The sequence below is a fragment of the Falco cherrug genome, chromosome 12, assembly GCF_023634085.1.
Source record: "Falco cherrug isolate bFalChe1 chromosome 12, bFalChe1.pri, whole genome shotgun sequence".
NCBI classification, from domain to species: Eukaryota; Metazoa; Chordata; class Aves; order Falconiformes; family Falconidae; genus Falco; species Falco cherrug.
In genome coordinates this window covers 20,002,794-20,146,972 of record NC_073708.1, presented here as the reverse complement: position 1 = coordinate 20,146,972, position 144,179 = coordinate 20,002,794, and the positions used below count along the sequence as shown (strand labels likewise).

At 37.6% G+C, this 144,179-nt stretch overlaps 2 long non-coding RNA genes across 6 annotated transcripts in view; one reads left to right on the top strand and one right to left on the bottom strand.

Moving 5' to 3' along the window:
• Positions 1 to 3,361, bottom strand: part of LOC114015375 (uncharacterized) — a 10,441-nt gene extending 7,080 nt beyond the window's left edge. The window contains exon 1 of the long non-coding RNA XR_003559262.2: positions 3,298 to 3,361. This is a non-coding gene — a long non-coding RNA (uncharacterized LOC114015375). The remainder of the gene's footprint in view (positions 1 to 3,297) is intronic.
• A 65,673-nt stretch (positions 3,362 to 69,034) lies between these two features.
• Positions 69,035 to 91,679, top strand: LOC114015388 (uncharacterized). Of its 5 annotated transcripts, XR_003559290.2 has the most exons (7): positions 69,035 to 69,251; positions 69,964 to 70,059; positions 71,920 to 72,066; positions 75,748 to 75,800; positions 76,113 to 76,394; positions 88,530 to 88,630; positions 90,576 to 91,679. It is a non-coding gene; the product is annotated as an uncharacterized LOC114015388 (long non-coding RNA). The 5 variants fall into 5 exon arrangements; XR_003559291.2 differs by lacking the exons at positions 88,530 to 88,630; positions 90,576 to 91,679 and adding an exon at positions 82,594 to 85,977; XR_003559288.2 differs by lacking the exons at positions 88,530 to 88,630; positions 90,576 to 91,679 and having other exon boundaries at positions 76,113 to 76,616.
• The last annotated feature ends 52,500 nt before the right edge of the window (positions 91,680 to 144,179 follow it).

Genomic DNA, 144,179 nt, shown 5'->3' with positions numbered 1-144,179 from the left:
GTCTTCTGAACTGAACTTTAAGAACAAGGTCATTCTTCACTGTAAAAAAGCTTGCCTGAGCCAAACTTTATAGGTCTCGCTTAATCGTTCCCTGCCTGTTTATATGTATAATGAAATACCTGACCAAAGGTGTTTTACTTGGTGAGAGCAAATGAGTGACCTTTGTAGAAGAATCTGTAATAACCACACTGTCCAGCAGACATTCTAACAAAAGAGTAGAAAAATAAAAATACTCAGAGATAATATTGTGGTTAAAAAGAACTAAATGACCACTTACTGATTTCTAATAATTTCACTGCTGATTTCTAAAGTAAATTAGTTGATGTATCCTATGTATGCTAGATTCTTTACTGAATGAACGCATGCACCAGGACTTCCATGTCAGAAGCCAGTGCTGACTTTTATGAGCAGTGTCTCATCCACTATGAAATGGAAAGGAACTGTGAAGTTAATCTTTTTTTTTTTTTTTTTTTTTTTTAGCTTTACATTTACTACCAGAACTTTAGAGAGAGAACTATGCTTCTCCCAGCTGTGAAATACTGTGCCTTGGCAATTTCCATTCTGTGGGGCCATGATCCTGAGGCCACACAGATACCAGGACTATCCTCAGCAAGCTTATGCAGTCCTTTCAGCAGCTCAGTATTTCTGAAATGCATCAGTATACTGATTCTTTTACCTTTTCTTGGGAGGGATGCTTTCTGTGAGGCTGACTGGGCAAGACTGCTCTCACCTGAGCTGATGGCTTGACAGTTGCAAGCACTTGGCACCCACATACCCACTGAAGGCAGTGGGAAAGATGAGTATTCTGAAAATCTAGGTCATCAGCTTTGATGATTCACATGCAATACTTGTACTGCTACATTACTTTTTCACCAGCTGGGGTAGCCGGCACAAAAAAGGCTTAAAACTTGGAAAGGTTTTGTTTTGTTTTGTTTTCTGAATACTTCTATTCAGGACCATACAACCCTGTGACTGTAAGAAATATTTGTTACTGAAGTACATGACACTTCTATAAGAATTTGTAGTCACTTGACTCTTGTTCATGTGTGTTGATAACAGTACTATTTATTACAGAAGCCTAAAGTGTCTCTTTGAAAAGAAATTACCAAACATAATATTTCCCTTTGTATAAAAATATCCTGTAAAAAGATTATATTCATGAATAGCAACACTTTGCTTCAATTTGTATGTCTGCAATTTCTAAAGACGCTTTTAGATAGATCTCATTTCTATGAGGATTTGATAAGACAACTCTGAGGAAATAATAAACAGATTCTATTTATAATGGACTTGCTAACTAGCACTCAGAAAAGGCTTTTAATGCGTGAGGTCTTTTTCTTTGAATTGATCTTCACTGGGATAAAATTATTATCACAGGATCCTGTTCAATCCATAAGTATGCAGGGACTTGATTCTGTCTGAACTCAGATCTAAGGAGAAAAATTCAATGTTTCTTAGAACAGTAGGTGATGGCACTATAGTGACATTTCTATTAAAAAAATATATTAAAAAACCCCAAGTTACTATTTCTTCCATGTCAGGATTCTTGGGGAGACCTCATAATGTTGCACCTACAATGTCAGACTGGCTTCTCATCTGGTAGTACTCACACCTAACTGGCACACTTACTTTTCTCAGATTTCACATTGTTCTTAACAAGGATTGTAGAATTTATATACTGAGACATGGTGAAAAGTTCAGGGGGGTGGTTTTCACAATTACGGGGAGCCCAGACTTCCACAAAACATAGCTTTACATGACTGAGCAAGCAAATTGGTGATTTGCCCTTACAAATGTTGAATATTTAATGAGCAGAGGCTCCAGGAGCAACAGGCAAGTTTCCAGTGCCCAGCTCATGATGACCAGTAGAAATGGACAGGCTTTTTATTCTGAAATGCAATGCCCCTGAAAAGGAGAGCTGGTATGATAGTACAACTGGCCAGTCAACTCCGCTGTCCATTCCCGCTTAGCTCAACCATCAAAACTTTTGTTTGTTCATTTGAAGAACTGATTTATCTAATTCCTACAAGATAAAGACTATGAAAGTTTTGTCTTACTTCCCTGTTGCATGAACTTTGTCTGTATTGTAGAGACCAGTGTAACTAGTTTAGACCAACAATAAATCCGTTCCTCTGCTCAAGGACCGTGAGGAGCTCTCTCTCATGTGCTTTTGAAGTCCTGGGGCAGGATAATGCCAGGTAGTTGGGGAGAAGAATCAGCCTGGATTGCAGGGTCCTTTCCCACAGTAGGCAGCTGTGAGTAACTTTGAAAGTTTCAAGCGTTGAAGTACCCAGTGCATCAAAGGTTACTGCTTAAATCTTCCTGCCCCACATATCTGTTACCGTCTGATCTCACTGTCTGCGAAAAACTCAGGAAATAGCTCAAAAACAACTGACACAAACATATTCGGAACAGTTATCTCTAAAATGTTACAAAGGAATTGTATTTCAGTGGTGTAAAGAGTAAAAAAATAACAGCTTGACTTTAAAAGCTGCTTTTTTACCACTGCAATTTGTTGAAGAAAATACAAAGTATAAAACACTTTACCATTATTTTAATGGATACATCATGTTCCCCAGCATCAGAATTACAAAGGTGTAATTTGTTGTATTTATAACCTCTATACTCATTTGCAGTGAAAATCTTACACATTTTCTTTAAAGAGATTTCACTTGGAATACTTACCTACCTTGCTGTTTTGCTCTTATTTATTATTATTACATATTTTATTCTATTCTTTCTAAGAAAACAAATGGCAAAAGACTAACTCATTATACATGATCTCATAAAACTCTCACATATCTTGGAAAAAAATGGTTTATGCTAAGATTGGTACTGACAAGCACCTTTTTAATTGCTAGTAATGTATACACAAAGAATACGGTAGATATCACCACTGATACTGCTGCTGAGGCTATAGTAATCTTCTGTGTATCAGAAATCCCTGTCATCATTTTGCTCTCTAGAGGATATGGCTTGATTAGGGCAGTCCCATTGTTTCATCTGAAATCTTAGCAGATTAATACTTTCATCAGGGCATCAATTTGTCCCACTTTTCTTTTTGCTTCTCTTTGTGAGTGACACAGCCAAAGGAATGCACCTCTTTAAACTGTCATTCAGTTTAACTCCTCCTCTGCAATTATACTGGCATGCATAATACATCATAACAAATTGGATTTTGCAAAGAAGCAACAACAGAAATTATATTTGCTTGTGGCATAAGACAGAAGCTGCTGTAATAGGGGAGGGAGGGGGTGAGCACTGAATAAAGAGATCTAATGAATTAAAGCCACTTACAGAAAACAGCAGTTGCCTTCTGTTTTCTCAAGGTTTCTTCTTCTTTAGCTTAAAAATCAATTGCAAAAGCAAAATGAAATAAAAAAGGAAATATTAAAACAAATCAAATAGCTTTACAATTAGCAAAGGTTTTATAAAATTGTACAGCGTTTGTTGTTTTAGCAGGAAGATTCTCTTCTGGCTTTAAGAGGTTAAAAATGACTTCCTTACTTCAAGGAAAGCTATTTGTTTGAATAAAAATTGTTAGACACACCATCAGGTGGAAAATCCTGTCATATAGGACAAATATCTTTACCAGATGTCCTGCCTGGAATAAGGAACTTTCCTTTCCTTTCCTTTGCTCCTCCCCCATTTACAAAATTCTGTGATGGTTTTCCAAGTCTCTCCAAATCCTGCAGACTCAGTGGCTGATTATCCTCCCCCATGAGTCTGATTGCCAGAGTTACTGAAGATAAGGGGCAACCCAGAATGTCCTTCAAGTAGCTGGCTAGAGCCAACAACATATCCCCAGTGTGCATGGGACTTCAAGACAGCAACTAGATCAGTTGTCTGCTCCAGACAGACCCCTCAAAAAAGGCAAAATATGTATTTGGCAGAATATCAGCAAAAAGTCTTTTGGTTTATAAAAGAAATTAGATGAAGCAGGGGAATGTTTCCAGTGGAACACTGAAACCATTCTAATGTTTTAACTCTGAGATTGTCTTCAAAATATCCTTCAAAATTTAAAATCTGTTTTTCCCACACAATTTTTGCTAGCTTCAATTAATTTCAGTCCTATGGCAGGTGCTCCATTTAATTTAAAAAAGAAAGGAAGCGGGGAATCAGCTTTGCTGGGACTAGGAAAAAAATGTTTGTCCTTTGAAAAATGTAGTATTTTTGGCCTAATGTTTAGAAAACAAGAATTTGTAAATAAAATCTGAACATTTAATTTGGAATTAGAACTGCATTTACCATAAAACCTTCCTTATCCCTGGCATCTCCCATCTCCTATGAGGATGTGCTAAAAGTTCTCGATTCAAACTTCAATAACCTAAAAATATACTGGTATGCAACAAAAATGAAAGGAAAGGCCAGCAAATAAATAACTGGAAACACAGTAAGCAAAAGCACAAAAGGTAAGAACAGGAAAGAGTTATATCTTTATGAAATCCCAAGCTTTTTTTGCAGCTAGACTTTATAAATATTCCCTGGAATGTTTCACTTAGCTTGAGGATAGTAGCAGTGACATAGGTGGTGACTTTACATGTTGAGGCTGTAAGTGATGTATATATAAGAGGTATCAGTGATAAAGTGAAGTAAGGTGTGAATTTAGACAGCAGACACCTCAAAATACTCATGATAGTTTTATGTAGCACATCTTTATACATAAGGGATTCATTCTTACCTCCTCTAAAACTGTATCCAACTAACTTTTACCTTAATGATGGATGATAGCTCCAGGACCATTGTGAGGCCTCACAACATGGAAGCATTATAATATGAGTTATATGAAGAGTAGAAACTATCAGCAAGATGACAATTTCTAGACTGATCTTAAAATAACCAGGTACTTTCCTTCCTATAATTAAGCCAAGAACTTCTTTCTCAATTAGACTGGCAGAAATTCCTTCTCAATGGTAGTGGCACATGGATATACAGTTATTTCCAATAGCATTACTGTATGTCACAGGGGTAGAAATGAATGAAGAACTGGGAAACAGAAGAGCCTGATGCAAACAGGCAAGTTTGGCTGCCAATTATTTTGGTTGCGTTGGCAGACTGCTAGCTGAGATGCAACTACACCCAAAGTTGAGAAAAGTGGTATCTTTGTAGCACATACTGTCCTCATCTACTCTTCATATTGGGATAAGACATTTGGTTGCTTGCACAATTATTACCATATTAGTGACCATTTTCAAGTCTCCTTCAGCTACTGCTTTTCCCATGCTAACACTGCTGAAACAAACCACTTGGATTTCACAGTGGGTAAAATTAATATATTTTGAGAATGATTAAAGAGCACATTTCTGTAGTTTAGTATCTTCCTGTCACTTCCTAGTCTTTGTTGCAGTAAAACTGAGTTTTCTATAATAATCTTTGGCTTAAACATTTATTTTAAAACTAATTATGTGACTGTATTGTTACACAGATAATTGCGGGAGTTGTCAATTAAATTCTCATTTATGTTCAAGCATGAGTCTTTTCTTAGTTCCTTATGCACATGCATAAAAGAAGTCTGCTTCTTGTAAACTGCAGTTTGCTTGATATATGCAGTTTTTATAGTTTATCAGATATTATTATGCTGAAGACTTCCATTCATTTCATTTTTTTTCTACAATGCAGTGCTGCATAAAAATGCACTCTATATTCAGTTTTTTCAGACCATATTTTAACCTTCATTTTTTAAACTTTAAAAAATAATAATGAAAAACTCCCAATGGATTATGTCCAAAGATCAAAATCATGTCTGTATCTGGGTGAGACTTTTTTTAATAATTTTTCCCTTCTATTGAAGCTAGAGAGCATATTTCATGTCGCTATTCCTTCTTAACAATAATTTAACTTTTAAGAGTAGGGCAAGTAGACTACTTTCGTGTTAACAGGTAATGTTGTCCACTATGTAATAGGGAACTTCCCATAGAAAGAAATGTGCTGAGGTTTATCTAGGTTTTTATGATTTTCATGCTAATCAATGTGCAAAAAATATAGGATCACAGGTAATGATGCCAGTTAAGACCATTTTTGTTAGGTTTTTAACATTCCTTTGCATTATTTGTGAACCCAAACAGTACGATTCTATGCAGATCAGAAAATAAAAAGATCAGTCTTTTCTCTTTGTCCAAATTGAACAGGAAGTCGACTAGAAGCAATAGATGGTGAAAAATAAATTGCATTTAGAAAATGCCATCAATTTAATAATTTAGAATATAATTAACAATACAAGAAATGTAAGTAATTCTTTTTATGAGGTTTAGCCTACTGTGCCAATACAAAGAGGATCTGCTGCTGAAATCAAAGGAAGTTTTGCAGTTCATTGCAATGAATCCTAAGACTTGCACATCAGATTTTGTAACAATAATACACATGTTGATCTGGAGTAGTGGATACATAGGCTTTGCCTGAAAATTAAAGGCTGGAAAAGAAAGGATATACTGCCTTGGCAGCCTAATTCAGAGGCTATGTTATCCTGCCCAGAGGTTAAGTGCCCTCAGACTGCAAAAAAAGCTTTAGATATTTTCTTATAAAATGCAACATATGATACATATATTTAATGGTCTGTGCAGCTGGTGAAGAGTTAGTCTCAGAGGGCTGGGAGGTTCAGTAACTTCCTTAACTTTTAAATACCTAATGGACATCCCCAGTGAAGCTAGAAATCTTGTAAGACCAGGCTTTTAAAAAATACCCAGTACTGCCTACTTCTATCCAGATGAGATGTGCCAGGACAGCAGCTTATATAATTAGATCCAAGGTAGATTCTCATTTGCTAAACCTACAAGATACCCTTGAAATTCTTCAATACCAGATGCTGTTATTCAGGCATTATTGATTATAATAAAGATTTGTTTTGAAACACACAACTCAATAATGTCAAGGACTTGAGTCACACTTATTACCTTGTTACACTTAAAGATGACATCCACTGAAAAGCCTTCCCAGACCCCACGGGCTGCTCTGCCCAGAGCTGCTGAGCAATAGTATACCGTCAGTCCTGGCATTTCATCACATTCATCACATCCTGCATCGTAACACTTCCGAATTCAGCCTCTATCTTTCTTAACTTAAGAAAACCAGAAACAATCCCAACCCTAGAACATTCCTGGCTGAAGTAAGCAATGCATTGCTATAACAAGGACTATCATAATAGTCTAGCTACGAAGAATTCAAGCAGTGCAACAGTAGTGGGGCTGATGGGCCAAAGAGGCTAAGGAACCATATTGCACATCAGGGAGTGGCAGAGCTGTGGGTGGATGGTTACAGGACAGAAATCCCTTTGATTTCTGGTATAAGAGTTCATGCCAGTCAGCAATATAAACTGAGACTGTTTTCTCTCTTCTTCAGAAATGCCATCATTTCCCAGGCCTCACTGATAAGCCTACCCTGCATATCCAATTCATTTCAACTAGAGTGTAGTGGTAATCCATGTATACTTTAAAAGGCTCAAAAATGAGACAGACAAAGTTTAAGTATAAATAAAATAAAGGATTTCAAATATTCTAGACCTGAAACAACCTAGAGTAAAACTGGACCATGAAACTGAAACTGCTTAGAAATAGTGATGGATCTTTAATTGTAATAAGTTGACGATATTCCTCCCTATTGTACAAATGCATTAAACAGTTTCTTAGATGTCTTGGTATCTTTTGAAAGAGGTGACAAGAGTACACGGATTTCAGACCTTCTCAAACAGTAATAATGAGAAGTTTTACTTCATTTGTGGCATCTCACAAGAATCAGTTCTCTCCAGTCCTCCTCTGTATTATTCTCAATCACCAATGTGAATTTGTCAGATTATCTAGATTTATGTGTCAATAAATGTCAACGATGATATTCAGCTCTTCCTATGCTTTACCACATCTCCAGTATACAAAGTGCTTAGGTAAGATCATCAGTTTATAAAAACATTCGGCTGCATTTGAATCTAAAAAAGACAGAGTGCTGAGGGGCAGTGGAAGGCATTACAAAGAATGTGAAGGAAGGCACATTCTTCTCTGATTGAAAATTTTGGCCTCAAATTAGGCAGTTCAATACATAGCTTCAGAGTTTTGGGATTCCTTGATACAGCTAAGTTACACAGCACTATCCATAAGCACCAGTTTCTATTACCACTGATTGCTACAAGGCTCCATCCCATCTTGGCAGATGAAGCCCAGCCTTTGGTTATTTACATGTGTCACCTCTCAGCTGGATTACAGCCATGTAGTTCCTGGGCATGAAGCCATCACACCTTAGGAAACTCCAATTAGTACAACATGCTGTAATACATGAGCTGCCCTGAGCAAATCTATTGTCTCTTACAGTGACTTCTTACTGACTCTTAAATCAAGGGAAATTATCCGCTACTACTTTTAAGATAAGCAATAGCCTGGGCCCAATATTTTTAGAAGATTAAATAAAATTCTGGAATACACAACCTTAAAATATAGCTTCACGCTCTCAGTAACTTAATGCCTAGAAAGGCAGTTACAAGTTGTCTACCTAGAAGACAGAACATCCCCAACAATGGAAGACAGAAATTAATTCCATGTGCATTTCTGTGATCTTACAATCTTTATGAAATACATAGTTATTTAAAAAAAAAAAAGACAAAAAAAAGAAGAGGAAGAAAAGAAAAGGAAAAGAAAAGGAAAAGAAAAGGAAAAGAAAAGAAAAGGAAAAGAAAAGAAAAGGAAAAGAAAAGAAAAGAAAAGAAAAGAAAAGAAAAGAAAAAAAAGAAAAGAAAAGAAAAGAAAAGAAAAGAAAAGAAAAGAAAAGAAAAGAAAAGAAAAGAAAAGAAAAGAAAAGAAAAGAAAAGAAAAGAAAAGAAAAGAAAAGAAAAGAAAAGAAAAGAAAAGAAAAGAAAGGAAAAGAAAAGAAAGGAAAAGAAAAGAAAAGAGAAAAGGAGAAAAGAGAAAAGAAAAAAAAGAGAAAAAAATGAAAAAAAAGAAAAAGAAAAGAATCAACACCAAAATTAATGTCAAAATCATAGCCTCCACTACACATACTTTCTTGCCTCTAGAGAAAATATTTTGGGAATAAAAAAAATGTAAAAAGGAAATAAAATAATAAAAATTAAATAGATGTTTACAAGTAATATACTGAAAGGCACTTGCAAAAGATTGAGTACAGCACAATGCCTGTATAGAACTGAGAGCACAGACTACCTGACTGTGTAGTCATGTTTCCAGTCATACAGTCGTTTTTCTTCTTGCATATAACAAATCTATGGGTTAAAAGGGACATTATTCCTCAAATGAGCAAATTCCGCACAAAAGAGAAGGTGCTAGTGTAGTGACAAAAGCTTCATTACTATCTATTGAATGTCCACTGCCACCTTTCTGAGAAGAGCCCAGTTCCTGGTAGACAGATGCCTGCCTCCAAACCAACCCCACTGCTGAAAATCTCCGACCACAGGCCATGGGACACAGCACCTCCGCTTTCTCTCCTGTGGTGATTTTCCCTCCTAGTGCTGTGAGCAAGTCAGTGCTGGTGCTGGAGCAGAGGCTGCCCCGTCACTGCCTGTGCTGCACCTGTTCCGCAGGGAGCACAGGGCTGCAGTCTCCAGGGTTACCAGCCGGCACCTTTCAAAACCACTAAATTAACTCTGACAGAAAGAGATTCCTACTGCAATAGCGATGCATGAGGAAGTGATGCCAACTCTATGAATGATGAGCGTTCTGCTTGCCACGTTGAAATTGTTTGTCCTGTTGTGCATATCCATAAATTAAGCAGCTGTTATTTTTTTTTCCCCAATTAAACACAGTCCTTACAATGCATAATAGGTCATTCAGATGTGTGTCTAATCTGTCTATCCCCGCTAAACAAAAGACTGGATTCAGGCTTATAACAAGGAGTCAGTTGTAGCACAATCATTTAAAAAAAAAAAAAAAAAAAAAAAGGAGGGGAAAAAAAAAATCAACTGTGGAGTTGAGTTCTAAAAGGATTAACATTGGGAAAATCTCCAGACCAATAAAAGAAACAAGAACAAGTGTGTCCATAGTCTAACTTGATGGCAAATCTCCCTCCCAATCCTGTCTGCTATTTCAGAGGATAAGAAAAGCTTATGTGTAATTAAAAATAACCATGTATTTGCACTTGCTAAACTGACCTCCAGACCACACACTTTTTCAATAAAAGCCATACAAAATGCTTTATTATTTTGTCATCTTAGTATTCAGCTGGTATGCACATTCCTGTGAACAGGTGAAGCTTGTGTCACAGGTCATTAATCAGATATCCTCCCCGTCACGTACAAGAAAGCATGGCAGTGGATCAGTGATCCTTAAATCTTTTCGAAGTCACTGAACAGCAAGACTTCAGCTTTTCCTAGAATCTGAATTTCATTACAAACCAACCACTCTCCTGCCACTGAAAGGCTGCATTAGATAACTTAAAAGGAAACGCTGGAATTCCACATTGTGTGCAGAGTAGCCTGTCCTTTGAACATCTCTTCCCCTCACTCCACTCCCCTACTTCTGTGCTGATGAAAAAGCACATCTAACCTTTATAACCTTGAAAGTTGCCTACAGTAATAATGTTTTCTTAGAGCATACGAAACGTGATTTTCTGGAGGTTCTTATTCAATAATTTGCGATTGGTGATATCTTGGAGCAAAGAGCTCAACAGGTAAGTATGAACGCAACATGTGTCAACAGAGTGATGCCTCCAAACTGGATCCTCCAGTTCAGCTGACCTGGGGTCACTAAAGGCTGCAAGTAGGGAATGAAGAGAGGTTTGGGGATAGAGGATAGGCTTGGGTTGCTTACTTTAGTCTCATCCTAGGAAGACAGTCACTTAAGAGCTTAAAAGCAGCTTAGCCTCAGCTGTACCTCTTTATCACACAGCGCCACTTTGGGAGGGTGACACAAGAGCTATAGGACAAGGAACATTTCCAATCTTCATTTCTCTTTGCAGTCAAGGTGAACTGACTGAACTTATCCAATACCTGTATTATTTAATATCCTGTTTGGCTTGGAAACCGTTCATGCCATTGCTATGTAATAGCCAACTCTCCAGGGCACTGCCAGCTCTCTCTCACTGCCAGAGTGGAGAAGGGCTCATGAGATCACACCAATTCCGGCAGGATACAGCCAAAAGCATGAGGAAGTCTGGGTAGGTCTCAGATTTCGTGCATGATCTTGGTGTAGTAGTTATGTAGCACTTCTTAATGGATGAATTCCCACTCATAGGATTTCATACCTCCCCAGGAGTATCCGGTTTGCTAAAAATGTCTAGGAGCTCCCACAAGCTGAAAAGGAACTGGAAAAAAAAACATTAACTAAAATTGAAAAGACCAGTTTGGTGGTATTTTCACCCAAGCTTGCTGTCATTGCTGGTTTTACAGAAGCAGACCTTTCCATTTGCCAGAAAACATTGTCTCCTGCTGGCAAGAAATGGGACTTTTTCTAAAGAAAAGGAAGGGAAAAGAAAAACTAAGACATTTTCTTAGAGATTTTTTACTGAAACTGTTGGCATCCCTAGTAGAATAAATCAATGCTGGTAAAGCTGCAGACTGTTAGATGACATTTTTCTCCAGTGACAGTGTTCTACTATGTCTCCTGGTACAATTATCTTTTCTTTGGCTTTGGAACAGTAGAGAAAAGAGTGAAGAAACGATTCTGATCAGAACAAATACAGGACAAAGGCAACTGAATTAAGACCTTCTATATGCATCTCTTCTTCCCCAAATCTTCATTGTCTGCTTAGACTGCAAGGATGTAAAATGGGGATAGCTTCCTGCTGGAGCTGCTTCAGGGCCCTGGTAGGTCTGGGCACCACACCAACAGCCACTTACTCTCGCCACTCATCCTCTTCCACTCTGATAATCACAGCAGCAGGTTGATTATTGGGTTGTAAAATACAAGGGATTTAGTGCTGACTGCAGCACCGAGTGCCTCCTCAAATTCCTCATTGCAGATAATTTTCATAAAATTTGTCAAGGGTCTTGTCTGAATTGTATTTTCACATAGTTAATCCTCTGTCTGTACAGCAATCTGGCCCTGTGCTGCTTGCACTGCAAAACACGCCGGTGGCTGACCTGTGTACCCCCTGCACATTCATCAGGATGCAGCCGCCCAGCCACCCACTTAGCAGGTCCTGCCAAATACTGCTATAGACACATGTGGACTGACCACAAAGAAAAGTAAAGACAGTGAGGAAATGAAAAAAAATCTAGGGGAGGTAATATGAGATTACTGCTGACAGACTTCCCCTAAGTACACCCTGCAATGTGCAGGAATATTCTGTGGAAAGGAATAAGAGATATCTCTGACTTCAGGCCCTGAACTTTGACAGGGTTCGCAGAAAAGTTCACTGGGAGCCTAGCTTAGCAGTTTATGATAAGAATGAGTTAATAACATGGAGAATGAACTCAACCGGTGCCCAATAGTAGTAAGTAGAGCAAGTTCTGACTAAGGGAAAATAAGAGTATTAAAACACAAGTTATCTGGTTGACCTTAATACCAGAGAGAGAAATAGTTGGAATTTTCCCCATGCATTTTCTGGTCCAGCCTCTTCTTTTGGTGTATTTCTGTTTTCCTTTCTTTCTTTTTAATTATGGATGGTGCTCCTGTTTGCACCTTTGATCCCACTTGTGACCATATTCAAGGTATTTATTCCCTGCAGCTAAAAAAAGCAATTTTTCTTCCTTTTTTTTCTTCCTCCAGTGCCTCACTACTTACAGGGTTGAAAAGAACCGCAAATAGCTGCCTAGCAATAGGGACAGAACAAGGGAAAGATAGTACAGGAATGCATTGTGTTTTATCTCGACAGAAAACAATACTCTTGTTAGGTCATGTTTCCATTCTGAAAATTAAGTACAGTGGCAAAAAATTAAAGTATTTTGTAAAGGAAACAAAGGTTATATTATTCAAAAAGGAAAGGAAGTGGTACAAAAATACCTCTGAAGGAGACAAGAAACAAAATGTCAAGTACTTCAATATTTATTTTTGGAAGCTCCATCATTTTGATTTTAATTAATATCTAGTAACTCCTCTCTAACAAACAATGCTTTCTTCCATACTCCCCTTCAAACACAGGCCATTTCCATTATGCATTCATTTCCCTAAGTATTTTTAACAGACAGTTTTCCTAGTAGGATGAATGATTTGTGGGGGAAAAGAAGAAACACAGAAAAAAAAGAAAAGATCTTGCTGTGCAGCTGAACTGAGAAACAGGACTTTGTTCACTCTCACTAATGGATCAACTGACAGTCAAAAATAGAGGTGTCCTTTCATCTGAAGGACAGCAGTTTAGTTAGCAGGATTCAATGAAGTTTTCAGGTGAATTCAACTAAAGTTAATTGAAGCCTGTTATTTAACAAAGTATATAAAGATCTGTTAAATTTCTTGGCTAAGAGTTGTGAGAAATGTAGAAATGCAAACATGGCTCAAAAGGTAAGAGAAATGTGTAAATACAGACCTTTGAACACAGAGTATTTTTGTTTCTGGAGCAATGTTAAGATGCCTGATGACCCAAATTCAACAGCAATGCAGCGTATAGTCTTTTATACAGTAACATGGCCAGCTCTGGCTATTATTCCTGACGCTTTTTTTCTTTAGATACATTTTTAAATAGTCTCCATAAACTGCAAAGTAATACTGGTAGTGCAAGCTTTTGCCAAGTGGTTTTGCAATGGTACTTTAAAGTAATTTCTTTTCTGTGTTCACATCACTGCCTTGTGTTCATAGGAAATAGTGGCTAAGAAGACACCATCATGCTCACATTTATTCCTTTTGCCTGATAGTAACAAATGTTTCTTAGTCGACTTTTTGCACTGGAAATTATTACTTTGTCACTAATGATCTCCTTTACCATATTTCCAATATTTTGCTACTTATTCGCAAGCCCACTCTCATTTCTGAACTAAAAGCTTATTACCATATAATTACTTCTGATAAAAATAAGATTATCATTTTACTTAAAATGAAGTATATGCGATGTAATTCTATTAGCTTTAAGGGGTGACACTCCAAATTTAAAGCATAACCACACTTAGACTCCAGTAGTGTTTAATTCCCAAGGTAGTATCTAAGCTGAGAACTGAACAGAGGAGAAAAGAAAAAAAAAAAAAAAGAAAAAAATAATCGTTGGTTTTCATTTTCTTAAATTCAGACTGTTTCATTATGGCAGTGTGGCACTGACAAAATATTGTAAGGAATAAATTCTTTATAAGCACTTTCTATTTAAAATTCTGTATTTTTTTCTTCAGATAGCAGCTACTGAAAATAACAACCCCGTATTGTAATACTGAGTAGTGAACAATCACCATCACCCCCAGGCATTCTCTATGTAATGTAGTAGGAGCCTGTGTTTAAACAGATTCTGAACGTCTGACACACACACACTATACGATAATCATCTGTCATGATGGTACTATCCTAGGGCCAAAGACTCTGAACTGCTTACCTTAACCCGCAAGGTACGATTTTTGAAGATCAGAGTTGAAATACAGTACCAGTGGGGAAAAGTAAAGGTATGTTACCCTAGGAATTCATTACTGGGTTATTCAATGATGTCCTCTTCACAAACACTAAACATTCCTTAAAAATACATAGAGGCCACAAGAACAGAAAAGCAATAGTTTTCACTCCCCAGACAGGGAAGGCTGAAGGCTTGCAACTTTTGGCAACAGGCACAAAGCTCCTTCTTTACCTGCAGACCTGAAATTGCAAAATTGGCTCAGTTCCCTGGTAGCAGACTCAGGGCAGAAATGTTTTTGGGGCAACACCACCAACAGGGTGCAGCAAGTGACAGTAGTGGGAGACCTCCTCCTGCAGGGAAAGCGGCACTGGTCTGCCACCGGACTCACCAGGCAGGTAGGTTTGTTGCTCACTGTGGGCACCACGAGGCCATTTCAGCAGTGAGGCAGGGACCCAAGAGGTTGTGTAGTCCCTCCCTTGGAGGTTTCGAAGGACCAGCTGAACAATGCCCTGAGCAGTCTTGTCTGACCTCCAGCTGGCCCTGCTTTGAGCTGGCAGATGGACTAGAGACCTCATGAGGTCCCTTGCAATCTGAATTGTTCTGTGATTCCATCAAGCCAGGAGAACATATTGCTCAAATTACAGGCAAACTGTGCAATTGCATCTTTCCTCAGCTACAGTGGCATTAGATCATGTGGAAAAAAAATAATGGAACAAATTTATGCCAGCCATCAAGGGCAACTAGCTGGCAACAGAAATTTGTACAAAAGAGAGGGAGATGTAGAGCAGTTCCTCCTAAAAGTGTATCATTACACTGTCTTTGCTTTGTAGCTTCAGGCCAGGCCAGTTCAGGTGCTGCATGAGATTTTGTGCTTTAAAATACAGCTGGCATACACATCAGCAACAAAATTCACCCTACCTCAGTAAAAGTCCCCTTACATTATTAAAGTCAGAATGAAAAGCAAGGGCAACTCTTTATCGCTGTGGCAGTACGTTGCAACTGTGATACACAAAAGCAGCAACAGAGAGAGCAGCAAGTGTGATGGCAGGTTCTGCAGTCCTCCAACCAGCGACAGTAGTCACTGATGTTGTTATCCCTCTCATAATATTCCAATTTAACATATTCTCATTTCATTTATCCCCATTCACAAAACCCTTGGTTTACTCAAATACTTTGTCTCTGAACATCTTTTCAAGGGAGGAGTGTAGAAACCACCTGAAGACTTTCCAGACTCAGCTTTGAAACCTGGTTCAGGTTCTTAGCCAGGAAGCCACCAGTGCCAATGGTCTCTGTGGAAAAAAACCCCACAACAAGACGACAGGAAAAGGGTGGGGTTGTCATGGCCAGACTAGCACGCTATGTCCCTTTTCCCTGCACCCTCAGGAGAAGGCTAGCTATGCAGTGAACTTTAGTGGATGGCCATGCCCTCGAGTCCCAGGTACAGGGAGCAGCAAACAGAGGCAATTGCAGGTACCTGATGTCAGAGTCAAGCCATTGCTCTGATTCTCTGTCCTGCCCTTTAATGACCTGCCATAAAGTGCTAAGGGGGTCTAAAACATTTCCAAATCAGAGGTAGTATTTTATAAGCCCTTTCCCCTTTGCTCTGCACTGGCATAAAGAACCCGCGTTATGCCCTTTAGAAGCAGTACCAGTGATTTAAATGACCCCTTTGGGGGATGAACCCACTTAATCTCACTCTGACAACCTGCTGTGAAATCTGTACGGCCCAGTTTCCCCATTGGTGACCGAACAATATTTTAGACAAACTGCTTCGATGGTTAGATTGTTAAAGAGGCAGACTAAACAACAATTACTCATTTTTGTTAAGGAGCTACCTTCCCTTCCCATGGAAAGAGCCTGCAAGCAAATCAATACTAGCTGTATAGAACACTTTATTGCAAGAGTACAGCCAAAGAAGATAACAAAATGTGTGTAGCACACACCATTTGAAAACGACTAATGTGAACCTCTCTCCATAAATAAATACAACAAACCACCTGGTTTTAGTTAGAGATGTTTAACTTGTAAGATCTCAATTTTATAATCAAGGCAAACAAGTCCCATGAGCACAACCCAAAATGTAAACACCCATTTTTGGTGATTCTGACTGAAGAATGCTCTACCACAAGCTATTAAAAAAAAATAATGCTATGATAAGAAAAATCACCAGTAATTCATTTACATTGTTCAACCATTGGTATAACTGATGAAACATCGATAATCTTTATTTACCAATAACTACAAATGCTAAAGAGAAATTCCAGCTGAACACAGATGCATGCATCCTGTTTATTCACTTTATGCACGGCTGAATACTACCATCAGTAACTTATTCCAGATTTTCTAGGCTCTGCTGTATCACAAAGCCACTGTGGTCTCTCACCACCATTCTATGGTACAGTCAAATTGATCAAACTGACAATGTGAGATTTCTCACATGGAAATCTGCCTACATACAAAATCAGCCTGGACAGATACTTTCACAAGCAAGCCCCCTGCTCAATGTGACTCAAGCTTGGTCACTGTTGCATTTACTACCAAGGAGCACCTAGCTGGTATTGCCAAGAGGAGTCTTAGCAAAAGGTCAGCACTGAAATTATTTTATTTTTTCTCCATTCTTTGCCACAGGTTCCATGGATGACTTCAGGGTATTCCCACAATGGATAGATTTACAAAATCTAGCACAGACAAGGTCCTGATCCATGGCTAAACCCCAAGCATTTAAGTAATACATAAATATAATATGCTTTCCACCTCACTTTTTGGGAAACTTTATTTCTAAACTAGGGATAGCAACTCTTTCTGACCTCAAAGGAAAGTTGCAGTACTGCACTAGTATCTTTAGAGGCTTTTGCAGTGTGCATCAAGCAGAAAACCTATATATAAGCAAGCAGGTCATATATCTCTACTTGAGTATAAGAAGCTGCTGGTCACATTATACTCCTAATGAAAAAATGTCAATGTCAGAACACCCAATAGGACAATTTTCACCCTTGCTGGTAGTCAAGGAAGAATTTACAAGGACTAAATGTACATAAAGACTGGCTTTTCAGTTTGTAAAAATTCCACCAGTTACGGCCATGACGGTGATGACTCCTTCTTTGGTAAAGGGCCTTGGCCTCACATGTTTTCATTATAGCACCTGTGCCAACTAAAAATGAATTTAATTTTAATGTGTAAAAACTTTAGACTTTTTTAAAGCTATGAGCTGTGGAAAACATTGAAAATTGGACCAGATTTCATATAATTTATATTTAGCTAGTTAGGTATCTATTTACTGATTTAATGTGTGTGTTTACAAAAAATACAAAAATGTTATACAAAACCTATATAGTAACAGATGCTTTATACAGATTAAACATTATTTTTAAACGTCTCTGAAGTCTGTGCCTCATATTAATACAATGGATTGTCAGAATCTTCCATTGTTCCACTTCAAAGCATGCAATTATATTACCTTAATTGGAAGCACTGATGTGTTTTCACCAAGGATGTTTATTTGTATTCTGACTACTGAGATATAAATAAGGGACCATTTGCTATGTTTAGTTTTCTACTTACATGAAATTTTGTTCCTTCCATTTTATCTTTACAAACTGTAATAGTGGGTTCATTTGCAATGCAGGACCTATAAAATTAAAATAATATAATCTAAACATTTTTTTTCTTATTGGGATCTCAGATCGATTCTGTATTGTCAAGGAACTTGTTAACTGCAGAGCACAATAGTGAGAAGTGCCACAACATTTTGACTTGTGAATTGCAGCAGAATCCAACGGGTTAGGAATTCATACACTGAAGCATTGGCATTCATTATTTCAAAGGACACTTGTGAATTTTACAGAATTGTAGAATCATAGAATCAAATGTTTAGGTTGGAAAAGACCTTTAGGATCATCAAGTCAAACCATTAACCCTGGACTGCCAAGTCTGTCACTAAACCATGTCCCTGAGCACTGCATCTATGTGTTTTTTAAACATCTCCAGGAATAGAGGTTCTACCATCTCCCTGGGCAGCCTGTTCCAGCATGTTCCAATGTTTGATCACCCCTTCCATGAAGAATTTTTTCCTACTATCCAATCTAAACATCCCCTGGCACAACTTGAGGCTATTTCCTCTTGTCCTATCACCTGTTACCTGGGAGAAGAAACCTACACTACACCACCCCACCCCCACCCCACCCCCCTTGCCTACAACCTCCTTTCAGGTAGTTGTAAAGAGCAATAACATCACCCCTGAGTCTCCTTTCTCCAGATTAAACAACCCCAGTTCCCTCAGCTGCTCCTCGTAAACCATGCATTTATGTGTCATTTGTTATCAGTACAGTCAACATGGATACCCAGAGCTTTTTATAGCTTCAGCATTAGTGAAAATACAGTGTATCTGAGATGTTCTGAGCTATTGGGATGAAAACGTAATCCTTCTTTCAGGATTTTTCACTTAGCATTCTTACCTCATCATACAATATCTGTATCAAATTATGCTAATCCTTTTTTAATCCCACAATAAAAATACATTACTTTGCCTTGCACTTTGTTTACTGTAATACAGTTCTGGTTATCCCAATACATACAGAAGTCTGTACATGGCTTGACAGTACACTGACACCTGTGGGTCAATGGCTATGAGAACTGTGTGTGTTCATTAGAGAAACAGTCCTACAAGTCACTCAGTAAAACATGCCATCTAAGACAGTTTTTTCCTCAGATGATTTGCTATTAACTGAAAACAATATCGTTTAAAAAAACCTCAAGATTACTCATCAGGTCATAGCATTCTAGATTTATCATCTAGTTGAGGTTTTATTCCACAAAGGGGTATGTCTTTGGGTTTTGCTTTGACTCGTCTAATGTGCCATACATGTGTTACTGAGGGTTTAGATTTGCTTGGGGTTTGGTCTCCTGGTGATTTACACTTGAATTTGCATAACAGCACCTATGAGACTGTTTCAGAAATGCAATTCCCAACACAAGTCTAAAAAGCGCACATGAAGTATCTGGGCGTAACCTTATACAGTCACATCTGTTCACCTCAGAGTTGTCTAATTTGACCTTTTGAATTTAGCTGGTTTTCTTGATATTCACCCAGTGTTCAGTCCAATGAGAAAAACATTTTGGATTTCTCACAATGTACATCTAGAGATTAAATGTCATTTCTCTGGGAGATGATCAGAACATGTTTAGTGTTATGCTTGCATTAGTTGACACATGAGTGCTGATTAGATGAAAAGGTCTGCAGCCATCCTAAGTTGACAGTATACAACACAGTGCAGGTACTAATCATGCTACCCCTTTAGCATGGAGCATAGAAATAAGTGAAGAATTAAATGAGGAATAAACTATTCAAAATCTTAAGAAGGGGAAAAAACCCCAGAAGACAAAAACAACAAAAAAGGAAGTTCTCTAACAGCCCCATAGCTCACAGAATCAGCATCCATGTTCTCAGTACTCTTGTAACATTTTTGGATTTTATTTTTCAGAGGCAACAGGAATGGAAACAAAATACTGTGGGTCAGTATTCTGGACTACCCAGTGAAACTTCCCTACAAGATCCCGAAGTCTGCCTTCTAGGCATGTTCAGAAGATTTTGCGAAATCCTGAGAATTTTATGAACCCTTGTCCCACTGTCTCATAGCTTTCCCTCCCAGAGGAGAGGAAAACAGACTCACAGACAACAGCAAAGAAGTTTTCATTTTTCAAAAAATGTGGAAGGTAAGAAAATACCCCTTTTGATTCAGTTAGGAGTGGACTGCTGTTAACACCACATTAGAGTATCATTACTGAAATGCCAGTTTTGCTGATATGCAGATAAATCAGAGGCTTTCCTTTGACCAGTGATCTTCTTCGGAATGAGCATGTACAGGAAGGAATTGGATAGTTTTGTCCATGCAAATGGTAGTGATCCCACAACTGGAACTCAGTGCTCATGTGTTCCCTTGCTTTCCTTTCTCTGAGCTCATCGGTGTGTCACACAAGTACCGTACAAACGAGGCAGATGACACTTCTGTCACAGACCAACCTGGTACTTGAGCATTTGGCTACCTCCAGATACCACCAAACTGCTGCAACTCAAATAATTGGTGGCAGCAGTTGTGGGAGAAGGGCTGTCGTTGAGAGAAAGAAAATGCTTTTTTAAATCAGACTTAGACCCAACAATACTGTCATAATAATAACCCTCTTCAGCCTTTGCCAAAGCTCTTATGAAGGAGCAAGTACAACTACATTGGGACCAAGTGGCCCAAGGGTCCATGAGACAAGGTACAAAAATATGTAAAGGTACGTACAAATGTGGCAGTCAGATAAATGGGAAACATTATCCCTCTTTCAGTGTGATCCAGGCCAGCTGCACTGTATTGCTGGTCTCTCTGCATGGGGCAGAAACTAAGGCACCTCTCTTCTCCTCAAAATTCTGTATCTTCAATAAATAAAATTACTTTTTCGTCAAAGGATTTTTATCATGTTATACCTAATATGTGTTAGTGAACTGGATAAGACATTAAAGCTGCCTTGCCTTTGCTAGCATTTAGAGTGATATAACTGTCCTTTTAGTGGCAAAGCTCCTCCTTTGGAAGAGCTCTTTCTCATTCTTTGTGCATCACTAATGGCTTCAGCTCACTGGAGAATGAATCCAACCCACTGGAATCAGTTTTCCATGATGCAAAATGCAATCAAATCAAGGTGCTGCCCTAGGATATCAGCTACAGATCAGATTATAAAATGGTTTCAAATTTTAATTTCAGTGCAGTGAAGTTTTTTAATAAGAGTTTCTCTACGTGCCCCTGCAGAAAACAGATGACGTAAAACGATTCTTGCCAATCTTGACAACTTCCTACGAAAAAAGCCTGCAATCAGACAAACCCCCCAATGTCCTTTCACCATCTGCATTTTCACTTCAGCTGAAAGCATCAGTACACTTTACAACATGATTCTGCAATTCCTTGAATATCCCAAGAAGCCAGGTTATAGCAGTCATATCTTTAAAAGTAAATGTACCAGAAAATTTGCTATTAAACATATGAAATATACAGGTTTGGGTAAGTATGAGATAAGGATTTTCTTTCTGTTTGGCTGAAGGTTTTTTAATGTAAATTAAGCAAGACATGAAAGACATGACAATGTGTAGCTGTGCGAGACTGCAGCACCTCCCATTCTGTAAATTCTAAACAGGAACGATGCACTAAGCATTGCTTCACTTTAAATGAAACAAAAAACCCCAACATTCCCCATGGAACAAGTAATATGAGCAAAGGTCTCTATGAGTGCCGTAACGATGGAACAAATCTTTATATTGTGAGCCATAAGGGTGATTGAATGGTTCCTCTGTAAAATGTGAAAAGATATACAGGGGGAAATATTTTAGAAGATGCCATACTAAATTAGGAGTTCCACGCCTGTGAAGAAAATCTGAGGAAAATCTATCTATAGGATAGATTTTCACTTTATTAGAGTAGAACTAATTATACATTCACTAAAAACAATGACTGTTTTATAAAACATGGGTCTTTCTGCTGCATTTTTCTCTTAATGAACCCAAGCAGATCTAATGTTAATATTGATGTTTTGCACATAATGATTAGGAACAAAATATATATGGGGCACAAGCCTGCTTTTGCTAAATTATTTGACAGCACTCTACAGAATCAGGACCCACATATGTTTTGGCCATGCAAATTAACCGAACTTAAAATACTAATTCTTGAATGTTTCCAGAAAGCTATACCTCATAGTACCAGTATAACAGCTAAGTTAACATTTAACTAAAATTATTAATCTCTTGATTTAAGTAGCAATTCCTATTATTTAAGAATTCATCATAGAGAGCTTTTCAGGATTTTGTTTTTTAGTTGTCTTGAAACTAAAATATTCTCAAGTGGAGATTATTTTTTTCTTTAATATTACACAAATAAAATTTTACACCCTATGCATCTCATTTTCATAAGGTAAATTTGTAAATCATGCATTTATTAGCAAATATTGTTCTATTTTTTAAATTACCATCAAATTACATATGTCTGGCAACTCCCTTTGAAGTAAATGAGTAACATTTATTCTCAATAAAGCTTTCCTTTTAAATAAGGCACATTAGATATCATTAGTACAAATTCATTATAAATTATACTTCAGATTTCATACAGAGTTATTTACCCAGCCCTTTTTTATGTTTGAAAGTTAACTAAGATAATATTAGTTTTAGTAAATGCCCTGCAGTTACCTAGACTTCAATACAAAATTATATTTTCTTGTTTTCTATTACATTCACGAGGTACAAATAAATATACAACCTAGGTTTATTTCACAACTATTAAATTAAGTTCTATATTTATTTTCATTCCAATGATATATCTAAATTCATAAGTGTAGTTTAAAATGATGCATTACTACTATTTTGAATGTAATTAATTATTTTTTTATTATTATACATGAATACTAAACAATTGCCTGATTACGAAGGAGCTTAATGCTGTTTTACATGATCCTTCTTTAAAAAGTGATTTCTACTTAATGTACTGCTTTCAGCTTCGTATGTTATTGTTGCAGTACCTACATCCATTACTTTTAGTAAATTCGTGGAACAACTCATAATTTCTGCTCTGCCTCCAGCATGGATGTGCGTACCGGTAGGAGCTGTTGTCATTGAGCTGGAGGCTCTGTAGTGGCATACGGGGTGTTTCTTGTACTCAAATCATACCTGTTGTGCTGTTCATTGAAAGCTGCTAATGTGTCTTGAGTTGTGCACAGAGCTGTCAAGCACTGCACACAAAAGTACAAAACCAACGGAAAGAGCAGAACATAGAGAGGAAGAAGCCTCAGCCTTTCAGCACCAGCAGTATCACCAAGTCACCTTGGCGAGGCAGCTCGCCCCCACCTTACTGCCGCCCCTGCATGCTGCTGACCCTGCCTGCCCTCGCGCTTCCTCAGAGGCTTCCTCCAAGCCAGCCAAGACCCACGTCCACCAAGGCACTAACTAGGCTTTGCTCCTGCACCCTCCCAGCCACCTTCTCCCCAGAGGAGAGGCACAACCTCGTACCAGCACACAGAGACAGCAAGCAAAGGCAGTCAGCCCTGAGCTGAGTCCAGCATTCCATGTGCCAATGCTGTACCCAGCGCAGCTGGGCTCGCAGCTACGGCTATGCACCCCTCCCTTTCCCTTCATCATCCTACACCTGCTCCGTGGCCCTGAATGGGAAAAACACAAGTAAGGGGGACAAGAGAGTAAGGAAAGAGGCAGAACCTGGGCAGACTTTGCATAGGCCATAAAATTTGGGTTTGAGAAGCTCAGCAGCTATGTATAAAAGAAGGAAGTGTAACTGAGAAGAAATTGCCAGAATTTTTCTGTCAGAAAGATTGATGACTTTTTTTTTTTTTTTTTCCCCATAGAAATGCCAGGAATGAATATCACTGAAGCAGGAACGACCGAATAGATGTGCAACATGACCCTTGTAATTAAGCAAAGGGTGCAAATGGCAAACCTAATGAGGGAGAAAGTACATTCATGATCACTTTACATGTTATCTTTACATATTTGTTTTCTCTGTTTACATTTAGATATTTTTCCTTTCCTGCTTACCCCAAATTAGATAGGAAAGAGGAGCCAGTGGTCAGGCAGGAAAGGAAGCCAGAACTCCAACTGTGCCTGCAGCTAGAAAAGCAGTATGAAAGAGGCAAAAGGACTCTTGTGCTCTTAAAAACAGCAAAACAGCAACAAAGGACAAAACAACCTTTTCCCGTTGCGTCCCTTTTTCGATCTTTGTTTCAAATGGGCAAGTCGCTTCAAAATGACTGTTTTCAAACAATCACTAGACTCGCAAGATTTATTCTGTCCTCTGAAAACAGAAGAAAATATATGGAAAAGCTTGATATGAAATGTAACACAGTCTGGTTTTTCAAAAGCTGTCAGCAGCCACAATTTCTGAGATCTGCAGGTGTTTAGAGATTAAGTATAAAGCCTCACTCAACTAGGTTAACTTTGTTAACCTAGTTGTTACCTTTTTAAAAAGAATTTATCAAGTAATAAATTCAAAGAGCTGGAAGTTCTAGAAATAAGGCAGGAAAAAATAATCAAAGCTTTTGTCAATTAACATTTTTTTCTTTTGGTTCTATCAGTATTGCAGAATTCCGTAGCCATCCTTAAGACAGGCTTAAGACAGACCAAGACTTTAGTATCTTGTAAGTCAAGACTGGTTTGAATAAATTTTCCCATCAAAAATTAAGAAAAACTGCTACGTGACCAGACAGGAAATTAAAAAAAAACAACAAACAATTTATCAAGTCTCCATGTGAAAAAGAATGTAGGACTTCATAATGTTATTTCATTGAACCTTAATTACAGGGAGTTATACTCTGGGTTTGTAAAACTTGGGCTGTCCTCACTGTTTTTCAGCCTATGTGGCACCAGGCTAGGCACCACGGCTGCGCCTGCGGTAGCTCCCCACACCAGGGCTGAGCCGTACTCCTCGGGCAGGGCAGCCCTACAGCTGCAGGTGAATTCCGTTGCAGGGCTAGTCTGCATCTCCACCAGCTGCATCTGCGCTGCTGAACAGGGCAGATCTGAGCTCAGATGTCAAGACTAAATTTGCCACCCATACCCACTACGTCCTTTGGAAGCATCGTTGCCCTTGCAGTCAAATAACTTTGTATTTCTGGGTAAAATCACCCTGACTGTTGCAGTACTCTCACCAGTACGCTTTGCAGCCCATGTTTCTAACATGGCCTAGAAATTGTTCTCTATACAGATCTCCTGGTATGAATAATTCTGGCTACAAAGGGTGCTACACCTCCAGCCACCTTCTGGCTTCTACTGGGACTCGGTAGCTTAAGTAGAACACAGACAGTATCACTGAAATTACCTCCATGACAATACAGTCATCATTTGGTGATATCTGCAGACTGATATCCACAATTACAATTCCAAAGCCTGGGACTCAAATAAGCCTCATCAGAGCCTCTAAATACCACACAAAAATCAGTAAATCAGTTTGGTTTTCTTTTCTTTTTTTTTTTTTTTTTAAGGGTAGTGTAATGAAAATATTGGGTAGAAGTTCATCTCCTATACAGCTCAATAACTATTATTTTCACAAGAAATCACAATGTATCCCAACAAGTCGTGATGATAATGTTTCCCTTTTACCTGCATTACTGTTATTTGGCATATGTAACACTTCTGTTAGCACTCTTGAAAAAACCCCAGTGTTTTCTGTTATAGACTCACATCCAAAGGCAATAGGATTCTTCTCTCGGTGCCCTGAATTACCTCTGGAAAAACCCACAAATGACAACTGACTCATGTAATCGTTGCCAGCTCAGAGGCTCACTGCGCATCATCACTTGTGGGGAATCAAAGCTATCTGTGGTGAGAAAAGCCTTTATATCGCCATGCCTCTACATCTATGTGCTATTTTCATTAAGTCACTTTCATTAGTGACTGTGTCACCACATCTCTCAGCTGACGGTGGCCCACTTTCAACATGGCTGCTTCGTGACCTGGAATGGTGACAGTGGAAGCTCATCCTCCTAAAAAAGCTCTTGCATTTTTGTAAAAATTCCCTTTGCTTATGAATTATTTGGTGTCTCAGAGTTTTTAATGCTGATTTTTTTTAAAAGGGAAGTTAAGAGGTACCCGAACAAAAACGTTCAGAAAATAACAACTCGGCTAATGCAAAGTGCCAGAGTAACATTAGCCTTACTGTTACAAATTAGCTTTATACACATTATAAAACACAACTAAGAAAATAACATTAAAAAATACTATAAGATAAAGTAAAAACAATACATAATTAATGCCATAATAAAAGAGCAATATGATGGAAAACTGTAATGGAACTAAATACAGCACTGTGAAATGCAGCCCATAAATGTGCATAAAATATGCATAAAGGTGCAACTGCTCTCAGCCTGGTCACACAAAGGAGGATTTCATGAAGTGACTAATGGTTCACTTGTTCCAACCTGCAGTCTAGAAAAGGACTGAGAGACAGAAATTTTATTTGTCACTTGAAGCATTGGTATTGACTGAAGCAAGAGAAAAGCACCAGGGAAGTGGTGAGGGGAGGGTGGGGAGAGAGGGGCTGCCAAGGAAGCTGAAAGAGCACACAGAGTACTGCAGTCAGCAGTGGAAACTTTTATTCTATCATCATTTATTCATACCATGGTAGTACCTAAGTACTATAATCAGGGATCAATGCCCTGTTGTGACAGGCTCTCTAGAAACATTTTTGTTAAAGGCAGTACTACCATCTCATTTTATGTGGTGTATTTTCAGTGCCATCCTACTTACTGTTCAATGAACAAATCATCTGCCAGAAGATAAAAGAGACGTGTTGTATGGTATTTTTGCTTTTTGGTATTTTAGGATAATAAGTAATAGTAGCTAGGGAGTTGTTTATTTAATTATTTTTGTAATTATTTCTCAATGTCATAAATGTTATAAAAATATTATGAGGGGAGGTACAAACTATGTTTTTAGTTAGAGCCACTGCTCAGAATCAGGGCCACACTGTATCCCAAATGCACACCAAGTACTATTTTCTACAGACAAAGATCAGTTTACTCAAGGACTCTGGTGCACATGCCAGACTTGGATATCCTTAGACATGCTGAGCATGAGACTAACAAGAGTTGAGTTTTACTCAATGAGAAGAATGAAGATTTCTGACATTGATTGCTGAATTGCCTGTGTTATGCTGGGCTCTTCAGTACTGAAAGGATAACTCATAAACACCCACCCCCCCCCTTTTAAGCTGCACGCACCTTCTTTCCCTTTGGTTATTTGCCCACTGGCATGGACAGACACCTGATTTCACAGGCATAAAATTAGGATTCACAGCTGTCTGCCTAAATTGCTTGAAATCCTGATCTTAAATATTTTTGAAAATTAATAGCAGAGATGAAGAGTAACTTCTATATTACAGAGTGTCTGTTGCAAGCTAAGACAATGCTATACTGAATCATATGACTGCTTTATGTTATATTCCTTACAAAAATATTTATATTTTTCAGAATCATAATATGACATATTCCCAGCGAACTCAACAAACAAACTGTGTGATAGATCCCCTGGCTGAACCCAGTGGATAAACAGGAAGAGTAACAGATTTTATTTTAGGATGAATTATGGGAGAGTGGGCACTTGAAATGTTGGCAGAAAAGCTGTCTTGAGTACTAGAAAAATAAAGTCATATCACTGAAGATGGTACAGCACATTTCCTATTAGTCTACAAACACACTGCAGCACCATAAAAAAATTAAAGCAATAATTTAAAGGAAAGAAGACTGTGTTATATAGAATAATGTGATAAAGAAAGAAAACATGGCTTTAACTACAATGAATCATGCTTTTCAAATCCACTATGATTATTAGAAATGGTAAACAAAACAGTGGATAAAGAAGCAGCAGTGAGTATGATATGCTTATGACTTTTGAAAGGCTTTTGTTAAAGTTCCTCACAAGAGACTATTAAGGAAATTTAGTAACCACAAGCTAAGAGGTAAATTCTTGTCAGTGATTAAAAGCTGGTTAATAGGCAGGAAGCAAGGAGCAGGACAAAACAGCCCATTCTCAGTATAGGAAAGATTAATAGTGGCATACCCTAAGGACCAGCAGTAAGGCCAATACTGTTTAATATATTTAATTACAATGAGAAGTGGGCCAACCCAAAACCCACAGTGTTGAATATTTCTGAATGCAGGATGGTCTGAAATCAGGATCTGGCACTCAACCCTTGTAGCTCTGACTCCTTTCAACAAAGAGGTCAGAATAAAATTGGGAGGAACATCACAGAAACACAGAAACTTAATGCACCTGGTCCAGAAAATGCAACATTACATGAAACACACTATCCAAAAAAAATCTGTATTTCAGCAGTGCCTGCTCTAATTTAAATATATGACTTAAATTACTTTAATCATTCAGGATGATATTGGCTAAAGACAAGCTCTTCAAATTACTGCCACATCTTGACCTAAGCATTTTGTTGAAGTTCAGGACTCTGTCAGAATAAATGCCTTCTCTGTTCCCCCTCTCTGAAGAAATTGATGAAATGCTTCTTTCTTCAAAGGTGTGCAAAATCCTGCTCCTCTCAGCACAGGGGACAGGATTCTTAAACCATTTCTCCCTCAGTTTTTAGAGCAACGATCCTCTGAAGCTCTTTTGTTGGTTTGTTTGTTTAGGGCCAAACTAAAAGCATACTGGATTTGGAGGGTGGGTTGGATTTGTGCTTGGTCTGGGGGTGGGGTGGGGGGAGCGGGGCCAAGGCAGTTGCTTTTCTTCTGTCTTTTCACCATTTTTTTTCATTTTCTTGTTATTTCTTTGCAGACACAAACTTCCCCAAAACACCACCGGTCAAATCAGTGACTGCAGATATTTTGTGCCTTTTTGATTTTGGAAGAATGCAATTGAGAGAATCATAATGTCTAATACAGCACAGTATAAAGAACTATAAGGGTAACACAAAAGAAGTTAACAGTAACTGAGTAAATCTTTTGACTATATATTCTAAATTAAATCTGTGGTGCAAAGGCAAGGGACATAATTCAGTGGTCTTGATAGATTCCTCAACCCTATGTTCTTGTTGCACTTACACACTTGACAGCAAATGTGTTAATACTGTCTTCTATGTCTCTGTGAATTTCTGTAACTTTTGTCCGGAACTTCTACCACAGTTTAAATTGCAGTATATATAAGCAGTCCATGTTTTGCACACCTCCTGGACCAACACAGAGAAGTAAATTCCGTAACACATTATTAGAAGTGGATCTTCTTCCTAGTTATAGGTCTGAGATGAGATGCAAGATGTAGAACCAGCGAATATATGAGATTAGTGAGTTGTATAACAGGTCTCACTTAGCATGGATTTCTCGTGGAATCCTATCGCTATATACTGCATACTGGAACTGACTGTATCCTAGTACATAATATTTCAGAGACAAATAAAATGAATGGGGGAAATCTAATTCTTCACAGCTCAAGAGGGCTCACTGACATTAGGAATTTAATTTGGCTGGATCACTGGGAGCAAGAAGGAAAAGCTGCAGGGCAGTATTGGGAAGTGGAAGGAAAAGAAGAAATACAGTCCCTTACCCTGGGCAGTTCACAGCTCAGAAATTAGAGGGACTGTGCGTGCCAGTATCTGAAAGCAGCAGAGTGTGGGAGCAGATTATAGTAGATGAAACAGCTATTCATTTCTTTTCTTTTTTTCAACCATAGTTGAGAGAAGGACGATTAAGAAAACACACAACCTACACATATAACCATGGAGAAAAGCTACTAAAAAGCATTGTGAAGTATTTTAGTTTTAATAAATGCTCTGTGTAATACACGACCCCTGCCCAGTTCAGCAATGCAAGTAAAATTTGCAGAGAATTCTGAGGAAAGGACACTGAGCGGATATGCTATATTGCAATAGTGGAAATTACATTTACCTGTGCCTATGCTCAACTGCACTGATAAATAAAAGAGGTTTTTCTAATACAGACTAAAACAGAGCAAGGAAGAGTAAAACAGAGCAACAAAGTCTGAAAAGCTGCCTCTTTAGAGTCTGGATTGCTGTCCTACAAAAGCAGTTAACAAGAGTATGTTAATCAACACACAATATTACAAATGAAAATTAACGAGTGAAGGACTGAAATATCTCTGAAAGAGATCGTGCTCAATGCTGGTTTTAAGCATTCATAGAAAATTAGATGTAAGAAGTCACTTGCAACCATGGACCAAATTCTAACTTAATAATTATAAATTCCCTGTCCTATAAAATCCCAGAGCTTTCTTGGTCAGAAAAGTCAATCACCTGTATATTTCAGAGAAATATTTAATTACCTGGAGGTGGAAAAATAAGTTTTTACTGCTTTTTATAAATTCCTGCTATGTCTACAGGAACAAGACAGAGAACAGCATTTGGGATGGCATTTCTTTTTTGTATTCATCTCCTTCCTTCATGGGCCATTAAGAAGAAGAAGATTGTTTTGAAACTCCTGGTAACGCTTGCCCTGCTGCATCAAGCCCATTGATTACATTCTGGGTTTCTATCTGCAAAAAAACAGGAAGGATCTGATGCACAGATCATCACTGAAAGGGGCCAAAGATGTTTCTCTCATCTGCAGTGTTCAATTTTGTAACTTCACGCTGTAGCATATCTCTTCACTAGTATTCATGCTAGCGAATACTAAAACTGTATACTGGCAATGGCACAGCATTCCTTTTCAGCTAATGGAGTTAATACTCCCCATGTCTCAGCTCATTTGCCACACTACACTGTCATGTTCACCTGGGGTCTTGCTATGTAACATTGTGCTGTGACATGGAGATATATAGCTAGCAATGCCCTTAGTTGAGACAAAGAATTTAGGGGGAAAGAAAGATGCACAGTATACACATTCTATCTACTAACAAAATCTTTTTCATTTGTTTGGCACTATTCCACAAAAATTCAGCTGTCGATTATCGTTTTGGTACATGATAGTAGTTCAGTGCAAACTAAGTTGCTAATTTAGTTTAGTAATTTTTGCATTTGAGTAGGAAGAATATATTACATCATAAACAAAAGAGCTTCTTTACTTCAAAAGTACATCACAACTAACGATAATAGCCCCTCATTTTATGAGATGAATCTTGAGACAAAGCACTAAGCTTTGTATGTCATCATAGTTAAGGCTGCAGGGAAATGACACACAAGCTTTCAACACCTTAAGAAAAATTAATTACATAAAATATAACAGACCAAATGGTCAAGCATAAGGAGTAGCATCAGCAGTACTGACGAGATGCTATATAGCAAAATTCTCCCATTACCTCTTTGTTCAACTAAATATACTATGCAATTATAACAAGCTCTCTTGAATGTCATCATTGCATGTTGAGCTGGTTAAGGTCCCTTACTAATTGCAAGTCACTCCCATGGATCTCATGTAGGGATAACATCACTTCTAAGTGAAGAAGGTTGGGGTAAAGACATTGAGTCATGATCTTTTCCTACATTTCTAATATTTCTGTGGATTTAAAATTACTACCTAGATCAATTGATGCTTTCACCTATTATTAAGTGTTTAATGGATCCTCTTCTCTCTGTTGATTACACTTGAGGTAAGACGCAGAACGTTCTCAGAAGGTGTGTTACTCAACAGCTCTCTGTTATTAGTGATTTGCTCATGAAAATGTTAACAGCACATTTTTTTTTTTTTGCATATAGTTCAGTGTTCTCTGTTCAGGTTTGAAACTCAGACATTTCTTAGAAAAAGAACTTCTTCATTTTACACCTCAGTTATCATTTCGAACAGTAATTGCTGTTTTTCCTCCTTCCTTTGGAAATTGTGCATCTGCTGAGAACTGTGTCGGCAATAATCTATATAGGTTATCCTTTTGATGGGTCTTGATCCACAGTACCGTTATTTAGAAATTTTTAGAACCTCTTGATCCACTTCTTCAGATCGAATTTCAGCAAGTAAATGTTATGCCTTTACATACTTAGAAATAGATACTCCCATTTCTGATCATATGGGACAAATATTAAAAGGAAGTTTTCACAGATTTTTGGTAGTTTTGAATCTGTTCCTCCCTGAGTCAAAAGGTTATGTGATATATTTTGAATGCAGCTGTCACAGCTGCAGTGTGCTTCATTATTACACTATCAGGCCCACCATCAAAAGAACCAACTTAGACCAAAGCAGACTCCCTTTTGACTCAACCAAAATCAAATTGCAAATAGGAATATAAAAAGAGAACTGGTAGTTCTAGGCTGGGTCAGAAGCCAGAAGATAAATGATGTTAATCCGGCTGCTGTTGTACTTAAAAGTCAATCTCATATTTTTCAGTAGTAATACATGAGTTTTGACTGCTTACATTATCCGTGACTATGGAGTCATCTGGTAATCTGACATATCAAAGATTTTACTTTGGATCTTTTTTTCCGCTAGAAAATCATCTCTTTCTGCAGGTAATGACACACAGCCGCAAGTGTCACAACTGCAGGTTCCTGCATCCACCATCTTCACTTTCTTCTGGCACCTTTTGTGCTGCAAAGTGTCAGTCTGGTTCTGCTTACTGGCTTTTATATCAGGACAGCATTCTGCACAGCTGCTGTCCATCTTTAGCTACTATCTCCTGCATGGGACTGACTGGCAGTACTGTCTTCCCGAATGACATTTATTGCCAGGTATCTTCTAGGACAACAATAGGAGGAGGGAGGGTCCTGCAGAAACACACTGAAAGCTTGATTTTAGTTTCTTTTCATTCTCATTTACAAAAACCAGATTTTTAAAAAATAATCAAGGCATTAAAAAGTATAAAAAATCTGCCTGTGTCCACAGCTCTTGCTCACAGACAAGGTCCGTTAGCCAATACACCTTAGTGTGTCACAAAACTCAAGACAGTAGCATTTTTGTGGCCCTGTACTTATCCACCTCGCTTAAAAGGTGACAGGTGATGATGAAAAATACATCTTACACTGGCCAAGAAATGGGAACTGCTAGGAGCCCTGCAGATAAAACTCTCCGTAGCTCCTGATAGCATGTACAGCTCTATAAACTTTTGTAATACAGGCAGAAACTCCTACAGCTTTGCCTGGAATAGGCAGCTAAACAAATGTTATAAGGAAAATAAAAGCCTCTAAAGATGGTATTTTTTTAAGGGGAAAATGTAAATATAGCATTTATATTTTTCATATGATTTATTGCTACTTTGTATCTTTAGGATAACAAAAGTCCATTTTGTTGTTCTACTTGATGGTACTTTTTTTTCCATGTATGGTTGAGCGTAGAATAAACAGGCTCATAACTGTCAGTGCATAACTTAACTGCCAATGTTGCCTTGGGGTCACATTAACTTATATACCTAATTTTCTTCTTCTTCTTTTTTTTTTTTAATTAATAGGTTTTCTTACATGTATACATTTAGCATTTTCTTGTTTATCTGACACAATGTCCTTTTGGGGTTTTCCCTGTGGGTGTTGGAAAAAGAGATTGATGAATTATAATTTGATGAAGGTAGTTATGGTAGCAGAAACTGAGAAATGGAATATTTGCAAAATGCCAGAGGTAAAGGAATAGGATACACATGATTAAAGTTGCTATAAAATCAAAGCTGTCAAAGCAACAATAGCAGTAAAAGAGAAATATTCAAGCAATGTTGGCTTCCCCAGAACATCCAGTGGTGCCATGAAGCATATTATTTAGGTAAGTCTGTTAGGAGTATAGGAGGTTTGGATTGGTTATTTTTCTCATTGACTACAAAAACCATATGTTGAACTATAAACATTGTTTGCTCCAGGAATTTCACCCAGGACAACAGGGGACTGCAATTTCGTAATAGCATTCATGGTGCAAACATTTACAGCAGCCTATATGAGGACTGACTGAATGGAAGAAAGGTAAAGAACCTGGGGACCAGACATGGAACAGAAGAACCAGAGAGAAACTGGCTTAGCAAAGGACTGAAGAAAGAATGGTGCAAAGGCTGCTGTAACATAAAGTACATTTCATTGTGGTCAAACTGTCAGACTTTTGGAGTATTGGTGGTTGAGGCACCAGAGCCCCCCAAGTAAGAAGGGGCAAAGGAACAACTAAAAGCCAACTTGGCTCTTAAATATAATCTGGAATTACTAGGTTTTTCAATATTTTCTCTTTTGTAACTTTGTTTCCAGATTTGTTGACAAGAATTTAATGCTTTGCTAGAGGAAGTTTGTTTTCACCTCTAAGATTAGGAATGATACGTGAATGTGCCCAAAACACTCTATTTCTTTGGAGGCAAAAAAACCTCCAACTGAATGAAGCTCTGTGTGTGCATACAGAACCCAGTGGGCAACTCTAAGAATGGAGAATCTCAGGAGGCACACATATTGCTACATATCAGCTAGCGTCCCTCTGGCAGAAGGTGGGTAGGCAGTGGGGAGAAGTTCCCATACAGGATAAACTCATGTTGTTCCTTTTTTCTGTCTGCTATGAACAGCTATTGAGAAAGAACTGAACTGTATTTTATATATTCCCTTCAGAAAAGAACTAAAGGGAATAGCAAAAGAAGATGACGACTGCAAGAAAAAGCAAAGAAAAATATTAGAAAAGAGATTATTAAATATGAGTGGTAGAAAGAAAAGCACAATGAAAACTGCTTTTTAGAGTTACTTAAAGATGTCAGTATGAAGCAGGGGCTACAGAAGAATAAACCAGACATGTTTTCATAAAAGAGAGCACAGAAGCTGCTGAATGCTTCTTCCCTGTTTGTAGTTCACATCAAGCACCTTTATCTGCTAGCCCAGGGAAACAACATGTTCCTCACGTGGAAAACCTCAAAAGGTGCAGGATGAGATTGTAGAGCAGTGATGATGAACAGACTTAGTGTCTAGTGCCACATTTATTGTTGAAAGATCGCCTTATTGCTCTTTTGTGCCAGTCCAGGTCTCTGTGCTAAAGTTGACACTGTTGCCAATGGTTTGCAAGAAGTCTGTGAGAAAACTGACAAAAAACTTTCAGCAGAACCAGATGAGGTGTTACATGATTCCAGCTTTTGTCATAAACCTGGAACTCAGACCAGATTTGTCCAAAAATGTTTTGTGACTCATGCCAAATGTTCACCTTGCACTTTTTCCAGTTATGCAGGGAACAGGTAACAAGGGCATCGAGTGCACCCTGAGTAAGTTTGCAGATGACATGAAGCTGGGGGAGAGTGCTGATCTCCTTGAGGGCAGGAAGGCTCTGCAGAGGTATCTGGACAGGCTGGACCGATGGGCCAAGGCCAATTGTGTGAGGTTCAAGAAGGTTCAGTGCTGGGTCCTGCCCTGGGGTCACACCAGCCCCACACAGCGCTACAGGCCTGGGGAAGAGCGGCTGGAAAGCTGCCCAGCAAAAAAAGATCTGGGGGTGCTGACTGACTGAACATGAGCCAGCAGCATGCCCAGGTGGCCAAGAAGGCCAGTAACATCCTGGCTTGTCTGTGAAACAGTGTGGCCAGCAGGACTAGGACAGTGGTCATTCCCCTGTGCTCAGCACTGGTGAGGGTGCACCTCAAACACTGTGTGCAGCTTGGGCCCCTCACTGCAAGAGGGATGTTGAGGTGCTGGAGCGTGTCCAGGGAAGGGCAATGAAGCTGCTGAAGGCTCTGGAACACAAGTCTTACGAGGAGCAGCTGGGGGAACTGGGCTTGTTTAGTCTGGAGAGGAGAAGACTCAGGGGGGACCTTACTGCAGGTCCCTGAGGGGAGGCTGCAGGCAGGTCAGTCCCTTCCCCCAGATAACAAGTGACAGGACAAGAGGAAACGGCCTTAAGTTATGATGCGGAGCCTTAGATTGGATATTAGGAAAAATTTCTTCACAGAAAGGATGGTGAAACATTGGAACAGGCTGCCCAGGGAGGTGGTGGAATCGCCATCCCTGAAGGTGTTTAAAAAACACATAGATGCGGTGCTCAGGGACATGGTTTAGTGACAGACTTGGCAGTCCAGGGTTAATGGTTTGACTTGATGATCTTAAAGGTCTTTTCTAACCTAAAAAAATTCTATGATTTTATGATATGGGTTTGTTTATGCATGGACTGAGGAATGTGTTTAGTTTGACTTAGACATTCAAAAGCAAAAATAAAAAAAATGCAAACCCACAGCAAGTAGAAACCCTACAGCTGCATTCAGAACCATAGTAACAAAGGATTCATACCAAGGAAGACAAACCGAGTATTTTCCTCCGCTGTGTAGTTTCCTAAAAGATGTTTACTAAATACTAGAGACACTTAGGTTTAAACATAGGCTTTACTGTTTAACATTGCACCTTTTCTGTCCATCCAACAGTGAAATAAAGGATTTCAATTTTAGCCCTGGAATCAGCAAAATTATTCCAGTCACATTGCCAGGTTAGTGGCTTACCTGTTTCCGCCCAGTGCAGAAATTGTAGCAGTGCATTTGTTTCCATAGTGACAGGATGATGTTATGGAGGGTGGAGGCATCCCTGCTTCAGGGAGAGTTGGGCTGCAATGGAGGAAGCCCTTAGCTAACAAGAGCAAAGGGCCTTCTGGGAATGATCAGGTACCCCAACTTCTCCAGGAGCAAGTGCTTTGCTTTTAATGTTATCCTGTCAAAGCCGAGATTCAAAGCTGTCTAGAATTAGCGATCATACCGGAACCTAATGGGAGTTTAGGCACCAAAATCACTGGAGTTCATTTTCCAGTTTATCTAAACAGAAACGTAAAAGATGCCAAATATTAAGTTTTTCATGAAGACTTTAAATACATACTTATACATTTAATTAAGCAAGCGGGTTTTTTGTTTTGTATTAAATTGAGATTTTATGAACACAGTGAAGTAACATTGCTAAACACGATGTACTAGCACTTTTGATATATGCTAGACTATTTATGTCCCCATCTGTTCAAAAGACACTGTCTGATCTTTTATTCCTTCAAGTTCTTTATTGTCTCCTCATTATGTACCCTTGACACTACTAGCTGAATTTGGACTGAAATATTTCTCACATTTTAATGCGGTCTTCATGTTTTTGCTTTAATTTTCCCTGAAGGCTTAAGCAGACACAGTGGCCATCTCACTGAAAGCAAGGTCTGGTACTAGCAAACAAGCATCAAAAGCTATCTGAAAACAAAGAAATGCTCACTGTTTATCTTCTGTGCTCAAGCCCATTGAAACCTTATTCCGCAGGGTGCAATGATTTGAATCAGGAAATTAAAATTAAACTGCTCCTACAAAATGATTTTTAAAAGGCCATACTAAAACAAAATGAAGGTGGACTAGTCTTGGTTCCATCCAGTCACCAAATCTGATTTTCTAGTTTAGTTATGTAGACTTTAAGTCCAGACAGCTAGTTAAAGGATAAGCTCTTAGCTGAAATTGCAAACTTTCTAGGGTCTAGAGGGAATAGACAGAACTATGCAAAATTCAAATCTTTGGAACATATGACATTCATCTGATTTCGTATTTACAAACCCAAAGCTCTTTCCAATTTGCTGCAGTCTAAAGGCTGTGAGCAAAACTCTATATTACAAGTCCTCCAACCGAATTTCCAGTAACCAAAAGCAAAGCTATAGACTCTTACTCCAGAACAGAGTCTTTTGATTTTTTTGACTTATACAAATCCAACACATCAGAGGGTGAGAGCTGAGGACACAGGGATCTCAAGCAAGACACAGGATAATGCCCAGTGAAGCAATTCTGCAAGCATATTACCTGTGTACATAAGTGAAAACTCTAAAAATATTATTCTAGAATCCACTGCACACAGAGACACTGAGCTCCCGTGCTTCCTATCCACAAATTCTGTCCTGTGTTTCACATATAGTATTATCTGTTACAGCCAAATATATTTCTTATGAGAAGAACAAAGTATATACCCTTAGGTATTTGCAGGCACTTGTATCACCAAAAGTACCATAAAAGAAAGAGCCATTAGCTGTAGAGGAATTATGCCACAAAATACTAGTTCCTGGTAGTATAAAATCTACAGCATTCATTCTCTACCAAACCAAAAGGAATACTTCAAAACTAAGTATATAAATTATGCTCTGTATTACATAAAACATGTAAAATTGGAAAGCTACCCCACAATTCTAACATAACACAGTGTTTTAAGTATGACAAAAAAAGTAACTTCAACGACCCGAATCATAGTTGGCATACTTATTCCACAAAAGCAGAGGATAGGTTCTAAAGTGGGATTTAATGTTTCTGTTGTAAAATGTAATTTTCTCAATTATTTTATGTGTACATGTGCAAAGAAATGTAACTTTGTAGTCTCTTCTGGACTCCAGATCCTATTAAATTCTAATCTCCATTTTTATCTTTCCAAGCAGAATTTTTTTTCCTGTTCAAAAGGAGTAATCTCGGGATGAAAAGTCTCCAAATGGAAATGGGCTCAAAATGTGCATGACACTGGTTTCTCCAAAACTCACCAGTTTTACAATATCTTTAGGTCACTGAAGATCTGATATGATTTGGTAAGAAATTCCATCTGAAATAACAGACTTTGGAATGTTGGGGGGTTTTTTTCCCTCTGGTTCTTAGTACTTCTTTAATACTGAGGCTGTTTATAGACAAAAAGATCGCAGCACGAAAGCAGTCTTCTTCCACCAGCTCTCCTTCACCAGAAGCTCTTCAGAAAGGGAGACAGTCTAAGCAGTGAACTATAGTTCTATCTAACCCAACGTTCCTGTCTAGAAACTGGAATGCAGTAACAATCATAACCCAGATCTAATGCTGAAAATCTGCCTTTTTTATTTTAAGAGAAAATTTGGCATTTTTCTTTAGGCTTTCTACTTTTGCTTTTGTACATGCATGTAAATCAAGAATGTCAGCACATGGAATACAAGTGCATCTTTTGCAGGAGAGACAATCTTTGCACGAAATCATTTTATAGGTCATACCATAAAGAGAGCACAGGCTGTTATTCCCTACCATAAATATTTGTAACTATGCTTAGAATTAGTAAGGATATAATTTTTACTCTATTCTCCACTGATTATTTTTGTATTGCTGCCCTTTCTGGGTCTAATCAGGGATGGAAGGAGATCTGGAGAATAGTGGAAAAAAGCCAAACAAGGGAGTTGAAGTCCAGTCAGAGATACTAAGTGTCAGGGTCTAAAAATAAGAAAGGGTATTCTGAGAAAATGGTGAAGTAAAGCAGTAAGGTTCAGAGATGAGGGACCTGTTGGCAACTGCTGTAAACACCTAGAAGTTCACTTACAGCTACTGAGGATTATAATGAAGGCAGGAGATCTCCCTGTGGTAAACGTATTCTTTAGTTTAGCTTTGGGTTTAGTGAAAATATCCCAGCACATGAAAAACACTTTCTGCAACATGCAAACAGTCCCATGCAAGAGGATCCCCATGCAACCATCTGTCCCACTTGCATAAGGAAGGAAAGTTCCAGCCATCCTCAATTCCAGGTCCAAGGCACCACGCTCACTCTGGAGCACTTTCTTCCTATGGAAGTAGAAGACTTTGTGCCTTTCTCCTGAACAGCCTGTTTGACCACAAGTAAATTCTGCTGGATTGATGACAGCACCACACAGATTAAATACAAAAACTCTCAAAATGGTGATTCACATTAACTGTGTCAAAACTTATGTACAGGGTTCAGATGGTATCTTTGTGGAAAATTACAAATAAACAAAAATTATACTAAATGGACAATGGTATGAAAAATTTGCTGGGTATTTCTACAGAGGAAAAGTGGTAAAAAGGCAGCTCTTCAAAAGTTCTAGAATTAATATAGCTATTACAGTTTGTCCTCAACCTGAGACTAAGTTTTTATAACATAAGGAGACAGAGATTATTTGTGGCTTGGCAGCTGAACTGAAAGAGAAAATTGTTCCTCAAAAAATATTTCAGAGCAAACAAAACTTAAAAATGATTAGGACTTTTGTTGCTGAAATGAAAAATAGCAAAAAGCTCTCTTTTTCTTGTTTAAAATTGCAAAGGAAATGAAAGGACAGATTCCCATAACAGAAGACAACCTTTTTTTTTAATAAATAGGCCAGTTCCTAACAACTTCCACCTGACACATAGGAAATATGGTTCTAACTTCTACCTCCAACTAAAGAGAGCTGAACCCACATTTCTAAAGCACGTCTTAACCACCAGGCTGGAGGGTAAGCCTTGACCTTAGATTTTCAGTGTACAGTGATTAGAAAATCACTTGTAAGGTACGAGAAAGACATGTCTTTCCAAATGCACTCCTACTTCAAACACTCAGGTCGCCGTTTAAGAGCTAGGTGTACTTGCTTGTATAATCACACCCTGTGCCAAAGCAGAATAAGATTAGGTCTGAACTTGAGTATTCTACCTTTTGAACTGAAAAAATTAGGCATTTGAAGGTGCTTCCCTTTTCTGTGACTTTGTAACGAGTATTTAGTGATTAAGACAACAGAAAAACATGAACAATTTTCTGAAGTGCTGTAATGCTGGCACTCAGCTGTGCGGACAAAGGTACTTCATCCTGTCCCTGATCTTTTGAATGCTGAATTATTTCAAGTAAGAAAAATACAGTTTCAATATTAGAGGTTGGTTAGTATATATCTTAAACATCACAGAAGCTTTTTGGTATGTGACCTCTAATCCACTTAGGCAGGGGTGTGCGTGTATATGTGAATGTATGTGCATATAATATACACATGTACATCTATAAGAACTGACCTTTGTGTTTCCACACCTTGAACAAACATGTACTTCTGAACCATTCAGCGAAATGGCAATAGCAAACCAATAACTAATTAAGGTATAATCCTCACAGATAATTTTTTATTCAGATAATTCCGAGCAGATGTTGCAATAGGGAATGCTTGAAATTCTCCACGACTTTTACATTGGAAAGCTAGGGAGGAGTCAGATGAAGCTGATCCAACCCTTCACTGGCTGTTATGATTGGCTTTCTAGCCCTTTGAACCTTGGAGTAGCAAAACCAGCCTGTAATGCAGACCAGAATCTGGCTCTAAGCCTTTGTGTTTTCAGCAGCAGAAAATAAAATTAATATAGTTTTGAATAAGCACAATGAACTTCACAGACCTGATAGATTTTTAGTTAGGGCCAAGTAGTTGAATGTAAAGCTACACACTTCTGTACAGTATCTAGATTCATATAACAGAGGTCTTCACAGAAATTTAAGTGTTGACAGATAAGATGGAATGCTTTCATGTATTTAATGTCTCTCCTGCTCTGCTAAATGAGAATTGTAGTGCCACAGTTTAACATGCTTCTAAAGAAAACTACCTTATCAAAAATTTAAAATCAGCTTTATTTTAAAAAATGCAGGAAGGAAGAAACGTTAAATAAACATAAACCAGTGTTACCTAAAGTATTTCAAAGTTATAACAGTCTCAGTGTTTTTTTCCTGTCTATTCTCAGCATTTGTAACAGAAGTTGTTTGAAATGCAATTAGTGAGAGAAGTTTGAAAGGAAAGCTTGACAATTCTTTTCAATAAAAATATTTATTGTTATTTTACTGGTCTGAGAATGTCATGATTTTTCCTTTGGGGCTCAGAATTGCACTTTAATACCTTGATGGATCATAACAGTTAGGTTATTATAAAATGTTGACAGATAAGGCTGTGATTTGTGAAAACTCCATATGAATTTTACCTTTAATTTCCGTTAACATTTGACAGAGCTTCATGACATTAGAACCACAAAGTTCATTGAAATTCAGCAGTAGTTGAGTACCTTGCATACATTTCTCATTTACAGATAACACTTGTACATCTCCTGACACAAAGATTCAAAATGAATCTCGTCAAAAGCTGTACGAAATACACAGTGTTTTATTTCACAATAAAACTGAATGCATCAAAGGGCCTCTGTGTTGGTAAATTACTCCAGTTGGGCATAGGGAGGATTTTTAATTGGTTTGCATCTTTCCTGTTCTGACAATGTTATATCAAACACATCAAAAAGTAAATAAATGACTGAGGTTGCCCCCAAGGTGGCATGTCAGCAGCAGTGTTCCTGAAAATTATTACCGAAATCATGACTGTTTCATACAGAACAAAAGCTCCTGGATTTTTTTCGTTTATTTGTGTAATAAAGTATGAACAAGCTTTGTGTGTTATGAATCAATATTTAATGAAGTCTAGCTTTCATAACTGACATCTCTACTTATTAATATAATCAGCTATTTGAAGAAAACACATCAATACTAATATAATTAAATAAAAACAATAAATAATCAGTACACAATAAATATAGTAATAATTTTTGTTTATAGAATGTATATATTTTATATATATATTTATAAACGAATATAATAATTTTTGTTTTCCCAAAATTTTGTGCATTAGTCCTACTTTACTGACTAGGGTGAAATATTATTTAAAACCGCTTCTATTTCAGTGATTCATGGAAGATGGAGAGGAAGCCTGGGAAGAAATTATATGCAGTTTTTAAAAACTGCATCGTACCAGGGCACTTCTTCAGTGGTCCCTCAGAGGGAAAGTAAAACATCAGGGAGAACAACGCTCCCCAACAACAAATCAGCTGTAGAAGCTAGAAGTCAAGAAGCTGAAGCCTGGAAATTTACAGACCCTCCCTTGACTATCTCAATACAGAGTGCATAATCCAGATGTCTTTCTGAATATTCTTTCAGGCCTAGAAAGAGAATTTCCATATTCTTCCTCAAGAGCTATATCAGAGGTTATGATTGCTCAATTTTTTCTCCAGTAAATAACCCAAGGTCTAACTTAGCAGATATTTGTGAAATCCTCAAGATATTTCTCGAGGATTAAGAGCATAGGAAAACGTCTAATAAGAATCAAATTTTCTTCACCTCATGGACCTATCGACTTTAAACTACCATTGATTTCAACAGAACATGCAGACTAATGGCAGGTTCATAATTTAATATAATAGTTGCATCATCTTTATTACTTTATTTCTAGTTAATTATCACCTTAACAGATCTGGAAGTGAGAACACCATTTTCACCTTTCTAGGTGGGATGAAGTTAATCCAACTCTGTAACCTGCTTCATATTTGGAAGTATCAGAAAGCTGGTGTTCAGATCACAGCTGAAGGTATTTAGTGGAAACAACTGTCAGATTTGATTTATTTAGCATTATTCAGATTTACAACCAAAGGCTTTTAACTGATGTGTGAATTCTAGAGACACATTTAAATGCCTTTCTGCTATTTTGATTGTTTGTTACAAAATTTTGTTTTTGACAAATCTACACAAGTATGTTATTTTTTATCATTATCATCAGGGTCCTTTTGGTTTTGTTGAGATGTACATGACTTGGGTGGTGTGTTTATTTAAACTAGCTATAGAAGACATTCCTTCCACAGCCCACACTTTTAGGAGTTCCAATAAACTTCTGAGTTTTTTTTTCCATCTGCACAAATATTAATGTAAGACAGCAGGTAGCTAGGTATATTCTGGCGATAAATATACAGGGTCATTGAACTAATATGGATTTTCAAATGCCAAAACTGTGGATCTCCTCCATTTCCCTAAAGTACTAATTTTATTGGCTACTTTTATATAGGCAAGTATCTTGGCCTGGGAAGGGAACTAACTGAATGTAGCTAATTGTCCTGGTCTCGGCTGGCATAGAGTTACATTTTCTTCTTAGCAGCTGGTGCAGTGCTGTGTTTTGGATTTGGTGTGAGAACAGCATTGATAGGACACTGATGTTTTTAGCTGTCGCTGGGTGATGTTTATACTAAGTCAAAGACTTTTTGGTTTCTCAGGCCCTGCCAGTGAGAGGGCTGGAGGGGCACAAGAAATGGGGAGGGGACACAGCTGGGACAGCTGACCTGAACTAGCCAGAGGGATATTCCATACCATATGATGTCTTGCTGAATATATAAGCTGGGGGAAAAAGAAGAAAAGGAGGACCGTTCAGAATGATGACATTTGTCTTCCCAAGTAACTGTTACATGTGACGGAGCCCAGCTTCCCTGGCGATGGCTGAGCACCTGCCTGCCCATGGGAAGCAGTGAATGAATTCCTTGTTTTGCTTTGCTTGTGTGCACGGTTTTTGCTTTACCTCTTAATCAGTCTTTACCTCAACCCATGAGTTTTCTCACTTTTGCTCTTCCAGTCCTCTCTCCCATTCCACTGGGTGGGGGGAAAATGAGCGGCTGCGTGGTGCTTAGTTGCCAGTCAGGGTTAAACCACAACATTAATGTATTAGAAATGAAATGCAGTAACTTGAGAGATGGACCAAGATTTCAATTTTTTGGATGCTGGTCTGACTTGATCTTTGAACTTCCTAAAGTTGTGTTGCTGGTACAAAATCAAATGCTATGTAAAAATAGTCATCCTTGTTAAAAAAAGAAGAAAATTTGAATGGATAACTTCATTTAAATGCCGATCTATGATAAATTAACACTTTGGCATAAGGAAGGTTTTGTGAATAGGCATACATGGAACAGCTCAATGCAACAATATGAATGAATGCTGTGAAATAAGAACTTATCTTTTCTTTGGCTTTATCCTGAACTATTTCAGAGATACATGTCATATTCCTTGATGTCTTCCACTGGAATAACAGCATGCCAAATTGAAAAAAACCAAACCAGATACTTATGAACATGATCAACTGGAGGATCTTTCAAATGAACATCACAAGGGTAAGAAAAAAGAAAAACACTATTCATTTTTGACAGAGCTGTATGTACAATTCTAAGTGATTCATCTCTAGATAATCTATTTCAGATATAAAACTAGTAAGACCTTTCTTTGAAACATAATCTAGTCAGATAGAGATGAAACCATAAAGGTCAGGATACATTCTGGAATTCAGATACATACTGAGGTGCCAAACACATTCAACTGGAGAAATTTATCCTTAATGTAATTCCCATTCCTGTTGCCTAGACCTTTGTGAGGAGGAGTTAAGTGATTCTAGTATTTTCTTATACTACGAGACAGGAAAACAAGAAAAATCTATAGAGGTCTGTAAGTCTAAGAAATGGTATTGCAGTGAGATTTAAGCCACTATTACAGAATGAAGAGACTATGAATAAATATATGGATGAATTAAGACCATCAAACTACCTCTTGTCTGGAATCAGATGCATCATATGCAAATCATTAGAGCTGCAGCCAGATAAGAATGTATAACCTTTTATAACATGTCCAATAAATTTTGAACCAGGCACATTCTACACAGATTAAACACTGTTTTCTATATTAATTATTTTTAAGTCTAAACAAAAGAATTAAGCCTAGGATTGTACCATGCTCTATTTAAAGGATTTTCAGAAGATGTAAAGTCACTGCAGTAGCATGGATTCCAGCAACTATAAGTATTCTGAAGTTAAATATCCATTCAGAACATTCTGTCATTACATCCTTCCACAAATAATGTCTTTTCAAGCACTGTGAAAAAGAAGAAAAGCGATGCATGCGAAGTAGCAGCTGGTATCCAGTACGGCCAGTCACCAAAAACCCCATTAAGTACACAAAGGTATAAAATAAAACTGTACAAACAGAAACAACTTCTGACAGTGATCTATAGCTCCACTTCAAAAAGGAAATCTTAGTTGAGTGGCACATCAGGAATTGTAATAAAAAATTAGAAGCTCAATATCACAGTCTCAGGCTACATCAATCTTTGTTTCCAATGACAGTTTCTGATTCTGAGTCAAACTCTCACTAGAAAATCAAGATAAGCCCTTTTGCTCACCAATGTCAGAGAATCAATATTCATGCCATGCATAATTTTCTGAACAGAAGAGGATTTTTCCCAACAATGATCAAAGGGTTAGTCTTACAAAGTCTTTGAGAAGACCTGGTTGTGACTCTTTCTAGATGTCAAAAATGTTGATTCAATTTCAGTCAAACAGGATTAAAATAATGTCACATATTGTTTTCCATACCATCTCCACCTTTTATACTCCCTCTCAGCACTAAACTAAAGGACTTCATGATAATTTCACGTTCTCTTCTACTTCCACTGGGAGCTGAATACATAGGTAGATATAATTTTCCTCTAATTTAAGCAATAAGATGGTATTGTTTAGTTGTTACATTTCTATTTTCTTACAAGCTGATTATCACCACAATATCCAGACTCTGCCAAGAATTTAAAAATAACATCTCTCCCTTCTCCAGAGATCAGAAAAAACAAGACAGAAAAGTGTGTGTGTGTCTGCGCATGAGAAATTTGATGAGGGAAAGCCAATTCAATGACCTGAGTTTTGCTGAATGCTATGAGAGTGAGAGTAATTTTTATTTATTCCTGTGGTAAGTTTCATAAGCTTAGTTCTCCTCTCTGTGCTAGTGAGCTTTCTGCTTCTGGTCACAGCTTCGTGGTTCCAGTGGAATGTAGCTGTCAGAACTTATAGCAAGGAGTATATTTAAAATATATAGGGCTTTGAATATCAGGGAATAAAACAGTCTACAACATATATTCACTAGAGAGCCTGAGTGGAATGCAGAACAGAGAAATGATGTTTTCAGTTGCTTGCAGTTTCTACCACTTTGAACTTTCATCATAATTTGCAGTTTCTTTACAAAGAGTGGATTATAATAAACACATCCGGAGGTCAAAACCCACCATTGCAACATCTGTGCTCAGGAGACCAAGTTATACATTCGTGGATTAATATGTCCCACATAGCAATAGAAATTTTGAAGTCAAAATCAATCAGAAATCTGCAGTAATATTAAGGGAACTGTGATAGCTATACAATATACCTATAAAATATATACAATGTAATATATTCTTAAGGATTCCCAAAAGACAAGCAAGGCTGCTGAGGTCACAAAGACATGTGAAGGGGAAACAATGTCCAAGACTCTAGTTCACCAGCACTCCTGTAATCTCTCCATCTCCACCGGGCAGGCAACAGTTTTTTCCTTTTTCTCAGAACTGTCTTTCCTTTTGTGCCTTGGTTCTAAACTACAGGACAAGAGAAAGAGCCAATTTTACCTAGCATAGCTCAGATTCAGGGCTATGCAAGAACAAGAGGGACCAAAAGACCATATTTACAAAGCACAGCCTCATTGCCACCAAATGCCCAAAATGGGAACAGAAATTGGTCTGTGCTCAAGAGGCAAGAAACAAGAGCCTCCCCTGAAAACCAGTGGCTCCTGCCTCTTAAGCGTCTGCTGAGATCGGAGTTAAACAGAGGCTGCACAACTACTATAAAGCACATGATCTCTGCTTTGGTGAAAACTAGCTACATCTGGCTTTTAATTCCTATGGAGTTCTGAGTTAAACGTTAGCTGAAAGACACAGCTGTTGAACACTGCTGTCTTAAGGCAAAAGTCTCGATGTCCCAGGACTTTGACAATCCATTTGAAAGGCCCTCCAAAATCCAACAGTGAATCCTAGGTTTGCCAGATATAAAGGCATTATAATGGAAGATCCCCTTATGGTATGGGAAAACCTCACAACCCAAGGGAATATAACAGAGGACAGTTTTCCTTTATTTTGGGGGCTGTAATACAGAAGTTTGACATGGATATAATTGAGTATATGTCATACATCATGTTTTACAGCATAGGCAATCAATTCATCTGTCCAGGAGTATAGCAGATCCTAGGCACTGGTGTGTCAAAAGACTCATGTGCAAAATAGGCTTGTATTCAAGGATGCAGAGTACAAGGCAGCGTCAGAGGCATCCAGGGCACATGTTCTATTATGATACAATTGTGGTTGCTGGTCTTTCAAAACAAATCCAATAACCTAACAATGCCACACTGGCATATTGCCCACTATGCCACTTGTAAATACTGTCTTTGGTCAAAATGGATACTGGATCCCTCCAGTCTAGAAAACATATCTATACTAAGTAAATCCGAAAAGTAGTAGTTAGAGAAGCTGGAGAAAAACATTTCTATTTCAAGTTAGTAAATTCCAGGTTCTTCACTGGAATGCCCAGCCCTTTCACTGTATTGGAACGCAGGTCCTTTCAGTTTTGTTGATTTTTCTTGATTGACTTGGAAATAATCACAGAATAAAATACAAGTTGGTAATAAAGTCTTTATAGTAACAAATCAATCAAGATTCAAACAGGAAAAAAAAACCCACTAAATTTGAATGCCTGATCATCTTGTCCTCCTCTAGGCTTTTCACCTGCAATACCTCCATTAATTCTTTTAAGCTCACTCCCTATGAATTGTGTACTTCAAACAATACCCTGAGAATTCTTTATTGGCTTTGCTGTTGGCTTTTTCTCTTTACTCCTCCATGCAGCTTTGTACTTTGCTGTTTGGGTTGGAGTTCTTTTATATTTTTTCATGCTCCTTTTCTTTTTATTCTCCGTGCCCCACGCCCCCTTCTTTTTATCCAGCTTTTGCTTAAGATGTCCATATCTTTGTTAACCATGCCATTTCATTTCAATCCTGAAATGAATTAATTGGAGTATATGGAAGAGTTGCAAAAAAATATCAGGATCAATCAGCTTTTGGAGGAATACTAAAAGTAGCTCTTAAAAGAAGAAATGGTCATTGGCTAGAAGGATTTTTAAGCACACAGCTGTGGATAAAAAAATTATACTTTTACTATGACCATTCAGCTTCTGTCTAATCCTAGAGATGCTTAAGCTTCACTGGCTCCACTGCAATTTTCCCAAAACATTTAGAATTGAAAACTCAGGAATCAACAGAATATTTCAGTCTAGACAAGGTTCAGCAAGCTTGATCCAGAAACTAAGCTGCTTAATATCAAATACAGAAGCGGAAATCTAACTTAGTAGAGAGTGACCAGAATGCAAGATTCCACACCTTTTGGCAATTGCCCTGATGACTGAACTACAGATTTATGTTTCTCTGCTCACCAGCTTTCTGCAAAACGGTACAGCCGCACCAGGAAAGGAATGCATGCCACTGCTGCCTAGCTGGTTTGGTAGGCATATTCCCAAGAGGCAGAAATACCTACTTACATCTACTCCACTAGAAAGAAGGGATTGAAGTATCGGAGTCTGTGAAGACACTAAGAATCAAGTACAAACCTGCATACTAAGTGTTAGACCATTATAGAGAAGAGTTCTTCCCCTTTTATGTGTGTTTTAAAAGATAGCAATGCCTGAAACTTGTAAGGGGAGGAGGGATGGTAGTAGAGACACCTACCTGATGAGGAAAAAAATACTCCCTGGGGACCTAGTTGAGCAGTCTTTACTTTCCTGTAAGCCAGCCCGTGATGGCAGCTCTGAATCAGACCCTGAGGTTTTAACTCCCCCATGCACTAACGCTGGGAGCTCCGCCAGCCAGCTTCAACTTCTGGTTTCACACTGGACAGCTAACAGCTGAAAATCAGACAGCACAACTCGCACCTCCCAGGGAAGTTAGCTTTTTACAATGCATGCCTCAGTACTTACTGTAAATTGATTAATATTACTCATTGCCTAAAAACGGGTAAGTATTTAGTATATGGAGTATGCTTACACACAAGTAAGCTAGAAGATGGTGGTGCAGCTTACAGGTACTTCAAACACATTTGCATAACATTATGATTTGAATTTTAATTAACAGAATCAACCCAAAGGGCCAACTTCAGACCTCAATATTACTGAAGAATAACAGCATCAAAATTCAACCATCATTCTGCAAGCTGCCCCTACAGTTGCCCCTAATTACTGATTAGCCCAATGAATACTAGGTTAATGATCTTTTCTTGAATTAGCTAGGATCTGAAATTTTGGTCACTATTTTCCACTTTTTTCCAGGTCTGCTTCTTACATTCCAAATGTTTTATGTATTTCCATCGGGTTAATAATGTTGTTCTTTTTGGTGAATGTCATCAGTTTGGTAAATATCACCAAATATCATGTATTTGGCAAATAATGTTGATTGTGTGCCCCAGCTAAATAAAGAGGTCAGACTATTTACATGAATCTTAAATCGTTTATCATGTGTAGTACAGAGAAGCTTGTCTGTGCTACAGCCATGGGGAAAACAGATATAGGAGTAACAGTTATGGTCATAACCTAAAGCATAAAAATTCTCTAGGATACTGACATAGCTGTAATTAAGTAATGATATGTTATAGGTAAGTGTCGCTCAGCAGTTCCAGACTGAAAATCCAGGATATTAGAAGACTTCTAAAAGTCACTACTTTTGTCGCATTCTTTGGTAAGAGTCAGATAACAGCTGTAGTGAAGAATAATACTTTTGTTTAATCTGTTTATTACTGGTTAAGCCAAGTCCTCTTTAGGTACTTGGCCAAGAAAATATAGAAAGATATTCAGGTGTCGTTGGATGTAATTTTGAAGTTTACACACTTTTTTAGCCTGGCAAGCAAAAATATTTCACCCAGGATATTATGCATGCACAGGGCTGCCAAAAATATGTTTAAATGTTACAGATCTACAGTGCCATCTGGCCAAGCAGCTTTTCAGATATAGTCTAGAGACATAAGAGAGAGACACTGCTGGGTATCTCATAAGGTACATAAGGGAGCTCTCTTTTCAAGATATCAAAGATCTTATCTAAAATACAGCAGACCACTGTCAAAAGCAGCCACTGATATCTTTTCCAAGAGAATAAAGGAGACAAGGAAGGAGAAACTTTGTAAGCTCTCAAGAGTATAAAGTATTCATGTATGCGCTATAGATATATACATGCATATACAGACCCACACCTATATTTGGATCTGTCAAAAGTGACATGTTTTGTTACCATTGCCATTGATGTTAGTGGGGATAACTACCCAAAAGAGGAGAAATAAATACCAGCTATTCCTTAAAGGAAAAGGCAAAAAATGAATGGGGAAACCCCCCCAACAATAGAAATCTGTCTGCTCAATCTATTTCTCATTCACCTTCTTGACGCTCTTCTAATTAATCTGCCGGTTTTACAAGAGGTACCAGGTGCCATTTTACCAGCTTTATAGCTTTGCATTGGAGGTCATTCAGTAGTGTAGCCTCCCTCTAATTTTCTTCTTTTGCCAGCATTCATAAGCTCTGCAAAAATATTATTTCCAATAAAGAGATGATTACATCTATTTCAAACTGAGAGAGTTTAGGTATCATGCAAGCGAAAACTAGTAACTTGCTGATAAAAGCCAATGTTGCATAACAGCAGAAGTTAAGAATACAATTGCTAGAAACCCATGAACGTCGAATACAATCCTTTAATATCAGAAGGGGACACACACCCACCACAAAACAACTGTCACCAGCAATACACTCAAAAAATGTAGCATCTTTTCCTGCTTCCACAGATTGTCAGCAGACCATGCTTTTACAAGTGCATTCATATTTTGTCAATGAATTTTCTGTTTTCAGTATTTTGAGAATAATTATTTTTATTAAAGACTGAGTTTTCTTAAAACCTATTAATACTCAACATGAAAAATTCTGAATGAATAAGAGTTAAATAGTGTCATGCCACTTCATTAACAGCATTGGTCTAATTTTTATAATTTTGAACCTTTTTTAAGGAACTAGGACGTTAAGTCTCTGGGAGAGACAAACCTGAGGGAGGTTTCACTGGTAAACAGGATTGGTGATTTTTAAATCATTACAAACCTTACTGTGGAGGAAAAAAACCACCAAATTCTGTCTCTGTCATTTTACAAAACTAAGACTAAAATTGAGTAACTAAGGACAGAATCAGTTTTAAAAGTCATCTTAGAATAAACTGATGAAAAGCAACTGCACAGGGTATAATTTTAGACAATACAAACAGGTCCCTTTCCCAGGTCACAGTCCCCTGAAAGCCTGATTTTTGGGGAAGAAGCATTAAGAACCTTATATTCCTGCTGCATTAGGAATAACGTAATTTATTAAAATAAATAAATAACCATCCATGCATTCTAATTTTCTGTCACCAACACAAACTAACTGAGTAGGTGGGTTTGTTATAAACTCAGAGGAAGGCAGTTATGCTCTTGTCTGGCTTGCTTAACTGGGTCTGTGCCAGAGCACTGAAGAATCTGTCATTGAATAGTAAAAGCGAAGTCTATCCTGTGTCACACATCTATAAATAGGCACGTATGTATATGTATGGGTATGTCTCCATGTATTTCATTTTCTAGTGCAAATAAACAAGCCCATTTAAAATTTACTCCTGAGCATTTCCAACAAATAATTTTTGGCAATTTTTGAACAACACAAGGGCAGTGGAATGTACAGCCTGTATTTTATTCACAAAAATATAAACTGTATACATCACACTCGCTTCTTTCCCATTTGCTTTTTTCAGGTGCACCTGGCTGCCAGTCACTCCCTGCCCACGCTACCCCAACACAATGAATGTGTTTCATATGTTCTGAGATGCCACCTTGACCGGCAGAAAGAGAATATACGGGCCCACCATGCATATATGAAGATAGATTTTTATATATGGGTGTCAATACAAGAATATAAAGCACTAATCTAACACAATTAATCCTCCACACAAAGCACTAATCAAACAAACCTATAAGCCAAACCAAATAATTCAGTAACTCTTCTTAGCTATCCTTTCCACAAATGTAGTGAAAGAAACAATTCAGTATGGATCTGCAACCCTCTCTCCCAGCTGATGAGTGGAAAATTCAGCTGCAACAGCCACTTGGGCCTCTACCCTCGATGACTCTTCCTCCTTCCTATAACTATTCTGTTAGAAGAATCATGCCTGCAGCTTTTCCTGAGGGGTCAAAAAAGAAATGTAGTGTGATTATATTGGGGCAAACACAGTCCCTGAATCTCTTTCATATCAGCCAAGAAGCTCTTTCGTTGTTTATGGCAGCATCCCTCTCACTCTGCCAGCAAGAAACACCCTTTGACAGGCCCCGTAAAGAAAGAGTAGTCTAAGATAAAAACCTCTTTCCAGTCAGGATTAATAAGAAATGAAGCTGAAGTATTCTGCTGACAAGGATGAAAAGGCAATATTTAAATTAGAGCAAAACCTAGTATACACTGTATGTAATTTGATTACACAGAAATCCAAGTGATCAGTGTTAACAAGGGTCCACTTTGATAAACAGAGAAACATTAAACAAACTCTTCCCAATTAAAAATGCGTCCAGACTGCCTGCTGCTGTGTTCAGTGGAACGAGGGTGGCCTTCATGGCGACGGCTGCAGCAGCAGCAGCTGGCAGCCATCCAGCATGGTGCAAGGGAGACACATCTCTCCTTGCTCAGGTACTTATCAGTGCCTCCAGCAGTGAGGCCAGCACCCCAGAGCCCCGAACAAGCAGGTCCCCACTGCACCCTATGACAAGATAGCTGGTGGCTACTCGTGGTGTTTAAATTACAAATCCACTTGCACGAAACGGAGCCTGCCCAATGCCAGGAAACAGACAAAGCCTATGCAAAGAGTCAGCCCTCAGAAGGGATAAAGCAGGTCCAGGAGGAGAAACAGTGATTAAATAAAGTCCAACAAATGATGCCAATAAACAAGTTTTCAATTACCAAAGGACACCCAGACAGCCAAAAAGAGGCTGCTAAAAGCTGTAATCACACCACTCTACAGTACCCACTTCAAAAAGTACAGAAACATATAATATATTTTGGCTGGAAAAGAACACGTAGAACAGACTATTTAAGAAAATTGCAACCTGCTACAAAAACAAGCTTGAGTGCCTTCTATTTAAGAGAGTGAGGCTGCATTTCAGATCCCATTTCTTACTTCAGGTGAATTTTATCTCTGAATCACACAGCAGTTATCTGCCTGCATCTGTTTTTCTTTGACACTGTTATATCCTCCTGTCCTTGACCCCATCTGAGACTGACAAGCTCTGGGGACTGCTGATGGGGATAAATTTTCCATGAATATTTGCTTGTATTTATAAATGAATTTACTTAAGCCACATTAATGTAATTTGTGTATTTGCTTTCTGAAAAAACTTGTTCATTTGGGTTTTGCTGGCATGAATGTTTACTGAAGTAAATTCCAAAGATGTAGCCAGAGGTATTAGGATCAGAAAGAGGCTTCTAAAATGTACTGAAGTGTGCAAGTGCATTTATATTTTGCACAAGACAAATGATTCTCACTCAGCCAGCCAAGGAAGACAGAGAAAATTTGGAGTTTTCCTGACCAATCATAATTAATTAATATAAGATGAGGAATAAACGCTGAAAGCAGAAAACTGTTGGTAATCAAAGTTTCATGTTTTTGCAGACTCTATAGATTCAAAGATGCAATATAGTCATAGCTGACTGTGTACAAGAGAAGAAGACCATACTTTGTCAGAAACAGAATTTGTGACCAATCATTCACTGAGCTGAAATAACCAGTGTTTCACCATTAGGTCACTTGTGTGCACTCAGTCTCTAGTGAGAGAATGAAGAAGAATTTCATGTCACAAGGTGGCTTATCAGATACAATCGAGATCCTCTTAGCACTTTTTTTGCATCATAGTAGCATCTTTTATTATTTCTGTTCCCAGTAAAGATTATAGACTAGTCTGCCACTAATGCTGCCCAGAGTATTTTATGTTCAATATGATCTCTCTCCTTTCCATTTTATCTTCAGGCCTTGATTTATCTCAGTTATAGTCAGTTAACAGGTTCCTAAGCACAAGTGCTAATAAAAGTAATAGCACTGCTGCCTATTAAATGCAATGCATTCTGATATCTGAGTATAAACCATGGTCATTTCATAAGGGGAATCACAACTCTGACTATTTAGATTTTGCTACCCTCTTTAATTTTTCAGAAAATTAAACATTAAAGTTTTTGAAGGACTGCCCTTGCAGCAGCTGGACTAATGTTAATATTCACACAATGAATTCACACAAATAAATATGGTCCCTCCTCCCCCAACACAACTCTAAAGTGGAATTTAGGCATGGCTACATAGTCAGATCAATACCAGCATGCCTCCTCCTTGGCACTGAGGACATGAGGCCTAATGCCTGAAGAAAGTTTTTAGCAGAAGTCAGTATACGTGTCTAATTTTTTTAAGACAGTTGGGTAATTCAGGTGTAACAGCCATAACTGACAGAAAAAAGCCCTGTCAGACTGTAGGTTGAGTTTCTTTTGCTGTGGGTTGCCTTTAAAACTGTGTCTTTTTTTTTTTTTTTTTTTTTTTAACAGATAAAACCCTGTAACTGTATGACCGTGATAGGCCAGAGTTTTAGTTTTAGGGTTTCCTAACAATAAATATTTTGAACAATTGTATCATTAGCAGATTTTCATCACACACGTGTAGCCATAGACAAATTTCAAAACAACCAGCTGCAATGAGTGACACCAAATCGATCTGAACCATTGAACGGTCTTGTCTTTGGTCTCCTGTTTCTTTTTCCTACCAGTACCAAAACAGGACACTTCACTAAGCGGCCACTGGCTGCCTCAGTCCTTCTCTTCCTTGTAACGTTAATAACTTTTGTTGTACTCTGAAACTAGAGATGGTGGCTTGAGAAAAACTGTGTCTTTCTATATTAGGTCTCTACAAACTTGCAATCGATAATAATATTTTAATAGTGTTTAAGCTCCTTTTAGTCATTCTTCATGAAATATTCTTTCTTTGTACAACCCTCTCACTGTCTCAAGTCTTCATAATTGGCTCTAACAGAAAAACTCCCAGCGCTGTTACTCTCAGCTGCCACCAAATAGAATTAAATAGATGTGCTCCCTACCTCTCTGACAGAACTTTTTTAAGTCTCCTAGGACAGGAGTTCCCAGTCCATAAGGGATTGACTTGTTTTGATAGGCAAATCTATATTTGCACATATACTGTGCTACAGAAGACTTCCTGAAGCACCACAAAGTATTAAAAGTTTTTATCTGACCTATGTCTCCCTGCCAAGCTGTCTTACAGTACCAGGTCCTTGGAAGACCAAACCTGAATATGGGTTTGAACACAGAGCATAGGGAACTCTGAACAGCTAATTTTTCTAATTACTGTGAAATTCTTAAATTATTTTACTTTTAGTTCTATGTTTGTGCAACAGCAGACTAACTGTAAATTATGCTTTATTTGGCTGGAAGAAAAAAAGTGCATGTCAGCTCAAACCCTAAAATTAATCATTTTCACTTTAGCCAAGACCATTAGCATGGCACAGTGAAGTAAATCCTAGGAGCTGGAAGAGGAGCCTGGAGGCAGAGCTGCCACTCCTGCTGCTGAGCAGCAACTGGGGAACTGCTGGGAAACAAGGACACCAGTAATCTCTACCTCACACCTGGCCCTCCCCACAACAGCAGTATCTTTCCTTGACTTGACAGAACAGGAGCTTTTTTTCTGATGCTCCCACCCAGCCTGACCATGTCCTGCCCTAGGCAAATAGCTGTCTGAAGCGTTTTCTGCCTTTAGTAGTCACAGAAAATGAAACCACCTTCTCACTGTAGGCTAGCAACCGCTCCCAGACTCCCATTAAGGAGGCTGGGGCATCAAATGGAAAATGCAAATCCTTGTGGAAATCAGAGAGACCAGGTTTTCAGCCTATTTTTGCCACTATCATGGTTATTTAAAGCATTGAAATCTGGTTTGAGTGTGCTGGGTTTTACATGATACTGATATGAACCTCTCCAGTCTGAAAATTAGTCTTAATTCTTCCAGATCAAGATTTTAAAGTACTTCTTACGTGAAGGCAAGATACATAGCATTACAGATTATCTTATACATCTTCACTGTATTTTTTTCAGGTCATTTGTGAGCTAAGCTTTGAGGAAAGACTTTAGTTCCTTCTTAGATTATTGAAATTGATTTGCACTTCACTGCTCTTTTAGACCTTTAGGGGCATTAGCACCATCACTGCAGGTGTTATATGGTCTCGATGTAATATGCTGTGATTCCCTTAGCTAGTGAATTGTATTTAGGAAGACTACTTTGGCTTAACTAACAGGTTAATTTAAATGGCATATGTTCTCATCTGAACTATTTGGATGACTAAATCATGTATTTAGATATGGTTAAACTCAAAGCACATACTGATGATAATATATCTGGCAAAGAGAGTAAGCAGTGATTTTCTTAGGCATTTCATTTTATCAAACAGATCTTTATAAGGATTAAAAAAGCTCCTAAAAGACACAAATAATTATGGTCTTTTCTTAGGGATTTTTGTATCCATTTGGAAGAGAGTATCTCCTTACATCGTTTTGCACAGGAGTCCATCCAAAAGGATATATACTCATGCTAAGGAACTTTTAACATAGTGAGCAAAACAATTTCAGGTGTACATCCTAAAAATACTGCTGTGATGTGCTAGTGTTGAACAACGGCAAACTAAGCCCCTCTGACACTGCAAGGATTTCCTCAGCTGTCAGATTCTGGAATCAGATTCTTCTCTGTATATTCTGATGTATATTGGCAATCAGACTGGGTTCAGCACTAACCCAACTTAGCTAAGAACTGCACAAACCATAAAAGAACTACATTTCGAAGAAGTATGTTAACTATGTTAAGAACTATGTTTAACTATGTTAAAAGAACTGTATTTCCAAAATTCAGCCTTTCAGAAAGGAGAGCGCCAAGTCTCTGCCTCTCACAGTACCATGTGCGTGCTGGTACAAGCATGAACACGAATCTGGGGAATCTCACTCTGGGCTAGTTCTGAAGGGAAAATGCTCTCAGACATTCAAACAGACTCTGGTCCATGTTCCTTAGGTCACAGAAATCTAACAATGGAGAAATCAACTCCATCCGCGCCTCCTGAATCCCAGCCTTTCCAGAGTAATTAAAAGGAAACCCAACACAATCAAACAAAACAGTACGGGAGAACTATCTGCTCGAAAAGCCCAGGAGAAGAACTCTAGCAAAGTTCTTCTGAAGACCTGTGATATTCATTACACACCACCAGGGCAGTACTGGCCTTCCTTCAGCTTCAGTTATAATTTTCCTGCTGGCTGAAGTTAAAAGCCTATTCTGTCCTTTGCTTTATTCCCAAATGTACTGGCTTCCTTGTAACTCAGGCAGGTTTGCCATCTTGCAAAGGTGTAGCAGGGCACACAGTTACCTTGCTGTGTGTTGACCAGTGGGACATTTATAAGTCACAGATTTATTCATCAACTCCCATGTGACACTAGCTTTTCATATACATGAACAGATTTTTAACATATATTAGTTGCACGTAAAGTAACAAGTGAAAATTCATGTCACAAATATTTAGCTCTGCAGTAGTTTGTACTTAATGTATTAAAACCTAGGAAATTTGAGTTTCAAATTTCAAACAAATCAGTCTACCTGCAGCATTTATTATTTATATGTATTTTTGTTTATAGAGCAAAGCAGATTTAAATTATGATTCTGGAGTTCTGTGAGCTCATCGGAACAGGAACTGTTTTTAAAATGTAGGCATAAATGTTATAATTCATAAGGGAAACGTGTTAGGACTGGACCACTTTGAAAATCATTTGTCCCCTTTGGGAGTCCTAAAATAGGATCTGAATCCACCTGAAAATCTGTTTCATTTGTGTGTGTTGATTACTTACAAAACTAGAATGTTATGAAAATTTTCTTCTTGTATGCTTCACTGCATGATCCATGCATAGAATTAGTGTTCATCAGCATGGGCTGTATGTTGTGCAATGGGATTCCTGCTTGTTATCCAGCTGTGAGAAATGCACAAGCTGTAAAATAATTTAAGAAAGGAGGGAAAGAGACTGAAACCAATGCAAATGAACACAGTAACAAAGGAACAAAAGTGTAGTACTATTTCTTAAAAGAAATAGGAGAAGACATGGATTAGTCAGGATTAGGATCTAAGAAACAGTTTTACACTAAGTCACCTGATCTCTTCATGTAGATAATACCTTTTTAGTTCTGCAAATTTGATTTTTCAGGGATGCTTTTCTGTGAGTACAGTTTTGCCTGCATGTTAATATACACATCTTTCCCTTTGACTTGACAATTTTGTCATTTCTTTCTTTGTACAGAAGTAGCCTCAACATTAAAATAGGAATATCTTTTACATCAATCTGAGGTTATTAGAATGTAACCTATACCTTATGCTTGTGATCCTTTGAAGACAGTAGATTCTACGTGGTTACAGTAACTGCTTACTTATTTAATGGAACAAAGGTTAAGAAATTCCCAGAGAGTTCCAGTGTTCGTTAAGAAATTACTAACACAAAAAGTATTACATAATCATAGCCGTAAACCCCAAACATAGTACTGCCAACTGTAATTTTACAGAATCTAGCATACCGCTTTCTGGCTTACTCAGTTCTTGAAAATTTATTAATCCTTTTGAGAGAATGTATGCACGTATGCTACAGAGACTCGTGCACTCTGCAGACTACTTGACAGTAGTCTTTCACTCCAAGCTATAAACATACTATGAATTGTGAAACAGGAAAAGTTTGGCTGCAGGCAAACTACCAACGAGAATAACTTCTAAAAGACCAAGACACTGTCTCTTTTTACAAGGTAGCAGCTGTTGTGATCATGATCTCTATTTACAGAAAACAAATTCTACAGAAAACATTTATGCTTTAGAAGAAAACATGAGTATGTAAAACACTGTAAAAATTTAAAGTAAGGGTAGCTGTCAATCAGTTTGTTATCAAGGTTTTAAATCAGTACTGTGTCTCTTCTTACAAGTCTTTAGTTCTAAGCTTAAAACAAAGAATTCTTGAAACTCATTAGAAATACCCTACATTCTCAAATACAGTGCAGAATGCTTGTAACTGAAAAATGTTTCCAGAGCATTTTCTTCCTTGAAGAGAAAAACCCTTTGCTGCCTCTTAAATCCTTTAAAAATACAAGTTTTCTTTATGATGTTGGTTAAAAATATTGGATGCACAATAATTGTATTGTGTGAATTGTGAGATGTCTGGATTCAATAAATCAAATGGAAACAAATGAGCTTTGATCAGATCACCTTAGTACACAGATAGATAGATTAATGAGCCTTGAGGCACTGTGTATTTCAGTTAAACCTTGATATCTATATCTTGAAATTGTTCTTTAAATGTTTTCCTTGCACCGAGTTGAATATTTTTCAGCTTTAAAGTCTTAATTCTCATATATTTCTGCCCAAATATAAACTGATGTCTTATAGACTGGTAACATATATATTGGGACATCATTTTGCCCATGTATAAGCTTTAGAAAGTCCATATAAAAACCTGTATGTAAGTCCTGGAAATCTTTATTTTGCAGCAATATGGTTTCATCTAGAAATGGTGACCCCACGAGGTCCTTTGAAAGTTTGGGAAAAAGAATCCCAAACCAAAATTTTGTACAAGACATTGTAACGGAAGATATTGTTTATCTTTTAACTATATGATGTCTTATCTATCTTGTATTTTATTATTTCTTCCTGTAATAATAAAATATTCATAGCTAACAATTGTAATTATTTTACTTTTTTTTTAATTATGGGGCTCACTTAAGGTGCAGTCACAAACCCATGTGGCTAAATTACTGAGAGCTGTTTCCCCAAATAAGCACTGATGAATGTTCTGCCAGTCTTTGTGTATGTTTGAAATATTTTTGTTAATTACTTGGAAAGCAACACCTTAAGCACTCTTCCTTGTTCTCTCTCCAGATAATTCTACTGAATAATAATAAGCATGGTCACTATAAATAAAAATCCACTTTCCCTTGATGCTCTTAAATGTGTACATTCATTTTCTGCTGAAAACTAGGGCGGTGGTAGGCTATGATATTTTTCTTGTTCCAGATCCAAGTCTTATTTTTAGATACTTTATTACTGGTGAGGAAACAGAGAAACTCTGCAAAGAGTGTTTGTGTACCACAGCTACATATTTTTTCCATCTGGGGAAAAAAAAGATTTTACTCAGCCTCCCTTTAACATATGGAGTTTGTCACATCAATCATTGGTGGAGAACATGTAGTGTCATCCATGTCATATGGGTGACAGTGCTGTTTTACATAGTATCAGTATTTTAGATTCATGCTTTCCCAAGCTACAAAGCACAGGCATTCTACTTAGCAATAGCATAGTTCTTCCAAAGAAGAGCTGTCTTTTGTCAAGTGTTTTCATCAGAGAGATGTAAAAATATTACAAACCATGCAAAAGTAATAATCTAGGTACCTCAGCATGCAGTCTTTCTCCAGCTTGTATAATAAATTTGAGCTGGGTGCTTAATACATATGGGGATCATCACTAGGGAAATCATTCCCTTGGTACATATACTCATATAGAAACTTTGTCTTGCTTTTGTGTCTAGGTCAGTGAAACAGTATTTCAGAGATCAACAAAATTTCTAACAAAATCTTGCCCCATTTATTTGCTTTTAACTTTAAAAAGTGGAATCTGTGTTTTATCTCAAGCCCCAAATGCATTATAATGGGTCTGTTATACTCTGCCACTTTCCTGTTATAGATCACCTACTACCACCATTCTCATGGCTCCTTTCCTGCATAAAAACGATGCCAGCTCTGTAGTATCCCCATCCTCTTGTCTGCAGGCACCACAACACTGTCAGCAATTACCATTTACCCTGGTAAGGCACTTACTGGCAGTTACTATTCAGTCCATTGGCTTGTTGACCTCTCTGCCAATAGCTAGATAACTAATTTAGGGTATAAGTGGCTGTGATAATTATAATTCAATTTAATTTCCTTTCAGTGACTCACACACAGATGTTTTGATATCACTGAAACTATTAGCTGAAGGGACCACACACTGTATAGTGCCTAGTGCCTAAAAATTTAGCACTGTGTCCTAGATGACGCAGGGTACAAATATAAAGCTGCCGTCTTCTGTAGATGATAATTTCTTAGAATGAAATTGTAATCCTCAAACGTCACCCCACTAGGAGAGTCAGCCTGGAAAGCCTGAATTTTGGTGTTTAATTCTTAAAAATTAAGCATCACAAACACTTATTAGACATGAAAGTGATAACAGGTCTGGCAACTGAGCCTGTCTGGTTGTCACTCTCGTGTAAAAACTGCCAGGACAATTTTCTGTCAGCTGTCTGTCCTGTTCTACTAAATGTTTTGTAGCTCAGATAGCCTTCAAAATATAACACCACAGGTGGAATCAGCAGTGTTCATCTTTCCGTTCATGCTTTTTTAAGTATTAATTCAGTGAATACAATATTATCATAGGACAAGATGATTTAATGTCCACTTGCCCATGGGAATTTCAAGCATTTCTCCTAAGGAATGCTCCATTCTTAGTGGACATCCTCTAGTGTTGAAACTGCATCCGTGACGCATAGGCTTAAATATTTATTCAGCAAGAGAAAAATCTACTAATTTAACATTAGAATACTGACAGTGAGGTACTCCCAGTTCTGCTTGTGAGACGGTCTCTTTGAAACAGGCCTTTCATCTGCAAAGTTCTGCTGCCTGAATGCAATGTGTTTCAATAAATAAGCCCTTCATTTCTGAACAGGGATTCAAGATCTAACATCTTTGCAAATAAATACCCAGCAACAACAATCCTTACAATAACAAAATCCTAGCCAGTCAGTGGAAACAGAAAATCCTTTAAGTTTGCCTCACAGAACTCCAAGTGGCAAGGGAAAGCAGAAATCTGCTTTGTCACTCTCAGAGACATAAGCAAAAATTAAGAAGTCATTGCCATATGGGTCCCTGGTGAGCCTGGTGACACCACTTGACGAAGCACGTATGTCATAATGTCCAGGATAAGGAATGTATTCCTGTCACAGGACTTACTGGCATTAATGCCCCTGTAGGAGTTTGTCTGGAAAAGCAAGTTGTCACTGCTGCCTCTGAGTGTCCCTCTCAAAGGAAATGTATCACTTTGCTTTTAGAACAAGACAAATAAAATAAAGCACTAAGCATGACACAGAAGAAAACCAAGGAACCTCTATAGCATGCATACAGTTTTATGTCCTTTCCATGGGACTTGCACAAAAAGGGATCAAATCACACAGATGTTTGACAAAAGGCAAGACAAAGCAACTGTGAAGGATATGCCTATGACAACCCTGATAGGGAAGTACCTTTTGCCCAGTAGCTTGCAAATTTTGCAAGCACACAAGCAAATGAATGTAGAAAACTGCAAATTTTTCTACATAATGCATTTTACATGGTTTCTCCTGCTTGAAGAAATTGTATGTAAACTGTCTGCAAAGGTGATTTGTATCCCTGGGTATAACCATTTCCTTCAGCTTCTGGCAGCAAGCAATTGTTTGTCAGATGTGATGCTCATAAGACCCTTAACTATAGTGATACAGGCAACTGCCTCTATAATACTTAACACATAAAACAAATTATAACAACATCCTTAAGATTAGCATATAAGTAATAGTGCTATATAAAAACTCATAAAACCAAAATGTATGGCTACAATAACCATATTAAAACAACCATAGTTCTGCTTTAAATAACCATATGAGCCATGTTTGGAAGATATTATAGTATTTACTGATTAAGCATAAGGAAAAGTCTATTGCCATCCTCTCAGAAGAGATCAATTCCAGTTTCTATCTTTCCTGTAAGTATTGGAAGGCCAGTTCATGATAAAAGCCCAACAGAACCATCTAAGGAGCTTCAATAATCCTTTGATAGCTTGAAAAGAATTAAACCACATCCTTTTTATGCATCCTTTTTGATTTTTCCAAAAGGGTACAATGATGCGTTACAGGCAACAAAAGAACATGATGCATATCATTAACAGAACAGTAAATCATCTCCCTTTCAGAGAACTGGGCCTCTTGACTGCACTGGTGACTTAAAAAGTCAAATTGCACTGTTACTAAACTGGCATAGGGAAGTGAATCAGGACAATATATCTCTTTTAAACAGTGACATCATTTAGGGCCTGGGAAACTTAAAATGCAGAATGGATTTGTCTCAATGAGCGCTAGACAAGACTGTACCTAAATTGTAAGAATATTCTTCTCTGGGTAGAAATTTGAAGAGGAAACCATTGCTTTGTCACAGGACTGGTACTTCCAGCCAGTTTAGCAGTTTCATTTTTCACTTGGCAGCTGAAGTGCTGAAGTCCAGTGAGAATGGAAACAAACAGAAATGTTATGTTTCTGAGACCGGTAAAAGCTAAAGGCAAGAAGATTACCCTGGTAGGTGGGGCTCAGATAAAAGACCTTTTGCACCTCTCTTGAGGTGCTCAGGAATGGGCACATGTATGTAGAGGAGTGGAGTTTTACAGAAGACCCATGGGGAAAGGCATAGCCAGCTGTCTCCTCTGCTCCACAGCCCCTGTCCTTCCCACAGCGTGGAAACTGTTCTAAGCCCAGTGCACACCAACGAGGGATGTCTCGGGGACAAGGCAGCTCTTTACCTTTCTACCTTTCCTCCAGTTCTGAGCTCAGCACGGTGACCCACTAACAGACAATCAGGCAGAGCAGAGCCAATAAAAGAAACGCCAGTCATTTTTCATTTGCTTATGGACAGGCAACTTATGATGATACTCTGATGATTACTTTCTATTGAATGAATCACCTTCTGACCCGTTCTCCTCAGTCATTTTCATTGTACGCTAAATTCCATTTGCCATGTCAGACCCTCAATTTTATCAGAGCCACTAACACAATTTTCCAGAGCAGCAGCATTAGCTCAGCTTCCTCATTTTGTCTCCAGTGCCTTGTAGTTCGATTTATAGGCAGAAATAAAGACTTGTTGGAACTTGCCTCTTTCCCCCAAGGGTAATCTTAATCTAGACCCAAGGGCAGAATATGGGCCTAACCTCCAGGCTTTTTCTCCCAAGAGTTGATATATCAGCAGATGATCCATGTAAGTCATATCACCATCATTGAATAAAAAGCAATTTGCACTATCAGAAGCAGATTTCCAGCATGGAGAAATTCACAAAGATATCTGAAAAGGGAGCACACTGGTTTTCTTTCTGATAAAAATGCGGCAAAAAACCCACCAAATAAACAGAAAGTTACAAATCAGCACAATGCAACTAGAAATATGTTTGCATTAATGCATTTCCAAATCCTTCTACACATTCATATTTAGTAGTTATATCTGCTTTATACAATCAATAAAATATAATTAAAAACCTAGAAAATCTTCTGTGTTTACAATAAAATAATATAATGTGAAAAACAAAATGTGTCAATTTTGGATAGAATAGGGGATTTGTAAATTCCTTCCTCATCACCCAACCCCACCTCCCCCGTTAAGTGGAACTTTTAGATCAGCTTAACACTAACAGTACCCTGACCCAGCACAGCATTACTTTAGTCAGAATGTCTGCCTTGGCATTGCTTAAAACAACTTCATTGAGAATTAACCATTGCTGAGCTCTCAAAAATACAGGGCAATTTCAAGTTCAGTTAGCAACTAGGAGTTCAGGACACGACTGTGTCATCAGAATAAAAATGAGCATTGCACTCAGTGCACTGACTCGTCAGTTCATTTACAGAGATCATAAATAACAATGGTCTAAGGATAGATCCCTGAGGTACTTCTGTAATGACATCCATTAAATCTGACATGATGCTGTTTAATAACACAAGCTGTATGTGCCCTCCTAAGTAGCTAGCACCCAGTTAATTACAGATGATTCTATACCTAATCCACTCAATTTATCCTGTAAAGAAATATAATTTACGAAATAGACAATAAAAAGGAAATTTAAATGCACTCCATACACATTCCATGGAAACAACTCACACTTAATCTGCAGTGTTTAAAAGCATCTGATTTTCTCATTCTGAATTAACCATAAACATTCTAATATTATTCTACTCAAGAGTCCCTTATTACTGGCATGGCAAACAAATACAGCGTCCAGCCTTCATGCCACTGAACTGCCAGCAAGGGGTACTCCGTGGGAGCACACCCAAAGCAGAGGACTGGTGTTCAAACTGTGCCTCTTCAAGGTGTGCCACACAGCTTCTGGGTAATCTGCAAGTCTGAGCAGAGCAAGCCTGGCTTCAGCCGAGCCTCACTCGCTCTGGATGCAGTCTGTGCTGCCACACTTCTCTCTAGGGAACAGTGAAAAATGCTGAACGAACATACTGGTGCTAAGAGGGCATCAATGCTTCTTTTGGAGATGAAGAAAAGGAGCTGACGTGATTCCCAGTGACAACCAGAAAGTGTGAGAGAGGGAGAAAGGTGAGAAAGAGAGGGAGATTGGAGACACTGCCTTGGCTCACTCTCCCACTTAAGAATGAAGGGAGAGTATGATGTCTCCATGGCAACCATCAGAAAGCATGGAAAAGCAGAGAGCAACAATGATTATAATAAGATTAGAAGAGGTCACAGAGATCATCAAATAGTCCCCCAAAATCTCAGGCAATCACATAATAACAGCCGCTTGGTCTGGAAGCATTCCACAGAATAAGTACTCCACATACACACATCACAAACTTCTTCCCAACTTATGACTAATTTAAGATTTGTAGTTTCAAATATAATATTTTTTTAAAAGGATAAAGTTTAATTATTATACTCCGAAGAAAAGGAGATTCAGAGAACAGGTATCCTATATTCCTGTGATAGGAAGGAATCTACTTGCTGGATCTGCTGGCTAATTTTAGGACAAGTACCTGATGTCCTGCTGCTGAGCAAGGCAAGCACAAAAAACCTCCCACATCTGCCCCGAGCAGTCTGATTGCTGGGAGAATTACTTCTCAATACCAAATTCAGGAGCCATGCAAACCCTCAGCATGTCAGCAAGATGCATCAGTGAGATTTCTGAACACTAAAACGACCATTCACCTTCTCCATGAATCTTGTCTCTGACAACATACCAGCCAGCATGTGCTGACAGAGAAGATACTTGTTTCTTAAAGAGGTAGAGGTGAAAATGAAAAAGGGCAAAGGGGACCCCTGCACACCAGGTTTGAGCTGCAACACTCCATACACTTCCAGGAAGTGGCCAGACGCCACAGTAGTGCATAAGATACAAGGCTTCCAAGAGAAGGAACAATTTACTTCTCTCACTAGTGGGTGAGATTTTTCAGAGGGCAGAGAAGGAACACATTCACACGCTCCTCCTAATGGCCAGAGCATAGGAAATAAATCTAGCTGCAACTTGCTAGACAGAATAAAATAGATACTGGGTCTGAAACTGAGTGATGCTCCACACCTTTAGAAATACGCTCAGTGTTGTCAATTCCCTCTGATATTGGAAGGAAATGTGGGGGAGACAAGAGTGCTTGTAATCTAATGCACTTAACACTTGTGATTTAGAGACCAGTGACTTTTAATTTTAAAATACACTCCCATGGCTATATATTGCTTTCAAAACCACACTGATGAAAAAGACAATGCATGGTATAAGTCTCCACTAAACTGACACCGACCTGAGCTGAAGTTCAGGGTGAAAATCTATAATCAATCCCTGTATGCTCCATGTGACTGGGGCTAGGAAATAAAGACACTTTTCTTATTTACATTCCTATCCATCACACCTTATTAGAGATGATACTTTATGTTTCAGAACTGTATATTTCACGAGATCCTGAAGAATTCCAGTGCCCCAACAAACAAAGAGAAAATTCAAGTATCTTATATCTGTATTTGTAGGACAGATTTGGAATTGGCATTCTTACATTGCATGATGGTTTGTGCTGCATTTTGTTTCTATTGCAACTGTTCCTTCAATAGCAGGTTAAGTCTAATTGGGCAATTTGCATACCCTTTATGCCTGTCACATTGCTACCTGTGACACCTCCTCTAGGAGTGACTTGAAAGTGCGAGTTATACTCACGTTGTGATTTCTGCCTACAGGACTCTCAGGAAAGGCAGCTCGGCTGAAAGTCTGAAGTCAGTATGCAGAAGAGACAGTTTTCTCACCCTTGTGTGAAATGCAGCTCAGCTTTATAGCTGCTTTACTCCAGAATGAGATAATCCACATGGCGGAATCAATTTCAGTTGATTTGCCTTAACCTTCCCAAGTCCTTCTACAGACATGGACTTAATTTGTGTTTTACTGACTCTGCTCTTCCTTCCTCTGCAGGTATCTGTCTCAGGCCTTTGTACGTCAGCTATTTGAAGCACCATTCCTATAGCTGTTTTCTTTCTACTGATACTTTCTACAGCTGTGGCAGATTGCATTGTTTTTTCTCTCCTATCGAAGGGCAGGGGGTGAAATCCAACATGTTAGCTTCTTTTCAGCATGCTTGGCAGCAAGGCATATGTGCTTCTGCCTCCCACACTATTTTCTCCATCCCCTGTATTACTGTTTGTAACAGATGTTTTCTCTGGCTTTTGCTTCTTCCTGACGCAGAGCCTCTTGCTTCCACCGGGACATTTTTACCCTGTCATTTCGAAGTCTCCGACAGCTTTTTCTGCCAATATTAATGCCATTACATGTGCTAACAAATATGTCGCACACATGTACAGGCATGGATGATACGTGTCCCAGACACTGTTATTGCACCAAGGGCTTACGACCCCTGCTGGGGTAGGGCCAAGGCAACCCAACAAGTACACCTTTGTCCCATTTGAGCGTTGCATGAGCAGTGGTTTTGCACCTCAGTGTTCACAGAAAAACTCATCTCAACGTATTTCTTAATCAATCCTGCAATATTTTCTCAGCAGGGACTTTCTTTCCTCTTTTTTCATTTTGTTCAATAAGAAGGAAATATTTCCAATTCCAGGGCAGCTAACCATGCGATAAATCCACTAATGAGGGGCAAAAGCGGGATGCATAGCATGCCTGGATAACGAGAGAAGTGTTGTTGCCTTATCTTTCCCTTTAATAATCTCTCTTTAACAGAAAAGTACATAGTGGAAGTTCAATACACAGCCTTGAGCTTTAAACTTCTGCTTGTCCTACAGGGGATTTCCTGCCCTGTCGGGTGAATTCCACTTAATAATACTGAATTCCTGTAACAGAACAGTTTCTTCCTGTGGGAATTTAAAGACTTCAAGACTGTTTATTATATTTTAACTGGTGATTTTCCCTGCAGCTTCAATTGTATTGGGTTTAATTTCATAGAAAATGTTTATTCCCTTCTTATATTTTTTCCAGTCTCCTCAGTTCACTTCTGCCTCGCCCACAAAGATAAGTTACTTTTAGTTTGTATTATCTAACCAATACGTAGGATGCACTTAAACCCCCCCATAGAGAGGTGTTATTTGCAAAATGTATTGCCTTTTCTTTTCTTCAAACACTGCCTGTAATCTCTCCCTTGCTCAAGTCTCTCCGGTGTGACATAGGTAAATTTCACAATAACAAAGCGAGCTCAAACACCACCTCACTGTACATTACAATAACCCTCCTATACGGTTATTTTGGACCCCTAACAAAACAAGCACCACAGCTCTACACAAATAAATTTGTGTACTTTTTCAAGTTAACTGATATTTTGCTTATACTTAAAATAAGAGATCTGGAGGTATTTTAATATTAGATTATTATTTCCACGCGGTCTAAGCAGCAGAATAGGGTTAGTAAACCCATGGCTCTTGAACTGTGCACAATTTACAGGCAGTTCACGTGGTCCCAGTCAGACCTTGCATAACTAACAGTAGAACACAGGAGCTGCTGGGAAACACAACCCCCAGGACACAAGAAACAAGCCAACAACCAGGGAGCCCCGAGCTCAGCACTGCCAGTTCACCCTGGGACCTCAACAGACTCCTAGCGCAGAGCCAGCCCCTGACATAGCCATCATCATCATCTACTTTGGACCTCTAAGGGGGACTGGGCAAGTTTTACAGCTGTCAGCTGGGAGATGTCTCCAGTTGGTGGCTCATGTGAGTAGAAAGCACAGTTACCCTGAACCCAGAAGTACTCTGTACAGTACAGATTTACAGCAATGTAGCACTGGGCAGGTATAAATCACCACTTGTCCTCAATGATACTTCAGCTAGAGAAAGAGACCGTAGTTGAACAGACTAGGCTCTGGGCTTGCACGAGACAAGTCAGGCAAGGGAACTGTACAGTTAAAGGAGATACACTCTTATATTCCATACACTAGACTAATCCTTAGTCAGCTTATGTTAAGGCAAAGCATGTCCCCAGAAGCAGATTCTTACTGCAAGGCTTTCTGGATCACACTGACCTGTTTTAGCTTAATGTAGGAAATACTTTGCCTTCATAAAGAAATGTAAGTTCCAGGAGAATATTTACGTAATGCAAAAGAGTATGTTACAAATGTAATCAGAGTTGTAATGCAAAGTGAAAAGGTCCCCGTTCTCTTTCCAGTTCCACATGTGCAAACCTGAAGTAACTGAACTGTTAGAGAAGTTTCTCTGGTGGTGATAATGCTAAAGAGAAGGATTCAGCCATAAGGGAGTTGCATACCTCTAGGAATATCTATGGTAACACAAAGTGTATCACAATGTTAATGCTTTACTTATGCTGCACCTTAATGTTATACTGACTTCTAATATTTGTCAAGTAATATATATGCAGGTTATCTGATGAAACGTATTTCAATCTTTTCTTAAACATTTTAACTTTTAGTTGAGACATTAACCGAAGCCAAAGATCTAAAAATCCACATACTTCAAAAGAGACTGGTTTTTGATACTGATTCTGCAGCCTGGTACCATGCTTGAGGTATGTAACTGAGTTCTCTGATGGTATCTGTTTAAATGCTATTTGGAACCAAACATTTGCACAATGTACAACATGAAATTTAGGGTGTTTTTCTGAACTATATTTTTATACCCTAGCAGTTCGTTAAAAAGAAAAAAAACCCAACAATAAAACAACCAATAAGCAAAGCTTCACAGAGTTGGTAAGGAAATCACAGCAATCTTAATAACACAAATTAACATACAAACTGGTTTAGTATATTTTTTCTTTTAATCTCAGAGGTAGTACAGAATAATATGGACCACCCTGTTTTTATACAGTACTACAGTTTTAACAGGGAGATGTGCTCAGTGATACAATAATTTTTCCATCTGTAATCTCTTCAATTCTAATGAATGCAACCATTTTAATTAAATGCTACAAGTAATAGCATAGTATAACACTTCAAATTGAAGAAACCATTTTCAACATATGGCATAAGGGTTTGTATTTGGTCTAGACCAACAAGAATTTTAAAAAATAAAGTGTTTTGTTTAATATTTGAGGTTGTAAAACATTTTTATTACCATGTAAAGTTTCACGAACATTTCTGAACTATAGAAACCAGTTTCAAGTTAACAACTGAGGTTCTGGATGCACTTCAAGGCTAGCAAAAACAAAATAATACTTGAAGTTTAGATCTCTCTGAAGGCTGTGAAAAACACTTTGATATTTTCACTTTGAAAATAGTTCACTTACAAATTTTAACTACAGCACAGATAATCATCTGATGGCTGCTCAGCGGTTCATGTGAAATGAAATCAGCTTCAGTCTATAACATTTAGGTAGTACTCAGGAGCCACATTAGTTAGTAGAAAAACCACAACACTTTTCATCAGCTATGAAAGTATGCATCTTAATCGGAATAAGGTTTCTGGAAGTATTTACTTTCCATATTAGGCATGCCTGCATGCTTTCCAAATTATTAGTAGTTTAGACTATGCAAACACAACTTTGCCTTATTTGCATATCCATCCCTACATATTTTAAAATTGTTCCCTTAGTAACTGTATCCTGATGGAAAATGCAGACTTCCTACTTGCAGACCAAATAAGAAAACAACACAACAGTTGACATCTGCCTGCATGATATCATACAGATTACCAAAAAAATAAAAATAATTAAAAAAAATTACTTGGTAACAAAATTACTTGGTAACAAAACAACATGGGAAACATCTATTCACAGGTGGTTTACCATTGACTGTCATTGTCCTGTATAGTGAAAAAACTCCCTTTTCTACCAATAACTACAAATACGAAATTTAGAAAAGATATATTGTGGAGAAAGGGAATAAACTATAAAAAAATATATTCTTCTAATTCTAAGATATTATATTGAAGATGAACTTTATTTGTATTTTAATATCTCTAGATGCACTGTGGTTTTTTTAAATGTAGATTATGCCAATATAGGTTGAACAGAAGAAATTATTTGCACCCTGTTTAAAGTCCCTTTACCACTAAGTAATATAAAGTAGCCCAAACTCAAATGAGAATTGGGTCACTGTCCTCTAAAACTGCATTACCTTCCAAACCATGGAGTCAATTTACATTTGTACAGAAAGAATTGCAATACAGTCAGATTCAAATAGAAATACTTTATGCTTACTTATTTTCCTCCTCTTTTTCACACATGCAAAAGCCTACACAACGGACAAGAGTGATGAAGCAGACCTTTGAAACCTCCATTTTTTTAAAAGTAGTAAATAATAAATACATATTTTAGAGTGAGAAATATTTGAGGCCAGAGTACAAGAGTCAAAAGTTCCTGAACAAGGGATGTTAAGATCAATATGCCGTCTTGCTATTTTGTGTCTTGTCTCAATTTAAATCCCAATAGATACAATGGACACTGTATTTCTGAAGAACTTAATTGTGGAAAAGAAGGTTGAGAGATAAGTTTCAACTCCTCTACCCTGCCTTGCCTGAGGATATACCCCTACATGCCTGCAACCATCTTGTCTGGCACTCTCCTCTCTTTTATCAGGTTTCTTGGCTCTTTATTTTCTTTTTAAGTACTTATTTTAATTTTACTTAATTTAGAATTTTATAAGAGCTAAAATACTGTGTTGAAAAGGTGTATTTAAATAGTTGATATTCAAACTATTGTTGCAGTGTTTTTAGCTATCATAAGCACCAACATTCACCCCTGAACTATGGTCTGACTGACACTGCAGTGTCTGTAACACTGAGCTGAGCTGTTTGCAATCGGATTGTGTCCTTTGCAACCGGCAAGGTTAGAAAAAGTTTTAGTAAATAACAAGCTAGTAAAAGTAAGTAACCACACCGTTTTCCATCTTCAGTAGCTGCTAACTTGATTATTTCACATTCTAGAGTTAAGGCTTGATTTACACTTCCCAAGTTTCAGCTAATTTCTCCGTGATCAGACCTTGTGTGATACTGGATAAGTATTTGAAGGATTCTTGTGCCTAGAATTTACCTGGACCAAGGCCCAGAGAAGCTTACTGCCCATAACCTATTTCAGAGCGTATTCACTGAGGCTTGACTGTACAGGCCAAGATCCAGAAGTTATTTAGGATATAGGTCCAATTTGATGGGAGAAGTCTGAACACTACCAGGCTTGTACTCCTTCTGAGGCCCAAGCAAATATCAGTGTATAACTGTGCAGTGAATCTCTGCTCACTTCCCTGCTTGCAGGTAGGTGAGAATATTTCCCACCTCACAAGCCTGTTGTGGATATATATCTGTTCACTGTTTTCACATCCTACTGTATGAGTTATGGAGGAGAGGGAGGCAAGAGCAGTAACATCTGACTTGACACGGATAAGTCAGCACTCCCATCACAATCCCACATCAGTTCTTTGGAGGCTACGTTCACTTTAAGTGATCCTGAGTTTAATACTCACAAACATTAGATTACTAAAAAAGTCAAACAGGAAAAGGTGCCAGAGTAAATTTACAGGAGTTTCCTTCCATACTGAAGACACACTGATGTATCAGCATGAAAGGAAAAGACAGAGGAAGGAAGTTGGCAGAAACACCAACTTGTTTTCAGAAATACATCTTTATATTTGCCTCTGAGTAGAAACCTTTTCAGCATTCATGTGTTAAGCTTCGTTTAGAGTCTGGATGGTCGTGTCCATGTTCACTTGCAAATATATATTATTTATGGGCTGATCTCACAAATATTTACTACTGAACATATGGGTGAACGTTCAGCTGGTGTAAATCAGCAGAACCACCAATCTCATTTACATTAGCCAAAGCTCCAGCATGTTATGTTTATTACATTAGGGACCCATTCATATGGATAGGATTTACCCTGGTAACTATCCATAGGTTGGTTAATCCAATCTACAGGTTGACAATGGTTGCAGAATTCTTCCCCTACTTATGCTTTGTGCAATGCAGAGCTTAAGCTGTTGTTTAATGAACATTTTGTTATATCTTGCATAAAGATTTAAGGTCAGCGTTGTGCTCCTGATACTTTCATAGAAAACAACTGAAAAGTTAAAATTATGAGTTAGTAAACCCCTACTTATACAAACAGTCACATGAAGTAATCAGCAATGCATGCCCTAAGCCATAATGGTGCAAGTTATAGTGTAACCCTGAGCACTTCCTGGGAAGGGCAGTAATCCTCTGGTTGCTCTTCAGGACACTCAACACCTCATAGGATTTACTTAGCAACCTTAGTGTGGAATCAACAACTTGTCAGAACATTATACCAACATCACATGGGTTTCTGGAACAAGAAAGAATTGAAGCACTTTTTCCTTACAGACCCTCTTTGTCAAAAGAGGGAAGTGATTTCCTTTGTGCAGAGACCTTTGGTAAAGCCTTCTTCTGTAACACCCACAGCAGTCCACTCCTATATGTGAATTAGCTTTGCAACATTATTTTCAAAAAACCAAAACCCAAGGTGTATCAGTACCTTGGTCTGCCTTTCAGCTCTGGATGAAATGCAAAGGTAAATCTAAAAATTAGTAATGTGGTCTGAAACAGAAGTTAAGCAACAATGGAAATTTCATATCTTTTGTCACTGGTAGTGTATAAAACCACAAACAGCAATGTTTTATTGCTAGATTTGCCTATCTGCTACACAAACAGGTTATTATATAGCATGCAGCATGACTGGAGGTAAAACTGAATTTCCTCCTCCCCCAGCCTGTCTTTTCTCATTTTCTCTCAATTACCTTATTTTCCATATTGTTTCCTGCAGCATTTATGGCTTACATTTTGAACCGCAGATCAAATACTTAAAAAGCATATTTCCCTCCAGGTTTTAAAGTTCTTTACTCACTTTTTAATTTTTTTTTCCAGACAACTATTCAAAGCTGTTGCTTGAGTAAGTAGTAATAAAAGGTAGCAGACAACTGACCTCCTCTAGATTTCTGGAAAAGTAATTAGTGAAATTCTCTAGAGACTTGGAGACATGGGTGATATATTACCACCTGTAGGTGGTTTAGAAAGGCATATTTTACAACACCCACACAGTCATAATCAACTTACATATTTTAATGTAGGAGCAGTATAACAATATTACATGAAAATGTGTTTTTTAAGCAACATATTTCAGTTTTCTAGGACTCATACCACATCCTTTAAAAGATCTATTATTATAGACGCAATGTCAAAATGACAACTGATGTTGGAGGCAGACACAATAATGTGAAGTTTTCAACACTCCTTATCTCATCCAACAACCAATAACAGTCTCTCTGCTAGGATTTTGCAATAGAAGAAACAATGTAAACTAGGCATACTCATTTTTCAACTTCTCCTTTGGTAATTTTTGCTTGTCATCATCACTGCATGCATTTACCCCTTCATAAGTGAGACCCAGAAGCTGTCTTCAGAACAGTATTTCAGGTAAAACATTTAAAAGTGTGATTGCCAGCCAGTGATTTCAACCAAGACATCTTGTTTCCTCTTTGAAGACTAAAACTAAACCTTAAGTAACCCTGAAATCACATTTCTTTCAGTATGTATACATTTCTAATAATAGCAAGGAATTCATATTTGCCTATTCTTCCTCTTAAAAAGAAATAATCTCAATGATCTCATTTTCACATACTTGAAGTACCACGTCCACTAAACTAGTACTACATGTACTAATATTTCAAGTGAAAACATCCCAAAACCCAACAAAAAATCAAAAGCCTAGAAGAAAATAAGTGTGCCACACAATATTTTTTTCCCAAACAAATGATTGAGGCAGTTGATTACCTGAAAAAATTGTAAATAAAGTACCTATACAGTGACCCAAAGAAATAAAAGGAAAGGATGTAACTGAACTAATAGAAAGGAATATGATAAAGGAGAGAGCCAACAGATCCTCGTGACATTGAAGAAGGTAAAGCAGTGTTCAGAAGGCTCTTCTTTACAGGTACGTCTTGCACTCCCAATCCTTCAGTGTATTCCAAGAACGACTGAAAATGAGAAGTAGTTCCCTGTATCTGTTGTTAGGCATACTGGCGCATTAACAGGAACATGATGATATAGCCTTCGTAGTATTGCTCACCTCATTTTGGGGCTAGACAGTGTAAAGAGGGGAGATGGGAATGCCTGGCATATGTCAAGTCCAAGATTTAGCTCAGCATGCTACTCCATGCTCACAGATCCCTGACTGTACGCTCAGTCCACTTTTCTGGTGATTTATTGCAACAGAACAACTTCTATGAGTTTTTGTCTTTATTTTAACCAGAAATGGGGCAAGGAATGCAGGAAAATAAGCACCAGCAGTAAGTGAATTCAAAGGTCAGTTCCAGAGAAGTACAAATGAATTTCTGATTGCATGAACACAGGGCCAATCTCAGAAATAATTCTCAATTAATAATGATCATGTTATGAATACATTTACCAGAAGAAGGAATGCAAATCAAAGATCACACGACGGTTTCTATGTGAAGCCCTCAGGACTGGAATCCAGACCGAAATGACTTTGAATCCATACAGAGGTGCTGATCTACTATTTGGAATCTGTGAGAGCAATCAGGTTTTTGGCATTAATTGTATGAAGGTTTCTCTTGATGTATCTCTTTCTGCTTCCAAATGATCTTTTTTTTATAGGAACTAAAAACGATATCCCCAGAAGAAAGATGACAAGGGAGATTTCTTCACACTAGAGAGAACACTGCCTATTCTTCACAAGCATGAAGTGACGTAGGACAATTTCTGTTTCAAAAGGCATGTAACAATCTCAGTACAGTTGGCCTGTGGAATGCCACGCTAAAGCAGCTGTGGAGGTTTGGGATTGGGGCTGACCAGGGCCTGACCAAGTGAGACCAAGTCACCTCTCACAGGAGCCTGCATTTATCTACATTTGTCCATCTAGACATACCTACACAAAAGGTAAAGCTGCACTGTAAAAATAAAACTCAAAACCAGATCAGGTGTCAGTGAAGTCAAGAACTTCTAACTATTTTAATGGTGAAGTTAAACTGGTTGTTAAGCTTTTTTTTTTGTTGTTGTTTGATTTTCTTTTTTTTTCTGTAATAGCATGCTTATCTTTAAAATTGATTGCAATGTATATAGTCATACAGTCTGTTGTGGACTAAAAGCCCTTAATATGTCTCTGTGCGTCATACGTTCGCATTTTCTGATTTAGTTGCCTTAGTTACTATATAACAGCAAAGAAGACATTTTTTAATCCATGGATCTTAATATATTTTCAAAGGAAAAACAAAATTAATTTGCCACAAATACAGTAATAATTGACAAAAAAATTATAGAAAGGTAGAGTGACCTGCTAAAACAATACAGCAAGTCTGTGGGTAATCTTAGAATAAAATCCGGATCTTTCACTTCTCAGAGCATGTGTATCCTGTGACTACTTTTACAGGATCAGTGTAGCCCAGAACTACAGATTCAAGTTAGTTAAGCTTTCACAGAGTAAATATGATGATCCTGCAAGTGTGCTATTACAAAGACACATGCTTTCAGTCCTGTCTCAGCGCATCAACGTCTCTCTTCATTTGCTTTGCATGCTTTCTAATCTTTCAGATCTATAAACCCAATACTCAAAAGTAAGTGTACAATGACACAGCTGAAAGTTGTGAGCATACCTTATATAAGCACGCTAATTCTATGTCCTAGGCTCTGCTGATGCACTCACGATACTTTTGTGCAAGCCTAGGTTGGAAAACTCGTTATGTAAGTTGGGCTCACCTAAAGCGAGCATGCATCATGCGTGCCGCAGTAGGAAGCAGAGTGCAACGTGAATACACGTATGGAGCTACTATTTTTCACCTCTCGAATATTTCGATGTAAAAATAGCTCCTTTCCACCTGTGAAAACTGCTTTGAGTTTTCTTTGTAAGCCCAAGGTGAAAAGAAAAATGTTGTGCTTTTTCATGAAACTAAGAAAATAGGATTTCCCTCTGTAGCTGAGAAAACATTTCTGTTCAGCTGTCAGACTGTTCATTTGAATAACTACAGCCAAATTTTGCATTTGTGCATAACTCTTGCTCATTTTAAATAGGTGCCATCCAGGAGTAGAATTAGACCTAGTTTTTACTCAAGAGTATGCACAGAGGAAAGAAACAGGAAGAAGTGATAAGATTAATTCATAGCTGATTCAAATTACTGTGAAGCCACTAAATCTAGAACACAGTCTCACAGTTTCTTGAAGTTCACTACTGAAAGGAGCTATCTGAAATGCCAAAAATTGTTAACTAATTCTGGAATTGTGACACAGTTTTGCTTCGGTTCTGCATCTCGTGAATTTGTCATGCCTTTGTATATTGTTTGCCTAAATAGACTTCCTGCTATTATTTTGTCAAACACAGCTGTAAGGAACTATATGTTATAGTTACTCTAATCAATGCATATATTCAAAGAACTGAACCTGAAGGTGAATTATCTGAACATGAGTTTTGACTCTGGCTGTAAAGTCAAAAGTTTGGAGGTCTTGTTTTAATTTTTACCAGAGACAGCACAACAGATGCATCTCTTCACTCACAGGTTTTCTTAAAAACCTGCACTGAGCCATGAAGCAGAAGAGACCTGCATTTGCTGACAGAGAATGATCTCCATTCACACATACGGTTCTGGGACTAGCACAAAGGCTGAATGGAATTTATATCCCTCCTTCACCTAGTCACCACTTGCTTATCTATCACAGTAGTAGTTTGAAACTAGTTTGAAAGTAGGTTGAAACTGATCTTTCACGTCACCCATACTCCAGATCTGGTATGCCCTGGGGGAAAAGCAGAAATGTATCCCATACACATCCATGCAGCAATCAATCACTGAGGAGAGACTTCAGGATTCAGAGACTTTTTAATCTTATTTGACTGTATTAAATAGTTCCTGAAACCTCACAGTAACAGGAGGAAATTCAATTAGTTAACTAACCTAAGAATGGTTTTAAGAACCCAACTTCATTCTGCACTGCCAAAATTATGTACTGCTAAGTAGATTTTGAGGCAATTCTTATTAGTTTCTAATATCTACATTCTTGCTGAACATAAATTTACTACTGACTGTCTTTTCCAGAGTCATTCTTTGTTTCTTACATATATATAGGAGTTATTTTCACACTTTCTAGCTCTTCATTGCTAACTTTGTCCTAAGTGAGCTTTCAGAAAGACTCACCAAAGACCCTACTATTTCCCTAGCTATCTACATCCAAACTTGGAATCTAATGCATTTAAGCCTGGTGCTCTGTCAAAGTTAATAGTCATAATTGCCTAATTATCTGCTCTAGTATGATGGTAAAACCTTTTAACATTTCTCTTTTCCCCAAGGAGAGTGTATTGCAGTTTCTGGAATGCTGCCTTACCCTTCTTTTGGGAATACTTAGGCAAAGAATTCATTTTGCTCTCAGCTAAATGAACCTTATGCTCTCCCTCTGTAGCCATACTGTCTGTTTGCCTGGCTGTTTTACGTGAAGAGTATACACCTATATTGAGATATATAGTAAATTCACTAGCATGTTCTGTTTGCCAGATTGCCATCTCACTTCCAGTGGTGTAAATCACAGTGTAAGTAATTATGCTGATCTCATCAGAATTACTTTAGCCATGCAATGTTATATTAGTTTTAATTCCCTCTGATTCAGCCCCAAGTTTTTCAAGGCTACTTGAATTAGAGGAGCCCTGTGATGGCTCTAAACTGTACCAGAAGATAACTTCTGGTCTAAGCTGCCGAGAAGGGTCGCTCTGTAGGTGAACTGAACACAGTTCTAAGACATCTAGACTAGAGCCTCCATCACCTTGCTCCTATGAAGTCACCTACATCAAATCATCATGAGAGATACTAGGTATAAACAGTGTTGATAAAAATAACATACTAGGTAGGTGCTGAAATAGTTGTGAAAAAGAATTATTTTTCTTTATGGCACACTGCAAATTTCATATAAAAGAGGTTCAAGTTAAGGTCAGTGGCTACTGTAATGTTCTAATAACAAACCTAAAATCAGAAGTACATTCACTCAGGATTTAGATTTGTAAACCATGCCTGCATGCCTTATTGCTCTACTTTACATTTTTGTGTTCATTATTCCTTCATTTCTAGAATCTAACATTTTGAAAGTTTGAGTGTAAATCAGAATCCACATTACGCATCACCTTTTTTGTCTGCAACACATTAAACACAATCAGTCCAACCGAATGTATCGGGAAACTAAAGCTCTTCGGAGCCTAATTCAGGTGTGGAACTTGGGTCCCCTTTGCAAACACAAAGGTGCGTTTCCAGTCACGGCCCTTTTTTATTCCTCCTCCAGATTAATTCCTTCCTTTAAGTCAATCTCTCCATAAAGTCTGTTTTTCTTCCCACCTACTTGTTAAGACAACTGAGTGTTTATGGTTAGTTCTTCCTTTAAAATTAAAGTTTTTATTCTCCCTCTCTATTTGGCCTTATCGGCCAAGTCAAGTGGTGTCCCCATAACTGCAGAATTCTGCTTCTGTTCCTCCATCCTACTGCAAGACTCCACTGCCACTTGACCAAAGGATGTATAAGCTGAATCCCTGGGACCAGGATATCTATGTGGTACATTTTAGAGGGCAACCTTACTACCCACCCCTCTGGCAACTGGCTGTCCTGGAAAAGGACTCCACAGACAAGAAAAATGCAGCAAGTGATCCCACATGGGTCACTTTTACTAGGCTAATAGAGAAACGACCTTGTGGGAGGACATCCTTTCAAAAGTAGCTAAATCTGCTGATGACAGAGAGCTGAGAAGTAGTAAATACAGAGGAACAGAGCAAACAAAGTCATAATGATTTGGATAGAATTAGGCTTATGGGATGCTAAGTAGTTTATGCAGTTCTGTGTAAAGAAGTAAAAGGTAATGAGGCTAGGGACCAAACATAATCAGGGAGACTGAAGTCTAAATCAAAGCACAACACAGAATAGAGACCAGGAAAAGGAAGTGGGAATAAGATAGTTTAAAGTGTTTTCCATGATCATGCACAATATTTGGCAGCAATAAAAAGGCAAACAAAAGTTCAGAGCAGGAAACTGGATAAGGTAGAGGGGAAAGAATAAAGGGGGAATTATAATTTATCAATGGAAGGCATTCTGGCACCACATGAAAGAATACAGAGGCCACATGTGGGATATTGTGTGCAATTCTGATCACCACGTTACACTGCAGAAAGGACATCACTGGGATGAAATAAAGCACTAGATGGACATCAAAATGTCTTACAATTTGGGAGGATGGATTGTTAATTCAGAAGAATGATTAGTCAGCTTCAGCATTTGCAGGTGTTCAGAAATTATTTACAAATCATCATAGTGCTAGAACTTATTCTAAGTGGAAGGGCATGGACTGATGACAGGCTGATAGTGAATTCAAGTAAAATGTTAAATTAGATATTATAAAGTACAAACAGTAATTCAGCTAGACAATAAAACACTTTGCCAAGGCAGACTGCAGCAGTTCTGTTTATTTTAGGTCCTCAAAAGCAAGCTGGATTACTTTAGTCTATTTCTGCAACTTTTAACAGCAAACATCCTATTAACTTAGCAAAACTTTTGCATGAAAAATACTTAGAAGTGAACTCATAACCCACTAGATTTGTAAGGAGTTGAAAAAAGTTAAGAGATACAGTTCATACTGACAAGGGAAACTGTGTAGCTAAAATTCCCTTACAAATTATTAGAAATGGTGGTGTAAGAGGCTGTAACTCTAAGTATGTAAGTACATGCTTAATTTGATACATAGTAGATTTAGAGTGGCCAGTGAAACCACTCACTCAATTAAAGGTAAGCACGTGCTTAAGCAATACAGTAAACTCCAGATAAATGCATACTAGATTTGTAACTATTTGGCAGGTTTAAGTATGCCATCTCCAAACTTCTCATGTATTCTACAACATGTATAGGCCCAAATACTAAAAGACAGACTACACATACATTTATGTTCTTGCATACAAATAATTCCAATGTTAAAGTTGAAAATGTGCCTAAATTTGTGTGACAACTTGACTAGGTCTTTAAAGAGAGGTTTTTAAGCATTCAAAATATTCAAAGTACCACCTAGCATGGATCAACCATGGAATGCAATGGGTACTTAAATACTTAATACTTCAAGAAAAAAAAGCCATGCTTATAAAAAAAAGTGGGTTTACAAGAAGTTATATAAAACACCCATTCTTTTAATATTAATTCTAAGTAACTACATTCAGGAACTGCTGAAGTGACTTACATCATACCTTCCTCTTCAATTTCAGTCTTTAGGAATCCAGAAATTTTCAGATTTTTTTTTTCAGAGAAAGAAAGCAAGTTAAAGATACCATCATATGTGCTTTTCTGTTCAATTACTGCACAGTCCTATTACTGAATGGATGTCCTATTTATAAACACCCATAAGATAACTTTCAAAAAATACACAGATAAATGTAAAGCTGTTTTTTCTGACATGCAGTGCATTTGAAAGTGCTAATAAATCAAAAAGTGTAAAAAGAGCAGCTTTTTTTTTTCTTTTTACAAACTAATAGTTGAGATGTTATATGCAATCAATAGATACGAATAAATCTATTTTGAAGGGTTTTAACTAGTTTCTACTCAGTCAGGGCATACCAAAATCTTCTGTCAATAAAGCCTGGATTAAAAAACTAGCACTATCTGATACATTTGGCACGTCAACCAGCAGGAATTCTTTATAACAGTAAAAGCGAGAGATGACATAAAGATGCAGGGGAAAATGAAACTCCAAAAGCTCCTAAAATCAAGGAACAGAAACAAACAATTCCCAAACAAAAAATATCTGAGAAGCTGAACTAAAACTGAAATATACATATAACATATAAAGGAACAGAGAATCAAATAAAAGCAATGCAAATGAAAGGGAACAGAATCTTCTAGAGAGATGAAGGGTAGCCTGGGGAAAGCCTCCAGAAAAAGAATTGCGCAAAAGTGTTACAAAAGTAGAAGAAAGGTGGAAAAAGAAGGCAGTGAGTAATGAGAAAGCACAGTGCCCACAAAAGCCATAAAGCACAAAGATGAAAAAAAAAATAAAGCAAGCATTCTCTTTCCTTTTCCTCACTCCTCGAGATCTGTTTGCCCTCTAAGAATTGTTTTTGCACTTATTTTTATTTTTCCAGAAACTGCAAGATTGGACTGCGATGGAAACCAGGGTTAAAACCTGTTTCACTTTTACTTTTTATCTTCACATGTAAAAATTAAAAGCCTGAATTTCAGTGTTAATTGCTGACAAACTATGAAGCTGTTTTGCTTTATGTACCTAAAGGCCTTGCATCCAAAATTTCCAGTGCAGGGATTTACAGATGTGCAGAGTCCCTGACAAATCAGCTCCTACGTGACAAGATGTGCCTTTAAAGCTCTACACTCAAAATCACTTACGTTCCTTTGCCTCCCATTCACTGTCTCCTGAACATCACAAAAAGACTGTGATATGTCTGCTGAAGGACTTATCAGTACTGTTGTAAAACATGCTGGAAACAAAATGAAAGAAAAATTCTTGATAGCAAGGGGACAGTTTTGCAAGTGTGGAAAACATTATCTCACTTTTCTGAAGTTCCTGTTTTCATAAATGAAATTGTTTCTCCTCTATAATGTTCAGAAAGGCACTCTCTACTGACTGCTCTAACAATCATTAAAAATGTGGGTAGTAGAGTGGTTTTCCCCAGTTCTTCCTTCCTTATCAGTTTGGACTTTTGAGTTCTGTAAGTCCTATACATACTAGCATATGGATACATATCCATATGAGCAAATGGATAGTGTATGAGCACTAAAGCGAGGAAACCAAGCTACAGAAAACAATTTCTGTATTTAAAAGACTTTTTTGAGAGACAATCCTAGAAATTTAAAGATTAGCTTTAAGTACTTCTCATTAGAGTGCAGCAAGGATTTGGGGGGTTTCCACCATAAAGACTTCCCAAAGCTCTTTGTGAAAAATCAAGGGAGAGCTCCGATGCAAATTAACACAGCAACTTGGATACTTCTCTGTTCTGTTTCTAAGAACTCACACCCAATTACCTACATCCCAGAAAACATTTTAACTACCGAACATTCACATAGCCTAGAATGCTCTTTTCCTTTTGGCTATTAGCTAAAAGACTTCAACAAAAGCAAATGAATATACAGAACTGCCGCATACAGTAAGGCAATATTTTAGAACGAAAAACTATCGTAGCTATAAATCCCAAATCAGTTCTCCTTTATGATCCTGTGTAGTTCTCAGATTTCTGTTATTTTGGGGATGCATCGTCAGCTAAGCTGCTCCTAGGTAGTTTAGCAACTGTGTGCCATTAAAGAGAGAAATCACGGAAAACAGAGATGCAGATTAAAAGACCACATTAGATATAAATAAATAATAGTGAATTTCAATGTATACCAGCTCTTGGATGGAAGAAGTGGAAGTGGTGATAGCATACTGAGAAAATCAATTGTTAACATGTCTACAAATGTCCCATATATTTTTCAGGTATTCTTTCAAGGCATTACACTGTGCTAATTTGTTCCTAGAAAACTAGGTAATTAATACATTTGTTTTATTGTTATTGATATATATTGCGCCATCTTAGTTGCCTTCACTAAGATTTATTTCTCCTTTACAAGGAGAGCTATTTTCTGAACAGTATCACAACCAAGTTCTCATCTAGCCAAATGGAGTCACAGTGTTTTTATGGAGGGAAGAAAACCTCTTTATCAGGGACCAGAGTCCCTCATCAGAACGGATCCATTGAGGTTTTCCACTGGTTCAGAGTTACTTAGGAGGATGAAAGGAAGAAAATGTTTGGCAGGCTGTAAAACTTAAAACCACAAACAGCTATTTAGACCTGGAGCTCATGAATCTAGTAGAGCTGATAAGAATTTAAATATCTTCTCTCATAAATTTATACCAGAGTAACAATATATTCAGTGTCTCCATTAAAACAGGATGAAATAATACGGAGAACACATACTTTGCTTCAGTGTACTTTCCTTCTAGTTATGAAGCCAAAAAATGTTTTTGTTACTTGGTCCACTCCTGGAAGAAAAATGCACCAAAAATAACAACACAAAGAAGGACTCTTTCAGCTGTAAACTTGTTATCTGTGTTTGATGTGTTCATTAAAAGCTATTCATTATATTGCTCCAAATCCCCATGGTTTCAACCATTCTGAGCAATTCCTAAACGGCAGAATGAATTGTCACTATGTATCATTCTCCATGCACTTCCTTCCAAAATTCTAGATTTCAAAGTTTGATTTTGTAAAATCTGCAAGAAAGATACCGTGAGAGGAAAAGGATATCTTGAAGAACACGCTATAAGAATCCCAAGGCCTCTTTAAAAGTGAATGGCCAGTCTCCCAGAAGGATGAAAGAGTACATTTGATGGTGGATGTTCTGTTTATCATATGAAAAAAAACTACTCCTCCTCTGAGACTTCACAAGCTGGAAATGCAGTTTCTCTGCTGTCTGTTACACTTGGGTACTTCTGCTTAAATTATCCATTCCATAGATTCCTTCTTGTCTTAACTTGAAGCTTGTCACATTAGGACGTGATGGAACACTAATGCAAGCAATTTTTATCTAACAGATACAAATAGTATTGACTACTATCTTCCTAAACTTCCTTTCCCGTTGGCTTAACATAAACATATCCAGTTAAAACACCTAGGAAGTCATAGATACAAAATACATTTCTGAAGTGAATATAATGACCGTTTGCATTCCCAGATACCAAAAGCAAAAAGGATATTGCAATCTCACAATATTAATATCCACATAAAATAGGTCACTGAATCTAATGCAGAAAATCTTGCATTTAGGGTTTGTGCAACTCACTCAACTCCTGTCACTGGATGGGAAACAGGAATCATTATACTGATAATGCAGGACAGCACTGATTCTCGGTAAACAGATGTAGATCAGCTAGCAAAGATTCCTTTGTGTTAGTCAGGATGGCTAAGTGAAAAATTACACATTTTGTTTTGCCACAGCATAGGACAGCAGTTATGTCTTAGAACCCTGTGGATGTGAATAAAGACAGATTTCCTCTTGCAGCTATTATAAAAACGTGCTCCTCTAGGCAAGTGAGGCTTATGAAGTTCTGAGGCATCTCACACTGGTGAAAACATTCCAACCTCAACCTCAGCCTCAACGATATCCCCAGCTCAGTCACACAGCTTGCCTGCTAAATAAGACCCAAGAAAATTGTGGTGATCCCAGCCTGAGAATGCTAAAAAGGAGGAAGATGAAAATTATTGCATTAAAGCGTGTATGCATCAAAGTGCTGTCTATTGACTTTCATTTTACAAAAAGACCATTGGAAAGCATGTCATGTAAAGGTACTTTCGTATAAACACGGTACTCTTTCTAATCCTTCTGCGTTGTCAAATCACAATAAAAAGCTGTGTTAATGAAACAGAATAATTAAAATCATAGCATTAGCATTTTTTCCCCTAAAAAAAATATCAGATTATCACAGTACTTCCTTAGTTTATGTGTTTCAATTAGACCAGTATTTCAATGTGAATTTGGTTTGACCCAACTGACCTACTCCTGGCTTTATGCTGGTACTACAGGACTCAGAATGTAACTCTTTTTAAAATGGGACTTCCCATTTTCTCTCTAAACCTATTTCTCTTTCCACATTAAAGAAGAATGGAAAATGGAACAGAAACTGTACAGCATAAACTGGAAACAAACACAGACTCAAATGCCTATTACAAGAACAGCATTATATATTAACTACTTCTGTTTTCAAAATTATTGTAGAATACCACATTATTATTTTCATTAGGAAAATTACTAGGCTAAAAGTACCACTACGTTGATGGTATTTTCCCATCTAGGAAGATGAAAAATTTTAGAAATACTCAGTCAGACAAAAGCCTAATTCAAATTTTATTGACAGAACTTCCAGCCAGCACAATGTACTTCAACAATACATTTTTAACAATTCTTCTTTGATGAGTAAATAGGTAAAATAGTTGCATGAAGTAAGTCGCATAGAATGAAATACTTAAATATGAGAAGTGTGACTGCCTGTTTACCGTGAAAAGAGCTGGCACTTTAGCACTGGCTCAGAAAGCACCATTCTTTATTCTGATGTTGGTCCTTTTTTGGCACTAATTAAACAAGACAGCGCTGTAAAGTATCTTTCTACTTTGTGAACATACATCCACTGATGTTTGCATGTAGAACAGCAGCTTATGGCTCAACAGCAAGATATTCTGGATTGGAACATGCATACAATTCCAGATATCAAAGTTAGCTTCAGTTTGACTTTGTGAGATTCTAAAAGCAGCTGTGCTTTGTTGCACTTCCTTAGATCCCAATAGTGATTTAGTTCTGAGGATTATATATTTGTCTCTTATGTGTCAAAAGTCTTATCCCTAGTGACATTACAACTCTGTTTTTGTATTTAATGTAAAAGCATGATAGCTTCACATTGATGATTGTCAGCAGTTGCTATTTATCATCTGTCAAAAGTTTTCCTCATGGGAAGACAGAAAATCAAATGGATTATAGCTGGTTTTTTAGTTGCTTAAAGGAATCTTACATGACACAGGCTAAAAAGAATGGCGAAACTGCTCCTGACAACCAAGTTAGCATTCATAGCAATATGCGATTTTATGTACATAGCAGGAGAACTGTCAGCCGTCTTGACAAAGCAGCACACTTAAAAATGCTATGTCGGTTTACTCGTCTGACCTCTTGGTTGCAAGACCACCTGACACTGTAGTTGCGCACTTCTAAAGCTACTTACAGTACCCTATAGGAAAAAAAAAGTGAAACCCCAAGACTGCAAGCAAACATGATAGATAAAAGATCTAACAGTAGATGGTAAAAATGTCATATAATTACACCTCTGCAATATCTTTTGTTTAAGATTTTTAGAATTGAGGGATATAGTCTCCAAAGACAGAAAGAATGAGAGTGATGGCACCTGCAATAGGACTTGTCTGTGCCCCGAAGTCACATCCCTGCACTTATACAATAACTAGAGGAAGGTATCCTTTCCTGAAAAAAAAATGAGAAAATGGCTGGAGAATAAATAAATAAATGAGAAAGATACTAATTTAGACTCTAGTCGCCTCCCTAGTTGCATTAACAAACACACACAAAAAAATGATGGCAGAGATAGCTATGAAATTTATGTAAAACATGCAAAAACCTTTCCAGTTACCTCTAACAAAATTAAGCCACAAAAATTGAATGAGACATAAAAAATTCTCATCTTTTTGCCTTTTTAATGCTTTAAAAATGTGTCAATTTATATACACATCTGTAAGATAATTAAGTGAAAAGCACTGTCTGTCATTTCCTCAGATTGCCTGGAAATAGAAGGAATTCAAGAGTTGGAGTTAAAGCTCCTAGAGGCACGATGGCTGAATCTCAAAAACTTGTAAACTCATGAAATCCAGGGGTTAACTACATTATGAATAGACTCTTCATTCAGCCTGCATTCTGGGAACAGCCACGAACCTGGTTCACGTTGTAATGCTGCGGACAAGGCTATTTTAATGACATTTCATTTGGAAATCAAACCACAAAAGTGGTTTGCTGGTCCAGCATTCTCCATGATCTCCTTAACCTGTTTCAGGTTTGATATCCTTTTATCTTAAATAAAGCTACTGAAAGGGATTCAGTGTTTCACAGATAATTATGCCCCACCTCTAATTTCAGTACATTGTAACAGATAGATTAAGGGAAACTCAGGGAAGCAATAGGGATTCAAATGACATAAAATAGAATAAAAGATTTAAAATTCAGTCTTTTTAGTCTCAACTTACATTGTCAGATAGAGAAACCAGCTTTATTTCAGCCTTAATGGTCGTGTGGAGATTACTGGTCAAAGTGCAGAGAATATAAAGCTCCTGTTATAGAAGTACTTCTGAAAAACCTGAAGCTTAGATCTGGGCTTCCACCCTCTTTGAAGCTTATTATGAAAACCTGTCCTATGACAAATGTCCAGATAATGATATACTGTAACAATGCCTTGGTTTCCAAGAGCCATCTTACAGACTTGTGCTGTACCATACCACCACTGGAATTACATCTTTTAAAATATTTTATGTCCTTCTAGAGTTGTGAAAAGTGACAGAAGTCAGAATAGCTCTACAAACCTGACTTTGAAAAAAGTGACGTATCCTGTCCATGGCCACAGAGGGACAGAGCCAGTATTAGGTTAGTGAACAACAAAACCCCAGTGATTAAGCTCATTAGAAACAGAAGTATGTCTATCAGCAATGAATTGTAATGGTTCGGAGTCATGATAACAAACCACACACACACACAAAACTCAAACACCACAGATGGGGTGGATCAAAACTGTTATTAGGATTTAATACTATGTCTGATCCACCTTCAGTGTCAAGCTTCCTTTACTTACACTCACACACTGCAGGAAGGAAACCCAGATTTTTATACAAGACAGAAGGGTAGTTCTCAAAAGAGACAGACTTTTTTTTCCCAACCTAGCATAGATATTCTGCATTATATTTAGGGATATATTAATTTTACTTCTCTGTGAAGCCTTGGTAAGTGTATTCTCTTTTCCTGCAGACAAGTTTTGAGGTTTCTATGGTAATACATGAGACATAAATATTATGGCAATGGATACCATCAAGAAATGTGAAAAAAGCAATGTTGACTTTATGATTTGTCTGCATTTACTAACTGAGCTGGAGCACTTTGGTTTCTCTGTTAGGTATCCTAATAATTGTAAAGAGGAAGAATGAAAAAAGATGCATCTAAACACCTTTGGATCTCTCTGGAAGCCTGTGATAGAAAAGCATTTTGGGATGAGAACACAGGGAGCCCAGGAATTTCTAGGGTTTATGAATTCTTTTCTTTAGATGGATCAAATTTAATAATCTATTCCAATTTCTAGATTTGAATAGGCCTCTGCTTAATTATCAGAACACAAGTTAAATCAATTTTGTTAGCTATCTGGACTGTATTTTCACTTTTTTCTTCATCATATTCACAGATGTAACTGTGCATGTGTACATGGTTATATACAATGCACAGCCTCACACACTGGGATTTTCAAGTACACACAAATTGCAAATTACACTGGGGCTAGGCACTGATGCATAAAATATCATTATATGTAAGGTCACATTCAACACATGCATGGCTTGAATCCAGTGATCACCATTTTTACATTAAACAGTCATTGCTGAAAGCCCACGATTGCCTACCTATGCTCAATATTCATTTGTAGGATTCACTCAGCTCATACAGCTCTCTCGAATGACGCCTTTCTTTTAGCAAAGCTACAGGCGAGAGAGGACTTGTCCCATCCTTGCTGTGGGCTTTCTGCACAGCAATAAAGCTGGGATGAGCACTACAAAAAAGGCAGTGCCTGTGGGTGTGAGTCTGTGGGAATTAGTCCATTAAGAGTGCTACCCCTAAGCAATTTTTTTTTCCAAGCTCTGTTTTTCATACTGAACAGTTCCTTTTAATGAGCACTAATGTCCACTCTGATCAATATCTGTAGCAGAAAGCATTACTGTCACTTTCTCTGGTCATACCCAAAGCAAAAGAGAGAATTTCTAGTGTTTTTTTCAAGCAGCATAAGAATTCCAGCCAACCACTACTTGACAATGAAATATGGAGAAGCAGAATGAACATAAACACTCATGGATCTTTCTCCTCATGATAGCCCTTCTTAATTTTGTGACAACCTTGTGATTGATATTGTCAATATCTATGACACAAACCACTTCTCCCCATTTGTCAAACTATAGCAGAGCAGCAGCAAACAGCTGGGAACACACATGTTGTTATCTGTAAGACTTAGCACGGAGGACCTTGAAAGCATTTTTACAGCAACAGACAGAAAATAAGGAAGAAAATTCACCCTTAGCCTGTCCTTTTTTGTATGTTGGCATTTTTTTAGGAACCCATGCATGATCATATCTCTTGCTAAGAAAATGCTGGTACTTGTTTTCTAGTTCTTGTACAAAGACTTTACCATTTTTTCCCCACAGACAGAGGTATTGAGAGCAGTGGGAGATGATTCCCTATTATGAGACAGGGAGGGATGCTGCACAGAGTAGGGGAAGGAGGACCACCCTATTTCAGAAACTTGGACAAGGAAGTCATTAATCTCTCCCTCTTTCAGCACCATCTTGCCAATCGTGAAAGGCTTCACTGACCATGGCGTTACATACTTTAGATCCTTGTACCACTCCTCAAGTGTTGACCTCACTGAAGAGAAACGGGTGTCTGAAGAGCTGTGTAAGGCCAGCCCAGCACTGCATGACTGAGGGAACAGAAATACTTCATGTGCCAACCAAGATCCTGAAACTTCTACTGAAGTCCATTTGTTGACAATGTTATGCCATGATGCCCCTACTTCCCACACAGTTCATCAGTTTCCAAGGCAGTAACTTCTTCAGGAAGTCTGAAACTAACAATGTAACACTGACGACAATTAGCAGAACCAGAGAGGAAAAAGATTGGTCTCTCATCCTGAAAATCTGCCTTAGATTTATCTAGGCCCCTCCTCAGCTAACTTCTTTTCACCTGATACCTTAGTCCTATTTCCTTTAAAGTCCTCAAATCCATTTGAATTAAAGATAGGACAGAGATGGAAGGTCCTTGACTCCTCCAGTTACTTCCAGCAGGGAGGACCAGACTTATAACAAAAGGAGGGAGCGCTGAAGCAAAGGATATTCCTCTTGCAGGCTTTCTGACATTTTGGGCAAACAAGAAATTAATCTCCCAGCTGCATTTGGGAGAAGGAAATAAATAAATAAATCCATGCTCAAAACCTGAGTATAGCATTGTCTGAATTCAGATACACTCACCATATGTCTACATGCTTCTATCTGATTAATTTAAATTTAAAGCATGTCAAAGGTGGCATATTTTATATTCCTGCTTATAAAAAGAAAAGGAGGAATGGAAAATTTAACAGATGCCATAGTAGTTCCAGACACCAACAGCCTACTCCTATGCAAAGTAAAGCATGTAACCATCTTTAGTTACTGAAAAACTTTAACACATACAAGTTCTCTGTACTTAGAGTATCTCTCCCAATAATAATGACATTCCCACTCTCCTAGCCATCAGTGAAGGCCAGTAAATTTATATGTTAATATTGAACCGTGAATTCATTCACTTGCAAAAGTAAACTTAATTCCAAAAATTTTCATGTGCCCTGTCTGCAAAGAATTTAAATTAATGTAGTTTGCATAAATAAATATGAATGTCAAGAATTCCAGGCAAGGTCTGGAAGTGTTTTATGTTTTTGCAGTAAGTTCATATTCTTTGCTGCTACATTAAGAATAGACTGATTTTCATTGCTTCGTTCAAGATCAATATTTTTTTCCCTATTATCATCTTTACCAACTCCACCTTTTAAAGTGTCTGCTTGCATTGACTAGTGGTCTAACAGGAAAAGTTTACAGTCTTCTTCAAAGGCTGTTTTCCAGTATTGTTTCGAACAGACAAGAAGCAAATAGATGTTGCAATTGTTCCTCCTCTAGCAATCCCTTAAATACCCTTCAGGTATGCTTTGTCCCCCAGCCTAGTTAGCTATTCTGTTGGTGCTTGCACAGCAATGACAGACTGCCTGTGTAGTCCAACCTTGTCAGCTGTTTCTAATTACTGCAGCAGTGCCGCAGACTATGCTCTCTCTGTAGGCCTACCAGTCTGGTCTCATGGGAGTTAACAGTCCCACTGATAATTGACATCATTCAACCATAAACTTTTAGAGAAGCATCTATCCCTTTAAGAGTCACATCTACATATCTTGACACAATATGAAAGTGCACTGTGGGAATGTAGTGGGTTTGCATGGCATGGTTTGGGGGGGGGGAGGGGGGGGGCTGCAGGGATGGGTTCTGTGAGAAGCTGCCAGAAGCTTCCCCCATGTCTGATGGAGCCAATGCCAGCTGGCTTCGAGATGGACCCACTGCTGGCCGAGGCCATCAGTGACTGTGACAGCACCTCTGTGCTACAATATTTAAGAAGGGGGAAAGTTGCTGTGTGACAGCAACTGCAACCAGAGAGAGGAGTGAGGCTCTGCAAGAGCACCAGCCCTGCAGACACCAGGGTGAGGGGCAGGAGGGGCAGAGGGGGCTCCAGGTGCAGAGCAGAGACTCCTCAGCAGCCCCTGGCGAGGCCGGCTGTGCCCCTCGGAGGTTCACAGTGCGGTAGATCCCCACTTGTAGCCCAGGGGGGACCCCACACCAGAACAGGGGGTGCCCGAAGGAGGCTGTGACCCCACGGGCAGCCCGTGCTGGAGGAGCTCCTGGCAGGACCTGTAGAGACAGAGGAGCCTAGCCTGGAGCAGGTTTGCTGGCAGGACTTGTGACCCCATGGGGGACTCATGCTGGAGCAGTCAGATCCTGAAGGACTGCACCCCATGGGAGGGACCCTTGTTGGAGATATTTGTGTACTGTCTCCCAAGGAAGAGGCCCATGCTGGAGCAAGGGAAGAGTGTGAGGAGTCCTCCCACTGCGGAGGATAAAGCGGCAGAGACAAGGTGTAATGAACCGCCTGCAACCCCCATTCCGCGTCCCCCTGTGCTGCTGTGGGGGAGGAGGTAGAGAAAATTGGGAGCAGAGCTGAGCCTAGGAAGAAGGGAGGGGTGGGGGAAAGGTGTTCCTGAGATTTGGTTTTATTTCTCATTATCCTACTCTGATTTGATTGATCACAAATTAAATTAATTCTCCCCAAGCTGAGTCTGTTTTGCTCACAGTGGTAATTGGTGAGTGATCTCTCCCTGTCCTTATCTCAGCCCGTGAAACTTTCATTATATTTTCTCCACCCCACGACCCCACCCCACCAACCCCTGTCCAGTCAAGTAGGGGAGAGACAGAGCGGCTTCAATGGGCACCTGATACCCAGCCAAGGTCAGCCCACCATAGGGAATAACTACAGTTATGTTATCCAATAATGACTTTTTGCACAGGATGTATTTATGCTTCATTTCTTAAATGTATTTTTGTACAAAATTAATTAAGACAGGGACACAACAAAGTTTTTAATGCCTAATTTTTTTGGCTTAGGTTTGAAGTTCTTAATTCTCTGCCTTCCCACCTCCTGTGGTTTTACTCTGCGATGGTTAAAAAGACAGAAGTTCCTGCTTTCCAGTTTAAATGGCACCAAAGAATGAAGATCTGAATCCTGTGCCTACATAACTCCTACCACATGGGGAGCAACATCTTGTAGCACAGATTTCTGCATTTTGTTATTACTTATTCTGAACCTTGGTCTCCTTGCCGAACAAAAATTTGGTCATAGTCCTTATGATAGTGCCCCATGTGCTCAACCATGAGTATGTGAATACTCCCACAAAAAACAGTGGGACTATTTAACCTTTGTATTACTGAGCACATGCATTTACATTTGCAACACTCCTTACTTGAATGTGCTCAGTTGGCGCATCTCTACTAAAAGCTTGAAATCTATCATTTGTCTAACAAACAATTCTGACTGCAGAATATCTATAGGTAGAAAAGAATTACTCAAGTATATTACGTAAAACTTTAAGAAGAATTATTTTGCTTTGTTCTGAACATATAGCCAGCCAAAAATTATTTATGCACAGAACCCCCCAAAACTGATGGTGAATATATACAGAAAAAAGGGAAACTACTGTTTAGGGACCCGAGAAGAAGATAGGTTCTGCTAGATACATTCTGAATACGGAGTCTCCTAAACACTTTTTTTCATTAATTATGGCTGATCATTTAAATCACAATATACTTCCTAATCCTGTGACTTAGCAAATATTTCTAGCCATAACAGTCCCCCAAGTGTATTTAGGTTTGCTTTTTCTCATTCAATTTGAATAGAGATAATTTTGATACAAAGTAGGTTACTATTTTCAAAAGTGTATTTTTATGGTTATGATTTATTAGAACCAGTAGGGAATTTAAATTTATGGATCAGTTATATCAAGTATTTAACTAAACCCATGAGAGTCCTGAAAACTATACTGCTAATCCCAAGATAAATACTTTAATCCACTTTTCAGCAGTCTTAAAATAATGCTTCTTTCAATATGTATAATTTTATCATTTATTTTTCTCTGAATGGAGTTCCATGGCTGAATCAGTAAAAAAGCACAATTTAGAAAGAAAATCAATATTTTTTGACTGAAGACCACTTACAAAATACAATTGTGTAGTAATTGATTTGTAGTGAAATTTGCCATTTAATTCTAGTCACATGTAACTGGAGTAAAAGCATGCACAAGAGATTATAATTTGTCTGTGTACTAATGCTCCCAAGTGTATTACCTCTGCAGTGATCATAGTGTAACTCCAATAAATTAAAGTGAATTTGAAATGAGCTCAGAGCTTGCCAAATGCACCTTTTTGTTAATGACGGGAAGTTGCATTTTGGCTGGTATTTACCACTGCCTTTTGTTGGGGAGCTGTTCCATGGCAGGGAAAAAAAGGGGAGAATAATGATACAAATTGGGTTCAGCACATACGTGCATAGAATAAGATGATGATTTAGTGTTACCTCAGAAACAAATAGGTGCTATATTGCTTAAGTTGATGATCCTCTGTGGTAGTTCCACAGGGAACTGGATTACAGTAAACCAATATTTGAAATTAAAAAAAAAACCAACACAAAACAACAAACAAAAAACCCAAATAAAAACGGACCACCACCAGATAATGGTTTTTTTTTTTGCAGTTGTTTCTTGTAATGTTCACAACAAAAGCACATCTGACAAATGGCTTGCTACTAGAATGAGTTAGATACAAATTTAATGTCATTGTTTTTTAAAAAAATGTTTCTTCTACCTACGTTGCTTTAGTATAAAACTTACCCCAAGACTCATCCATTAAGCACAGTATTACATTACATTATAATCTTTTGACCTAACACCTGCACATCTTTAAATTAAGCTTTGTGGCTCAAAAGGTGCAGTGTATCATCAAGGTCACTTAGAAAGCCTTTAAGTCAGGGTGCTTTTTACAATAAATTAAAAACTGCTGTGGTATAAAAAACATCACTCCTGTAAATCTTGAGGAAGCCCATATTGCATGTTTCAGTACACACTGTTCTTCCCTTCGTACACTATTGGCAAACACTGTATGTTAGCAAGACATTGTTTCGCAAATCAAGCATTCAAAAATAGGAGATACCAGAAGTAATTTGGATTCATCTATTTTGTGTATAAGCATTATAATCCTGCTTTTAATTATCTAAACACATACTGTTTTCCTAAGAATTCCTGACCCCAGGTTTAGCATAATTTATATTCATTTAGAAAAGGGGATATTCTACTTTTTTTTTTCTTTTTCATTGTTATAGTTCCATGTTAGGACTATGGGTTAACTAAACGTCACTAATTTACTTTTATCATCAACATTTTAGTTCTTTCCACCACTTTAAGTTCTTTACACTTCCCTCAATGTCTTGATGAAATGAGTTAGTACTACCATTTTATAGGTAGTAAAACAAGGCACAGAGGAATTTATTTTAGATGCCTGATGTGAAACACAATGCTTTGCAGAGGCTGCAGCACAGGATCTCATACTACCCATTTGGAACTCCTCACATAGATCATTTATAGCTGAGTATATGTCATTCCTTCAAAATATCATGAAATACAGCTCAAACTCAGCAACTGATCATATCATACTACCTTTGTTCCACTCCTTCCTATTTAAGTCTTACCACTTCTTTGTATCCAACCCAGTTAATCTCCTTCCCATCAGTAAGAAACTGGAAAGCGTGGAAGGCAGTCAGCTATTGGGGGTATAAGTGATTAAATTAAAATCCTTCATAAATTACAACTCCTCAGCTGATTTTCACTTTCGTAACTGGTCACCTTCCATTTGCAGTGGTAGGAGGACAAACACACAATGAATTCATTTGTCTGATGAATGGTAACTTATCAAGCCAATGAAACTTCATCATCTGCTGTCATCCCTACATCACCTGAAGCGACTGTTCCTAGTGCCTCAACAGATGCTGAGAAGTGAGGACCCAGCTGCTACAATCTGCAGTGTTTTCACACACTCAAAGCCTGGTACTGACCAGTGTGATCCATACCAGAGTAAGTCTTTGAGGAATTTACCTCCAGCTCCTTCAGCTACTTTCAAACTGTGGGTTTTTTGCTTTTAGCACAATCAGCTTTAGAAGGTCTTTCAGTTGGGCAGCAAAAGATGTGTTTTGTATTGTGAACCATTCTGCCAGGTGGTGTTAAAAAGCATGGAAATGCATAGACTCCTCCAGAAAAGGCTGCAGATTTTTAAACATAAGAACATTTCCCTTTAATTCCTTCTTTTAGAAACAATTATTTTTGCTAAAATAATTTTTAAAAGATTTATCATGAAAATCCACAGAGAGAATCCTAAGCTAATTAGCAAACAGGATATTAACATGAAAATACGAGTTGACTTCAACTCTAACCATAACTGTCATCCTCAGCATCGAGAAGAAAAAAGGATAAGAAGGTCGTTATAACATGATAATACTATAGTCATATCACATGATTTTCAAAAAACATTAGAAATTGGGTTCAGGTAAGAAGTCATTTGTTGCAGACAACAGAGGAAGAAAATATTTCAAAATGATCTGAGATTTTGGCTTCCTCTAGCTTGTTTCGTGTTCATCTCTCCCAACAACTGGTCTGCCGTATTTTATAGTTAACCACAGAGAACTTTCTCCTGGAAACTATTGTTACTTGGTTCAGGCAATGTTACTACCCAAACAGTTACACAAAGAGCTCCTAATAACGTGTGAATAGACAGAGAACCCTATTGTATGGACAAAGTGATTTTTCATAGTGAATTACTGTACACTGGAAACTTTTTTTAATACCACATGAGTTCTTTCAAGCAATTGTACTGAAAATATTGGAAAGACACAAATGTTTTGGTCAGCATTAGTGTTAGTGATTTCCTGCGATGCGCTGTTTGTGACAGTAGCACAGGCTCAGTTTGCGAGTCAGACCTGCCTGGAGGCAGTTCTGACTTAAATGCCAGCCCCTGGATATTTGTTCCTATTTTCCAAAAGGAAGAATATGGTTATGGTAAATAAAAAAGTTTGGTCATTTCCACACAGAGCCTTTTTTTGTATATATGAAGGTCCAACACTTTTCTCTCTTTCGAACATGTAATACTACCAACCTCTCTGGAAGGAGTGACATTTGCTCTAATGAGAAGCGGCTTGTATTTTCATGCAACTTGAGTGTAAGACCTATGTAACCCATGCAGCAAGTATAACAGTCAAAGTTATGACACCAAAAGTAACATCCACATTAATGCCAACAGTCTATTCAAAGTTTCACCATGAGTTTCACACAAATTCCACAATAATGAATTATAAGACATTATACAGACTGTTCAAAGAGGTTGCATCTTCACACTTCCACATGATAGAAAGAGCTGAGTTTTGTGAATGGAATACTGTAAATCAATAAGGACTGCTAAAAAAAAATCCACCAAAAACCAAACCGACAAAACAAAAAAAACCACCAAAAAACAAAAAGACAAAGCAGTATGCAGTTCTCTTTGCATAAAATGACTATAATAATATGCATTGGTCTTGAAATAGAGATGTTGCTACGCAATGAGAGAAAATCCCGCGTAATTCTCTCCAACAATGTTTCAACATGATAAAGGCTCTTATATTTCTAGAGAAGGGGAAGCATAAAACAATTTTAAGTCATCTGAATTCAGGAACCTCTCTCTCAGTTTAGCTACAATTAAGGATGTTACAAAAGGCTCCCTGCATCAGTTGAATGACTCTCTTTGCCTAAAATTCCTCATTCTGTGAGGTGAAGGACCAAAAAGGACATAATAGTTTTTCAGTCACACAGAAATATGCTTTCACAACCAGTGGTAGAAAGGTTGGGAGGGAAGGGACAACAGGGCAGTATTAGAAGCATGACTATCAAATTCAGTCCATTTTCTGGAAATGTATTCTTTTACTGTAATAAAGTACTCCTTTCAACATGTGTAATTGGAAGTATGTTGCCTGCTGTGCAAGTATATGCGTGAGAGAGAAAGATGACTTTTTAAAAGGTAGTTTGGGCTTCTTCTCCAGGAACTTATGAGAGTCAGTGCATTTGCTCCATTTAGTTCGGTGAGCTACATTCTGAAGGCAAAAAGCATCTTTTCAGATAATCACAGGCAAGGGTGATTTTTATAATATCAAACAGAGGAGTGACCTCTCCAGAAACAGTCTCCTTTAAGTCTTAAAGCAGGTTAAGCAAGAGGTTGCCTGAACCACTGAAAACCTGCTCCAGCATGTCACTGTGAAGCTGTAATCCATTCCACTGGTGCTTAAAGTTCAAGCTGAGTTTTCTGAATTGCAGATAAGTTCCCATGTAAAGAATATTCCATGTATGTATCCAGTCAGGGTGGTAATGTTGTTATTATAACACTGTCTGCAATAACTCAGCTGTCACATTTACTTCAGGCTGAAATTCAGTCTACACGGTCTCAGCTGGCCAGCAATTTCTATTTTCATATACAGTGTGTTTAAAATGTATTCAGACTGTTACAAGTCATGAGGTGGCAAGTGGGGGAAAACAAAAAAGGGAGGGGAGGATTTTTTTTTTTTTTTTTTCTAATTTAAGAAGAAAAAAGGGTGTTAGGAAATCTTAGAGGGTGATATCAGCTTTGAATCCCACTTATTTGCACCATCAAATATTACATTAGAAGAATAACTTTGTGGCATCATGTATTTCACTTGTTCATTATCCAATCAGCACTGATTTTAGGGCCAAACACCTTTTCATGAAATAGTTGTCCATATTACCTTTTCTACGTAGCTAGTTTCTCCCTTAACAAAGCAACTTAGCAAAGCACACATTCTAGACTATCCACAGCAGACAGACAAATTATGACCTCTGTACACTCTAACAAACACATCAACAGTAGTTTAAGACCAAGCAATAAACCTGGTTTGTTACTTTGAGTCCATAGACAATTTCTTTCAGTTCGTAGCTACCAAATTTCAACTGCATTTCAATGCATAAGCACAAATACAGCGGAGTCTGGAAGCCTAGCTGTTGCTGCACTGTTTTACACAAATTCCTTAGCAAGTGTCTACCATGAAGAACTCTTGGTGAATAAACAGCAGTACTTCATTCAAGAGACTGATCAGATTGTCCCCTTGCAACTTTGATATATATATCAACAAAAAATACAAAAATGCAGACTTCAAACTACTCAATATTAGTATTTAGTTCTTCTGAAACGTATCAAGATCACCATGAGCTTTACAGATCACAGCTGACAGCTGCATTGGCAGAGACACCTATACAATGCCTACTATGGCAAACATGAGGGTAGAACTTTGTTACATTAGAGACAAGACAGGAGAAAAATTTTACTTAAATGGCATTTCACTCATCAAATTTCATGTAGCTAGAATTAGCCATAAAATTGAAGATATTATGCCTCAGCAGTAAGAGCAGTTGTTGGATGAAAAGGATGGAACATCAGAGAATGTAATACATTATAAATAATGTAGTTAATGAAGGGAAAACTAATAGCTAAACCTTATAAACTAAAGGTTAGAAAATAGTCACTGACTGCCGTATAGGTTAATATGGACCTTGCCGCCCCAGAAGAAAATGACTCAAAGGTAAGAAATTTAGCAAAATGAAGCAACAACCCAAATCTCACAGTGAACTTGTGTCAAATTAAAAAGATTTCAAATGCGTAACACAAGTTGTAGGACTCCCTGTTCAAGCCAGAGCATTTGCAGGAAAAGATCCAAATTTGGTGCCAGTGATGGACAGCCCATCACATCTTGGCACTTTCATCATGCAATATTAAATGCGTGTTGCTGTTCAACAGAAATTTGCTTGGTTCATCAGTTACTACAGAGTACTGTTACATCTTTGTATGCTCGGCAGAAGAGCCCTCTCAAACTCCTTTTCTTTCCTCTCTGTAATAGCATGGAGGAGGTTGATGATTAAGGCCCACTTGTCATCGTTCTGGAGCAGCATTGCATTGTGCAGTATAATGTTTTGTCATTGCAAGAATGAGATGCCACATCTTTATAGTTGATGTTGCTAACTCTCCCATTGAATCAGCTAAAATAGGAGCAACATAAGAGTAACAATCAGATGAACAGCTGATGAGAACATGTTATAGTCCATGACATTATTGATTGGAATAGCAATGGAAGCAAATTCATCGTATTTTACTGTACTGAAATACAGCTGCAAGAATTTGTATAATCAGATGAGATGAAGTATCAAACGTTAGTGGATTATAGCAGTCCTCACAGCTCCTGCCAGACTTTTATAGCAGCTGGCAATCCTACATAAGTTTGCCATGCTTCATTAGTCACCTTTAAAATATTTAAAATTTCCCTTTAATATTCAGTGCAGGAATTTTATGGCAGTGTTAATTACCTGGAAGTCACACATGCCAACATTTGATTACTGTGTTGCTTTACAATTGTGCTGCTTAGCTGAGGGGTTTCTAAGTTTGCTTTTTGGATAGAACTGACCCATCAGAAACGACCCTGCACCAAGCACAACGCACAGACAATGCCAGAAGGCTTACAAGAGGTCTCAAGGATGATTAACTACATAAGAAGGATAATTAGTTTTTTAAAAAAATATATCACCTGTGACTTTTTCATATTCTTGTTTCTATACAGCCAAAACCAACAAACCAATATAACCAGTAGCTGGCACTGTAATAGAAGAGCAAGGCACCTATATGTCAAAAGAAAGGGGGGTTATTTATTTATTTTTGACATCTAAAGCTCTCTAGTCCTTAGATTAAGCCTGGCCTGAGTGTGCAAATTGATGGAAGATCTTTTGAAGAGCCAGTTGGTGGGGGTGAAGGGAAGTGGGATAAATAAATAATAAAGAAAATCAAGATAGATGCATATCATTTAGATGGGGGATTTCTGTCTGAATGGCAATTCAATGCTCTTTTTACACTTACATGGCTTCAGGAGATATATAACCATACTGATTATTATAATGAGCGCTATAATAAATCGAGATCACCTCTGTCTAAAGTGACCAATGAACAAACCTTTACTGGCTTCTCCATTTAATTTTTGTTTCATATAAAAGTACATTTTGCAACTGGATGTTGCTTGAGTCTGTTTAAATCATTTAGAAATTGCAAGGAAGATCATTAAAACAAGATTTTTCACCTCACCAGTGGAAAAAGATACTGACACTAAATCAAGACACCCACCAGAGATTTTAAACCTCTGCCTCTAGATTAAAATAGTTAGACCCCCTCCTTGGTACCATCCAAGTTGAAGGAGAGTAATGAGTGCTGAAAAATCCAAACTAATCAATAGCAGTATTCATCAGATATTAAAATATTATTGAATTTCTGCCTTTGGATTAAGCTTTTATGAAGGTTGACATAAGGCAGTTGGACAAGTAGACCCTTGTACAAGTGTCCATTGGAGTCTTTCTACTGACTGCACACAATCTTTTTAAAATACATAACTGAATTGAAAGAATTCATATATAAGCTTGAAAATTCAGCATTATTTTATATTCTGGCCGCTTTTATATGCACATTTATTTCTAGGAAGTTATATAAATCATTGTAACTTTACAAGTATTTGTTAAAAGACAGGCAAGCATAACCAACCAGTTTTCTGAAGTACTCTTCTTACACTGCTAGAGATGGAAACCACCACAGTGTGTTCTTGGTTGACCTATCAAACACTTCAAAAGTAGAATGGGAGTGCACAATAATCAATAATCTACTTGCTGCAAACTTAATAAACATTGCCTAACATTCGATGTTCACAAAACTGTTTTAAAACTATAACGGGTAACAAACAAATTCAAAACTCTAGGTAGAAAAAAAGACCTCTTTCTAATGAGTAGCACAAATTCCTCAAAAATAATAGCAAATGCTTTTGGGTTCTGAGTACCAAGCTCTAAAATAGATCGGGGGGGTTAAATGAATTTCAAAGCACTTTTCATGCTAAATGATATGTAAATGTGCAGATTATTCAAGCAATATTTAAATAGGATTACAGAAAGGCATAATCCTTTTTAATATATTATTTTATTTTTTTTAATGTCTGTCTCTTCCAGTTTCCAATTGGAGTGAACTGTTTCTAGGCAGCTTCAGAAGAAATATTAACCACTATCTTCCCTTACCATAACTGTCAAAGCCCTTCATTTATTTACCTGTATAATACACAGGGTTTTGTGTATTCTACACATCATGGTCTATTATTGTTGACTATGAATTAAGTTTTCAAATACTTGATAGGTTATTTGAAATACAGCATGCGCTTGAGATTTTTCATAATCTTTGTAATTGATTGCTTCTGACTTTGTCTTTTCATTCTTTTATGTACATGTCCTGCTATGAACATATTTTTAATGTACTAAAATGCATTTGACAACGTCACTTTAAAACAGTCTTTTGTGTCTTATCTCACTAGCTGTAATCACTCAGGAATATTAAAGATGTGTCTTGTGCCACTAAGGAAACTGAACTATTTCTGTGCATGGGCAGAAACCCGGTGTAACAAGAGCTCAAAAATACATGAGGTTACACAGCCTGTCGTCTTCAGTTCTGAGGTTAATGCCAGTGAGCAAGAAACTTACAATAGCTGTACTTTCAGATCTGACATGAAATGTCATGAGATAGACGAGGTAATCATAAAGTGCAGTTACCAATGCTAGACTAGTTTGAGTATGGCAGAATGTAAGAACTTAATGCATCCCTGTGAGGCTGTTACTTCTGAAGTACGAGCTCCTCTTGTAAAACCAGCAGGTGATCAGCTCGTAAAGTGAAAGGTGGCCTGCAAAGTACACGTTTAACAAAATTTGTTTTTTCCTTAGTGTACAGGCGTTATTGAAGGAGAATGTTACCAGTGGGGTAAAAAGGAGAGAATAGAATGGTTTGCCTTTCCTTAGTTTCTTTTGTAACTGAGATACAGCCATGATAAGAAAAAACAATGGTTGAAGACAAAGGAAAAGGTAAATTTAAAAATGGAAAACTATTGAAACACTAGAGCTATCTGACAATTCAATCATACAGCGAAAGAACTCATTGCCTTAATGTACAAGGGAAGATAAAAAGCAAACTCAGAACCAGAGCAGTTCACAGATTCATAAGCAAAACAGGAAAAAAAATGGGTTGCATATCTTGCTGTTATAGAGGTGCCATTTAGCTCCTATGAGTTCCTGCAGCACTGATAGCATATCACCAAATTAGACAAAAGTGATTGCTAAATTCTTAAAAAGCACTTTCCCAATGCAGTGCAGTACTTTAACTGATGCTGTACATCACAGGCATGAACAAACTCAGTTCTAACAGCACACTGGGGTACCTTGGGTCTCCTGTACCGATGTAAACAAACAAAACATTTCCAAAGTAAGAGCACACACACACAGAGCTTATGCTTATTAATACCTTATAATGCAGTATGACAAAGGAAGTTGGACTCTCCTCGACCAGGTGGTGGGGTTTTTTTGCCAAAACAAACCCCGAGTTTTGGTTTTATTTTTTTTTTTAAATGATATGTCCCACAAAATATAGAAAGTGCCAGCAAGTATGTTTTTCTTTTCTTATTTTTTTTTTTTTTTTACTTTCTTTGAGTGGGAAGTTTAATTCTTTATACAACTCTCATCCAGTGGCTGTACCAGTGAAAAAGAAGGTTTGTTTTCTCTTGGCTATCACCTAAGCAATCTTTCATACTTAGTGAAAGGGTAGGCTGGAAAACACAAATAATATCTCTCTCTCTCTAATTTTTTAGTCCTTCCCTGGAAGAGTGTGTATATAAAGCAGGAACCTTGTCAGCAAACTGTTGTGCTCTTGAAGTTTCAATTTAGTATCTCCAGCGCAATGAAAAATTAGACCTAAAAAATGGGACATGACCTTCTTTGGAAACTACTATTCTCTGATAACTACATTTCAGCTTTGGGATTTGTGTTCAGTGCCCTTGAACAAAATCATGGTAATTATTTCTAAATAATATTTAATTTATTTTTGTTTGGAGTAATTCCTTAAAATAAAAGAAATTTATTGATGAGTAAACAATTAATAGGACTAAAGAGAAGGCCACAATGATTTGCTTTAGATGTGTATGTTCTAAGAGCACTGGAGGAAAATGGTAAAGTTCATTAAGCATAATGTGTACCTGCATAAGAGACCGCTGCAAAAGAACATTTGAATTGGATGTAGTAAAACTTAACTACACATGAGAAAGTTCTTATATAATGTTTTTATTGATTTAATGTTTACCAATACTATTTCAAAAAGGCATGTCTGGAACATAGCGTTAAAGAAGTGAAACACGGTTCAGGTTAGGAGGAAACAAAGGTAGCAGAATCATTGTATATAATCCCTATTCACTCATCCATTTCATGAATTTAATTGCATTGTGTTTCTTCAGATAAGGAGTATTTTGGTTTCACATGGTCAAGGTGACCTGAATTCTACAGAATGTGAACAAAACCACTTTCGGAAATGACTGGGTAGCTGCACTGCAACTGATCACATTAGATGTTTTAGAGGGATCATCTTCATCACTGTATTAGTTGGACTCTGCTAATGTCATCTGGCAGAAGAAATTATGTTTCAGTAAGAACTGAATGTTTTAATTTGAACATACTTACAGGAGTCCATGTGGCCATTTTAAAACACTATTAGCTGTAGATTTTTTCTAAGGCCTACTGGTTCCAAAACATTACTTTCCTTCTAAGAGTTAACTCTTTATATGAGCCACATGGTTATGGAAATATTTGAATTGTAAATATTGAAAATCAGCTACTGGTCATGCACTGCAACTTTTCATATATTTTAATATGCATATGCATATTAACACCACGAAGGCTCCATATTCCTAAAGCTGATCTTGACAGATAATAATAATTGTTGAATATAATTGATAATACTATTTATTGAAAGTGACCAAGCATTTAATAGTTTCTCTCTCTTTCACTTGCTTTAATTCTGGAGAAACATGATGATTTTAAATGTTCAGTATGGCAATTTCAAGATTAATAATTCAATTATCATTAAGCACAGGCTGAAACAATAGTGTTGCCTTGCCTTACAGTGTCAAGAGTTTTAGTGAACCATTTAATAATGTCAGTATTCTTCATATGCATGAATTGTCTGGACTGACAATGCTGTGCAATGGCTTCAAAACTAACGTTCTGCAACAGCTACAAAACAGCTCTGTGAATCAGAGGTGTTCTACACTCAATTTCAGTGAAGTTTTTCTTTCAAACCACAACTGCAGACATTTTCTCAGTGTAAAGAATGGGCCAAATCCACAACATAGGGATGTATACTCCCAGGGAAGGATGTTGCTTCACTGACACACAAGAGACAGTGACTTGGTCTGAACACCAGCTCCTTGAACAGTAAGTACTACTGACAAGCGTCAGTAGCTATGCAGCAGCTCACCTGCCTCCTGAGCCTTCACCAGGGTGTAATATTCCAACACACATGTTTTCCCTCACAGCAAAATTAATTAAATCATCTCCCTGTTTTCTCCAGGTAGACCAGTATAAGGCAGTGGACAGGAGCCATCTCTTAATTTCATTATGGTTAAATTTCAGTAAGAATTTAATTTTAATAGGAGCAATTCCAGACTGAAGGATCATCTAAGGTTCCTGAGGACTTTCCTCAGATAAAGACAGAAAGATGAAATTGCTTATCTTTCAGTCCTCAGTGAACCCTGGCTTTCGGACAGGTGGTCTTAACAGAGCTTAGGTGGACTTTACTCTTCAGCTTTTGATCTTGCCAGTCTCTTCTTTACTAGCATAAATGATCAGACAGCATGCACAAACATTGCCAGCTGCACCTCTTTTGAAAATATGGAAGTCAAAAACCTGGGCTCCTGCCTGTTGCTTTTGATCTGAGTCTACTCTTTGTGTTCTCCTCAGATTCATAAATGTGAAAATATCTAAAGCTGTACACATGATATGTCATTTATATTCACTGTTTTAATAGCAAATACTCTGGAAGCATGTATTCTCAATTAAGGGATTTTTTAAAAACTCCATTTCTCATTATTAAACTAACCACTTTTTCTCTCCTTAGTCTGTTTGGATAAATTCTTTTGGAAGAAATGCACAATCACAGACCAATTTTCCAAACAATACTTAATATATGCATGTTTAAATTAATAACTCAGAAACATAACCTCTCAACTCTACCTCTTACTCATAAAGTCCATCTTGACGATAATAAAAATTAAGGATATAATTGATAATAACACATCAAAAGTGATCAAGCATTTCATAACATCTCCTTAATTCTGTATAAACAGGATATGTATCACTGATCATAAATGTTCAATATGATAAGCTAAAATTTTATAATTCAATTAGCATTACATATAATTTATGTCAAAACTATGTTTCAGGTGAATGACAATTAATAATATCTAATTCTCCATCAGGAGGAGAAGATGCATTGACCCTATTATGGAAAAATAAATATCAATAAAGCAGCAAGTCTCTAGTAAACAAATACATTTATCAGGATAAACTATCCATTTCTTTGTACAGCTAGTGTTGGCATGCATCTTGTGCTTGTTTATATACTTCTGTTCAAATTAAACTGCAGGAAGAGAAATGTGAAGAGGCATAGAGCATATACAGATTATCTACGGGCACGAGGATCAAAAAAATATGAAAACTGATGATGATAAATGCAACCTAACATGTGGATAAAAAAAACACATAAAGTAATCAGGCTTGAACCTTGATTCCTACCCCCTTTCCTGTCAACCTTATGGAGCTTTGGAAGAACACCTACTGTGTATCTCTGCAGTGCCCAGGAGACCTGGAGAGACATTTCTACTTGTCTTGGTGTTCCTACAGATAGGAAGTCTACATCTATCAAAAGTTTGAGGGACTGGGTTTTTTTGTAAGAATATAAAGGTTTCAAGAAAACTGCTTAATCTCAGTTGAGTGGTACTTATAATGTATTGTGAAGGTAATTTTTTCCTCTGTGAGGCTATATACCCATCCTTTAGACACTAGACTGAAGGATTTCTTTCACCTTTGAGCACAGCCAACATCTGCCACCTGCGTCCCCTGACAGGCTGCCATTTGTTTCAAATTTCAGAAGAGGAGAAAAATGCACACTTTTTTACAGTGTTTCTAAGCAGCATTCATAATCCCCCCCCCCACTGCTATGTATTATTTCTTCTTTGTAAAACCTACCTTTTATTTTATTTTTTAACCACAGAGCTGTGTTTTTGTTAAAGTTGGCCAGATTTTGTAGTTTCAGGAAAAACGCTAGCTAAATGCAGCTCATCCTGGAACTCCTACAGATAGGGGAAAGAAGGGAAAAGGACACGTCTTAAGGCAGAGCAACAGAGCACACCCTAGGCAGAGATGACTCACTAGGAAGTAGTACAAATGAATTCCACTGTCATCACTGATCATACATAGGTAACCACCATACTGTTAGGGTGGTGCAAAACAGAAGGACTCCATACCTCACAGGCGCCAGGAGAAACAAACAGGCCTGTCAGTATGTTTATGACAACTGTCTCAGGGCTTTTTCCCCTTTCCCTCTCCAGAGAAAGGAGCTGAATTGCAGAAGTGCAGCCCTTTCATGGGCAGCACTTTTAAGCTAACACATCTACCACTCCTAACAGCAACAGCTTAGCACAGGGAGGTAAAGACCAACAACTTTACTCAAAAAGTTATGGCAACCACAGCAGAACCTGAGCACCAGTGTAATAAGATCTCACTGCAGAATGACATAGCGAGTTGTGACATTCTGTATTAGTCTCCACTTCTAAATGATCTCAGACTGCAGTCACATGCCAAGCAGATTAAAGCCATCTTGTTTCAAGTGAGAAAAACATGGCTAAATGTGGCAACATTTACACTGCAAAGATTTTACTCTTCTCGCCAGGCTGCGGTGAGAAACTGAACTCCTGGCCAAGACTGTGGGCTGTGCATCTGGATGCAGCTTAAGATGAAGCAATTACTTATCCTACAATAGCTCGGATACTTCAAGATGATGTACTCCATGTGTATCCTATTGTATGAGTCTGTGAGGCACATGTACACAACATATGTTTTCCTAGCAGTACCAGCATTCACCATTATTCTGCTTATACATTCTGGTCCTTATGTTCCCATATGAGTCAACATAAAACCTAGGCTAACCACGTCCAATTATTCTTGCAATGTTAACCCTATACTACTGAGAACTCTAAAGAGTCTGGACAGAAACCAGACCAGAAAAAACTTCACTGACAGCAACTGTAATGGTAATAAATATTTCTGGTTTGCAGGAGAAAACCCAACTGTTTTAGAAGGACATTTCTACTTTCTAGAACTTAATATAGCTGCCCAGTGGGTGCCCATGCCTAAGGCGTAAATCTAGTGGAGCGCCCCTTGCCATTGACTGGTAGCTGTCATTGACTGGTATGTATCTAGTAACATGCAAAGACAGTCTTTCTCAGCCAACTATACTCTGGCACCTGGAGGGGGAAAAAAATCCCAGCCTACCAGACAAGCAACTGGAGATCCACTATGTAATCTAGTTCAAGAACATTTATGTTGAATTTAGCTTTCAACTATAGTACCCAAAACAGCAAAAGAAAGCATGAAAGTTTTATTTTCCTGTTGATGTAGTAGAACAAAACTCAGGAGTTATCAAAATATTTTGTTCTGGCATTTAATCTGGATAAGAAATTTCATCAAGTCAGGACAGATCAGTTTCAAATGCTAAGCAAAGTGATGCCCTTCAGTTAGGATCCTGACAAGAAGGTAAGTGTGAAAAAGGACTCAAAGTCTGATATTGAACGCAAGCTGTACATTGAAACAAAATGGTTGATGCTCAGCACAGTGAGTGGTATTAACCACCCACCTTGGACTCTGTTTGGCCTTTGCAGTCAATATAAAAAAAAATAATTTCCATGCTGACTTTTTTGGGCCACTTTCTGGTTTATACAAGTATTTGTTGAAGTGGTAGAAATTGTTCAGGTTTTATTTTCATAAACCTCCCCATAAAACAGAGCTTGGTATGCCTGTCTGATCTGGTGAAAGATGTAGTCGATCTTAAACCTAGCAAGCGAAAAGAAACAGTCTGTTAAAACTAGTTTTCCAGCCCCAGCAGGTGTTATAATTATTTCACTCCACTCTACTACTGCAATATTAGGGTCTGAGGAGGCCAGCAGAATAGCTACGAAGATGAAGTTTCCCAGAAGTGTCTATATTTGTAGAGCTTTCTATTGCTCAGTACATATTCTTTTGTTTTCAATAGGTATTTCGGTATCTCAGCACCCACTTTAAACTCAAGCATGGTAGCATGTTTTCCTGACCTTCACACAGCCCAAATTTAACCTTTTAATCTGCTGACCAACTGAAGCTAGATATAGCAGAACAGAAAGTCACAACTTCCTTGCACTGCAGGATAAATCACATCTTTCCTCTGCTCTACAGCTACAATGAGGATTGCTGGGGAGGCCTGCATGCTCAGAGGAGGCTGTTGTTGGCAGAGCAATCTCTGCTATATTAGTCAATCAATTATGACCAACACTACTCATAAAACCCAAGAAATTCAGCGGAATGAGGCTGTGAGCTGTTTCTCACTTTGTTCTCACTCAAGAACCCAAATTGCTGGTCTCCCCAGTATTTAAAGGCAGCACTATCAGACTAGCAGCCATGAATGGGTTATCTGCAAATGGCAAAGCAAACAATGTCCTTAAAGGGTTTCCACCTCATCTTGAAACCTGTGGAATTCCCATACCAGTGGTGTGGGATTGCACAGTGCAAAACCCCTCCCAGATTGCAGTATATCTGCCTGAAAGGTCAAGAGAAGAAAATTCTTGAGGTCACTCCCAAACTCGATCTCTTGCAAGGGAGAATGTACAACTATCAGCTGAGCCTTTCTGCTGACCCAGAAACTGCAAATGTTTTCATTTCTTTTCTTTTTAGATAAAGGAACTTTTCCTCTCCCTCTTAAGCTTTTTAGTGGGGAAAAAAAAAAAAAGCAACCAACACCTTTATAGCTACCTTTTTCTTCTGTGTTCACTGTCCTTTGTAATCTACTTTGACTCGCTGACAATACATGACTTTCTGTACTTCCACTCTGTCTTTTAATCACAAAAAAAAAAAAAAAGAAAAAAAAGGAAAAGAAAAACCACACCACTCAAAAGCCCCCTGACTGCCCATCCCTCATGATTACAAACCATCTCCTTTATCAAGCAGTCTGGGGAGGAGGAGGAGGAACAGCAAACCTTTTTCCTTTCGCTGGCTCCTGCCCCAGCAATATGACTTCATTTGCTCCCAGTTCTCTTTTATGCTGTGTCTTCATTGAGTATAACTTTCAGGTACATCTCATGGGCAGCCAGGCACACATGCAATAACACTGACATTCCCTTCACATGTATTTTAAAGCTGCTATTGAATACATGTTCTTTAGTTGGTCACATGCACTTCCATGATTGATAGTCTGCATCTCTGAGTCTGTTCTGTATGCTTTCATTCTTAAATTTGATGAAACCAGATTTACAAATGCAATAGTGATTGTTTTTCTTTTAAAAAAGGGCTAAAATTACAAACTTTATAACTTGCACACATTTTAAATGCAGGGTTTAACTGTTCATACTATGACAATGGCTGTGTTATCTGTGGATTATAGTAATGTGCTGTATTTGTGTATACCCTGAAAAACACTCTGACACTGCAATTAGTGTAGAACAAGGAGTATCTTGTAGATCAAGGTAGATCAAGGGCTTTTGTCCAGGCTCTTCAATGACATCCACACTGTGATTTGCTGTGACTGCCTACAGATCAGCAAATGCGCTGCAAGACTTTGCTTGGTTGGTATATGAAGCTGTAAGTCACATAGGACATGGGAGAAGGCACAACTGCCCTGTTCATCATCCCACTGGGATTTGTCAGGCATGTATTTGCTGAATGTGAGTAGGTGACTACCTTGGTATACAGCCCATATCTGAAACTGTCCCCTGTACCATTTCTCTTCCAAGAAAGATTCAAAACTCTTGCTAACCTCAAGTACTTGAATACATAAGTAAGCCATAAAGCTAATTGCAAGGTTTCTCTTCAAAATGCTGGTTAAATTTCTTTTCTGGTTTTGCAGCACCCACAGTTCTGGTTTTCCAGCTTTTCTCTACAGACACAAACCTTGGCAAATGAATCAAACCCCTTTAAATTCTCATACCCATACATCTCAGGGAGTTGCGTTTTGTTTTTTACCAAAAACACAGAAGTCACAGTAAATCATGCTGTGATTCCCTCTCTAAAGGCTGTGTCTGCCTGCCTCGACATCGTGCTGCTTATTATTGCACTATCCAGGAGGACACTATGTTGTTTCTAAGAGTGGAAAAAAAAGTTTTGAGTTTCATTTGTGACCTGCCATTTGGCACCTCAACGGTCCTTTTGGCCACACTGAAATAAGTTCTACCTTAACAACAATAACATATTAAGAATCACTGCTCACAGAGCTCTCATTTTGGAAGAAAAAATTATCTTTGAGCATCCAGTGTCATCCAACTTCTCCGTAAACCTGCCTTGTGACTGCTCAGCCACTGACTTCTGAACCTGAACCTGTACTATATCAAAGTCCAGATTCATTATCTGTGAAATGGGTATAATGACATTCACTGCTCTAGCAGATTAGTTTTTGAGGTGATAAATGCCACACAACCATCAATGGCAAACCATTACAGGTGCACACATTGCATAGACACCTGCTTTTAAAAATTCTTCTTTGTAATCTGGCAGCAGTAACATAATCCTGATCATACTGTTACGAGGCTCCTCCTGACGTACATTGTGCAGCTAAGAGACACAAAACATTTTGTTGAGTGTACTCTTTATGTGAAATTACAGAAGAGGCAGTGCTAACATGAAGATCTATTTATCTTATCTTAGTCATGAACATGCTTTAATGGTATAGCTGTTGCTTCTGTGCACTGGTGCTCTCTCATCAATGAAATGAGAGGAATACTGTGGGACACACTTCTCCAGTGCCAGAATATATTAAGATCATTCTTTCCAACCAATGCCAGAGAGGAAGGATGCAACTCTCATCATCTGTCTTTGGAAGGAAAATTAAATTATCAGTCTTTAATTTAGTTAGTGATAATCTCTGCTAAAACATTCCCTCATGGCTTCCACTAAATATATCATTAAAACCTCCTTTCTGTCTGGGCTACCAAGCACTCTCTCTGCACAAAGATGCTTGTTCAACTTTGAACTGGGTGCTCATCAGCTGCTGGGAAAGCAGCTTTCTCCTCCAAAAAGAGTGTTCACATATCAATGCCTGACATAAAAACGCAAATTGGTCACATTGTGTCATCCTATTAGGAACCAAAAAACTGTAAGACAAATACAGCTGTAATGATAGCAGTAGAAAGAAAAAAGGAAATCTTCTTTTAAACCCTTTTATCACTGGGGACAACTTCAGTTTTGCCACAAAACAACAGCAATTTCCTGGGTCACGTTTCAAGAGAAAGAACATATCTGAGTAGCACTCAAAGACAAGGACAGTACATGCATAACAATTTCTGCCTATGGGAGAGCTCCTGCATGCACTTATTCTTTTCACTGGAGAAGTGTGTGGTAACAGTTTGGATCAGGAAGAGGAAGATGCTCCTGAATGCCAGCATAAAGAAGTAATCTTCCAAACAGGGTACCAACAGGGATATAGTGTGAACTACTGGGGAATCAGAAGGGTGAGACTGGAACTGAAGTAAAGTTAAAATCGATGGGACTGAGAACTCACAGAGGGAAGCAAAGACAAGAGACAAGAAAACATGTGTACAGGTACGAGCAGAGTGAGAGTGATCCCTGCTCATGCTTATAAAAAAGCCAGTCCACCTCTTTATTAAAAATACTAGTTCTGAATCTCCATTACTTCACTCTATTGGTACAACTTACTATATGTGGAAAAGGAAGATAAATCCAACTACAGTACAAAGAAACTGGTCTGATTTCCAGGTTCAAATTATTTCAGAACAAATCCTCTTCATAATTGTTGAGACAGATATGTCAAAAATGAAAAATAACTCCGTTCCTATTTTGATATATCTGAGATGCATTTGCAGTAACAAGCCAGATTTGAATCCGTGTGTTCAAGGGTCCCTTGGGCAATTTGCTTTTCCCTTTAGTCTCTGTGATATTAAAGTGAGCTGATTCAGTTTCAACTCTTGATACTCTGTAGTTTCTGCTGCTCCTTGTCCTTCCTGAGCAGGACAAACTGACCAGACTCTGGAAGACATTCAACCTCAATGACCAACTCAGGAAACCATTGTCTCCATGGTGTACAGAAAAGATGGGAACAGCTGACCATGGAGTATTTATGAACTCTGAATTTGGCAGTAAACATATTACATATTTCCTGACACCATGAGAGCAATGTATTATTAGCATGCACCCAGACACCAATTTACTGTCCGCAAGAACAAGAGCTAAACAAACTGAATCTCTCCCTTGTCAATGAAGTCTCTCTGCTTCCTAAGAAAAGCACTTGTACTGGTAAAGACAGACACGCTACTGACAATACAGGATTCTAGATGCTGTGCGGGAACACAGCACAGATGTTCCTTCTCTTGCTCCAAATTCCTGAGCTCTGCTAAAGACTGCAGCAGACCAAGAGATGCTCTCCAGTTTAAAAACACAATCATAAATCTTCCAGGACAGAGCTGGCTCAAGGCTTCTCTGCACAATGAACTATGGCTAAGGCTGGAATACGGTGCCCCGGAAAAGGAAGGGATGGAAATGGGACAGAGAGTCTCCTTCCTGTAATTGGAGAAGTGGGTGCGGTGAGGAGCAGAGTGGGAAGGGAAGGCAGCCCCTCCAGCCCTTCCTCACACCCACCTCTCCCTGCAGCATTAATTAGCCCAGCTCTAGCACAGAGAGAGGGAGCAATGGGCTACAGAGGTTGGGCCAAATCCTGCCTGGAGCCCTGGACAGTCACTCTGACTTGCTTTCAGTAGGTCTTGTCTGAGTAAACGCTTGAAGTAATTAGCTTTTCTGTCCATCCCCAAGAAGGGAAAGACTGCTCCCAAGGGCAGAAGCCTCATATTTCTTTGCCAAGTTCTAAGGAAATAGAGAAGGCAAAATGGGAACCTTCATCCTCACATCCTGGTTAAGAATTATTCTAATATTCCTTCATTATGCACGACCATGGTTTCACTGTAGCCATAAGGTGGTCTAAGGTAGAGGAAGCTATTTCTACTCTAGCACTGTCTGACACGTATGCCTATAATTTCACACTTTTAATCATATACACCACATCAGTTATTCACATGAAGTAGTTAGAATTTTCTGCTCCCTTGTCCTGCATGGGGGGAGTTTACTGCTATGTCCAAATCACTGAAAATACAATTGATGCAGCACAAATTAATGCTCAATACTAGTAATATAAAGTTTGTGATATTTAGCTCCCAAACAAAGACCACTGTAAATGATTCCACTATTCAGTGAATATACTTGTGTTTCTCATAATCTTTAATAAATATAAACAGGACTGTAATGAACAATTCCATATGTCAATGATTCTCTCCTTGATAATTTTTTTTAACATCATTTAGAAAGTTATGTGTAAAGAATTTCTTACACATGCCTATATTTAGTTGAGTACCTAACCTACTTAAAATCTTACAGAGTGCAAACAAGTTGAATATTCCAAAATATTTATAGTGGCATAAAACCTATATAGTCCAATTCAAGCTGTTTTCTCTTAGTCCAAAACCTATAAACAACCTTGCTTTCTCCAATCCCAAGGGGGGTTTTTTTGACTTGTAAATATACTACTATATAGGAAAAATCACATCGCTCATCCCCCGCTCCCTTCAACAGGAAGCACACAAACATGACATGAGCCGAAAGGGTTTAAGTACTTTAAAACAGTTTAAGCACTTTCTTGAATCTATAGCGGTCACATCAACACAGTCACCCACTGCCTTTAACAGCCACTCTGACAACGCAGCCACCAAAATGGCTGGGATTAAATGGCACTTATTATACAGCTGTGGAGTAACAGTGCTGAAGGTCTGCAGCCATTTCCCAAAGCCCAGAAGCTGCTGCCCACTAAGGCCAGCTCTATGCTTCTGCTTGCCTGTGCTAGGAACCCAGTTATAACTGCACAGATGAAAACACTTGTTTTCTACATACTTGCTACATATTACCTCCGGCGCTGCTAGACTGCACACATTATATACATATATGCACACATATAAACACAAACAAGAACATTATATTCTATGTAGCCACTGTATACACAAGATTTTTTATACTAAGTTTTCTTTTGTCCTACCCAAGGATCACCATGGTGCTAGGCAGATGTAATATTTTCCACTCGATTACACAGTTTCACCAAGCCCTCATCACTTTTTTTCTAAAACCCTACCCCACCCCTAACTCCACGAAAGTATATATGCTGCTTTTGAAATAAACCAAAATGCTCCATGTCATTAGGCAGGTGGTTTCTAGCCAGGGTGACACCACGATGCTATGTGGACACTTGCACTGCTGAGCAGTGCTGCCCCTCTCCACACGGAATGAGCTGTTAGGGCCACTAACACAGCAGCTGCAAAACTCATCAGAGAAGTCTGAAAAAGGGTTATAGATGTTAACACAGAAATAATGGGAGTCCTGGTCATATGCCAGCTCATGACTGTTTAGTGTCTCTCAGACACTAAGCTGATGTGAGTCCTTTCTTTTTCCAGTTCCTTAATGTGGAAAAAACCAAGGGTGACTACAGGTGTTGAGGAAAAAAAAAATAGAATAATTAACATGTCTATGGTTCAACCTTCTATAGTTAACGCACTAGTGCACAATCCTTCCAGTGTTAATACATTCTTCCACAGTTGATCCGAAAAGCAGTTTATTTTCAAATTGATCAGAATATACCCACCCGCCCCGTGCCCCCAAGGTGAAAATCCACATTAACAAAGTTTTTTTAAAACAAAACTATAGACAAACAAACGAAAACTCGAACCCATTAAGTTCTTCAATTTAATTATACATGGTGGCAGCAAGTTTCATGAGCTCATTATCTACCATGCAGAAAAAGTATAAAGTTTTAAACAAACGTATTTATTTTTGAAGCACATTCTTTAAACATCAGAAAATGCAAACATGAGCACACAGTGTACCTAATCATCAGTCATACCATGAGTTCACAGAAATCTCTGCCATGTATCTTCTCGCTCATTTTCTTACTGAACTATCACTTTTTCCTTTTTATTACATCCTATCTAGACATAAACCCAGGACCTTAGTAACTTTGGTTACCATTTTTGGCCACGTTTTTCATTGCCTCTTTCTTCTTCCCACAAAATATTTCAGTCTTAGATAATATATAAATGTTTTATCACTAACTTGATTTTCCTCACCTAAACTTCTCACTGTCTCTTAAATTGATACATCAATAACAAAATATTATGACATTCATCAGAACCCCCTTTGCCCGCTGACTGCAATACCCATGAACGAAGGACACTCTAGTTGCGCTGGAACACAACACAGCCTTCAACACAGCACCGTTATCAATGGGAGAGACAGGCTGATTGTTACCAAGAGTTTTTATTTCATTTTTAAGCAAACATCATAAACCAAAATGCTCTGACTATGCATCCTGTTCTTCATAGAAGACATTTCTGTCTATATAATATTTCATCTCAGGCATAAGGTGGAGATCTTTTTCATGGGTGTCTAAATAGGTATTTAAGTATGTAATTTTAGATAGACTAATTATTTGTCTAATGGTTTGTTGATGCTCTTGTTTTCTCCAGCTACCTTTCTGCTTTGTGTTCTTTTCTGGTTTTTTTTTATCAAAGAAATATAGGACTTCAATCATAAAATTCTTGTCTCAGAATGCAATATATATATCCAAAAGAAAGATGGGAATTTGAACTGGCAGAAGTTAATACGAACAGGTCCAGTATCTGTAGCAAAATGTTTCGAGGCTCTGGTACACTATTTATTGTCAAATCATTTCTAATAAATATGGGGTTTTGATTTTTATTAAACTGATCGACACAGGAATGGTATATCCTCTCCTGTAATTCCACAGCTATTTTAAATTCTAATTTCAAAGTAATTTCTGGATAACATTACTCATAGCAACTATCTGAATCCAACAGTTGCCTGTACAAAAGGAGTCACAGAAATCCTGTAACAACTACCTGGACATGTTTAGACATGCAGATTCTATTTTTAAGGTTGTAAATAATAATAAAAAAAAAACAAAACCAAAAAAACCCCAAATGCTCAGCTAGTAAGAGAAGAAAGTAGGCTTCATCTTCTGCAATAGGTGTTTCTCCAAAAAAGCCTGCAACAGTTACTATGTAAATTTAAATATTTTTAGCTACAAGACACATCAGTGTCTGGAGAATACATTTTTGCCTTAAAATTTTACCACCTCCCTTTCATGTCTTATTGGCTGATATATAAAGGGTGATTATTTTTCAGTGATACAGAAACCAATAATACTGAATGGTTATGGAAAAGACAAACATCTGCAGAGATTTAGGTGTGGTTACTTGAATTTCAACATGAGGAAATAAAAGAACAAGGTGACTCACAGGTACTGACTACAGATAAATTGAGGCAAACGGCTTATACCTGACAACTCTTTAAAAAGGTTATTCAACAGAATTCCAGATTGCTAAATTAATATTTTGTCCCAATATATTTTAATGTATGCTGTTTTCAAATTCTTCTACCTTAAGTATTTAGTGCAATATTTAGTATATTGTTTATGATACACAATCAAAAGCAATGTTGTTTCTTCTTCCTAATTGAATATCCAAACTTTCATAAAACAGGAAGAAGGAAGTCTGTCACATTAAACTCCAACTCTTATCTGATTTATGTTAATATTATTAAGATTTATGTCAACACATGAAGAATAAAATAGCAATTCCTGTAATTGTTCCTGAAAACAGATTTGAAAGAGCAATGGATGTCTGATCAGAACCAAAAAATAGTACACACACTCAGACATTTACCCTTAGTATTTTCAAATTTATTAAATTTATTAGTATTATCAAAAATATCCTTATCTTTGACTAAAGACAGAATATGCTGATAAAAAGCATACTTCACACCTCTTGCAGAGCCGCGCTTTCAACTCAGACAACTATTGCGGACTTGGACAATACATCAGTTATCACTTCATTTTGTATGACAAGTTAACACTGCCAGTTGTTCATTGCTAGAAATTTCAGGGTGTTTTTTGTCAAATGGTAAGTTAGATGCTATGGCTTGATTCAAACGAGAATAATTCTGCATTAAATTTAGGGAGCATGAAATGCAGAATAGAAGAGGCCCTGCATATTTCCTTTTGTATGGATTTTCTGTTTACTGTGCATATGTAAAGTACATCTACAGTCTTTGCACCTAATACTATAGATATTATAGGGTATTAGTTACAATAGCTTAGAGATGTTTGAAGTATGGATGCTACTATGCTTTCTGAAGTTACAAAGTATTTCACTTGTACCATGAGTTGAACTCGTTTAAGAATGAACTGGTCACCTGACAATAGCTCAGTAACGGAAATTAAAAAAAAAAAAAAAAAGGATTAAAAATGTTTAAGCAGCAAAACACAGTACTAGTACATGCAATTAGTTTATTAAAATAGTTTTTTAAAAAGACAGCTTATCTCAGCTGCTACTAAAAAGAGACACCCTACATTTTGTCAGTCCTAAAAAATGCTGAATGTTAACAGCCCCAAGATAACTTGAAGTTAACAGACACTAGATATTAAGCATATCTGCAAATTTGATCCAGTCTTTTTCCAAATGCCATTCCTACTGAAGGAAGCATGAAGATCCTAGAGATATGCAAAAATCACTTTTCATGAGCAGAGGTGCTGTCAGTGTCCACGTTATACATACAAAACCAGCTATCCTATTTTCCAGCATTTTCTAATCTGCTGCCACGCTTGATGATGTAGAAATCATAATGCAAAACTTTCATAATACTCAAATACCTCTCCCCTCCAGAAAAAAAATGCCACATCTACCACACCCCCCGCAAAAAAACCAAAACAAAACACCCCCTACAACACTAAAGGACTTCTGCTGTGGGTATGTACAAAAACATCACTGAAATAAAATGTTTGACTGACCAGACCTCCTACAGTATGATATACTGAAATCTATTTCAATTGATTACATAGGGAGAGTGGGAGAAAAACCTAAACCCAAACCAAAACCCTATATGTATATATACATCTATACATCTTTGCAGCTTTTTCCTTACTTGTGGTATTTTGCTATTATCCCTATTTCTTACCTAGTTTCAGGGAGAGAAGGGAATATAATACTACAGGAGAAGAAAAAGCCTTTTGGGGGGGAAAAAAAAAAGCCCTCCCCAGGTTTGATAGGTCCCCATGCTGATTTCAGCTAAGCACGTCAGCATAAGAACTGCAGACCCACAGTAAAATGCTCATTGATGAATGTCAGCACAGCAGCAATCACCTTTCTGCCAAACAAGAACATAATGGACAAGCTGCAGGAGATTACACATTTGGAGGGGATCTGCTAGACAGAACTCAGAACTATGGTGAACATCTCACTGCCACTCTGCTGAACATCTGCACTCGCACGGTGCAAGCCACTGGCATGAATCTTTTTTAAAGAGCATCCCTTCCATGTCATGTCACATCATTAAATACCCCAAATAAGTCTCCATTATATTCCAGATAGGAATAAAATGTTACAAGCTGTGTTCAGAGTCAGCTGTGAAGTAATCATACAAAGTAGGCAAGAGGAAGGGGAGCTGAGCTTGAGGAGGTCTCTGTTCTGTCCCTGATTTTATCCATACCTTACTGCAAGGAATATTCTGTGGTTCACTGAATTAATTCATGACTCACTTTTTCCTAGCTGAAAAATGGCTACTTGCTTTTGTAAAGTACTTCTTAAAGAAAGCTGAAATAAAGCCAACACACTTGGTAAAAAAAACCCCAAAAACTACTTATTTTGTGACTAGTAAGAAGAAAGATTGCTGCTAGAAACCCACCTGCCTACCTGTAAATTACTGCAGTAAAAAGAAATAACCAAAAAAATTGTACAATAAAATGTATTAGGGAGATGCTGACAATGTTTTATATTAATGACATTCTTGGGTACACAGTGCTTCGAGTATTTTTCTATAAACTCATCGCTACTGTTTTAATGTTTTCCTGTTGTGCCCTAAGATTCAGGGTTAACGTGACGTGTCCCGTCTCCTGACAACACATTTTATGGCAAGCTTTTCAATAAGATAATAAGCCTGTTGTAACAGGCCAGATCTCATATTCTGTCTCCAGCAGTGTTCAATAACAGATGTCTTGGGAAGAGTACTAGAAAATATGATCTGTACTGTTTGTTTACACTAGGAAAAGTGTTCTGGCCTTCTGATCAGATGGTTTATCTTGTTTTTCTTCAATTTTTTTCACCAAAAAAAATCACAAATTCCTCCAGTAACAAAATCCAAGGGACCCAGCAAGGACTCCTCTACTCTGCAATGGTTCCATTAGAAATGCTTTGTAATAAAGTATAAGGACAAAGTCTTCTGTCTTCTAGCCTGTGACCAGGCTGCCTGCTTCTGCTACCTTTTCATTTATTTCTCATTTTCCTTCCAATTTTCCTCCATTTCATATGGGCAGGAATCTTTCTATCTCTGTTTTTCTGAAATGTTAGCAATTTTTTCTCCAGCTTATGAACCCCTTTGCCACACTTCAGATTCTCATCCAAATCCATAAAATCACGCACCAGTTTTAAGATAGACTTTATTAGCTGTGCTCTGAAGTTTACACCGTTATTTGTGAAAGTAGGAGATGCCAGCAGAAGCTACTGAGCAGCTATGGTCAAGGGAATCAGCAAGCAGAAAGTCTTCACTGAAGTACAGCCCAAACAAATACTGTACTTAATTTATCACAGTTGACTGTAGAACAATTGCGCTACAAAGCCATTTATAACATAATGACTCCACCCCATCCCAGTTTGTGGAACTGTATAAGTGGATATAAAAAGATCAGTATCCTTGGGTAATTTTATGAGCATCCTTTACCTTAATGTTTTATCCTCTGTGCTAAGGTTGATCCAATCCATTTCCCCATGTCAATCAGTTTCTTCTTAGAACAAAAGATGTTGAAAGCATATATATCTTTTTGGTAGTAATTGGTTCAATTCCCAGATTAGGGACATGTTTGTGTACCAACTAATTCTTATTTACTCAGGTTGGTATTTACATTAGCTTTGCTACAGCCAGATTTGTGCTTAAGCTGCTCCTGATACAACTGAGGAAGCAGTAACTTGCAACAGCTATTATTTCCACAGTGTCTCAAAGGTTTTCAAATTAATATTATGGAGGTTTTATCAGCCATCATCACAGTGTTATTATCCATACATAGTTTTCTTATCTATTATATAGTATTTCTTCTTTCCCCAGTCTTTTCTTATATGGTCAGCTGTGCATGGTTTTATTACAGTCCTTTAATCCTTCTATGTAATAACTCAGTTTTGATTGATTCATTACAGAGACTTCTAAGTCTCAGAGTCTTCATTTTCTGTATATGAAATGCTATTATTTCTTTCTCATTTTATTTTTAGTGATTAATCTGAATGTATACAATTTCAAATAATAACTACTTCATCCCCTAACTTTTAAGCATACGCACAAAGAAACCCCAGATGGCTTTAGTTTATTGTTTCCCATATTTCTGGTTTAAAAAAAAATAATAAATAAGAGCAAAGAAAATAGAAAAAAACCCCACAAAAACCAAGACAACTAAAACAGGGTTCTTTTGCATTACAATTTCAGATTAATGCAAAAGCAACGTATTTCACTGACTTCAGCTTTTTACAAGAGGACATTATTTCACTGTTGTTTGCAGGGCTTAAATTGACATATCTGATATGGAGCATTCTTTGGGCAGTACACTTGATTGAAATAATATATGCTTGATCTTTCATTTATTTTCATTTGACTTCCAAAATCCCCATTACATTATTTCTAAAAAGTTACTCCAGCAATTAACTCTGTAAATACTTGATAGCAGCATTGTACAATGGCTAGTAAGTTGTTACATTAGTGATCAAGAATAAGCATTGCTTATTCTCTTTTGATATTACATCGGATATTGCAGCACAGCAACATTTTTCAGTAACTTTTTATTTTCATATACAACACAGAAATCCCCTTTTGGGAAGATGCAAAAGCAGTAGCACAACCTTGGCTCTTTCCTAGAGTTTAAAGAACTTAAAGCAATTTCTCTGAAACTGTCTTGTTGTACATATACTATACTCACTGTCTGCACTGAGGGTATTGAAAACTAAGTAGTAGTAAAGAAATTTATGAAATAGTTGGGGGAAAAAAGCCCTCTGCACCACACACATAGATTTTATTTTTGAATACAGCACTGAGGTGATGCAAGATTAGAAAAAACCCACATTTAATAATGAGCAAGTGACTCCATCAGTCCACTGTCTGCGCAAACGTAATAAATGTCATTTAGGGTTAAACAGTAGGTGCTCAGCAACGCTGCAAAGTTATTGAGAATCCTAAATCTGGGCTGGCAATAATCAGCTCTATTTGACCCTCAGTTCCAGATGGCTGAAACTGATATCCTAAGTAAATGGCTGCTTTCAGTAAGTTTCTGAAAGCAAATTCATTATAATACAGTAGTCCCCAAGTTCTTCCATTTTCTGTATGACATCTCTAATGAAGAGATGCATCTCTCCCCTCCCACCTGCATCAGAGACATGATCTTTTCCATTCAGTCCTTCAGCATCCCTATGGTAAGCATAGCAATTTCTTTCATGGAACATCTATTTTACTTAATACAGCTTTTTAGCTTCTTCAGTTGCATCAGAAGTACAAGCAATGAGATCAGATTGCATCACGTAACTAACTCATCATCCACAGACCTCTAGTAAGTGTGACCCAGAAGAAGGCTTCCAGGGCAGCTATTTGCTACTTCTGCAAGGACAGAAGATATAAATCAGTACTAAATATACAGTATTGATTCTCATTCTCACCCTTTTCAGGAATAGGAAAAGAGAAGGACAAACGCGCCTCATTAAATAACAGCTCATTATAACATGAGAACAACACTGAGATAACAATGGTGAGGGGACTTCCAGGCACCGATTCAGAAGTCTGGAGACTGCCTATGCAGTCCTGAAGGCTCCTCCCTCCCATCCAATACATCTTTGCCATCCAAGCCTAATTCACTGCAAATTCCAACACTTGCTGGGTCTCCTACATCCGAGCAGCACTCGCTGGCTCTGCCTTTATATTCACAGAGGCCCATTTTCCTGTCTAGCTTTCATATAGCTGCTTAGGTACTTCTGGTTCCATACATTTGCAGAAGTCATGACACTAACATTATTTTAAGAGGCTGTGACTCCTACACAATGTGATTATTTTGCATTACCATAAAGCAATATATCAAGCATTTTATTAAATTGGTTATATGCTTATCTTGCCTTTAAGCTTAGTTGCCTTCACCCTCTTCATTCAGAACGTGTTTTTTACACTATATTTACAGTGGTAGAGGGATAGCAACACAATTACTTCTTTGTTCCCCAGAGGAGCAGGCAGTACACCCATGTTTCAATGTTTTACAATCCATCCTTGAAAGCAATAAAACACTTGGAGAGGAGTATGACAGTGCATCAGAATCCAAACACTTCTTAGGAAGAGGAAATACATGGATATAAAGTTTTAGGATAAAAAAAAAAAAAGGAATTGGGTATGACTCACTCACATGTCAGTGGTCTAATCTTCAATACCAACATATGACAGTTCTCAGTGTAAAATAGTTATATCACTTCAATGTCAATACTTGAAACATGGAAACTAGGGTTCACTTCAGTATGTGGTATGACTGCTTGAAAACTGTGCATTTTTTGTGCAAAATGTATAGGGAAAGAATCCAGTGAATGATCTAATATTGTATATCATCATATAAAATTATTCACATTCTTGGCAAAGTGCAGCAGAATTGAACATTCACATATTGCTGTCTCCCTGGAAAGTAGATTTGCCTCCCTTCTAACTGATACACCACTGGAACTCAAACACTGCTGCATCTACTTAAATGGTCTATATATGGCTGTAGTAAATGAGTTTCTCATCCCTGTTCTTGAAGTGTGGACATAAGGAACTTCTCCAGAATACAATATATAGACCTTCTATAGACCCCCTGCACATGCCACACAATTTCAACATTTTAAAACAAATCAAAATTACGTATTTCCATTAAAGATCCAATTAACTTGCAGTATGTACACCTACAGAAATGTACAGACATTTCTTCATAAATGGAGACCATGTTTTCACCACAAAAAAAAAAAAAATAAATTATTCAGCTGTCCATTACATTCTCTCCTGCCCACCCCATCCTTGATATCTGGCATTTTCAGTACAGCACTGAATTATGCATGCTTGCACTAATAATGGAAAATGCATAAGCTAGATCTAAACCCCACAGAATCAGCCTTTGTGATCTTTATTAGACGTTACTTTAGGCCTTTAAAGAATCACTACTATACAATCACCAAACTACTAAAACTAACAGATGTGTACATTGGTGATAACAGATCAGCACCTCAAATCTCCCAGTGTAATTGTTTGCAAATATAAGCTTACAAAAAGATTGGCAAATACTGTCAATATCTTCAAACTTGGACAGTTAAAGAAAATAATGTTATTCAAATTTAAATAATGGATACCACTTACTGCTTCCTACAAGGAAGTTACTGACCACAGTACAGGATTTGCATTTCACAGGAGTCAGATGCAGTTAATAAGTGTATTTCATTGGTTTCCAAAGCAATAGTAACACTTTCCTCTTCAGCTGCTTATGTTCCCCATACATATTTTGCTTACAGATCTCTCAAGAATATTATTGGAAGCGGTAATTTATAGCAAAGCAAACCAAATACTATCATGACTTCCTGCTCTCCATCATAGAATGGTTTGGGTTGTAAGGGACCTTAAAGATCATCCACTTCCAAATCCCCTTGCCATGGTCAGGGACACCTTCCACTAGACCAGGCTGCTCAAAGATCCATCCAACCTGGCCTTGAACATTTCCACATATGGGGAATCCACAGCTTCTCTGGGCAACCTGTTCTAGTTCCTCACCACCCTCACAGGAAAGAATTTCTTCCAAGTATCTAAGATAAATGCCCACTTCCAGTTTCTGTCACTTCATGCCCTTGCACAAAGTCCCTCTCCAGCTTTCCTGCAGGCCCCCGTTAGGCACTGGGAGGCTGCTATAAGGTCTCCCCGGAGACTTCTGTTCTCCAGGCTGAACAACCCCAACTCTCTCAGCCTGTCTTTGTAGGAGAAGTGCCCCAGCCCTCTGATCACCTTCATGGCCCTCCTATGGACTCACTCCAACAGGTCCATGTCCTCCTTGTGTTGGAGGCCTGTCATGGTTTAACCCCAGCAGCAACCAGGTACCGTGCAGCTGCTCACTAACTCCCTTCTCCTCCCACCCCCAGTGGGATGGGGAAGAGAATCACAAAAAGGTAAAACCCATGGGATGAGATAAGAACAGTTCAATAATTGAGATACAGTAAAAATAATAACAACAAAGAGGAGAGGGAAGGAGAGGAGTAAAACCCATGGAAAAAACCAAACAAAAACCAAGTGATGTGCAATACAGTCGCTCATCACCTGCTGACTGATGCCCAGCCAGTCCCCAAGCAGCGACCCGACCAGCAGCTCCTGGCCATCTTCCACCAGTTTACACACTGACCATGATGTTCTATGGTGTGGAATATCCCTTTGGCTAGTTCAGGTCAGCTGTCCTGGCTCTGCTCCCTCCTGCCTTCTTGTGCACCTCCACACCGTCAGGGCACGGGAAACCTGAACAGTCCTTGATTTAGAATAAGAACTGCTTAGCAGCAACTGGAACAGCAGTGTGTTATCAACATTATTCTCATACTAAACCCGATTTACTATTTAGCAGAATCTTACACTTCACCTTCTTGAACTTCATAAGGTTCACTCAGGGACACCACTGGAGCCTGTCAGAGTCCCTGTGGATGGCATCCCTTCCCCCCAGCTTGTCAACCCCACTGCACAGCTTAGTGTCATTGGCAAACTTGCTGAAGGTGCACTCAAAGCCACTGTTCAAGTGCCAACAAATACATTAAACAGCACTAGTCCCAATACCCTTAAGAAGTGCCACCCATCGCTGGTCTTCACTTGGACATCAAACCATTGATCGAAACTCTAAGGTCAGCCATCCAGCCAAGTGGTCCATCTGTCAAATCCACATCTCTCCAATTTCAAGCATGCATTTCCCAACAAGCAGTGTCATTATACACTATTTAAAGTCAACCACCAAACCAGTAGAAACTGGCAGAATTAGAGACCCTGAGGCAAGGTTAACACAGGCCAAGTACTGCTGTAGCTTGCCCAAAGCTGGTATTAGTGCAAAGACAAACAACATACATAAACAATGTATGGGCAACAGGTACTGGTTGTAATGTTATGCAGAAAAGTCTCAGAAAAATAACCTGCCTGAATAAAAAAGGGATTGTGGGGTGCTAATATCAAAGGTATGTATGTTTTGACTATATGAACTTGAAAATCCTTCAAAACTGAGCTTTACAGAAGACTGAGGAAATAATAATTTTGCTGTTCCACATCTGCCAATTATTTTTTATTGCCAGGTTTTGTACATTTAAAAAACTCACTAACATCTACAAACACACTTTGCTGGACCTTGAGTTGCAGAGTGCAGAGAACACTACTGACCAGTGCCTTTTTTCCAGTATAAATCTTCACTTTTTTTTCTATAGAATTTAAGAGTTAATTTTATAGAAAGTCTGTACACAAAGAGAAAATTTGAACAATATCTAAAAGACTGTATACAGCACTCATATATTGTATTTCTCTTTATAGCATGTGTAATGCACATGCATGTGTTTATTAAAGATAGTTGGAACAAGTTCAGAAAGAAAAAAAATACACAATCCATATGGACTTGTGCAAATAAAGTAGAAGCGAGACCTCCTCATTGAACTGATGAGGACCTACATTCTTTGCTTCCTAAGGACAACATTTGCAAATTTATCCAACACTCACACATGCTAAAGCAAGAAGGAAGTAAAGGAAATTCTGTGAATTATGTATCATTCACCTACTGACAGAACAAATATGTTCTTGTTCATAACAAAATTTAGCCTAAAAATATATATTTAAAGATGTTTTTTCTTTCCTTTGAGTGCTGTCTGCCCCCCAACCCCCAACAATATTTCTACAGAGGCATGTATGGATTTGTTGGAAAATACATGATAAAACCAAGAGCTTTATGTAGCTATCATCAGAAGGGCAATGGTTAAGCCCAGCAGTTTCACTGAATTATTAAAAATATATTCTTCATACAAATCAAGAACTGAGAGATCAAGTTCAAAAGCAAAATTTCTTGAGAGCTGTAGTGTACAGCTGAACTATAATAAAAGATGAAAGAGATTACATTGGCCACTGATTAGTTGTTTTTTTATGGATGTATTTAACAACATTCTTCTACAAGACATAAAACCATTTTCAAGTTTTAGTGAAGAAAATGGCATGTTAAATTTTCCCAGAATTTATTTTTATCGTTCTAAAAAATAACCTTGAGGTCTTTCCAGATAAGGAAACATTTATGGTAGAAGACTCTGCATTTCATTGAAGAAGTTTTAGTATTTCGTAGCTATGCTTTAGAACTTTGGATGGCATCTCTAATGACCGACCTCTATTCCATTTCTCTAGCACAAAGGACTGAAGTCCTCTAAGCACTTCTGAACCACAAATAAGACTCTCCTGTGAAAAACAGACAGCACAGTCCACTCCAGAAAGCATATCCTCTATTGACTTGTTCCTTAGATACACCATTGCAAAGTGACTCAACACACTGCTTTTTGTAGTATTAGGTATGATGCTTAATTATCCAAATGTAAATATAGTAGATATCTACCTAAATATATATAGATAGATGGTATGGATGTTAGACTTCCGTAGAGAGTCTTGAATAACACAGACCCATGTAAAATTCAAACAAGATTATTTAGTGATCAGTATCAACCTTAAAACAAACATATACATATTTTCTCTAAGAGTCATAGGAACCTAAATTTATTGCATTATCACAGCTCTTCTGCTGTATCTGCTTTTCTTCTGGCTCAGCTTTGCCTGAATCTTGCCATCCTAGGCAATGTCTTTGTAGAAAGATCTGAACAGTGTTCATATTGTTACTCACATGCCTACACTTGTGTACTGTAATCCAGTGTACCGATTCTTTCTATTTCCTACCTCTGTCCATGTGCTTCATTCTGCTGTAGTAGTAAAAGTAAACTGAAACTTCAGTTAATATCCCCTGACCTGCAGGTAGATATACGTGGAGTTATGGTGGAGAAAAATAACATAGGGAAGTGTAGCTTACTGGACTGCAGAGTGGGATACTGGTACACTAACATCAGTGAACCCAGCCAAGTATCTTCGACCCCAAATTTGCCTGCTAAACAGGAACACTGCTTCCATTCTTCTTCATTTCTGTTGGTTTACTGTTGCTTTTAAATCTGCTTAGGCTATAAGTAGAAGCTATTTTGCCAAGCATATGAATAGGCTAAATGGCCAGAAGACAAGTTTTAGCTGATACTGTCCAAAGACAGTAAAGAAAGACAGACAGGCCATGACTCAAATGCCATTATGTCATGGCTTTCTCCAAATGCCAAACCAGCAACCCAGGTAGCAGGGTAAAGCTCAGAGGTGCAATGGAGCCAACAAGAGCAGAAAACACAACATGTAAGGGAAAAAGTACAAATCAACTTTATATTTTAAGGCTTTCCTTTAAGAAGATTTGTGGTTTTTTGTTTGTTTTTTTTTTTTTTTTTAAACCAAACCAGAACCTGCAAGACCTGGAATGACTGTGGATAGGGACTGAGAGACTTTTCCAGACACCGACTACCATGGAAAATGACAGAGGAAATGAATGCTGTCAGGGACAGTCTCATTTCACAGAATCAAACTGAAAACATACAGACTTCCATTATTATGGTTTCTGCATGCACCCAGAGACTTTTGTTAGATAAGAGAAGACACCACAGCTGAAATAAAATAAAAACCCCAAAACCTTTCTTCCTGGCCTGCAGCCAACTATGGCTGTTTCCCATTTTAAACAGGGCACAACCAGGAGCATCCAAGATATGAGTGGACTGCAAAAACAGACAAAAGAGTGTCTAGGGTAAGTGGAAATTCTGATGTGTATTTGCTATAGCTTTTGAAGAAAGTCTTTCTAAGTAACTAGGTTTCAACATATGCAGTACTGGTGTTTCATACAAGATTAAATCAGATAAAATTATACACAAATACCGATACTGGATTATACAGGGCTTTTTTCCCCTTCCACTTAGTCCCAGGTTGATGAGAGAAATCCCTTCAGTTTTAAAGATGACTAGAGACAAATTCTAATGTTTACATTTCATAATTAAGTACATACAATTAGTTACCTACATGCTCATCAGGTTACTCGTAAGTTTAGCTATAGTAAGCTGTTTAGTCAGTTAAAACATTGCTGTAGGATTATTACTTCTTGATCCTTTGATTACTACCGTATCCTTTCAAAGATGTTATTTAAGCATAATTCATTGAAATGTGCATCCTGAATTATAGAGGATAACCATTAATTTTCTGGCTATATGCTTTATAAAGAACTGGTCTTTTAATGCAATTTCCTGTGCTTTGTACTCAGGAATACCCTGCAACACATAGTGCTTCCGCTAGCTGAGCTACCTGAAGCATCCTCTGCTTACACCCATCATACACACACAAATTGTTCCCTGGTTTCACTCACCCTGTTTTCAGCTGTACACCAGATACATAAATGTACAACAGAATTTTGAAAGCCTTGCCTTGAAACCAGAATACATCAGAGGTTATCACTCTCAGAGTATAATCTAAAACAAAACCAGCATTCAAGTCTTAAGGACATACGAGACAGAGAATTTACTGAACACAACCACAAACCTAGGCCCAGTCGCTCTAGTTATACATCTAGCAGTCTGCTCTGGTGTATGCGAATTTAAACACGGCAGTACACTTTTCGTCTTTGAATATTTCACGAATTGATTCCCCCTTGGCTGAATTCCCAGAGTCTGAGTATCACAGTCCCCTAATGAAGACTTCATAGCCTTCTTTTGAACCAATTCCTGCCAATATCAAAGTAGCACAGCTGAAACAAAAATAGTAATGTGATATTATGGGTCACAATTATTAACTTAAAGAAGCCTCGGTATGCAGGTTAGAAAAACATGTAGTTTAAGAAGGAGATTGGCAAATTCATGGTAAACTCAGAAAAAAGAAAATTGTCATTAGAGAACATAACATTAGAGAACATAACAGTCCTACTCAAATAGCAAAATGTGATTTTAAATAACGGAGTGCAATATTGCTGTATTTAAAACCATTTGTTCCACATAAGGAGCAGGATTAAGAAATGGCAACATGAGGACAACCACTTTATAAAGGTAGTTAGGAGTCAGGCTGTTATTTCATGAAATGAAGTTAGGAAGGTTGAGTAACTACTCCATTCTTGACCAGATGTACTAAATATAAAAATATTCTCTGGAAGAAAAAGTATTTTCTAATTATCTAGACCATCAGATGAAAGCTGTCACACAGTCACTAACACACAAAGCCTGCCCATGGTTTTTCAATGCTTTCATACATTGATTATATTTATAGTATTTGTTTACATTAAAAATAAGGTTTGTTAAAACTAAATGCCTTCTTGTGGGGGTCTAAAAAAAGAAACATTGTTTGACATGAAACATAATTCAGATTATTTCCCATTTGAATTACCAATTTCAAAATTCCCAACCCAGCTTATATTTTAGCAGGGCTGAAAAATGTAGGATGTTTGGATATGATTATGTGTTTATAAAGCTACTACCTCCACTCCCTGTGCCTTGATACTGCAGTTGGTTTTGTTTGGTTGTGTTTTTTTAAACCAATCTCAATAGTTTTAGTCTAAAATAACTTTGCTTATTAAAATCTGAAGTTGTCCTGATTATTCTAATACAAGTAAATGACATTTAATTTAGGAGAAATTACTTTGAACGTGCATTCTAGGAAAGGAAGAAATTGAACAGATTTTCTCTATGCAGCATTTGGGATGCAGTTAAATTGGTTTTGGTTGTTCAGAAGGGTAGTGCAAATTTAAATCCTACAGGCAGAGCCAAACTAGCAATGTAAGGTAGTATAGTCAGTTAATCTTGTGGTGTTCAGTTTGTTGGGTTTGCGCTGTGAAATTGCTCCTGAGGCTTTCATGTGGAAAATGAGAATGTTCTTTAATGGCTGACAGGGGAATAAAGAAGTAAATACAAAGGAACTCCTACAAGCTCTTAATATTAACTGCACTAAATAAGTGTAACTAACTGCATTAAGTTATTGATTTATCAGGGCTTGACCAAATAGTATTCTTTTTTATTCTTTTGGGGGAAAAGGATGAAAAGATGTTAGACAAGCCAACTGCTAACAGGTTACTGAAACCTGATATTGTTTATGCCTCCAGCTGTTTCTGTGAACTACCCAAGGAACAATTAATAATGACCTCAAATGGACTACAGCTCATTGGCTTTAGCCAACAAGGTTTATTATATGTCAATACATACTTTCCTGAAAGGCTGTGCCATTTTCAATTAGGTCCACCCTCTTAAAAAAAAAAGTAAACAAGCACAGGACAAGATGTTACAGGAAATCTATTTTGTTGCTATAATCAATCAACATCTGACAGTTTTTTTATTGCCACATATCACAAAGACTGAGGAACTGAGATAACCGCGTCAGGTTATTTACAATTAAACTGAATTACATGCACTTATGTATGGAAGAGTCAGCATCCTTAGGACAGCAACAACTTGGAGTCTTTTATTTCAGACACATTGAGGTATTTTCCACTCTGTTAAAACTTACAACTACAGTGGTTTTGTTCACAGGGAGATCTGACAAGAAGCTGCAGCCATGTGTTGGTCCCATTTGAGCTGCAAAATCAATTCTAGTTGGTGATTAAACTTGCGAACCATTTTAAAGGCAGAACAGTATATGTGTATGGAAGTTTCAGGGCTTTTAAGTGCAAGTCCCAACAGTGAGTTTCAGCGAATTTGAATTCTGATTACTTTTCCCATCCCCAATTAACAGAAAAGCAGGTTATGTGCACATACTGTAAAAAAAAAAAAAAAAAAAAAAAAAAAATCACTAAAAGCATCTTGTTTCCCTAATTTGATAGAAGTAGTTAGCCTACTGAATGTTACCTGCCAGGTACCGTGAAGGAACAATTTTTTCCTTTAGGAAAAAAAAATAAATAGAGATAGATGAAAAATAATCTACTGAACACATTGCTCTGTCTACACTACCACACATGTATCCAAACCATATCTGTACACAAGAATTACTAGTTACACAGCTTACCATATCCACACAGAATTTTAACTATCTCACACATGTGCTCTGGTTCTTAACATAACCGTTTGGCTAACCTGGGGGTTTTGCTACTTTTACAGCAATGTTAGAGCAGCAACTCCTAACATATCTGCAATGCAATTGCTTTCCCATAAAGAAGAGGAAGAAAAAAACCAGCACACTATTTGAAGCAGAAACTGTTTTGCAGACCAAAACTTAATTTCCATTTTCTCAACACAACCCAAACATTACATTGTTTGGCAAGCCAATTCAAAGCTTTGGTTTGAAAGGGCTAAAGTGCATGTGACTGTTCTCTTCAATTCTTGTCCATCTGTTTTGGTTCATAACATGTATTCTATTTTTCATGTGTGTGTGTACTGAAAGTAGGGAAAGATTTGATAGTTGCAAGAACAAAGTTCAGTAACCTTATTCATACCGCATTTTAAAACCTCTCTCTGCAAATTGATATTATACCCTATGCTCAAGGGAGCCAGGGAAGCATGACAGTGTTGCACTATACAGTACTGAGATCATTTAAAGCAACTTTTTATAGCCTCACACATTACAGATAACAGGGACTTGAAAGAAACCAAAATTTGCATTATGTCAATTCCTACACCAAAGAAACCATTGCACATCATCTCTACCTGTTCATATATTCACTCATTACCAGGCACATGAATTGTCTTATTGAGGGTAGACTATTTAATTTAAATGCAGTTCTTCAACACAGATTTAGGTGATCAATGAAGATAACAGCATAATGCTATTTGTCTGCAATTAGACAAATGAGTAAAGTTAGGCTTAAAAAGACACCCCCAAAACCTGCAAGACCTCATATGTATCCAATGTTGTTGAAAGTAAAGCATCACACTTTCTGAAGTAAATAGAGTCCTGCAAGTTACACTGATGAACAGTAAAGCTTTTGTGCAACATCATTTTCATTTCATAATGCCTGCTTTATGTATTTTCTGAATGGTATAAGATTTTTTAAAGCAATAGTTAATGCTATTCAGACAGTTGTACTAGTAACAAGATGAGGAAGTGTTGCATGTTACCTAAACATTTCTACATTTCACTATTTTAATGACTAAACAACATACTCCTATAGTGTTAATTTTTACTTAGATCCCCTGATTGTTACTAATCAAGACAGATATTATACCTCTTTCTCCAAAACAGCTGTCAGTAATTAGCTTTCTTCCTGTCCGAACACAAACCTATAGTTTCAGTTCAGGTCAGTTGACTGGCCATCTGTCCTCAAGAGATATAAGGCTTAAGTGTCATGTTGTGGCCAAGATTTTAGACCTTGTAACCTGTATTAAGCACAAATTTAGATTACAAATGGGTGCAAACTTTGTGAGAATCCACCTCTTACAGTTCCTCTCTGAAAAGCAGAGTGGTCTTGTTTCAAAGGCAAACAGGGTATGACACAGTATACTATTACTTAAATACAGTCAAACACACAAGAACCAACAGCTTCCCCGAGGCTTCCCACTGCACAAATTGCCTGGCAAACTACTTTTTCACATACACACACTAGATAAAGTCCAGCTGGACCAAGGAATCACAGTTATTTACTGTAATGCAGAATCTGACTTCCTTCTAATACCAGATAATGAAGCCATTTACTGCAAAGTTAAATGAGTTTTTAATACAGTTGTTTAAAGTATTTTCATATATTACTGCAGGTTTAATTATCAAGAAACTCACTCAAAATACAGATTTGAAAACTCGCTTTAGCAACCAATGTGAGATTTAAATTCCAGTTTTGATGGCAGGAGTTACTGTTTACTAATTCCTTTTGTCTCTGACTGACAAGCAATGAGAGAGGAATAAAATGTGTATCTTTGAACCTTTTGAACAGCTGAGCAAAAAAAGGCTTTCCCAGAAGAAGCAGGGACACACAGGTGGTATCCCCTGCTGCAAAACTTTGATAAGTTTTAGAGTAGATCTTTTAACATTTTAGACTGTTAAGGGAGAAGGAAGGAAGAGCATTCCAGCAGAGTTTCAGTAATAAAAAACTGTTATCTTAGGCTGACAAAAAGAACTGACTTTATACTGTTTATCTGGAGGTTTATGACTGATGAATGGCAGTTAAGTGACACAGAACAGAGTCCCAAGAGCAGCATGACGGTCCTGCCTCAGGTCTGGTGCTGTAGGAGAACCTTGAGAGCATAAGACCACTCACAGCACCTCTGGTCTATTTTCTCTTTCTTGAGATTTTTTTGTTTGTTTGTTCTCCCCCATCATGGCTGACATTTTTGAGTATGTGATCTGTTCCAGTGTATTAGCCTATCACTGCCAGCTGCTGAAGACTCCACTCAGAGACAGAATACATGCTTTTAATTCTAAATGAAATAAAAAGGAAAGGTTCATTTTCAGCTGTCTGCCTGAAAGACATTTTTAAGCATTAAAGCCCAGAGACAAGTTTAATAGTATATTCAAGGCAAAAAGGTCTTTCTAAATTTGTTTTTTTTTAAACAACTCAAGGGATAAATTAATTTATTATGTAATTAAATTAGAACCTGACAGTGACAATAAACCCAGGCCTGCAGAGTATTACATTCACTTGGGAGGAATAGAACTGTAAGCAGATTAAAAAAAACCCCAAACTAATTTGTATATAAAGTGTCTTAAAAAAATAAAAATGTTGTGATGGTGTAGGCAATAAGGGACAAAATACCAGTTGGAAGGAAAACTTGTTCTTTACCATTCTTCTCTGATCATGTGAAATGTGTTCTACTTTAGAACTAGGATAAATCTTAAGCAAAAAAATCACTTTGATACCTTTCAAAGCACATGCTTAACCTATCTTCCTTGTAAAAAGTTTAAATTCCACTTTGAAATATTTACCAAGAACAGTATTACTTGTATGATGCTAACATAAGAGTAGTGTCTAAACAGTGCCTTATTTCAGGTGTCTTCATTTCATAACTCTACTTGCTTATCAGGTTTTGAGGTACCAAAAGTTTTAACAGCAATTCAAACATTTATATATAGATGACTAATAACTACATTAGCTAATGCCAAAATCTAGCGATGCAAGTTACCAAAAATACATGATTAACTCAGAAGAAAGATAAAAACCACAAGATACTTCTAATTAATTCTAAACAACAACAACAAAAAATCCCCAGTATAACAAGTAGATTTTTGCTGTATTTGCTGAGATAAACTGTAACTCACAATCAGCTTATTTGCTGTAGGGCATTTATTTTTATATATATATATATATGTATAGTAGTCAAAGTAGCACTGAAAGAGAAGGCGTTTTCTCAGTAAAATAAATGCATGAAAAAGAAAAATAGCTCTGTGTTCACATTTAGTATCCTACCTTCTGCAGAAATATGAAGGCCATTTTGTTAGCAATAAAATGATGACATAACTACCAAACCAGTAACATACTACACTTGCCCTTTATAAAGAAAAACACATATTTTCAGATTTCCATATTTAACAATGAGGGGACAAAGCAAGACCAAACAGAAAAAAAGAGTATGAGCCTGTCTTCAGCAATAACAGGCTGCACCTGAATTGAACACAAAATGGCTGTAGCTTCCTACCAAAAGCAAACTCAGAGCAGTCTGACTGTTCCGAAAAAGTCACCCTACAGGCACATAAATATGCAACCAGTAAAGTAAACAGTATCAGAAGTACTGACCAGTTTGCTGACTTGTACCCAAATCACAGAATTAGAAGTTAATTTCACACATATTCTTGAATTATTTTGCCAGTTTTTATCCCTTTCCTATTAAACTGTCTCTAGTTAGAGATCCTGTTGCCAGATTCAACAGGGATGCCAAGGACAAAACAAAAAATGCCAACATTTTTTGCCTAAGCCCTGACAATTTAGCCATCTTGGAATATATACATATGTATAAATATACTGCTGTTACATTAGCTGTACCTGTTTGTGCACGCAGCAGGAGAACCTGACAGCACCTTTAGCTGAGCAAGTGACACATCTAGGTTCATTTCAAAAAGGAACTGCATTTAAAAATCCAATTACCTAATTTCTATCCTCATTTGTAACTATGAAGACAGGATGAGGCTCCTACTTAAAGGAAAATCATAACAAATGCCAACCAGAGGGTGAAAGCTAACAGTAAGCAGCTGTAACACTTAAGAAACAAGACTTAACTGGCCACAACTCTCTCAGCCCATACCAATTCCCTGATTTCTGTTGCTGCAACTGGTTTTCTTTATCAGATCAAATCTATTACCATGTGCCTGTCTAATCCTTTCCCTCTTTACCCACCTCTTAATTATATATCTCCATTCCCTGACAGATTTTGGGTGAAGCTATTATGGGTGCTATTTGCAGTGTTGGGCAGCTCTTGCATCCCTACGGCCTGTTTCTCATACCAGCTCCACTGCTACTTGCAGCTATTCTTTTGCCTTTCCAGTGGCAGTGTGGGTTTAAAAGCTAGCACTCCCATGTCTGCCTTGTTTGAAGCATCTCTTTAATATTGTTTGCATCTTAGATCAGCAGCTATCCCTTCTATCTGAAACAGGGGCCTGCCTGCAAAACCAGGAAGGGGTTGCAAGGCTTTAATTTGCAGCATATAAATATAGCATATATATTGAGCAGAAGTAAATTTGCTTTGATACTATGATTATTATCAGCAGAATTGCTTACTACCACTGTGCTACTTTTTTAAATCTTAAATTCAGCCAGAAAAAGAAATGTCTGATTATAACAAGGGCCACGGAAGTCTAATAAGAAAAGTTGATTTACCACAAAACTATCACTAACTAGACTGACAGCAATTAAAGTGCATTTGTCACAATTAGCCAGTCATACCTGACCTATACTAAGAGAGACTAATAGGGCATGCCTGACCTAAATCATTTGTTAATTTTACTTTTTGCTTCAAATGTGGATGGTGAAGGGAGGTTAATTAGATAGTCAGATACTACTTTGAGTCTCACTGTATCTATGCTACAGCTTGCCTATTAGCAAGAGCTTTCACTGCCTCTAATTTCTGAGCAGATACACAAGAAAATAATATTTTGAATTTTCCCATTGTCATATGCAACACTGAGATGTGAGTATAAAATGTACATTGCACAGAGTGATTTGGGATTGAGAGGTTCCATACATTGAGCACCATGCAAAGTCAACACAAATGCAGGCTACTCAATGTCTGTCAGATAGAGGCTTATAAAAAGTGTGAGAAGAAAATAGAGTACTGTGGAAAAAAAACATTTTTTATAGGATAGAATATTCATCCCAGAGGATTCTTAAATGCCAACAGTCTGTAAGGTGGGTAAGAGGTTGTGCTGGTTTTTTCAGAACCTGTTTACCAGTATCCCTTTTCATACAGGCAAGCAAAGCAATGGTAACCTCAATTCCACAGCTTTTTTTCTCAATACCTCCTGAATTCAGAGGTTTTTGCTATAATACCAGTCACTCTTTACATTTGCCATATATACATTGAGCATATAATTGAGATAACTTAGGAGGATGTACGTATCTGGCACATGATATAGTCTATGATAGCAAAAGTAACAGGACTTCACCCTGCTTTCTTAAAGAATTTAATAACTTAATAACTTGTTTCAACATAGATTCCTGCATTCATTTGCCATAAGGATAAGTTTTCAGCCTCAGAAATAGTTTGTGTATTATGTGAAGAATAAAAATAAAGGTAAATATTTCACTTTACTCTGCAGTTCTCACAACTCCTACATTCTAGAAAGAGGCTTTGGATTGTTTCCTGCTTCTTGCTGTTATGCCATCCTAATCCCTCATTAAATATTTATCAATGATATAAAAGTTTCTAAATTGCAAATTGGACTCTTCCTGTTTTTAACGTGTAGGTCCCTCAGAGCAATGAAATTCTGCATGTCATTGGGAGACATTACTGACTTTTTGAATTTCACACTGAAAACTATTGCTTCTTCAGCATATACTTGTCTCACCACTGAATGCCAACATTCAACCTTAAAAGCTGATTATTTCTGTCAACAAGGCAATTTGAAACTTGAGTTGATTTAAACAGATTACAATGAAACAGTTGCAGTGCAAACAGGGGCTCAGTTGTTTTTCAGTAACTTTATCTTGAGATCTTCACTTTTCACACTGGGAATATTTATCTCTAAGCCTCCCAGAAAGCTGAAATGTACTAAAAGGTAATAGAATTTTTAAAAACTATTTTGTAGTATCTATGCATGTCACTTTTTTTCATGTATAAGTCTTCAAAACCAACAATTCTTACCCCTAAGTTGCATACAAAGTCAGCCTGTATACAAAAATTTGACTCCATTATAAAAAATAGGCTGCTCCCTTTACAAATTGATATTTTGTTTACTTTGATTGTATCATACACTATAAACTCCTTTGATAGATATGCCTAGGTCAGTTTTCAAGTTATTTCAACTAAAACTTTATCCGCATCCTTACACAAAAGATTATTTTTTCCTTTTAAAGAGATGAATCTAAGAAGAAAGGCAAAAAGCCTCAAATGTCTTCTGTTTTCAATAATAAAACCTGTGGTTTTTTTCACAGGTGTCTCTTCATTTTAAGCAGAGCTTAACCTCTCTTTCTTGCCTACAAGCATGTGTGGGTACAATCCTTTGACAAGGATTTTGCAAAGTGACAGTTCAAACTGTCAATCATTTCTTCAGGGCCCATGACTTCATGGTTAAAATTGCTTTTGATACATGTGCAATTAAACATTTCACAGTGTAGCAGAGCCTTCATCTTACTCCCTTCAAAGTTAATGTACCATCATTGCTGTTTTATACTGCAAAGTGCATTTGAGACAAGACTATCATTAACTTAACATGCAATTCAGAGTCCATTCACTAGATGTTGTGCCCTTCAGTTTTGCTGTATTTAATATTTTAGCACAAGGATACATAACTTTGCATTAATCTTTATTAAACATAACTTGCATTTTTACAGCACTATTCCTGAATTGCTTGGGACAGCAAATGGATCTGCAACATCAACATTGTTAAGAAAGCTTACTGTCTTGTCTTGATTTCTTTCTACTTTTAGTGGATTAAAATAAAAATAATAGAGACTAAAGAAGCGAGGGTGTCAGAGCATTTTTCCTGTAACTGTGCACAGTAAATGAGATGAGACTATTCAGCTTCACAGATCTGTTAATAATAATGGGAGTTGTAAGCCTAACTCAAAGCTTAAGAAATTGAAATTATAACTGACCTTCCTTTGATTTTACAATTCCAATATTCTCATTTCCCAGCTCTCCTAAAATAATCTTATTATAGTGTTTCATGATACCCCAAATGATATTAAACTTATCGCCAAAGTTTACAGCACTGCAAAGTACTTATTCAGAACTCTGTGTACAGATATCATAAATTAATTGGATAGCTTATATTAAATTAAAAGCTTTTAAATAATTATTTAGATACTGGAGTTACATATCCTTTGGGATACCAAAGGGTACACCCTCTCTGTCTGTCTTTAATGTAATAGAGTGGGGTACGTGTGTCTGAACTCCACAAGGTACTATAGAAAAACAAAAACACAGCTCTGGATTGTGAAGACTCTTCAATAGTGCACAGTTTCTGTTGATAATTGATTCTGCATAATGGCAAGCTGAGGAAATCCATTTTTTTTCAATATATTGTGGATTGTATTTTATCCTCAGTTTCTCCCAGATTGAACACTAATAACTGATCCATTTGAAATAACATGAAAGCCATGAATTTTAAACCCATACAATTTAATCCCGAGAAACCTTTTTCTAGTTCACTTGCAATACATACTTTCCTGACTGGTGGACTCAAAAAGACCTGGAAGCTTAGCCTATGAGTCCTATCCTGCAGCCCATAAGCTTGATCACTGTGTCCTATTTAAAAAAAAAAAAAAAGAGTATGACAGAGTCACGTCTTAAGCATTTACTGGTGGCCTCAACTCTGAGTTTCTTGGTCAAAGCCACTAATTATATTCTTCACACATTTCTTTGTTTAGAAAGTAGACAGATGTGTCTGCATTATTACGACAAAAGTCATTGCATGTGGATAAAACAAATCAAGAAGACATTTTGATGTCAGTTAGAATCATGAAGGTTACTGTACAGTCAGGTTCATGGAGCTAGAGATTAAAACTTCCTGATTCTTCACCTTATTGTTACTGTATATTTTCAATTATTTACTAGAAAAACTTCAGGACACATGAGAATTCATCTGCTGCAACCCTGTCTACACATGGCATGCTTAAATTCCTCCAAATTCTTTTTACATCAGGTCTGCAAGCATCCTATTCATGTCAAAGGGAATTTTCTATTTAAGACACACTACAAAACAACTATTCTACATAATAAACAAGGTTTCCTTTCCATTCAGTGCTGATATACTGATGGGTTGTTTTTATTGTGGGTTTGGGTTTGTTTTTTTTTTCTTCTTGGTTTAGAGGATTAAAAACGTTCTACAGGCAAGGACCAGAGTCATACACAAGACCCTGGAAATCAGAAGTCATGAATTTGGAGCTGGCTAAGCTATTCATCTGGAATCTCAGTCCAGACACAGTTGCTATTTTATTCTTATTTATGTGGGATTGGCCATGGAGCATAACAAAGAGTCCTTGATACTAGAAGAAAAGACTCAAAATTTGATTATCTTTTTTTTTTTTTAAGCATACGAAATTTCTATAGAAAGAGTCAGAAGTATCTCTTGCTCTGTATACCTCCACTGTTGTGTATGTGTGTGCATGTGCTACATACAAAACACTATGCAAAGATAAATTAATATTTAACAATTAAAACCACCCCCAAAAAATTAAGCAAAGCAAAAAATAAGTATCAGTATTATTGACTTGGCTCATTTTCAGATAGTATCTGTTTCTGGTGGTGCAGCTAAAAGGATGGACATGAGAATGGAAAATACATAGACTTATTTTGTTACAAATTGCCACATTTTCTAGAAAGATTATTGTCAGTCTAGTAGCTCAAAATTTAATTTCAGAAGAAGAATTATTTTTTCTTAGGCTGGTGCTAAGTACATTACAAAAAATCTTTTATACAGTTTTATCCAAACAAATCAATGTATTACCATGTAAAGTATATGGGCCTTCTCATTTATTAAAAACTTCTGCTTTTTTTCTCTCTCTAGCCATGAAATCTCTTGGAGTGTAATGATGTAAAATGGGGGAAACTTTCGATGAACAGGATATGCAAGGATTTTTAGAAACTCCTCAAATCCACTCTACATAATTTGTAAAAACATAATAATGGCAGAATAATGTCCACACTAAAACAGGGTTTGTTGGTTGAAAAAGGCTTTGAAAATGTCAAACACAGCTAGTCTGATCTTGTTACCTTTGAAGATGGGAGTCAGAAAGTCAATATGAGAAAGCAGCAAATACATTGAGTTACACCAGAAAGGGGGTACAATTACAGAGAGATGTTTGCTCCCTATCTTAATCTGCTCATACACTTTAAGCAAAATCACTAGCAAATATCTATTTACTTCTATACAAGCTATGATCTCTTAATTATCATAATGTTTATTCTGGTAATTTACACTCATTTATTAACACACACTACATATTTCCTATGGAGAAACACATATAGATTTCTGTGATATAAACACACATCCAAATGCAATATAAACACACATCCAAATTCAATATAGTTGTCCTACTACAAAATAAAAAATCCATTACAAAGGTCATTCTTTAATTGCCAACAAAATCTTATATAGAACTATTATGAATGCACAACATTGTGTTGTATTACAGAAAACCTTCAAAATATTAACTGGAAGGAATTTCAAAATACATTGATTGACATTATAGTTTGAATTTTCCTGTCTGTAGAATGCTAACTGTTCTAGTAGTCCTTTTAGTCCTTTCTAAAAATATTTTTTATCCATAAGTACATTATAATTGAAAATCCTACGTCTCAGTAATACCATCTGTTACAAGAATGTTCCTGGATACATTAGGAAGCTGGGAATTGTCCCCTCCTGGTGGCTGAAACTTCAGTTTGTAACTTTGTGGACTCATGTATTATTCACATTTGCAGACATGACATTTTTACATCTAAGCAAGCTGCCACTGGCCTGATTCTTCCCTTCCCTATATTGGGTGGTTGTAACTTGAGATGAAATCCTACCCACAGTGAAAGACGAAAGGAAGACTCTGAAAGAAGACTAATCTTTTAATTGCAATAGCAGCTGTGTGAATCTGGTCCAAGGTTTGAAGTGCCAGAGGAAGCCCTGGGCGAGAAGGATTAATGGGCAGAAGGCAGGTGAATCAGTCAAAGGTGTATAATAAATTAGCGTATCGCATGGTTGCACAGTTTATCACATAGCTTTCTATTTCATCACATTTATCACCACATATGTGCTTGTATGTATGTAGTGCCCATGGTCACATATATTGTGGCCCAATGCTGTGATCATTGAAATAAGTGATAAATTGCATAGATCACATTTCATTTTTCTCATTACAAATATTTTAAAAAGGTTTCAAGGCATTCAGAATAAACAGCAGTAAACAACTTGTTCACTTTGGCTTTGCCAAAAAGTAAGGCTCAGATATTAAACCTAAGCAACCACTGTGGCAGAAGCAGGAATTTTATAATAAAAAAAAAAATTGCCCATTTATTCTATTCTGGAATTTAAAAAGGCAGAAATGATAAATGATCTTTTCTGGCCTACCAATCAATTTTCCACTGTTATTCCCATCTCTGTACAGACAGTATTTTAGAGATGCCACAAAGTACTGCCTGAAGTTACTGGGTTAACCTGTAGATTTTTATATCCACTTACATAACGAACTTTCCTCTGCGTTAGTGTGGTAATCGGTTATGCAACTGCTGAGAAATCAGTTTGTAGTTTAAAAAATATGTTTATTGGTGTTAAAGTAAAAAGACTGTGTGATTAGTTAAAAACGTTGAATGTGGAAGACAGTATTTCCCTAGAGAAGGAAGATCAAAGGGCTGTAACATCAGCAAGAATTTTGATCAAACCTTAGAAGCATTTGATATTTTAAATAAACAAATATTGACTCCTCGATTATGTTATCATACGGTCCTTGGTGATGCAAGCCTGGAGAGCTCTTTGCTTGTGTTATCTATGTAAAGCCTGCCCCTTCCAGTCCTTGCCTGATATCCTGTATGACCTCTGTTATCTTCAAGGGGTATCTTGAGAATGAAATTGATGAAATTCTTCTCTGTTTCATTTTCTTCTTTTTCTTTACATAAATCCAGAAGGGTGTGTAGTAGGAGTGGAACTACAGCCAGACCAGGACACTAAGTAGAAGAGAAAGGATTTCAGCTGGCAGTAGCTGTCATCACTGCAAACTGACAATAGGGGAAGTTGTTGGACAGATTGTTTTTCACTACTGTATAAAAACTGAATACAGCTGATAAAAGCTTCCCAAAGTGTACC